This window comes from Hypomesus transpacificus, chromosome 19 (genome assembly GCF_021917145.1).
Source record: "Hypomesus transpacificus isolate Combined female chromosome 19, fHypTra1, whole genome shotgun sequence".
NCBI lineage: Eukaryota > Metazoa > Chordata > Actinopteri > Osmeriformes > Osmeridae > Hypomesus > Hypomesus transpacificus.
Genome location: NC_061078.1, coordinates 13781012 through 13920874, shown reverse-complemented (window position 1 = coordinate 13920874; position 139863 = coordinate 13781012). Strand labels below are relative to the sequence as shown.

At 44.3% G+C, this 139863-nt stretch overlaps 10 protein-coding genes across 22 annotated transcripts in view; 7 read left to right on the top strand and 3 right to left on the bottom strand.

The window, feature by feature from the left end:
- LOC124481885 (polycystic kidney disease protein 1-like 2) overlaps positions 1–11535 on the bottom strand; it is a 13827-nt gene extending 2292 nt beyond the window's left edge. The window contains exons 1-34 of the mRNA XM_047042164.1: positions 11214–11535; positions 10946–11104; positions 10666–10854; positions 9691–9801; positions 9434–9578; positions 9087–9316; positions 8593–9000; positions 8385–8512; positions 8042–8189; positions 7661–7853; positions 7438–7564; positions 7136–7277; positions 6623–7054; positions 6363–6511; positions 6063–6242; positions 5698–5835; positions 5390–5533; positions 5172–5296; positions 4971–5091; positions 4758–4889; positions 4134–4359; positions 3788–3978; positions 3471–3701; positions 3258–3359; positions 2978–3156; positions 2607–2753; positions 2287–2486; positions 1952–2187; positions 1648–1870; positions 978–1453; positions 784–880; positions 540–680; positions 263–448; positions 1–158 (exon numbers count right to left, since the gene is read on the bottom strand). The exon at positions 1–158 is cut by the window's left edge and continues 173 nt beyond it. Of these exons, the coding sequence (XP_046898120.1) occupies positions 1–158; positions 263–448; positions 540–680; positions 784–880; positions 978–1453; positions 1648–1870; positions 1952–2187; positions 2287–2486; positions 2607–2753; positions 2978–3156; positions 3258–3359; positions 3471–3701; positions 3788–3978; positions 4134–4359; positions 4758–4889; positions 4971–5091; positions 5172–5296; positions 5390–5533; positions 5698–5835; positions 6063–6242; positions 6363–6511; positions 6623–7054; positions 7136–7277; positions 7438–7564; positions 7661–7853; positions 8042–8189; positions 8385–8512; positions 8593–9000; positions 9087–9316; positions 9434–9578; positions 9691–9801; positions 10666–10854; positions 10946–11104; positions 11214–11535 (6516 nt within the window). The remainder of the gene's footprint in view (positions 159–262; positions 449–539; positions 681–783; positions 881–977; positions 1454–1647; positions 1871–1951; positions 2188–2286; positions 2487–2606; positions 2754–2977; positions 3157–3257; positions 3360–3470; positions 3702–3787; positions 3979–4133; positions 4360–4757; positions 4890–4970; positions 5092–5171; positions 5297–5389; positions 5534–5697; positions 5836–6062; positions 6243–6362; positions 6512–6622; positions 7055–7135; positions 7278–7437; positions 7565–7660; positions 7854–8041; positions 8190–8384; positions 8513–8592; positions 9001–9086; positions 9317–9433; positions 9579–9690; positions 9802–10665; positions 10855–10945; positions 11105–11213) is intronic.
- A 313-nt stretch (positions 11536–11848) lies between these two features.
- pkd1l2a (polycystic kidney disease 1 like 2a) lies at positions 11849–32809 on the bottom strand. The gene is made up of 41 exons (XM_047042165.1): positions 32488–32809; positions 31718–31876; positions 31438–31626; positions 30672–30782; positions 30159–30306; positions 29714–29943; positions 29044–29451; positions 28807–28931; positions 28487–28637; positions 28128–28335; positions 27628–27730; positions 27265–27406; positions 26921–27154; positions 26689–26831; positions 26397–26579; positions 26084–26221; positions 25832–25975; positions 25602–25726; positions 25395–25515; positions 25186–25317; positions 24856–25081; positions 24534–24724; positions 24224–24454; positions 24000–24101; positions 23722–23900; positions 23354–23500; positions 23048–23247; positions 22713–22948; positions 22409–22631; positions 21744–22219; positions 21552–21648; positions 16733–16873; positions 16456–16641; positions 16021–16351; positions 15792–15925; positions 15575–15702; positions 15313–15473; positions 14863–15073; positions 12583–12684; positions 12362–12493; positions 11849–12261 (listed from the first exon to the last, which is right to left on the bottom strand). The coding sequence occupies exons 1-41, from the start codon at positions 32807–32809 to the stop codon at positions 12142–12144; spliced, it is 7470 nt and encodes a 2489-aa protein (XP_046898121.1). The 3' UTR covers positions 11849–12141.
- A 1048-nt stretch (positions 32810–33857) lies between these two features.
- On the top strand, positions 33858–39946 carry bco1l (beta-carotene oxygenase 1, like). Its single transcript, XM_047042167.1, has 11 exons — positions 33858–34096; positions 36347–36475; positions 36564–36693; positions 36833–36980; positions 37153–37300; positions 37837–38057; positions 38197–38463; positions 38583–38688; positions 38797–38891; positions 39015–39126; positions 39225–39946. The coding sequence occupies exons 1-11, from the start codon at positions 34033–34035 to the stop codon at positions 39377–39379; spliced, it is 1575 nt and encodes a 524-aa protein (XP_046898123.1). The 5' UTR covers positions 33858–34032; the 3' UTR covers positions 39380–39946.
- Positions 39947–41925: 1979 nt separating this feature from the next.
- On the top strand, positions 41926–47306 carry bco1 (beta-carotene oxygenase 1). Its single transcript, XM_047042248.1, has 11 exons — positions 41926–42017; positions 43750–43878; positions 44158–44287; positions 44431–44578; positions 44686–44836; positions 45243–45463; positions 45576–45830; positions 46195–46300; positions 46394–46488; positions 46567–46678; positions 46856–47306. Exons 1-11 carry the CDS (start codon positions 41954–41956, stop codon positions 47008–47010), a joined length of 1566 nt encoding a protein of 521 aa, XP_046898204.1. The 5' UTR covers positions 41926–41953; the 3' UTR covers positions 47011–47306.
- A 6247-nt stretch (positions 47307–53553) lies between these two features.
- bola3 (bolA family member 3) lies at positions 53554–55170 on the top strand. Its single transcript, XM_047042064.1, has 4 exons — positions 53554–53712; positions 53925–54051; positions 54138–54226; positions 54492–55170. Exons 1-4 carry the CDS (start codon positions 53677–53679, stop codon positions 54555–54557), a joined length of 318 nt encoding a protein of 105 aa, XP_046898020.1. The 5' UTR covers positions 53554–53676; the 3' UTR covers positions 54558–55170.
- A 1690-nt stretch (positions 55171–56860) lies between these two features.
- Positions 56861–73562, top strand: vat1l (vesicle amine transport 1-like). Its single transcript, XM_047042085.1, has 9 exons — positions 56861–57156; positions 57709–57838; positions 58024–58239; positions 58904–59046; positions 60478–60581; positions 61450–61505; positions 61628–61822; positions 71152–71235; positions 71691–73562. Exons 1-9 carry the CDS (start codon positions 56927–56929, stop codon positions 71787–71789), a joined length of 1257 nt encoding a protein of 418 aa, XP_046898041.1. The 5' UTR covers positions 56861–56926; the 3' UTR covers positions 71790–73562.
- Positions 73563–74392: 830 nt separating this feature from the next.
- clec3a (C-type lectin domain family 3, member A) lies at positions 74393–75747 on the top strand. Its single transcript, XM_047042086.1, has 3 exons — positions 74393–74567; positions 74701–74793; positions 75272–75747. Exons 1-3 carry the CDS (start codon positions 74450–74452, stop codon positions 75667–75669), a joined length of 609 nt encoding a protein of 202 aa, XP_046898042.1. The 5' UTR covers positions 74393–74449; the 3' UTR covers positions 75670–75747.
- Positions 75748–76158: 411 nt separating this feature from the next.
- On the top strand, positions 76159–93333 carry usp47 (ubiquitin specific peptidase 47). 2 transcript variants are annotated; one of them, XM_047041724.1, is made up of 29 exons: positions 76159–76421; positions 78896–78955; positions 80291–80485; positions 81175–81288; positions 81451–81604; positions 81859–81955; positions 82077–82222; positions 82428–82507; positions 82972–83121; positions 83297–83392; positions 83512–83664; positions 84026–84181; positions 84411–84542; positions 84706–84782; positions 85359–85414; positions 85543–85655; positions 85760–85867; positions 87862–88069; positions 88237–88352; positions 88461–88580; positions 88721–89504; positions 89636–89811; positions 89926–90006; positions 90134–90249; positions 90419–90537; positions 90730–90860; positions 91252–91299; positions 91412–91542; positions 91646–93333. In XM_047041724.1, the coding sequence occupies exons 1-29, from the start codon at positions 76377–76379 to the stop codon at positions 91818–91820; spliced, it is 4137 nt and encodes a 1378-aa protein (XP_046897680.1). In that variant the 5' UTR covers positions 76159–76376; the 3' UTR covers positions 91821–93333. The 2 variants fall into 2 exon arrangements, with proteins under 2 accessions (XP_046897680.1, XP_046897681.1); XM_047041725.1 differs by lacking the exon at positions 78896–78955.
- A 35-nt stretch (positions 93334–93368) lies between these two features.
- dkk3a (dickkopf WNT signaling pathway inhibitor 3a) lies at positions 93369–97643 on the bottom strand. Its single transcript, XM_047041726.1, has 8 exons — positions 97541–97643; positions 97150–97438; positions 96723–96866; positions 96518–96574; positions 95214–95306; positions 94619–94763; positions 94233–94389; positions 93369–94081 (listed from the first exon to the last, which is right to left on the bottom strand). The coding sequence occupies exons 2-8, from the start codon at positions 97378–97380 to the stop codon at positions 94003–94005; spliced, it is 906 nt and encodes a 301-aa protein (XP_046897682.1). The 5' UTR covers positions 97381–97438; positions 97541–97643; the 3' UTR covers positions 93369–94002.
- Positions 97644–98393: 750 nt separating this feature from the next.
- mical2a (microtubule associated monooxygenase, calponin and LIM domain containing 2a) lies at positions 98394–132583 on the top strand. 12 transcript variants are annotated; one of them, XM_047041582.1, is made up of 28 exons: positions 98394–98634; positions 107817–108202; positions 113548–113755; positions 114319–114435; positions 116186–116287; positions 118285–118440; positions 118655–118755; positions 119285–119542; positions 119676–119791; positions 119899–120025; positions 120199–120289; positions 121335–121482; positions 122405–122604; positions 123869–123972; positions 124183–124251; positions 124372–124506; positions 124821–124940; positions 125233–125634; positions 126429–126536; positions 127528–127683; positions 127850–127933; positions 128169–128261; positions 128876–129013; positions 129469–129646; positions 129733–129809; positions 129908–130004; positions 131970–132030; positions 132384–132583. In XM_047041582.1, exons 2-27 carry the CDS (start codon positions 107942–107944, stop codon positions 132026–132028), a joined length of 3705 nt encoding a protein of 1234 aa, XP_046897538.1. In that variant the 5' UTR covers positions 98394–98634; positions 107817–107941; the 3' UTR covers positions 132029–132030; positions 132384–132583. The 12 variants fall into 12 exon arrangements, 11 of the variants coding, with proteins under 11 accessions (XP_046897538.1, XP_046897539.1, XP_046897540.1 ...); XM_047041583.1 differs by having other exon boundaries at positions 98395–98634; positions 131970–132583; XM_047041584.1 differs by lacking the exon at positions 128169–128261 and having other exon boundaries at positions 98397–98634.
- The last annotated feature ends 7280 nt before the right edge of the window (positions 132584–139863 follow it).

The following is a 139863-nucleotide window of genomic DNA, read 5'->3' as shown; positions in this document are numbered from 1 at the left end:
ATAGGAGCCCATGTCCTCCACCTCCCATGAGTAGGGAGCATGGCAGTCAGGCACAGACTGGCGCATGGAGCGGGGAACACGGCACGAGTTCTTCTGTACCCTCACCTGGCGAAGGCGGGCATTACCCACCAGTTTGGAGTTCCCATCTGTGATGAAACCTATTCCAGACAAGGGGATTATGCTCAGGACACTGCTCTGTTCCCATATGGCATTTGCCGTAGCTTTTCAGTTGAATATTTCACTTTATAACACAAAATGTTACCTGGATATTCTCCAAACAGGTTGTTTAGTAGAGAGGTGTTTGCCCAGGTGAACACATCACCAGGACTCATGTTGTCAGAAATTCCTTGGCTGAAGCTCTGCTGGATGTGTCGAGTCAAGAAGTAAGCATTGGGATCCCTCTGGCCATATGCCACCAGGAGTAACATCCACATAAACCCCATGTAGGCTTGAACAAGACACAGAGTTAGTCTTCAAGGGGTTTTCATCCACAAAAAATTGATGAAACAGCAACATCTACAATAAGAGGTCCCACTCACTTAGAATCTCCCTGATGTGGGCAAAGACCTTCTGTTCTTTCATCATGTTGTTCCTCATTTTTTCAATGTCACTTGGAGGAGGGGGTTGGTAGAAGCTGCATGTGCTGTCTCTCCTGGCTGCCCGCATTGCACCAGCTTCATCTGGGGGTAGAAAAGGCTGTGTTTTGGACCTCTTTGTAGTAGTTGTCAGATACTGTACTGTTAATTCAACAGGAGGGTATGGTTAAACCTGAATGTTAAGTACCTGGGTTTCTGAGCATTCCATCGACCTTAGGATCACCATATTTTTCCTGATCAACTTTCTTGAGCACAAGAGCAAAGAAGACAGCAAATCCTAGCACCTGTTTTGAAGAAACGCACATGAAACAACCCTGTCATATGGATTAGTAGGTAGATATAATGGAATGTATCATTGTGACCTAACCTGATGTGACTGACCTTAAGAGGTTGTGTGATAAAGAGGCTCTCAAAGAAGGACACAACCATAGATATGAGCCAGCTGACGGAGCGCTCCTTCCCATAATGCAGTCCATACATCATAGTGAAGAATCCTGACACACCGCTAGTGGCTAGCACCAGTATCCAGCCCACAAACACAAACCACCACGGCAACCCTCCTTGACAGCACTTCCTCTTGCTGGTGTCCTCGTCAAGGCTCTCTGCTGTGCTGATGCTGCGAGCTGGCTGGTCCCCTCCAAGGCTGGAGGAAGAGAGATGGGACTCCAGCAATCCCTTCATCCCCTGGACCTGCTGCACAGCCCGCTGATAGCTGTGTGGGTTAGGGAAGCGAGAGGGTCCCAGTAGACTCAACTCCTTCTCAACATGGCGGAGCTGCCTGTACAGATACTGACTGTTGCTGCTCCGTTTCTGGCTCCTGTCTGCAGTTTTCTCAGGGCTCCCACACAAGCTGCTGTCTAATATCACAAGGAACATCCCTAGGCTTAAACACCGACCAAATACATTTTTCTTTCATTTAATATTCATTAGTGAAGTTCAGATGTCTCCAATCATCATTAGAGCAGAGACATCCCAAACAAATGTTCTGGTCAAGTATATAAAGTTACAGATGCAACAACCTACTGAAATGTTTTGAGGGTAAAACTGTTACCTTGAAGTTCAACTGAACCTAAAGACAGAAGTACAGATCCTTCTCTCTTGCAGACATCAGTGTAGAACTCTCCACCTGCACGGTTCTGCTGTCTGATAATGTCCTCCACCAGAGAGAGCAGAGTGTTGATGTCAGCCTGTCGTCCAGACCCCAGCTCCAAGTCCAGACGAGGCATGGGGCTCTTCATGGCCTTGGAGAGAGACTGGGCTATCCTCTTGATGTCCTACGAAAATGAACAAACGTGCTACCTGAAGAAAACCTTCAGACTGACAGAAGGGTGAAAGAATTATCCAGATAAGTCTACCTTGATGACAGTGTCTGGTGTGATGTCCTCGTGTTCCATCTGTGGAGAAGGAGGCTGTGATGGAGACACGCGGCCAGTCTTCCCCTGCTTGGAGGCCTCTGTCTTGGGTTGACCAGGCTTCTTCTCTCGGGGGCGGGTGTTTCTGAAGATACTCACAATCAGCAGATTGATGGGGAACATGATGATAGAACTTTGAACTCCAATCATCACTTGTTGCCAGGTGAACTCAATTTGACCTTCAGAGTGACAGATAAAGGGACAAATTGATAGAATGCGTTAATCACTTTAAAGTCCAGACACGTTGTGGAGCACCAATTCTGTGGATAATATCTTACCCAGGTCCATTGTTTGTTCAGAGGGGTCAGTTGGGATGCCATAGAACATGATATTGGACAACATGGTGCAGAGCAGCAGAGAAAAACAGCATGATACTCGCTGCACACATGTGAAGGTGCTGTTTGGAGGACGGCTGATCACAGAGAACCAGATGTGACCATCACGGAAGTCCTTGGCTGTCTTCATGAAGAACAGGTTACTGAAAAGATGCAGTGTACAATCGATATGAACTGTACTTGAAGACATCATGAAGACTGAATATCAGAGGAGATATTCTAGGGTTCTTAGATCAATTACAGGATGGTCCTTTTCATCTCACCTAAATCTCTTCAGATCCATTTCAGTGGCAACAGGGAAGGATCTATCCAGAAGGCAGTCTCCCATATCGATCGCAAGCCAGGAGTTACAGAGGAAATGCCACTTCTGCCCAGTTTGTAAATCTTGCACCATTACTTTGTTTATGTACCTACAGGAAAACATGATTTCATCTGTGCATCCGGAAAATATCTGCATTACGGTATATACATTCAGTTAATTCAAATTATTCATGCTATTATTGTTGTTATTATTATTATTATAGTTGTTATTATTATTGTTCTTGTTATATTGAAATACACCACAAGAGTATGTGTGAATGTATTGGTTCCTCTCTTCATTCAACAAAATGTGATTTTCTTGCCCACTCCCTACCAGCTAGGGTGTTGTCCAGAGTTGTCGTGCCACACCCTGATGCTCTGCAGTTCCCCCAGGGAGAAGGGGGTGGTCAGCAGGAAGGTATCTACTGCACCCCTCTCAAACACAGGTTTGTCAGGGTCAGTGAGGTGGTGGGGCTCACTCTCCCCCTCTGTGCCCAGCAGAGTCACGGTTACCTGTAAAGGGGAAACAGTTTACCTAGCTGAAGTTGTTGTGGCACCCTGTGTTGTTGTTGTTGTTGTTGTTGTTGTGGGGCTGGACTCTGAAGTTGTCTGACCTGAGCTGAGGTGGAGGCACCACGTCGATGTCCTGTGCTGATGTTCAGCATGTAGCCATACTCAGCCAAAGGGTCGTTGTCCTCCAGTACTGTTACCTTTACCTGGACACAATTTGAGGTATCTTACACACATACAAACACTGAAAATGTTATATTGCCACACCAACAATAGTGATTCTGCTTTATGGTTTTTTATGGCCTTTTGAGAGAGACCTTGGCAGTATCCTTGATGTCTTTCCTGCGTGCCCACACAACCACCAGGAGATAAGCTACAAAGATGGCGCCCACAAAGCACACAACCACTGGGTTTTCAGTGAAGGTAGAGAAGAGCTCTGCGGTGCGAGACACATCCACAACGTTGGGCATGACGAAGAAAGAGCTTCCAAAGAAGGTCAGGTGGTTACATAGGCACTGAGTGACAAACGGGGTGGTGAGAGGGCCAACCTGGAAAAACCAGAGCCAGATCAGCCATCAGAATTAGACCAATATTGCTTAATTTGCGAGTTGCTCATTAGGTGTGATGTACTTACCCTGCAGCCGGCTTCACTCCAAGCTGATTGAGACTCATTCCAATACTTGCACTGGGCAGCAATGGAGGTGACAGACACGCTGGCATTTACTGATTTAACCCCTGCCTCCACAATGGGTTGCACCACAAGGTAGTGCTCCCCGACATGTCCTCCTCTATCACTGGGAGCCAGCACCCATATGTACATCTCCTCTTAGATACACATGATAAACCAGATAAAAAACGTAAATGTCCCCATTGTTTCCAGAGGTGTATATGAGAGAGACTAAAAACATGATTCTCTCCTGTACCAACAATGTAGAATACCCTGGTAACAAACTATTCAGAAGATTTTACACCTACTGTACCTCGTTTGCTACCCTGATGTGGCATCTGAGTCTTAGCTACATAATCCGCTGTGGTGGGGTAGTTCTTATCACCCAGGAACAGTTTAAAGGTCAAGTCCTCTGATGGCTCCATCCTCAGCACCAGCGTCACATCAGGTGAAGTAACGTTGATCTTCAGAGTGCTGTAGTTACTCAGGTTCAAGATTGTACTGTTCACCTGTTCTCCATCCAGCCTGGGCAATAATATCTGTGATTAAAAGGGAAGTATTTGACAAACAAGTGAGCTTCTTACACATTTGTATGATGCTTTAGGTGAGGTTTCCATAGTTTCATAAATAGTTTTCTATGAAAAAAGAGGTTGTTGAAATGTTCATACTATGGCAGTTCTACAATACCATCAGCTTTATGTGCGTCTATCAATTGATAAAGACATTCTTCTGTATCGGACTCTTTATTAGAAGAACATTCCAAACTGTTGATGACTTGTAGGATTTATAATTTTCCATTTAATCCAATATCATCGCAAACATGACACCGCGTCTACTGGTCGATGATATCCATTAGGTATACAATAAAGTAAATGTTGTACATTCCAAACAATGTGTTCATCGATTCAGTCATGATGACATGTCGTATTGCTCTGACCTCTATCTCCTCAGCCAAGTTCTCTATGGGAATGACTGAGCCATTTTCTTTGCTGATAGACATTGAGCCGACAACACCGCTGATGTTTCCTTCTTGACTCCAAGAGAAAGGATTATTTGCCAAACTCAGCATCTGAAAAACAGAAATGGAAAAGGGGAGAATAATATTAGCAACAGAACAAACTTCTCTCTCGTTATTCTCTCACAGTCTTACCCGCACATCCACCGGTTCCTCCAGAGGAAGGATGCCAGAAGGCAGTGGAGGGAAAGAGAAGCTGGAGGAGGTGTTCTTGGGAACGACGATCGACTGCATTTGAAGTGTTTCTGGAGATGCTCTGGAAAAAAACACAACGAAAGGCATTACTACTAGTGGGTGTTATATATTTTAAATTTCCTATCCACACACTTCTCATACCTTTTAACATACACACTGATCTTAGCAGTGCGTATAGTGGTCGGCACCTCGTTGACCTTTTTTCCAATCAACAATACGCTCTGTACATAGGCCAAGCTACTGACAATATAGTCCGAGATGGTTCTCTGTGAAAGACAGGTTGGGTATTTAGGGAGGGCAGTGGCCATTTCTACCATCTAAGTAATAAAGGTAAAAAAAGGTAAAAAAGGTTTGCTTACATTTGAAGAGAACTCTAAAAGGTTGCTATCCACCTGTACTATTGCAATTGCGGCATTCAACACATCACCCCTTCCATCTTCCTGAATGATGTTCATGGCGAGAAGGGAGGAACTGAGGTCTGCCACCAGAGAACCTGCCTGTTTCTGAAGCACACGCACAACACAACTCACAAACTAGCGAGAACATAGTTTCACTGAACGATGGTTCATGAGGTCAAATTGACGAAGTGATCGTTTTGTGTACATTTTACGTATGGCTGATGTTTTTTTGTTGTTGATGCAATCAGGCATATTCTTTTCAGGCGTACCTGGGCTTTGGTAGTGAGCTCACTGCTCTGTTTGGTGAGTCCTGAGACTGCTCTGGCTGTCACCTGCACACTCTGTGGGGTCCTGCAGGGGGCGACCTTCTCCTCTTCAGTAATTATGGTCAGCATCTGCTCTCTTAGCTTAGCAGAGAGATGTCTTTGTTAAAGAGACTTTGTAAAAGACCCGTTACTTAACATGGAAATGTGTGTAATGTGGACAGCAGTAGAAATTGTGATTTGATCAAATCCACATCTGGGTGACCTCAACTTCAAACTAACGAGTGTGCAATTGTATAATCATTTCTGTCCATCATACATTGCGTCTTGTTTGACCATAACACAATATCTCATCTCTCCTACAGTCCCACCTTTTCCCTGTCTTCCTTCTGCTCGTCGTCGTTGTTCTCGTTCAGCATGTCAGACACAGACTGGAACATCTGTCCCAGGTTCTCTCCAGAGAGCAGCCCCTGCTGCTGCAGCTGGGCTACAGAGTCCACCACCGCAGACTGGAGCTCCTGCACTGTAGAGCTGGAGTTTTCCGGACGCACCTGTTCACATGACAACCAGAACAGTACGGATGACTCCACACGGGAACGTGGTAAAGCTGCAAAGAGCATCGAGAGCAGGCCCGAGGAAGAAGGACTACATACGAGTTGATCATGACAAACCTCAGTTGTGATGATGGTGTTGCTTTTGGTCTTTGTGATCTTGTCTGTGACTGTAGCAACTATCGATAGTTTGTAGTTGTTGATGCTCTCGCCAACGGGGAGGTAGATGGAGTTCACTTTGCTTACATCACTACAGCGAAGGTGCATATCTGGGAAACGCAGGAAAGTGTTTTGCTCTTCAGATCAAAGGCACAAATTTATTTTCTTTCTTAGTCAGAAAGTCCACTGGATGAGAAATACTGCCACACTAAGATACTCACCACTGTCAGTCTGGAAACAGTACTGACAGTCCGTGCAAGAGGCTTGTGTGCAGGTGATATTGAAAGCACTGAGAACGGTGCCCTTTGAAGGGGAAATGCTACACCCAAAAGAGATTGAGTTGGTAGCAGTTAAAGGGGAGGTGGTGATGGTTACAGGGGAAGTGGTGATTGTTACAGGGGAGGTAGTGGTTACAGGAGAGGTGGTGATGGTTACAGGGGAGGTAGTGGTTACAGGAGAGGTGGTGATGGTTACAGTGGAGGTAGTGGTCACAGGAGAGGTGGTGATGGTTACAGGGGAGGTAGTGGTTACGGGAGAGGTGGTGATGGTTACGGGAGAGGTGGTGATGGTTACAGGGGAAGTGGTGGTCACAGGAGAGGTGGTTGAACTTGGTATCTGGACGATGTACTTGGCGTAGCCAGGAGTTGTCTTATCTGAGATGGAACAAGATATGACTGTCAAGGATAGTCACCCAATAATTACTTTTAGCTGACTTTATTAAAAACAATACCCACCATAAGCTACAATTATAATATTTTCAGATATGGCCTGGGCACTTTTTAGATAACTACTCATCAATTTGTATTGAGTGACACCATTACTGTTCAGTATCAGGGGTTTTGTTACTGCCTGTTCATGGCAGTCTTTGATGGGTCCCTGAGAGAAGAGTCACACATGTTACTTTACTGGTTTTATGGTGCTTAAAACACCACTCAAGATATTTAGGGGATTGCAACATACTGTCAAAAACACAGTGATTTAAATGTCTGGAAAACAACATTCTTTTTAGAAATGAAATAAGGTATCTCGGACTCACCGTTAGATTTAAGGCATTATAAGGTCTGAAATCCTCGATACTCCAGACCACTGTGGGACAACTTGTGCATTCCAGTCCCACCAAGACGTCTGTGTTTACATCCACTAGGTTGCAATTATCAAGACAACTGGAAAATGACAATACAAACAAAATATGTGACTATCATATCCTCAGGGATGCCTCAGAAAGTTTGAGGTTAGAACTCTGCAATTACCCAACTTACATGATTCTGACTCCTGAGTATGCCTGTGGTGTGACGGTGATGCATTCAGAATTGCCATTGCCAATGCTGATACCATTACTGTTCCATATAGTAAATGTATAAACATAATAAGAGAAAGGGTCTGGAAGACAGCTGGCCTGAATGTTCAAAGTCTGCACCATATTAACTTGTTGATCACATTTACATGAAGTCTCTGTAGGAAACAAATGTGAAAAAAGACCATACTTAAACATACCATTTCTGTTCAAGGAATACATATCTCTATTAATATACTGTAAATAAATGACTGTCCTATACATTTGACATTGTCCTATACATTTGACAGACTAAGCTAAACCTGAACCTTTGTGAAAGGTTGTTTACTATAGAGTGTTTTCTTACGGCATTGCCACGAATACAGTTTATTTCCTCCATTGATTCCATTGTTGCCAGTTAAACCAAGTGTGACACTATTACTGTAGTCAACAACAGGGGATGGAGTGACAGTAATAGACATGGCGGCCCTGGGAATTATTATATGGTCCTCCTTCTTCAGAAGGCATGAATTGAAATGTAAGATATGCATTAGTCACAACGGTTTGTTTTAATTCAGTACTTCATTTATTGCTATGTAGCCTGAGTGTGTTAAAATTCTGCAAGAAATTATTGTACTTATTTAGAAAGTTTGAAAGTCTAGGTTATCCATTCATGAAAAAAGAAGTAAATATAATTCAATTTTGCATACTGTGATTCCATCCTCTTTATTGGATGGTTCAAAATTGTTGTCACAGGTAGCGGTCAAGTTCCATAATTCCACATCCACCTCCATGTCGGAGAAGACATTCCAGGCTTTGAGTTTCACCTGAAAATCTCCTGTAACAGAAACATCCAGTCTTACTGCATGAGAAAAATAAACTACCTGTAATGTGTTGTCTGTGTATGAGTATGATTACCTTGTACTGTTGATGTGATGTTGTAAACTTGCAGACTGCTGTTGTGCATGGGTCTGGTCTCAGAGAATGTCTTGTTGTCTCCAGTCACAGAGAACAGGAGCTGTGCTGGAGCTCCACGCTCCAGAGAGACACTGATGGGGAGGTGGGAGTCTGGACACTGGCCCTCCTCTAGCAGCAAGGAGGCCTGCAAGCCTTCCACTGGCTCCAGCAGGCACACCTGCAGCTCTGTGGACACTCCGGGGGTCGTGACCCCATTGGACGCCTTCAGGCTTAGGTGGTGGCAGCCGGACCCAAGCTGCTCCTGAACCTCTGGAGCCACTGTAATGTTGTGGGGAACGATTCCTCTGACCACAGAGGAGTGAGACACCAACGTGTCCCCACTCTGGATTCTATAGGTCACATTTGTACCTGTTGACAGAAGTGTTGTCTTAGGCGTTCAAGATTTGGTCCTAAATTGGTCAATGTTGGATTGCGTTGGTTAAGGTAATACCCACCAGCTTCCACTTCTACCTGGATTCGCAATAGGGTTCCATAGAGACCTTTGCAGTTGGCTCCATCTGTTGAGTGGTTTTGGCTGTAGCATTTGATGACACCAAACTCTCCGACAGGCTCCTGAATGGTGATGGTTTTCTGAACCGTAACATGCCATTCACTGGTACTACACTCCACCAAAACCAAATAGACTCCTGGATGGCTGTATTTATAAACCACACTGCTCTCTAACCTAATGGGAAAAATATACAGTAGTACCATTTATTTTTCACATCTATTTGTGGGTGGTAAAAATAATAATAATGCTTTCAATGTAGCTAGACTGAGATGTTGAAGTGTTCCAACAAACTCATTAGTGTTGGGACTGAAAAGGTGTCCATCTCCAGCCCTCAGGGTGCAGGTGAGGTCGCCCTGGAATGGTTGGAGGAGCCATTTCACGGTGGCCGTGATGTTTTCATGGACCACTGCCTTCTTTCTCAGTGATAAACGCAGAGCTGTCAACCAGAGACTAAGTTAATGTCTATCTTGACCCTTGAAACCCTTGTGTGGGAATGTTAGTGCATGTGTGTGTGTGTGGGTGCTTCGGGTGTGGGTGTGGGGTCTGACCCTCTTTGCAGTGGTACTCCACAGACAGGTAGCTTCCAAGTCCAGGACAGGGTTCACCAAAAGAGGTCACATCTACAGTAGCCCGGCACACCTGCAGCCCCTGACAATCTCCTGCAATGACACAGTTTTATAATCGATGAGTAAATGAGTTACACAGTCATATTCATTGTAGATGACTTACACAACTATATATGCTTTTGGAATAACAATAATAATGAAAAATAGTTTGAACAGCGCAGACTGATGTCCATTAGTATCATAAATGCTCTATATGTTTGCCATTCATAGATTTAACACAAGCTTAAGCAAAAATCCTAAATGCTTCGGTCAATATTTGCGAGTGTGTTTGAATTCGATCAACTACACCAAAGCCAGTTATTTGAAAAGAAAGGATATCTAGTTGCTTTAATTTCAGTCTCTCTACCTGCTATTATCATCTCTATGGTTATCAGGATTTTCTGTCTGACACAAATACATCTTTTGTTATGCTTTGTCAACATTGCTTGCATAAGTGGAATTAAATTTCATGTTGGGCACATTTTTTCTGAGCTCTTTTTCGGAGCTGTGTTTGTTTTACAATATTTACAGTTCTGCTCCAGGGTTTCTGAATACAACAGGTTCTACAAAACTAAATGTACACCAGTCAGCTTTGTGATAGATGGTCTGATGTTTGCATCAGGAGACTGACATCTGAAAGATCTGAAAGCTATATGATTAACTACATCACACACTATTGTGTTGACTCTGGACCATAATGATCTCATCCACAGTTTCCTTATGCTGTAATGAACATGTAAACTAATAGTGGTCAAGGAAAGCATGTGAATGTGGTAGAGATAGGCATGGATAAGAAAAGTGTGGATGAAATGTATCCTATTTTCACAGTCCTTTTAACGAAGTGATAGAGATGTAACCTAGCGCACAATCAAACAAATATATTCTTTCAGACATAATACAAAATGCACCATTAAGTACCTGTTACTGAATCTACAACATCCATCCAGCTGCACTCTTCCTGTGTGGATGTGGGTGAAGGGTTGGGGCTCAAACGGCAGTAATGAGCTGTTTTACGACCATGGAAACTGTCATCAACCTCTATCACTTGACCAGAACCACACTGCAGTGTGGCGTTGTGGTGTGCACATGCAATAGTGTGACCGGAGTCTGTAAAAAGAAAATAAATGGGATTCAGCTAAATTATATTACTCTCTGTCTCATACTGTCCACACACAAACAAACAACAAAAAATACCAACCAAACTCGCAGACAAAGGTGAACTCCTGGTTGCAGTTGGCTGTGGCCTCCCACTGGAAGCCTGAGCTTCTGAGGATGTGGGCACAGCCAGACCCTGGAGCTGGACTGCTCACCCAGTTAGAGTAGCTGACATCTAAGCCATCCAGCCACGACAGGGGCCCTGAGGAAGGTGGATAACCCCACAAAGAATAGTGTTCCCCTCATCCTAGTCATTTGGTAGCATGAAAAATATGTTTCATCTACAAATACACCATTGTGTGTCCTCTTACCTTCAGCAGCAGAAGAATCCAGAGTAAGTTTAGCAGAGGCCGGGGCGAGGCCCAGCCACCAGTCCGTCTCAGACTCCAGGTGTTTCTGAAGGAACTGCTGGGTTTCCTCATTCTGGATGAATGCCAAGTGTCCTCCACCTCGCTCACACCAACCCTGAGCACTGAAGAAAGAACGCCGGAGACCCACAAACTCATAACAGGAGCGATCAAAGCCCTGCTGGTGTTCTGGGCAGGAGAGAGCCTCAGTCTCCTCCTCAGCACCCGATGGACAGAGAAGGAAGAGCGTGCTCAGTAGCAGCTGGGTGAGAGACATGCTCTCCATCTTGCCCTTCACCTGGATTGTGGGCGACCTGGAGGTGTACTCTATTTAAAGGAGAGTGACATCATCCAAGCCTTTCAGAACGACCTGTTCAGTCTCCAACAATGGGTCAGCATGTTGAGTGCTTTGGCGTTGTGTCCACCAATCATGCATTATCTTTTAAACACGCTCTGAGCTAAAAGTACGCTTGAACATATCTGTTTGGGTGGAAGACTTGCAGTATGTGATTTGTGGAAATACTACTTAAAGCTCCAAAATAATTAATGAATCAAACTCAAATATCATGGTTCCTCACTAAAGTTTATTTCCACAGATTACCACTGATAAGTATAGTTTAACATGTATCTTACCACATTTATATATATTTCAACCAAAAATACAGTAATACAGCAATCCACTTGAATTGTCTAAACACTGGATAATGTCTCCTGTTATTACAAGTATACATGCAACCTCAAGAGACAAGACATGAACAAGATCTCAAATTTAAATGCTGTATTTGATCACGGAACAACACAAATAGCTTCTGGGGCAACAAGTCACATACAGGTGTTTGTTTAAGGTGCTACTCCTACAGCAGGGAACACAAGCTTGTGTAGAATACGTTTTCTATGTGGAAATAGTGGAGGGACCTTTGTTGTCATTTCTCTCCTCTTTCTTGTACTTGATCCCAAACAAACTGCAGAGCTTCATCAGCATCAGGTCCACTATCTCCTCTTCTTCAGAGGGCTGGGGAACAGTCAACGATTAATGTCAGTTAGAATACGGATAAATTGGGCCTTTGTCCAGTCTCTCAGTCCATGTATTTTGGTGTATTTGCTCAATGTACCTTGTGATGTTTCTGCTCTTCACTGAAAGCCACCAGGATGACGGAAATGAAAAGGTTCAGCACCACAAAGGTCATGAACACGATGCAGGAGCCAATGAGGAACGCACCCAACACTGGATTATAATCCAGCACCTGAATTGGAGGAGGAGATCAACAATCAACCAATCACAAAACACCATACGACTTTAATACATAAGTGAACTATTGTATCTTTCACTAACCTCCTCATAGTTGAAGATTCCCAGTTGCAGGCTGACCATTGTCTGAGCAGAATCCATGAGGGTCTTGTAAGAGTACAGCTTCCAGCCATACATTAGATTGCACTGTAAAAAAAGGAAGATTTGATTTAGCAAATCTAATGACAGCGACACATTCAGGTCTTGAAATGTTAAAGAAATATACGAGTAAGGTAGCCTGACGTTGTCGTACTCATAATTCTAGTCAGAATATTAGTCTGATACCTCTCAATTGGGCTGTGAGTACGGGGCGTATTTCAACCAAACTCGTAAAAAAAATGCCTCTTCGCTCAATTGGATATACAGTGCCCTCCAAAAGTATTGGAACAGTGAGGCCAATTCCTTTATTTTTGCTGTAGACTGAAAACATTTGGGCTTGACATCAAACGATGAATGTGAAACCAGAGATCAACGTTTCAGCTTTTATTTCCAGGTATTTACATCAGGATCTGATGCACAAATTAGAAAATATCACCTTTTTGTTCGAACCCACCCATTTGTCACGTGAGCAAAAGTATTGGAACATGTGACTGACAGGTGTGTTTTGTTGCCCAGGTGTGTCCTATTACATACATTATTCAATCAATAAATACCACTGAATGTCTACACTCAGGTTCAGATTGGGTAAGATAGGTTTTGTCTATGCAGACTGTATTCAGAGGTGAAAACAACATGAAAACCGGAGCGCTGTCTTTGGGTGAAAAACAAGCAATTGTGAGTCTTAGAGAAGATGGAAAATCAATCAGAGCCATTGCAGAAACATTGGCCATAGCCAGTACAACCATTTGGAATGTCCTGAAGAAGAAGAAAACTACTGGTGTACTAAGTAACAGACGTCGAACAGGTAGACCAAGGAAAACATCAGCAGTTGATGACAGAAACATTGTGAGAGCTGTAAAGAAAGACCCTAAAACAACTGTTAGTGAGATCAGCAACAACCTCCAGATGGCAGGAGTGAAGGTATCACTATCTACTGTTCGCAGAAGACTTCATGAACAAAAGTACAAGGGCTACACCAGAAGATGCAAACCACTCATTAGCAAGAAGAATAGGAAGGCCAGGCTGGAATTTGCCAAAAAGTACAGAGATGAACCTCAAAAATTCTGGGACAAAGTTTTATGGACTGATGAGACAAAGATTAACTTTTACCAAAGTGATGGAAAGGCTAAAGTTTGGAGAAAGAAAGGAACTGCTCATGATCCCAAACACACAAGCTCATCTGTGAAACACGGTGGAGGTAATGTCATGGCTTGGGCTTGCATGGCTTCTTCTGGGACGGGCTCATTAATCTTCATTGAGGATGTAACACATGATGGCAGCAGCAAAATGAACTCGGAAGTCTACAGAAACATTTTGTCTGCCAATTTAAGGAAAGATGCAACCAAACTGATTGGCAGAGCCTTCATCATGCAGCAAGATAACGACCCAAAACACACTGCCAAAACAACAAAGGAGTTCATCAGGGGCAAGAAATGAAAGGTATTAGACTGGCCAAGTCAATCTCCAGACTTAAACCCTATAGAGCATGCATTTTACCTGCTTAAGAGGAGACTGAAGGGAAGAACCCCACAAAACAAACAACAACTGAAAGCGGCTGCAGTGAAAGCCTGGGAAAGCATCAAAAAGGAAGAATGCAAAAGTTTGGTGACGTCAATGGGTCACAGACTTGCTGCAGTTATTGAAAGCAAAGGATTTGCAACTAAATATTAAGTCTTATTCACTTAAATATGTTTTAAGTATATCTGTTCCAATACTTTTGCTCACATGACAAATGGGTGGATTCAAACAAAATGTGATATTTTCTTAGTTGTGCATCAGATCCTGATGTAAATACCTGGAAATAAAAGCTGAAACGTTGATCTCTGGTCTCACGTTCATTATTTGATGTCAAGCCCAAATGTTTTCAGTCTACAGCAAAAATAAAGGAATTCGCCTCACTGTTCCAATACTTTTGGAGGGCACTGTACCTACAACCAATCAGAGCAACGTAGTATGTTGTTTGTTGAAAACAAATACAACCCAAGCACTCTTTGGTGACGTGGTTGATTACGTTACTGTTGATCATGTGTCCATCATCGTATAAAGCCCGCCCTGACAATTTGATTGGTCCGAACAGCTCCTGTTCGGACATACTTTTCCCCAAAACTAGCGACCCCAGACCCAACTTCCCGACCAAATTGTTTTGTGGGCGGGGCTAAGTCCCATGGTGTCCTCGGGGAGACGTACTTTAACACCACTAGCAGAGTAATGTGGAGGTGTTCTTACAGCAATAGAGTACGCAAGAGTCATGATGGTGATGACCACCAGGAAGCCTGAGATGTCAGTCCAGGCCCTCTGCAGTGTGGCTGTGATCATGTGCAGCTTGGAGTTGAGCCTCATCAGATGCCAGAGCTTCACTGTTGCCAGCAGAACCAGGAAGGCTATCAGATAGCCCAGCACAGCATCAGCAGTCGCTGTAGCATGGAAACTGGCAAACCTGCAAATATGTGAGAATTTTACCTTTAAATTCAAAAGGTCTCACTGGTGTCACATTACATTCAGATAATAGAAAGTCTACTATTTATGAGTAACATCCAGAGCTTCTTCCAGTGATAACTGAGACTTTTTCAAATGACCTCATTAGCAATTTAACTCCTCTTGCCAGTATCATGCCTAACCAAAAGATATGTCTAACCATTGGATCATAGTTATGAGTTATAATAGTTATGAACTAACTCGTCTTTGTGGTCGTGGTAGTAGGCCATGTCGCTGTTCCCCTGAAGAGTCCTCTTGATAAAGACAGACAGAGCGCTCCAGCTCAGGATGATGATAGCCAGCTCCACCAGGTTAAACTTGCTCCTGAAGTAACCCCACTTGTGCTGCTTCATCAGCTTGCCCTGTGAGGAGGCCAGATAAGTGTTCCACTACTGTACCTCAGCAGTACAAAAAGATTACCAAAAGTATATCTTTGACATTAGCGTGTGCTTCAGTCGCTCACCTGAACAAACATGTAATACAGGATGAAGAGAAAGTAGACGACCTCAGAGGCCATGACAAAGATGTGAAGACCACCAGTCGATTGGTAAAGACGAACACTCTGCAGATCACTGCGGAACTGGAACGCCCCTGAAAGATGACATGTACAGTAAACCACCTTTGTTAATGTGAAAACCACATGACAAGGTCATGTGCTGCTCTCAGACACAGTCACTCACCTACGGCAGAGGTCTCCAGCATGAGAGTGGCAATGCAGAAGAGGTTGACATTGGCATTATACACAGTGAATTCTATGAAGACTGCCCGGGTGTACATGTCAATCCATGTGCTGTCAAACAGGTACTGAATGGTTCTGTAGAAACAAGGATAAAGCAAGGATGAATTCACACTTCATGGTTGTCTTTACACTTAACAGGGAGTAGTACTTTAGTACAAAAAACTCTGTACCTGCTGGCATTGTATGAGTCTGGGCCCAGTTCCTCCACAAAGCCGCCTCCTCTGTAGAGAACCAAACTACCCCAGACAGGATATGACCTCAGTCGGGCCTGGCTCTGGTACTTCCATGGGCTGCGAAGGCTCACTGAGGAGTTGTCCCCCACAGAGCGGTTCCAGCCGGGCCCATAGGAGCCCATGTCCTCCACCTCCCATGAGTAGGGAGCATGGCAGTCAGGCACAGACTGGCGCATGGAGCGGGGAACACGGCACGAGTTCTTCTGTACCCTCACCTGGCGAAGGCGGGCATTACCCACCAGCTTGGAGTTCCCATCTGTGATGAAACCTATTCCAGACAAGGGGATTATGCTCAGGACACTGCTCTGTTCCCATATGGCATTTGCCGTAGCTTTTCAGTTGAATATTTCACTTTATAACACAAAATGTTACCTGGATATTCTCCAAACAGGTTGTTTAGTAGAGAGGTGTTTGCCCAGGTGAACACATCACCAGGACTCATGTTGTCAGAAATTCCTTGGCTGAAGCTCTGCTGGATGTGTCGAGTCAAGAAGTAAGCATTGGGATCCCTCTGGCCATATGCCACCAGGAGTAACATCCACATAAACCCCATGTAGGCTTGAACAAGACACAGAGTTAGTCTACAAGGGGTTTTCATCCACAAAAAATTGATGAAACAGCAACATCTACAATAAGAGGTCCCACTCACTTAGAATCTCCCTGATGAGGGCAAAGACCTTCTGTTCTTTCATCATGTTGTTCCTCATTTTCTCAATGTCACTTGGAGGAGGGGGTTGGTAGAAGCTGCATGTGCTGTCTCTCCTGGCTGCCCGCATTGCACCAGCTTCATCTGGGGGTAGAAAAGGCTGTGTTTTGGACCTCTTAGTAGTTTTCAGATACTGTACTATAATGTTGTAGCCCTTTTAAAAATGTAGGCTATTTAGTCAGCTGGGTTACAATTTTTTTTATCGGGTGTGCTTGCCTTCAACGATAGAGCCCTAAGGATTCGTCAATATTTGGAATACATAGACAACGTCGGTGTCAAAATGTTCGTCTTGGTCCTGATTGCGTTGCTTGTATTTTTATTTACGTTCCGTTGCACGGTTTAGGAGCTTACAACGTTTCAGTGGCAAAAAGTGCCTTGTGTGCACCAAAGGACCTCAGTGCTAGCCTGACATCACAACGTCAGCAACAACGCATAGATACGCCATTCTAGTATTACCCGGTGTTGTATCACCCCATGCATGACTCTCGGAATTGGCACCTCCTCGCGGGAGCGCGCGCGATTCAAAGAGTGAAGGATTTCGTCTTGATATCGCATCCTAAAGAAGGGGAGACAGAAGTCTCACATTATACCGTGTTTGTTGTTGAATTCAAGAGAAGGATGTCTGTTATCTGTGTAAATATCAGATGCTATTTTCAACACGAAATCCTTAAAATTCGTCATTCAAACGGTATAGTAATGAACGCCAACCAACATTCTTGCTCCACGACATCGCATTCTGAGGAAATATACCCCAGTATGATCATGATGGTTCAAAGTATTTCACATGGCATGGCTCTTCATACTAATGTATAGGTTCAAAGGCATGCGATTTGAATGCAGTTAGCCTGTGCGTAGGGTGGGTTACTCAGACAGGTCGAAAACAACAGCCTTCTGATCCAGAATAGGCTATCAGCTGTCCTGAAAAGGGACCAAAGGTTCACATGCCTAGCCTACAAAAGACAAATACTAAAAACAATGTATCAACCATGTATCAACATCAAAAGGACCATCAAATCATTTTTAAGATAGGAAATATTATTCGTATTGTTTAAGTCAATGAAATAAATGAAAAAATAAAACATAATAATCCCTCACCTACCATGGACTATTCTGTTTTTAGACCTGTCCACCCTACACATGTATTGGTATTCAATTTATGCTATAAAATGTACATAATGCTGGCGTAGAAGGATAGAAACGTATGCGGGGGGAGAGCATTTCATGGCAGGTTTTCCATTAGATGTAAGTGCAATGCACCCCCTGTTAACCCTGACTAGGATACTGTGACATGCCTGAAACTTACTGTGGTTACTCATACTAGTGCCCTCAGTGTACAGTACGAATCATTTGATGCTGGGATATACAGAACAGACAATAGAGGGGGGGTGCATCTCACGACAGGCTTAATGCACCCCCTGCTAACCCTGACTAGAAAGTGTCACATGCCTGAAACTTACTGTGCTTACTCTTACTAGCTCCATCTTGTGCAATGCACACACTCTGTGAATAACATACACTATAACATTTAAGATATTGAATACAATTAAATAATTTAAACCTTTTATTATCTGCAATGCAGTTGCAGTCCCATATTACCTGCTGGTAGGTATTTTGATTTTGGGAAACAGTACAAATGAGCTGACAGGACAACCACTGTCCTGTTGTAGTTATATGCATAACCAATACAATCGAGTGTATGATAAATACGTAACTCCTTTTTGTGTTATTTTCTTTGTTACTAATGTTTATTGAGGTACATCTTCACAAAGTACTTCTTTATGTCAAGGCAGTTCTGTATATCCCAGCATCGAATGATTCTTACTGTACACTGAGGGCACTAGTATGAGTAACCACAGTAAGTTTCAGGCATGTCACAGTATCCTAGTAAGGGTTAACAGGGGGTGCATTGCACTTACATCTAATGGAAAACCTGCCATGAAATGCTCTCCCCCCGCATACGTTTCTATCCTTCTACGCCAGCATTATGTACATTTAATAGCATAAATTGAATACCAATACATGTGTAGGGTGGACAGGTCTAAAAACAGAATAGTCCATGGTAGGTGAGGGATTATTATGTTTTATTTTTTCATTTATTTCGATGACTTAAACAATAAGAATAATATTTCCTATCTTAAAAAAGGATTTGATGGTTCTTTTGATGTTGATACATGGTTGATACATTGTTTTTAGTACTTGTCTTTTGTAGGCTAGGCATGTGAACCTTTGGTCCCTTTTCAGGACAGCTGATAGCCTATTCTGGATCAGAAGGCTGTGTTTTCGACCTGTCTGAGTAACCCACCCTACGCACAGGCTAACTGCATTCAAATCGCATGCCTTTGAACCTATACATTAGTATGAAGAGCCATGCACTTTGAACCATCATGATCATACTGGGGTATATTTCCTCAGAATGCGATGTCGTGGAGCAAGAATGTTGGTTGGCGTTTGTTATTATACCGTTTGAATGACGAATTTTAAGGATTTCGTGTTGAAAATAGCATCTGATATTTACACAGATAACAGACATCCTTCTCTTGAATTCAACAACAAAGACGGTATAATGTGAGACTTCTGTCTCCCCTTCTTTTGAATTCGATATCATGACGAAATCCTTCACTCTTTGAATCGCGTGCGCTACCGCGAGGGGGTGCCAATCCAGAGAGTCATACATAGGGTGATACAACACCGGCGTCAGGGAGCCGACCAGCTAAATAGTTATTTAGCACTAGCGTTGCTACCTGCTACTATGGCAGCTGTGCTCCCTTTTGCTCCTAGATTCAGACCTAGCCCTGGTAAATTGTAGCGCTATAGAGGGTTTTCACGGACGTCACATTCTGGGCAGTAACCCGGATGCGCGGCCATCTTGGAGGCACTCGATGTAAACAACTCAATGGAGTACAACGAAAATAACGCAAATTCTATACTCTTTGGTACAACTCTAGCCATGTCTAAACGACCGAAAAGGCCACCAAAACGTGTCCAAGATCCTAAGGCATACAGGGAAGGCCTTGGATCGCAAGAAAACCGTTGGTATGATGAGAAAATTGGATTTATTGGCGCTGCAGATCCTTACCAGTTAGCTCCCTCTTCTTGGATCTGTGACGACCCTGTGATTCTGCCGTCAGTCGGATATCCAGATATTGTGAACTACCTAGTTTCTCGCCGAGCCCATATACAGCGGAAGACCTTAAAGCTTACAAAGGTTTGGAGGCCTATAATCAGATGGTGTGTGGATGGGTGAGGGAGATGCAGTACCAAGTCCTCAACGACCGTTGTGTTGTGAAGGCCAAAGTAAGTAATGCAATAACGTCTTAAATCAACCTAACCATAACTGACACTCAATCGTGTTTTTCTTTTCATTTCAAAGACCCCCAGTTTGCTATGTAGGCCTACACTGTACACTATCTGAGTTAGTTTCATAAGATAAGATAATTACATGTTATCATTTATTGATAAAAAGTGGTGAGAAACTATTTTGTTATTAGTCTTGGTTGAGCTTTGCCAACCACAAGCGCCTCCTTTCCTCTGACAATCTCTGGCATTCCTTTCCCTGGTTTTTAATAACTTTTGGAAGTCGATAATAAACCAAATGATTTTCTCGATCTGTCCTATTTGAACAACCTGAAACACGGCAATAATTCACCATTTTCCTCGCCGACGTTCGGGATTTACTTCAGTGCCAGTGCAGTGTTGTGATGGGGAGTACCTCCAAGATGGCGACTTCCGGTCTGATGACGCGTCCGTGAAAACCCTCTATATTAAACTTCGGCTGTGTGGGAATCGCAGGAGCTAACCAGTTTAAGGGCGTACAAAAATACAGGGTGTTGACATTCACACTGGAAACATACTCATCTGCAACCGACGCAAGCGCACCCCACAATTGTACCCTGTAGTTATCTTTGGTTTGACTGTCACACTATGTGAAGCTTGTAGTGGCTATCATAAATGTATATGGATGTTTAAGTTATGAGTCACACCCACTACTACACATCATCTGATATTTTGTTAAGATATTCAATATTTTTACGCAGTTTTTTTTGTGATGCCGGAGATTAGTAACTGAAAGGATTTAGGATGGATGTATAACGTGTAGCCACAAACGGTGGTTAGCATCGTAGCTTTATTAACTTAGTGATTGAGTAAATTGCTAACATTCATGGAATGCCGGGAGATTTACGATTAACACCAGATAGCTCAGGAAGCACTCCTCTGGCATGGTTGGAGAGGTAGGCTACACGAAAACTGGAGAGTGCACCTACTCTTCGGGAATTTGGGTAATCCGTCAGCAACAAGGGAAGGTCTGTACTTCATACAGACCAAGTTCAGGTACATCAAGCCGAGTGAAGTGGCCAGTTTAAAATGTTTTGAGGCCCGTACACGCTCAAGCAACGGCACGGGCCTGCATTGAGGGGTGGGAGGGTAGAATTGCACATGTGTGTGTGTGTGGGCCGACTTTGAGTCACTGTTTATTTCTTAGGTTTGAAGGGTGTTGATGTACATGTTCATAAAGAACAGTGTGAGCTATGTATTTATATGTCACTGCCTGGTAAGGGTTATCTATACAGTGTCAACACCTGTTTACGTACTGTGAGGTATTTGATGAAGTTATATTCTACACAGAAAGAAGTGTATCTTGTTGGGTAATTTGCACATTAAATTATAGGTATGTCTTTATAAATCAACCTTTTTCTTCATGATTAAAGTAAATCCTTAGTTTTTATAATGGGTTTCTAACTCTGTATTTCTGGAGATGACGTACCTGGGTTTCTGAGAATTCCGTCAACCTTAGGATCACCATATTCTTCCTGATCAACTTTCTTAAGCACAAGAGCAAAGAAGACAGCAAATCCTAGCACCTGTTTTGAAGAAACGCACATGAAACAACTCTGTCATATAAAAGTAGGTAGATATAATGGAATTTATCATTGTGACCTAACCTGATGTGACTGACCTTAAGAGGTTGTGTGATAAAGAGGCTCTCAAAGAAGGACACAACCATAGATATGAGCCAGCTGACGGAGCGCTCCTTCCCATAATGCAGTCCATACATCATAGTGAAGAATCCTGACACACCGCTAGTTGCTAGCACCAGTATCCAGCCCACAAACACAAACCACCACGGCAGCCCTCCTTGACAGCACTTCCTCTTGCTGGTGTCCTCGTCAAGGCTCTCTGCTGTGCTGATGCTGCAAGCTGGTTGGTCGACTCCAAGGCTGGAGGAAGAGAGCTGTGACTCCAGCAATCCCTTCATGCCCTGGACCTGCTGCACAGCCCGCTGATAGCTGTGTGGGTTAGGGAAGCGAGAGGGTCCCAGTAGACTCAACTCCTTCTCAACATGGCGGAGCTGCCTGTACAGATACTGACTGTTGCTGCTCCGTTTCTGGCTCCTGTCTGCAGTTTTCTCAGGGCTCCCACACAAGCTGCTGTCTGATATCACAAAGAACATCCCACAGACCCATTACACTAAACGCAGATTCAATCATTTGTCATTCCTGAGTGAAGTTCAGGTGTCTCCAATCACCCGCAGGGAAAAGGCATTCCAATTAAATACTCTGGTCAAGTATAAAACGTTACAGATGCAACAATCTACCGAAATGTTGACCAAAAAACTGTTACCTTGAAGTTCAACTGAACCTAAAGACAGAAGAAGAGATCCTTCTCTCTTGCAGACATCAGTGTAGAACTCTCCACCTGCACGGTTCTGCTGTCTGATAATGTCCTCCACCAGAGAGAGCAGAGTGTTGATGTCAGCCTGTCGTCCAGACCCCAGCTCCAAGTCCAGACGAGGCATGGGGCTCTTCATGGCCTTGGAGAGAGACTGGGCTATCCTCTTGATGTCCTAAGAAAATGAACAAATGTGCAACCTGAAGTAAATCTTCAGACTGACAGAAGTGTGAAATAATGATCCAGATAAGTCTACCTTGATGACAGTGTCTGGTGTGATGTCCTTGTGTTCCATCTGTGGAGAAGGAGGCTGTGATGGAGACACACGGCCAGTCTTCCCCTGCTTGGAGGCCTCTGTCTTGGGTTGACCAGGCTTCTTCTGTCGGGGACGGGTGTTTCTGAAGATACTCACAATCAGCAGATTGATGGGGAACATGATGATAGAACTTTGAACTCCAATCATCACTTGTTGCCAGGTGAACTCAATGTGACCTTGAGAGTGACAGATATAGGGATAAAGTGACAGAGCGCTTTAATCACTTTAAAGTCCAGACACGTTGTGGAGCACCAATTCTGTGGATAATATCTTACCCAGGTCCATTGTTTGTTCAGAGGGGTCAGTCGGGATGCCATAGAACATGATATTGGTCAACATGGTGCAGAGCAGCAGAGAAAAACAGCATGATACTCGCTGCACACATGTGAAGGTGCTGTTTGGAGGACGGCTGACCACAGAAAACCAGATGTGACCATCACGGAAGTCCTTGGCGGTCTTCATGAAGAACAGGTTACTGAAAAGATGCAGGATACAATCGATATGAACTGTACTTAAAGACATCATGGAGGAGGTATTCTCGAGTTCTTAGATCAATTACAGGATGGTCCTTTTCATCTCACCTAAATCTCTTAAGATCCATTTCAGTGGCAACAGGGAATGTTCTATCCAGAAGGCAGTCTCCCATATCGATCGCAAGCCAGGAGTTACAGAGGAAATGCCACTTCTGCCCAGTTTGTAAATCTTGCACCATTACTTTGTTTATGTACCTACAGGAAAACATGATTTCATCTGTGCATCCGGAAAATATCTGCATTACGGTATATACATTCAGTTAATTCAAATTATTCATGCTATTATTGTTGTTATTATTAGTATAGTTGTTATTATTATTGTTCTTGTTATATTGAAATACACCATAAGAGTATGTGTGAATGTATTGGTTCCTCTCTTCATTCAACAAAATGTGATTTTCTTGCCCACTCCCTACCAGCTAGGGTGTTCTCCAGAGTTGTCGTGCCACACCCTGATGCTCTGCAGTTCCCCCAGGGTGAAGGGGGTGGTCAGCAGGAAGGTATCTACTGCACCCCTCTCAAACACAGGTTTGTCAGGGTCAGTGAGGTGGTGGGGCTCACTCTCCCCCTCTGTGCCCAGCAGAGTCACGGTTACCTGTAAAGGGGAAACAGGTTACCTACAGGTAGCTGAAGTTGTTGTGGCACCCTGTGTTGTTGTTGTTGTTGTGGGGGCTGGACTCTGAAGCTGTCTGACCTGAGCTGAGCTGGAGGCACCACGTCGATGTCCTGTGCTGATGTTCAGCATGTAGCCATACTCAGCCAAAGGGTCGTTGTCCTCCAGTACTGTTACCTTTACCTGGACACAATTTGAGGTATCTTACACACATACAAACACTGAAAATGTTACATTGCCACACCAACAATAGTGTTTCTGCTTTATGGTTTTTTATTTTTACAAAATGGCCTTTTGAGAGAGACCTTGGCAGTATCGTTGATGTCTTTTCTGCGTGCCCACACGACCACCAGGAGATAAGCTACAAAGATGGCGCCCACAAAGCACACAACCACTGGGTTTTCAGTGAAGGTAGAGAAGAGCTCTGCGGTGCGAGACACATCCACAACGTTGGGCATGACGAAGAAAGAGCTTCCAAAGAAGGTCAGGTGGTTACATAGGCACTGAGTGACAAACGGGGTGGTGAGAGGGCCAACCTGGAAAGACCAGATCAACCATCAGAATTAGACCAATATTGCTTATTTGCGAGTTGCTCATTAGGTGTGATGTACTTACCCTGCAGCCGGCTTCACTCCAAGCTGATTGAGACTCATTCCAATACTTGCACTGGGCAGCAATGGAGGTGACAGACACGCTGGCATTTACTGATTTAACCCCTGCCTCCACAATGGGTTGCACCACAAGGTAGTGCTCCCCGACATGTCCTCCTCTATCACTGGGAGCCAGCACCCATATGTACCGCTCCTCTGCACCCAAAACACCCAAAGAAACAAGCAAATTGTACACTATAAACAAAGTATGTCTTATCGTATATAGTATAACTCAACATGATGATCACAGATGTTTTCTGACATGTATTTAGGAGCATTTGCATCACCTTGTATCGTGCCATTGTTAGGCATCTGAGTCTTAGCTACATAATCCGCTGTGGTGGGGTAGTTCTTATCACCCAGGAACAGTTTAAAGGTCAAGTCCTCTGATGGCTCCATCCTCAGCACCAGCGTCACATCCGGTGAAGGAACGTTGATCTTCAGAGTGCTGTAGTTACTCAGGTTCAAGATTGTACTGTTCACCTGTTCTCCATCCAGCCTGGGCAATAATATCTGTGAAGCAACATAGGTCATTATACACTACAATGACTTAAGTGAATGGGATTTTAAACACGTCAACAACAGAACAGCAGAGTGGAGGTTATGTCTAATCTGACCTCTATCTCATTAGTCAGATTCTCTATGGGGATGACTGAGCCATTTTCTCTGCTGAGAGAGACAGAGCCCACAGCACCGCTGATGTCAGCATCTTTACTCCAAGAAAAGGGATTCCTTTCGAAACTCATCATCTGTAACGTCAGAAGGGAGATTGCGAGTTAAGGGATGAACCACACATAAATTCACACCCTCAATCTGGATGTCTTACCCGCACATCCACTGGTTCCTCCAGAGAAAGGACGTCAGCAGGCAGGGGAGGGAAGGAGAAGCTGGAGGAGGTGTTCTTGGGAACGACGATCGACTGCATTTGAAGGGTTTCTGGAGACACTCTGAAAAGAGACAGAGTACGGGACATGACCACAGACTGTGAAAACATACAGAGTTTGTTTTCAACTCTCTTCCACCACTCCCTTACCTGTTGACAAACAAACTGATCTTTTCCATGCTGACAATGGCAGGCCCCTGGTCAATCCCTTTCCCATTCAACAATGCACTTTGCACATTGTCCATTCCATCGAGAAGAACATTTGAAATCTTTTTCTGCAAACGACAAAACATTTTATTGAGCTGACTGAGGACCGTCAGTAGTAAAAGAGCTGTCGTATTGTTGACATTTGGCTTACATAAACATTCTGTCACTCTTACATTAGAAGAGACTTTTAAAATGTTGCTGGCCGCCTCCACTATGGGATTGGCAGCATTCACCACCTGGTCACCTCCATTTTCCTGACTGACGTTCATGAATAGCAGGGAGGAGCTGAGATCTGCCACCAGGGAACTGGCTTTTTCCTGGAAGACACACATGTTGGGAGCGCACAGAAACACATACGAGTTATGACATGACTAGATGTTATCATAACAAGTCTATTGGTGTGGTAGGTGGTGTTCTGGGTGTACCTGAGCAGCCGGGGTCAGCTCCTCAGGTTTCGTGGTGAGCCCCACCACGGCTCCTGCAGTTACCTGCACCTCCTGGGTGGAGTTAATTGGGGAGTTCTGCAGCACTTCATTCATACTGGTTAGCATCTGCTCTCGCAGCTGGAATGAAGACACTTTATGAAACCCTACCTTAGATCTCCTTCCAATAATCCAATAAACCACGTACAAGGACACCACGTGGAAGGAAGAGGCAATCACACAAATGCGCCCCCAGTGGGCCTGCCTAATGTCCTCTAGCCAGGCAAAGTAGATGTCAGAGTCCTCCTTCACCTACCTTCTTCCTAGCATCCGTTTGCTCTGCACTGCCCCCACCGTTGTTCAGCATGTCAGACACAGACTGGAACATCTGTCCCAGGTTCTCTCCAGAGAGCAGCCCCTGCTGCTGCAGCTGGGCTACAGAGTCCACCACCGCAGACTGGAGCTCCTGCACTGTAGAGCTGGAGTTGGCCGGACGTACCTGCTCACACCACAACCAGAACAGCTCCAAATGTAATTCTCAAGGTAAGACGTGTGTCTAAGGAATTTAAGTACGTAACACTTCCCATGCTGGATGACTATGGACAAACCTGCGTGGTGAAGAAAGTGCTTGTCTTTGTGAACCCGTTTTTGACTGTTGCCACCACGGACAGACTGTAATTGTTGCTTTCCTCCCCCAGAGGAAGGTAAATAGACTTTACTTCATTGGCAGAACTGCAGCGAAGATGATTTCCTGTAATATGAGGAATAGTGACGTTCCGAGCCTGATACAACATGAACAGCTGCACCAATGCTTTTCACAACACAATGCGCCGTCCAGACCTTTGTTTGTCCTGAAGCAGTACAGGCAGTTGCCTGACGAACAGAAGGAGGAGGCGGTGCAGTTGATGTTGAATGGATCCAGGACAGTGCCGTTTTGTGGGGAGATGGTACATGACGGGGGTGTGGGAGTGGTGGTGGACTGGGTGGTGGCAGGCTGGGTGTTACTGACAGGAACAGGAGTCATTACGCCTGGTATTTGTATGGTGTATTTGGCAAAGCCAGGTGTTGTCTCACCTATGAAATTGAGACAGCAGTCAATAAAAACAGAGTATTCATCACTTCACATTACTGGGAATGGAAACGTTACAAACAAATATTACAATGGCTTTCAGCCTTTTACTCACCATAAGCAATGACATTGAGATTTTGAAGCGTGCTCTTTGCTGTCTGCAGATATTTTTCAGCCACCCTATACCTGTTGCCACCAACTTTTTTCTCAATCAGTGGCTTTCTGCCTGCACTGGTGTAGCATTCTTTCAGGTCACCCTGGAGGACAAAGTTTCTAGAATCAAAATGACGTCATGAGTATCTTCATTCTGCCCAGCCATTATTCTGTGATATCAAAACAAGCAGCAGACATGCATTCCTTCTTACATCCAGTATAGTAGAGCATGGTTCATGTTAATGTATTAGCTCATTCACTCAGGTTCTGTGCTCTACTTTGGAGTCTACCTGTGCTTCATGTGTTCTCGTAAACTCAGACTTACAGTCCAAGGTCCTGGGTCCTCAATATGCCAAACCACCTTCGGGCAGCTTCCAACACAGTCCAATTCTAGATTTACATCCTGTGATGTGTCACAATCACTGCAACTGTCAACATAAATGTGAGGCCAAATAATGGTTATAATAGGTGTTCTCAAGTCCTTATGAAGGGAAACAAACTAGTCGACGCAAAACATTCTGAACATTTGGACATCAACTATTGACCTTTAGAGATGTTGTTACTTAGAACACAGAACTGCTGATCAGGGCCGGCCCAAGCCTTTATGGGGCCTTAAGCAGAATTGATTTGGGGACCCCTTCCGAATTTGTATAATTACCATTAACATAATATATATATATTTTTTAATTAAGCTGTAATTTCATGTGCCACAGGGGCCCTAAGCAGGCGCTTGGTTCGCTTATGACTTGGGCTGGCTCTGCTGCTGATCTTTGTTAAGGTTTGTAAGATTAATTATAAGGAGAAATTGGTTAGAGGCTGTCGTACCTGATGCTGACATTGACAAATTCCTTAGGAGTTACAGATATGCATCTGGATGCTGAAGTTAGGGTGTACCATTTGTTAAAGAATGACTTCAGCTTCACTTGAAAAGTGAATTCACTGAACGCAAACGAATCAGGAAGGCATGTTTTGTCAATGACAAGAGTGCCCTCCTTGTTCTTGTTTATTATGTCATTGCATTTGCAATTGATCTCTGTAGAGCAAAAGGGAGACTTTTAGAAAACAAAACCCTTATCCCTGAAAGGACGGAGTGCTGTATAATCCTCTATGCTAAATCTGTCCTAAAAAAGCATATATGTTTTTACATAGGAACTTTTTAACACTGTAGAAGCATTAGCACTTACTGCATGACCATTCAAACTTGCTCCACCTTCCACTGGCCAGCCCAAACAGACCAGTTACTGCCATCATGACGCTGTCACTGTAGTCAACAAGGGTATCTGGAGTTGAAGTTATCCTTAAGGAATAAGCTCTAGGCTTTCTGACATGCCCTGTCTGAAGTAAAAATATATATTCACAAGTATGTATTATATTGAACAAATAATAATCTCACCAAAATGTGTGCGTTTTATGGACATTACAAATAGCTATTAATATGAACATTTACATTATTAAAGTTTGCTGCATGCTTAAATATCACATTTAGCTTGTTAACTAAACATACCGTGTTTCCATGGTCATGTAAAAGGTCTAAAAAGTTGCTGCAGGCAACTGTGACGTTCCACAAATTCACCTCCACCTCCATGTCTGAGAAGACTTTCCAGGCTTTAACTGTTATCTCCAAACTACCTAGAAAAAAGGTGTAAAAGATTACATTACCCCTTAGTTTTCAATGCTTTGCTGTTGATTCATTTCATGACTAGATACTGTTATTTGGGAAGCAGATGTCAAGGTCCACTACCTTCTACTGTTGGTGTGATGTTGTAAACTTGCAGACTGCTGTTGTGCATGTGTCTGGTCTCAGAGAAAGTCTTGTTGTCTCCAGTCACAGAGAACAGGAGCTGTGCTGGAGCTCCACGCTCCAGAGAGACACTGATGGGGAGGTGGGAGTCTGGACACTGGCCCTCCTCTAGCAGCAAGGAGGCCTGCAAGCCTTCCACTGGCTCCAGCAGGCACACCTGCAGCTCTGTGGACACTCCGGGGGTCGTGACCCCATTGGACGCCTTCAGGCTTAGCTGGTGGCAGCCAGACCCAAGCTGCTCCTGAACCTCTGGAGCCACTGTTATGTTGTGGGGAACGATTCCTCTGACCACAGAGGAGTGAGACACCAACGTGTCCCCACTCTGGATTCTATAGGTCACATTTGTACCTGTTGACAGAAAGTTTGGAAAATGTTCAATATTTGGTCACAACTGACCAACTGTTAAATTCGGCATAGTGTTGGTTTATAGCAATAGTATTGTCTAGTATGGAGAAGTGGGCATCCTGTGATTTTACAGAGCCCCCATCCTGCCCATGGTGTCCCCCACTCATGTACATTGCTCATTTCAAAATGACCGTATGGTGTTTGCTTGTGTGTCACATAGACAACACTTTGAGGTGTGATGTCTTAGGTTTATATTAATACCTACCAGCTTCCACTTCTACCTGGATTCGCAATAGGCTCCCATAGAGACCTTTGCAGTTGGCGCCATCTGTTGAGTGGTCTTGGCTGTAGCATTTGATGACACCAAACTCTCCGACAGGCTCCTGAATGGTGATGGTTTTCTGAACCGTAACATGCCATTCACTGGTACTACACTCCACCAAAACCAAATACACTCCTGGATGGCTGTATTTATGAACCACACTGCTCTCTAACCTTATGGGAAAAATATAGTAGTATCATTTATTTTCTATTTGTGGGTAGTACAAATCACAATATTGCTTTCAATATAGCTAGACTGAGATATTGAAGTTTTGCAACAAACTGCTATCTAACCTGTGAGGGAACACAATAAACAGACAGATGATTGTGAAAAGCTACAGCTAGCTAATATGTAGCAGACAATGAACCGACAGTCAGTTATGACTTACTCCTTCGGACTGTAGGGGTCAACGTTGTGTCCATCTCCGGCCCTCAGGGAGCAGCTGAGGTTGCCCTGGAATGGATGTAGGAGCCACTTCACCGTAAATGTCACGTCATCATAGACTGCGGCCAAATTGCTCATTAATAGGTTCAGACCTGAGAGACAAACGTTACAAGAGAAATGGCTTTATGATGATCCAGTAGCAGTTGAAAGCTCATTTAAAACAATAAAGCAATATGTCAGAAAGGGCTCTTTTACTGGAGTTGACATTAGTAATGATCAAACCCAGTCCTGTTTAACATCACATGGGTGTGGGACATCAGTCAGTCATATCAGCCATCTGATAAGAGGCTGAAGGATTACGTGCAAAGATACACGTAGGCACTGTGTGAAGGCCACATAGTTTACACTCATATCAGTAAAAAGGGGAAAGGGGGGAGAGAGAGAGAGAGAGAGAGAGAGAGAGAGAGAGAGAGAGAGAGAGAGAGAGAGAGAGAGAGAAAGAGAGAGATAGTCTGACCCTCTTTGCAGTGGTACTCCACAGACAGGTAGCTTCCAAGTCCAGGACAGGGTTCACCAAAAGAGGTCACATCTACAGTAGCCTGGCACACCTGCAGCCCATGACAATCTCCTGACACAGACAAGATGTTTACAATACACAAAAATATATCTCCTCTCAAGCATTTACAAGTATCAACTTGTAGATTATGTAACTACCTTGTGCTCCATCAATATCCTATATCATCCCCGTCAATATTATCACATAATCATCATCTATGTATCATAATATATGTATGTTGTATATTGTTATTGCAATGACTCACTGTCCAGACATTTATTCTGTACATGACTCATTAGACAACGAGAACAAGCTAACAATAGATTTAATGCATGAGTCAATATTGACAGCAAAGTATGTGATTCATGTTACCCTAATAATGAATGCCTTTTCAATGCATAGGTTTATTCATTCTCCCTGTTTATCAACATTTTTGGTATATTGCAAAAATGTTTTTCTTTGTAGGACAAACAACTTTTGTTGTTTTTGGAAACACTATTCATGTCACATATTTGGTTAGGAGACTCTTTTATCAAAAGCAACACGCAAAGGTTCATTTGAACCTGGGCCCTATTGATTTGCAGTCAAATGTTCTGTAGTATATGATTGAGCTTAAAGGAACAATGTCAAACCTGGTTTCTATTGGGATTCATACTGAAACCAATAAAGCATATTGGTTACCAAATATTGGACTATGTAGAGTTTATATAATCTTTAAAAAAAATACCTGTTACTGAATCTACAACATCCATCCAGCTGCACTCTTCCTGTGTTGATGTGGGTGAAGGGTTGGGGCTCAAACGGCAGTAATGAGCTGTTTTACGACCATAGAAGCTGTCATCAACCTCTATCACTTGACCAGAACCACACTGCAGTGTGGCGTTGTGGTGTGCACATGCAATAGTGCGACCGGACTCTGTATAAGGAAAATAAATGGGATTCAGCGATATGATGTTACTCTCAGTCTCATACTGTCCACACACAAACAAACAACAAAAAATACCAACCAAACTCGCAGACAAAGGTGAACTCCTGGCTGCAGTTGGCTGTGGCCTCCCACTGGAAGCCTGAGCTTCTGAGGATGTGGGCACAGCCAGCCCCTGGAGCTGGACTGCTCACCCAGTTAGAGTAGCTGACATCTGAGCCATCCAGCCACGACAGGGGCCCTGAGGAGGGACAACACAACAAACTTGAATAATAAGACATCTATAGATTCTGATCTGTTACCAAAACATCAGCCATTTCCTACTATCCATCATCCGATATTCTGTACATCACTTCGGAATATGTGAATTGTGGGGTTGTTAATACAGACACAATGGTTGTGTTCTAATGAGTGCAAGTGAATGGCTGATAAGGACTGGTCTTTTGTGTGCGCTATTAAAAGAGCCTGTGTAAATCAGCTGTCTGGACAGCTGGCCTTTGGAAGGCTCCAGTGATTGAGAAGTTTCACACATGAGGTGGTTGCTGCTATAGAGAGATATCCAGATGAGAGTGTCTCCTAGCAATAGAACATGACCACATGCTGTTTCTCTCAGCAGGGTGGCCATCTGACCTGGAAGATAGTGACCAAGACAACCACTTAATCACATTATAACCTCTGAATATTAACAGGTTCTAGTGTTCTGTCCTAACAAATTACATCAAATTTGCATGAACATGTCACACAACATATTCATTTTACACATTATAATTTCTAAAATATGTAAACATGCCCTCCAAAATGCTTCCCATTAAAGACTCATCCAATGCAACATTTACATGATTTTCCACTTACCTTCAGCAGCAGAAGAATCCAGAGTAAGGTTAGCAGAGGCCGGGGCGAGGCCCAGCCACCAGTCTGTCTCAGACTCCAGGTGCTTCTGAAGGAACTGCTGGGTTTCCTCATTCTGGATGAATGCCAAGTGTCCTCCACCTCGCTCACACCAACCCTGAGCACTGAAGAAAGAACGCCGGAGACCCACAAACTCATAACAGGAGCGATCAAAGCCCTGCTGGTGTTCTGGGCAGGAGAGAGCCTCAGTCTCCTCCTCAGCACCCGATGGACAGAGAAGGAAGAGCGTGCTCAGTAGCAGCTGGGTGAGAGACATGCTCTCCATCTTGCCCTTCACCTGGACTGTGGGCGACCTGGAGCTGTACTCTATTTAAAGGGGAGTGACATCAGCATCTCTGACATCCTTCAGTCTTTTGGCCCTCAGTGGGACGTGTGACTGTCTGCCATTGTTTGTTAGGGTCCCTACAGATGCATTATCCTGGTAGATAAACAGTCAGTGCACAAGCTTGTGGTGAATGGGCCTCAGCCCCCTTGGTCAACAAACCATTGCTCTCTAGGTACCCATCTGCATGAACCAGCACTTCACGTAGCACCTCACATCCTGCAGAGGGAGAGATAACCTTTGTTATTTGGCAGCAACAGATTAATGGACATACAGTGGCCAAACACATCAGTAAGGGCTTGTTTTTTGTCATCTCATGGATGTTGTGATTCATTTATTTTTTTCAGCATGAATTCATCGCAGATATTTGTAGCACCCTAGTTCTGAATAACAGTGAAGTTGTGGAAAGCCATCTTGAGATTGGATATCCATTCATTGTGAGGCCAATTGTTTAAGTTCAAATAGTCTTAATATCCTCTCAATGTCAAACATTCCTCTGCTTTCTGTACTATTGACCCTGACCACTAAGACACAACTATGGTTAATCATTGACAGTTTAGTTACACCCTATACCATAACTTACCTAACCAACTATACCTTACATAGATACAGGCAAAATGTAGGCTACACATTATTTAAAAATCCACAGTTTCCTACATAAAGTAACTAAGTATCTGGAACTTGCTCAGGCTCTCTAACACAAAGTGAAATTAAAATCCTTGGTAATTGGGATTTAGTTCAAATGATTCCTTTAAAAAACAAAATTGTAGCATAAAGACACACTTGCTTCTGAATCTGCATACACCACCATTGTGGTTCTTGAAGTGTTATCTTAAGTTGAAATGAAATTGATGTTCTTTAAAGGCAATACAATTTAGATAAGGACAATCAGACAATTTAACAGTTCTCACGTTGTCATATGCTGTAGGATAACATGTACCTAAAATTGTGCAGAGAGTAGATAACACCCATAGTGGACTGTTGCCCACCACGGATTTACACCATGTGGTTCAGTTATGTAATCATAAGAATAAACAGTCAAGAGACTGATCCTTAGGATCAGTGGGGAAGCAACAAAATAATTACTTCAACTAGACAACTATACCACAACTTTTTTAACACAGAGTTTGGTTACTGCAGCAGCAGCGAAAGTTGACGGATAAAGCATGCAGGCTATATTTGCAAAGAACGGATCTGAAACTCCTGTACCTGTCAAGGCAGAAATAAAAGGTAAGCGGAACCACCTTTGTTTGCTGTATTCGTATTTCATTCGTAATGTCAATTGTAACCTTATAAAATGAATAATTTGCGTATGCTAATGTTATTCTTGGACCTATCTATGCTAAACCAACCGACACATTTAATTTTCAGATGTATTTTTATATTTTTTTATTGTGTCATGGATGGTTTAGCTTTAAAACGGTAACGTAGCGTCTGATAATTGATAGGTTACTTTGCAAAGACAGCTCTCCTTCATTTAGGCAACAGTTATAATACAGGCTCTGTCCATCACAACAAAGAAAAAACAACTATGTATCTTTTTTGTTAGGCTACCCTGTTTTCTTAGTTGTTACAAGTTCTCACTTATATCTTTCTCTACGTCCTATCACAGTTATCTTAACTTTATCACATTTTCCCAGCAGGCTGCCAGTTTCAGGATACCAAATAAATGACAATGTTGACTTAAGACATTATTAACTGTAGCCTATAATTGACTTATATGTCACACTTGTGAACGTAATTTGATTCATGAGACAGCAATAATCCAAATATGATCAGAGCATCTTGTAATAATTTATTGTGGCTCTACTTTGGTGTTTTTTAGGCCCAAACGTAATACGCGGGCGCATTCCGACAAAAACCTGCAGATTTTCAAATAGAACGCATTGTTATGAGGCAAAATTAGTTTTGTTTAGTTTTGTTTATTTCAGACAAACAACTTAGTTTCATACAGTTGAGCTAACAAACAAAAGCATATTTACATCAGTCTGAAACAGGTGTAGGCTTAAGCGCATGCTTATAATGCCTACCCTTTATGAAAACATCTCATATCTTAAAAATAAATAGAAAATATTATTGTCCTACATCATTATTTTGACAATCAGATCTGAACAGAATATAAAAAACATTAATATCTCTTATGCAATAGAGTTGCACAGTCCAAATAGTACAAAAACTGCTTGTTCATCTATCACTCTTTAAATTCTTTCATATAATTTCATTGCATTATTTTTTAATAGTTTCTTTAACTAACTAAAGGTCCCACATATTTTTGTTCCGCATGACAGCTGTTCCATAAATGTACACCTTAAACGGAAATACAATGGTATTTAGCATTGGTCCTCACTTGGTTCTCTTTGAATATACAAGATCCCTTAAGTAATGTTGGCATTCTCTTTCTGTGAACAATTTATTATCTATAATTACTCAGAGAAATTTAATAGCTGACACCCTTTCTACTTTTCATTAATTCATTAATCATGAATTTATTTATTGTATTCGATGCACTATATCCAAAAACAATACATTTAGTTGTACTTATATTTAATGTTAGTTTATTCGAATCAAACCAATTGTTTAGTATTACCATCTCTTTTTCCATTGTATCCAAAAGTTGTTTCAGATTGTCACCAAAACAAAATACGTTTGTATCATCTGCAAATAATATGTTTTGGAAACCTCACATTTATCATTAATGTACAACAGAAAAAGCAATGGGCCCAGCACAGAGCCTTGGGGAACCCAACATGTTACCTGCACCAATTGTGACTTGCTATTATCTATTTGGACATATTGTTGTCTTTTCTCTAAGTAAATACTTACCCAAGAGTAAGCTACCCCTCTTATACCATAATGTTTCAGTTTTTCTAGTAAGATGTCATGGTCAACAGTGTCAAATGCTTTTTTAAGATCTAAAAATACCCAACTGTATAGTGTTTATTTTCTATTGCGTTGGATATGTTTTCTACAAATTCATTAAAGCATGTGAGGTTGTCCTATTACTTCTAAACTCATATTGTTTTTCACTTCATATGTTGTATTTTATAACAAAATCATTTAATCTTGTATAAAATAATTTTTCCAATATTTTTTTAAACTGTGAAAGCAAATGTAAATAAACTTCTCAACTCACATTACGTCTCTATTAAAATGTTGGCCAAAAATGCTAAGAATTGAAATGGAAACCCTTATCGACCAAAATTACAGCAAGAGACAGGTCCAGGGAGTTTTTCAGGCGATCTTCATGAGGAATGGATCAATACTTTTATGCAAAGTCTGTGAACATTCAATCGACCATATTTGGCGTCAAACTGTTGTGGGACACCGACAAGAACAGGAAGGCTAGCGGAATTCTGCAGTTTGGGCCTTATCACAAATGCATTTATCATATCACTCCCACTTAATATTTTTTTACACACACCACAAGCGCGCACAATTTACATATTTGATATCCTATATCCTATGTGATCTGTTTTACAGGTGCTGTTCCTGAGTGGCTACAAGGGACTTTGCTGCGTAATGGACCCGGCAAGTTCACAGTGGGGGATATGGCCTACAACCATTGGTTTGATGGCATGGCCTTAATTCACAGCTTCACCTTCAAAGATGGTAAGAGAGGAATAACAGTGACACAATGCATAAAGACATTTTATGCCTGAGTCTCTAGCTGACCAAATTTTTTTAATGTGTTTTGAAGGTGAGGTCTATTACAGGAGTAAGTTCCTAAACAGTGAAACTTACAAGAAAAACACAGGAGCCAACCGGATAATTGTGTCTGAATTTGGGACGATGATCTACCCAGACCCTTGCAAAAATATATTTTCTAGGTATTCAAAGCTCAATGCCACATATTTATTTTCATGTCTTTGATCTTGTCCAGAAATCCTGTATTTCAATTCTTGCAACAACACACCACCACATTGAATGAGCATTTTTCCAAACCTTTATCTTGTCTTTCTGTGTCAGAACATTCAGCCACCTATGCAAAATCATCCCTGACTTCACAGATAACAACCTAATAAACATCATTAGGTATGGTAAAGATTACTATGCCTCATCAGAAGTTAACTACATCAATCAAATTGACCCCATGACCTTAGAAACAGTTGGAAGGGTAAGTTCAAATCTAGACAGCTAACCTAAGGAAAATCTATATTTATATTTTATTTATGCATGACATTTACTGCATGTTTATAAATATACACCATTCCTGTTAAATAAGTGCAATCTGGCATGACTTGATTAAACTGTTAATCTTTTTAAATGATTCTACATCTGGACCTCAGACCAACTACAGGAACCACATAGCTCTGAACCTGGCCACAGCACACCCTCACTATGACGAGGAGGGGAACACGTACAACATGGGCACTGCTCTCATGAGTTTTGGCAGGCCCAAGTACGTCATCTTTAAGGTGCCAGCTGATGCTTCAGGTATTAAGACAGGACAACAATTGCATGATTCTTCAATGTAACAATTGTAATGCTGGTGTCCATTTTGTATCCTGGGATTTAATGTTGATAGCTCTTTAAATGTACATAATGTACAATAAGAGTAACACTCTTATATTGGTGTATTTAAGGATCCTCTGTGAAAAATATTCCAGATGTTATTCTGCTATTATACCGGAATTACTGGTCCAGCCATAACAAAGTATACAGATTGTATACAGAAATGTACGAGCTAAATAGTAATAGTCATTGTACATTCCACAAAAGAATATTACATTCACAGACACATGGCTTTCTAGTGATATAACTCCATCTGTTCCCAGTCCTCTCCAACAGATGTGAACAGAATAGTTTTGATAACTACCCCACTGTGAGGTGTCGATCCCACCTCCCCTCCCCCCACCAGCACTTCAGCTCTGTCATTTGTGTGCAATTAAAACAATGGTTGTTCACTCATTGAAGAAATTCAGAAATTGAATAATCATTCATTTTATTATACATTGCCCCTGCCCCTCCAGATAAAAACAATAAGAAGCCCGCTTTGAGAAAGTTGGAACAGGTGTGCTCCATTCCCTTCCGCTCCACCCTGTTCCCCAGCTACTTCCACAGCTTTGGCATGACGGAAAACTACATCATTTTCGTCGAGCAGCCTTTCAAACTGGACATTCTCCGTCTGGCAACAGCTTACTTCAGAGGGGTCAACTGGGGCAGCTGCCTCAAATACGACAAAGAAGACACTGTATGTACCCCCTTTTCTTCCATTTTCTACATTCTCATCAAATAATGATACGACCTTTTGTGCATCTCGTTTTCGTCATGACCTCCCCAGTATGGCAACCCACACCTGACACACATTCATCTCTCCGCTGGTGCTCTAGACGCTGATCCACCTGGTCGACAGGAAGACGGGCAAGATCGTGTCAACCAAGTTCTACACCGACGCTCTGATGGTGTTCCACCACGTCAATGCCTACGAGGACGAGGGGCATGTGGTTTTCGACATGATCATCTACGAAGAAAGCAACATCTACGAAATGTTCTACATTCAGAACATGACACAGGAGACCAGCCAGTTCGTTGAGAACAACAAGAGCTTCTCGCCACCCATTGTTCAGAGATTTGTCCTGCCTTTGAACGTGCAGAAGGTACAGAACAACCACTCTGCTTTGTCCTGGAACCGTCTCATTGGATACATGTCAAAGGTTCACTAAATCCTATAAAAGGGACCTGAGTCTGATGATAGCTGGTCGAATTTCTGTTCCAGGACACTCCTACAGGAACTAACCTGGTGACACTTTCAGATACAACTGCCACAGCAGTAACCCAGAAAGATGGCTCTATCTACTGTGGTTCTGACACTGTGTTTGAGGGTAGGACTTCGCTGACATAAATACACAGTATGTTTCCAACAGCATGTTTCAAATGATGATATGTCACTTCACAGTCAAAATCTAATCTGTGCGCATACTGTCAATCAGGTTTGGAGTTACCGGGGATCAATTACAAATTCAATGGCAAGAAGTACCGTTACTTCTATGGCTCAAGGGTGGAGTGGTCTCCACAGCCAAATATGGTAAGGCTCTGGTATAGCACTTGTTTCAAAAACAACAAAAATGCTCCTATATGAAAGGAAAATGTTACTTTCACCTGTTTTTGTTTTAGTAGTCTGCTATGTGTTGTGATGTTGGGTACACAGATTGCAAAGGTGGACACTGTGACCAGGAAGCATCTGTTTTGGACACAAGACAACTGCTACCCTTCAGAGCCTGTCTTTGTGGCTTCACCTGGAGCTGTGGAGGAGGATGATGGTAAAGTCAGGTTGTTTGTAATCGTTCTGGTATAGGTAATACAGTGTGTTCACAATGAGACAGGGAATCTGAAATATCTCATGGTTTCTGTTTTTCAGGTGTAATTTTGTCCTCGGTTATATCCTCCGATCCAAAGGAATCCTCCTTCATGCTTGTACTCAACGCGAAAACCTTTGAAGAAATAGCTCGAGCCTCCATTGATGCCAGTATTCACATAGATTTGCATGGGCTCTTCATCCCTGCTCAGGACTGACCAACATGCACAGCAGGGGGCAGGATTGCACTATAAACAACAGTAAAACCTCAAAGTGAAAGTCTTCTTTATTTCAGGGCTTGAGCGTCGTTGATGCTAGTTACCAAGAAATACACGAGAAAACAATATCTTTGAATCATATTATTGGACATACTGTACCCAAAAGAAGAAGTAATCCATTCATTTATCAGATACCCTCAATGCCTACACAATAATAATGTGTGTTTCTTTATTGTTCTATTTATTCTACATAAAAATAGTGATTGGGTGATAGATCATGATAAATAGTGATACATTATGGAGAAACAGGGTTAAGAATTCGATACTTGTGTTATTCTAAATATGTGATAAGTAGTTTTTCCTTTGACATGTACTTATGTGAACATGATCATCATATTCCTATTCCCCCTGGTATTTACATCATACTTTATGCCAGATTGCCTTGTTAAGAAAACAGCCCTCCAGTTGAAATAAGACTGTTTGGCTCAAACTTACCACAAGGGAAGGAACAGACTCAACATATTTTGACAAACAATAGCAGACCGTGCAAAATAAATCTACTAGGCTCATGTCAACACCCTTCTTGGTCCAAAGTCATTGTACATAATATAAAAGGTGTATACAAAATGATTTAGGGCTACTGGTAAAATACTGTAGCTTAGAAGACTTATTCCATGACTTTCCTATTAATATTTCTTATTTGAATTGTGATGTTTAAGCTCTTACAGTTATTGTAATGTACATCCATTCCACACAAAGCAATCGATTTACTTGATGACAATAAAAGGAAAGCTGTGAGGACATTAATATTAAACATACCACTAGAATTGAGATACCATAGGCTACCTGCTCACAGAGAAGAAAGACAAAAATGTGTCAAGAAGCAGCAGGTATGCTCTGTTAAAGCACAATAATGAACACATTTTCAGGAAAGATTAGTTAACTTGATGCTTCTGCAAATAGAGACACTTAAGGCGGTTCACTTTTTTAACGTCGTCAGTAATAAATGTTTGTCGTTTTGTCTGAAACAAGATCAAATTGTGGCTGAGAGACTGTACTTTTTTATCGACTTCATTCATATCATTCCCACCAGATAATAATCTATAGTCATTCATATAATTCCCAACAGAAAAAAAAACAAATATTTACTACATCGGAACAATAATAAAATTAGTTTACTTAACTTTGTAAGTTATCTTCAGAATACGCATTATAGTCATCATGTCGCGCTTGATTGTGATAGCCGTGACTTAATTCGTTCTGGTAATGATAGACTGTGGAGGAATTACAAAGCACATGCAAATGTAAACTCAGCGACTATAATTATATGCATATTGATAGAGCCTAGGTCTTCATGAAATGTAGACTATGTGTTGTATAGGCATACCTCCTGATCGACATTTGACATTATTGATGGCTAGTCGATCCTAAATGCACGAGAACGAAATAATTTGGTGCATACGGGTACATGGGGCGGAGATCCAGGTCTCATCAGAGGCATGCAAACAGTTTACAGTAAATGCTCTTAAATGTTCAGTTTCTATGACAGATTTTCGAAATAGGAATTAAATATTTTCAAATTAGAGGTTAAAACATTTTTGAAGAGTGAAAAACAGCACTTGGTGCGAGACATATCGGAAACGGTTGAATCCAGTCATTAAGATATCTTTAGAGATAAATGATTTAAAAAGAAATAAAAAAAGAAATGTTATACAAACGTAAGGTTACGAAGCATACTGTCTACTTAATAGGGTAAGATAGAAAGAAAGAAAAAACATTTGAACCATCTAATGCTGAGAAAGGCTATTGCTGCACTGCTTTCGATGGGCAACGTTGTTATATATCTGTTAGGCCTACACGGTTAGTGGATATTTCGCTTGAGGAGTTGGAGATGCCTAACAAAGTCATGATAACCGAAAGCACATTAGAATATCTAGACACTGCAATTAATAAAATGTCTTATCTTCATGTATTTTGTGTCAACATTATGCTCAATCTAAGAATCCATAATCTCCAACAACATGGCATAGAATTGGGTGTTGCAGAGTAAAGTGTTATCCAAAGCATATCACCTATTCTAGGAAACATCACTTAATCTAAATAACCATGTTTTCATATGCTATCGTGACGACCCGAACTGACCCTGATACAGAACCTAACCGGTACAAAGGTAATTCAAATCAATTGTTATGTTTTATTTTCGTTGAGAAACATCCGGTACAAAGATAGCAAAGAATGTACTTATAAATGTACAAGATCGGCCCTTTCTGGGCCTATTAAGGGCATGGGGGCTTTTTTTGGTCACTGAGGTAGACCTAGCCCATTTAGGCCAATGAGGCGTTTAAAGAGGTGGGCTTGAGCACCATTTGATGTTGACGTCTGCCACCTCACCCAATAAATAAGCGATAGAGCAAAGCAGATGACACAGATAAGATAAGCAGTTAACTTTTCCCAATGATTTCTTAATCAAACGTTGTTATAGGTTACTTTAACTTAGGGGGAGTGGTTTTATGTGTACTTTATATAGCACTTTTCTCAAACCACCTCGGGACCTTACTTTAGTAAAGCATCATTATGTATTACGACTACTCAAAAAACAAAGAAGAAAATCCAGATCCGACGAAGGCGGATCTCAAAGGTATGGTAATTTTACGTTCAAAACCTTTATCCTCAACCAACCATTGTCAATTGTTCCTACAGTCGGCATAGGGCGCATGACTTAAATTTGGAGTTTATGTTGGTTTAAAAAGAAATATTGGCCCATAATATTACATGGTAGGCTAATACTGCGGTTGCTGTGGACTCAGAATGTCGCTACTAATCTCTATTTACAGCATATAAACACCTCGGGATTTCTCAGCTGATTGGGTGTTTTATGTTCTGGTAATCTGGAACAATGTGGACGAGTGAACAGTTTTTGGACTTGAACATTAAGTAGACACAGGGCCGTAACTACCATTGAGGACACCGAGGTCGTGTCCTCGGTATTTTTTTTCGTATTTCTGTTTATTTTTTTGCTTAAATCGTGGTATATGAACTCAAAACAAAGTACACGTGAAACTGACTGCAGGACGATGATCTTGGTCTCCCACAAACCGTAACGTGATTTTATACTTGAAGAGCCGAGTAGCTCAAGAGTTTGGACATACGTGCTGCGCGTCATCAACAAAACGTACTGTCGTTATGGTAACCACCAAACACAAGTCGGACGCTGATGTTACCGCCATAGACATACCGCTACTGTTAGTGAATAGCCTATGTTAGTTACAGTCACTGGAAGAGGAGCGCAGCAAACTAAACATGTAGGTAGGTTAAGAGAAGTTTAAGTGGCAGATGACTGTGAGAAGAAAGATTCATTTTCATGTGGAAATATTTGTATTGCAGCAGCGTACTACTCAGATAAGGAAACATCAAATCAAAGTTTGGTTAACTCCGTCAGTACCGGTTGTCAATCAATTTCCACCGGTTGAATCAACATTCATTTTGCGATTGATATGTCATTGATGTGACTGATTGAAAATGAAATTCAGTGGCAATTGGGAAATATCAAACTGACTCGCTATCGCTCGGTCGATACGTTCCAGCCTCAGTTTGATACAGTATTTCCCGGCATGACCGAACGGTCGAGGTTAGTAAGTAGTTTATTATATGGCAATTTTAGATTCTTTTCATTTTGTAAACGAAAATAAATGGTACCTTTAGGCTAATTGTAGCTAGCTCTCAAGTCTTCTCACGGTGTGTTTCATGTGTTGCCAAGCAACTCATTACTTTTGATAGAAAGCGGACAACATGGTTCTGCTAAAATTGCTTTAATTTCATCACAAAATAACGACACAAGTGATTCAAAGAGTCTGGTCTTCATCATCACTTTCGATGACAAAGCTTTTCAGCATCATCTGGATAGTAAAACTCAGCAGCTGACTCTCGATATCGCTCATTTTTAAGCTGACGTCAGAGGGCAATACGGATCCGTATTGACCGGCGAGGAGGGCAATACGCGGCTGGGGTGACTACCCATTATCCAATCAGAACGCTTGTACCGTCGTTGCCATATAATAATAATTTAAAAAAAATTGTGGTAACTTGCCCTTACTTCATGAGTCCCATAAAGGTCCTTCAAAAAGCCTCAGAATGCCCCATGTTTACCTCAAAATTTCAAAAGCTCCACACCGCCCCATACTCAAAAGTCATAATGATGATGTTTTTGCTCCTTAAGACTCAATAAGAGAAAATGGCCATATTTAAATAATGTAATTAAAAAAAATTCCGGGGGAGCATGCCCCACGAGCCCGCCTAGAAGTTCTGACTCATGACCTCAGTATTTTTTGGGCCCTGCGTACGGCCCTGAGTAGACAATACATTGTATGTAGGTAACATCCCCAACTGGCTACAAGGAACGCTACTGCGCAATGGACCAGGGATGTTTTCGCTTGGAGAAACCTCTTATAACCACTGGTTTGACGGGATGGCCCTGATGCACAGCTTCACCTTCAAAGATGGTATGAGGTTAAAATTGAGTCTTCTCTTCTCTATAAAGTGAGCTTTTAACACAAACCTAAAATACACAAAATGTGATACTGACATTGAACAAACACTGGCAAACTTCCATTACTATTTGACTGAAAGGGACCAAATACACCTGTTACAAGCCTGTTAGCACTCTTTTAGTTCAATTGATAAGACATTCTATCTGAATAACATAGAGATTAAATCAACAAGAGGGAGGTTATCCAAAAAACAAGGACTTTCCTAATTGCTGCTATAATATCTTTTTGAAGGAGAAATGATTTACCAAAGCAAATATTTACGAGGGGACACATACAAGGACAACATTGCAGCCAAAAGAATAGTTGTCTCTGAAATGGGAACTATGGCCTATCCAGATCCAAGCAAAAACTTTATTTCAAGGTTGGTTCACTTGGGTTAATAGTGTTAATCACATATGGTATATTTATTCCCGAAAGACACACTCACAAACAATGCTGCCCTTTTCAATTGTAAATGGCTACCAGGCACACTGAATCTGTGTCTGCATTCTCCTCATTTTCCAGAGCTATCACTTTTCTCAATCACACTGTCCCGGATTTCACTGACAACTGTGGAAACAATTTTCTAAGATATGGGAAGGATTATTATGCTACTTCTGAAACAAACTACATCCGCAAGATCGACCCTGTGACATTAGAGACTCAAGACAAGGTAACGCAAAGTCATGCTAGAAGTTCTTGTAAAGAACAGGTTTTCTAAAGAATATATAAAGACAATGCTTTGTTTTATGTTTTGGTTTACTGTGTTTCATTATTTAGGTGGATTACTTGAAGTTCCTAGCTGTGAATCTGGTGACATCTCACCCACATTATGATAAAGAGGGAAACACCTACAACATGGGGACAACTATAGCTGACAAGGGCAAAACAAGATACACAATATTCAAGGTTCCAGCCAGCTGTGAGAAAGGTATGTTAGAAAAACAGTGCACATTCTGACTCTCCGTACTCTCCTTAAAAGTTGGACGTTGGCTTCCTCCTTCAAATTGATTGGTCACCTGTTTTTTGAGATTCTGGACATCTGATTTCATTTCAATTGTTGAGACAACAGACAAGGACAGTAGCATACATTGACCTTATGAAGAGATAATTCAGCATGTTACTTGCCTAGAGAGCAAACCCAATAAAAGGTGAGCAATCTTTTCAAGTTCTTTGCAGCTACAGGGCTGGGTCGAGGGACTTTGGTTCAGTATTCCTCCTACTATACTGTAGGCCTGTCCACAACTACAGTGCTATGCTAAAATGCTTTGCCTTAGAGATGAACAAAATTACATAATTTAATACAGTGAAGCACATCTTTCAATCTTCCCTGCTAGATGCCGCCAAGGAAACACCTGCTCTGAAGAACGTGGAGGTGCTGAGCACCATTCCTTGCCGTTCTCTCCTCAGCCCAAGCTACTACCACAGCTTCGGCATGACCGACAATTACTTCATCTTTATTGAACAGCCATTGAAACTGGATATACTCAAGATGGCCACTGCATACATGAGAGGGATCAACTGGGCCAGCTGCCTGAAATACTCTCCAGATGAAAATGTAAGGGTTGCTGGACTTTACTCAAGCAATAGATAAGTTATTGTTTCAGAAATGAATGTTACAGCATGTGGTTTATTCACTGGACATATATTTGTGTCCCAACTTTGAACAGACTCTGATTCACCTGATAGACAGGAAAACCGGCAAAGAGGTTGGGACAAAGTACTACACAGGTGCCATGGTGGTCTACCACCACGTGAATGCCTTTGAAGAGGATGGTCACGTTGTCTGTGACGTCATTGCTTATGAAGATAACAGTTTATACGATATGTTCTATTTAAGCAAAATTAAAGAGGAATCTGGGTCTGGGTCCTTAAAGAAGCTGCCATCCTACAGTAGATTTGCTCTTCCAGTACAGTCTGACAAGGTACAGTGTAATGGGAAAATAATTAATGATAATCTTTGTCCATGTCTTGTCTTATCAATGATTTACCTAACCTTTATCATAAGGTTGAAGTTCAAATATATTCAGAGTTGTAAAATACAAAGCACGCTGAAGATAAACAGGGACTTGCCCTTGGAACGTACAACAAAAATCAAAAGGTTACATTAAAATGACTGAAGCACCATCTGTTTGACAACACATACAAGAGCAGGCAAAAGAAATGAAGGAAATCTATAGATGAGCAGTCAAAGTAGAGTAAAAACAAAGCAAACATTGCGGAAGTCTATGTCAACCCTTTCAACAGTTTTGTCCTACTTCCTCTGATCCTCTGGTTTCAATTATGTAGGGTGCTGAGGTTGGTGAAGATTTAGTGACACTCAAGTATACGACAGCCAGCGCTGTAAAACAGAAAGAAGGCAAGCTTCTCTGCCAACCAGAAGTGGTCTGTCAAGGTAAGGCCAACTCAGGTGTCTGGTCAACAACAGTACAGTGCATAGGTCTATCTTTTTTAGGGGTTCTAAATGTCCTGAAATCTGTTGCAACAGGCGTGGAAGTTCCCAGATTGAACTATGACTTCAACGGGAAGAAGCACAGGTTTGCTTACATGACTTGTGTGGAGACGACTGGAACGGCAACAAAGGTATAAAGATGTCTATGTGATTACATTCAATGTCTTGCTTATCGTCCAATGTGCTAATCAACTCAGCTGTTATTGTAGATCACGAAGTTTGACGTTGAGACGAAGAACATGATAGAGTGGCATGAGGACAAGTGTTGGCCTTCAGAACCTGTGTTCATTCCCAGGCCCAATGGAGAGGCAGAAGATGACGGTAGGATTTAATGGCTGGCTGAGAACTGAATACTTCCATCAGATCTAATGTAGGATATTACTTTTTGGACTTGCCTACCAATTGCAAGTTGACCACATTTTAGTTTCAATATAAGATATTCTGTTAGTTTTGGAGAATATTCCTTTCCTCTTCCAATCTACTTATCTTCGTCTTCAGGTGTTGTCCTAATATCAGTCATCAACTCCAACCCAGGACAGTCTGACTTTCTCCTGGTGCTTGATGCTAAATCATTCAAGGAGATTGCTCGAGCATATGTGAATGTAGAGCTCCACATGGATATGCACGGATTTTTCATCCCCCAAGGAAACTAGTCTTGCTTTTTCAACTCTGTCCGGTTTTCCGCTGGAGATACTTGATACAGTAAATGACTAAGAGATCAATAATTGAAATTGCACCTTGAACTAGTCTAAACAGTCACTATATTTGAGATAAACATTATGGAAGTCTTGACCAGACATCAACTTTACTTCAAAGCCCCTCTGATATGTTTTTCATAAAATCTTGTACACAATACCTTGATATTAAAATAATCACGTCTAGGCATATGGGATTAATTTGATTGTTGAGACCATAACGAATGATCAATGCAATTAAAAGATTGTAATACAAATTGTTCTCTTATTACTCTTATTATCTGTCAGTATTATAACGTGATGTGTTTCTTGTTATAACAAGATTTTTTTTCTAGTTATGACAGGTTATTATGATATACAAATGTATCACATTAAAACAAGAAATTCAAGTGATTTGTGCGCGCGTTCCCGCGAGGGGGTGCTTTTTAAGGCGGGGCGTATCTGGGGGCACAACACCTGTTATATAGCGCTGTTTGGGGGTCCAAAGCACACAGAGTCTTAGAGACTCAACTGTTTAGAAACAGTTTGGATAACTTCAAGCCTGCAGTCAGTTGATAAAGGAGTGTCTACAGGAGTGATACAGAGAGTATTTATTGTTGGAATGCTGCTTCAGCACATTCACAGAAAATTGTTAGTCCGGCCCTGATCAGAGCCCCACGAAAGCGCCACAAAGTCCAACACTCGCCCAGTAGACACCAATGCAAATCTGGTGACAAATTCGTCAGAGAAAGCAGAAGGAACAAGATTTAGAAACTGCCGTAAGAGTCATATTTATATTTAGTCATTTAGCAGATGCTCTTATCCAGAGCGACTTACAGTAAGTATAGAGACATTTGCCCAAGGACACCACTTAATTTGGCACGGCCGGGAATCGAACTGGCAACCTTCTGATTAATAGCCCGATTCCCTGAGCGGTTAGGGACAGACATTTAAAGGACATCTTTCGGCAGAGTTTAGGGTCTCGGAAAATATCCATATTTTGGAATTGGACGTATAGTTTTGTGTTTAGGTGGACTTGTTTGAGGTGTGGATTCTAGGTATATTTCTGTTATTCTCTCTGCCCTCAGCGCGTTAGCAATCATAGCTGCACCATCACCGTGGCAACCAAACAGACACGCACCACTCAGTCTCTTACACAGGTAATTGGTATTAGCTGATTAGTGGAGTCACAAGACAGAGCTATTCAGTCAACTCGTCTGATTAAAAGAGTAAGAGCACTACTACACAATTACTACCACTACTGTGCTGCTATTACTACTGCACCTGCTGCTATATCTTATGCCACTACTACAACTACTACTGCAGATGCTGCTAATATCTTACAACTAACCAAAATAACTAGGCCTACTTGTTACTACTATTGCTAATGGAACTGTTTTATTATAGTACGCCACTGATACTGTATCTGCTACAGTACTGCAATTACTATCCCAACTATAATTTCAGCTACTAAAACTAATATTCTACTACTTCTACAGTTTAACAGTTCAGCTTTCTGCTTCTCCGGCATTGTATTTTAGCTCTTAGCATTGTTAGATGATGCAGTTCAGCTTCCACACTGCCTCTTTTGTGTGACGCAAACATTTTTTAAATTCATTTCAGCTTGAGGTTATTTTCTCATTTCATTATTTTCAGCAATTCTTTATTTATTTTTTCAGCTTTGAGCATTCCAATGCATTTTCTGCAGGAAATGCACTTTCTAGTTCGCTATAACATGTTATCTGTCGGATTGACTAGACAATCGGTAAACGGCATAGCATATCGTTTGAAAAAGATGCTACTATTGTGTAACCACGTCTCTACCACAACTAACTCACAATAGTCAGTGAACATGTAATAACTGAAGCAGATGTAAAGGGCTAAAACCCGAGCAGGTGTTTCAGATTTATATTAATTGGGGTTTTCTCACCCGCAGGTGAGCTGCATGCCTATCAACTGCTGGGATTGTGGTTGTGGCGAGCTGGACATTTGTTGAAATTTGCATGCAGGCCGATTTATACTTCTGCGTCTCCGTTAACGGACAGACGCACGCACACACGGAGTCGGACGGAGTCGGACGGAGTGGTTGAATTTATACTACTCCGACGGCTCTGCGTGCTGAAAGCAATTCACCACCAGAACAGTAGATGGCGCTGCACTGCGATGCTAGCTAGGTTATCGAAAAGTCGGAGCAAATTTACAAATGAACCGTTTCATCAATAAAATAAGCACATTTTCAGCAACTACACTGCCCCTCTCTGTAATCGAACATAGACGTATCATACAATACTGGGTATGAAGACACACATATGATGAGTTGCTCTTCCAATTTGAAATTGTCAAACCTAGAAATGTTTACCATGAGCAACAGTTGCTACGTTACAAGAAACAAGAAACCAACCCGATTGGCCATCGCTGGCGTTTTCACGCTCCTCATTTACACAAAGTTGAGAAAATCCAACTTTCGCCGCCCCACTCGCCTTCCCACAATGCCCTACGCGGGCGTCAACGCCTGGTATCATTGAAAATGAATGGGAAGCCGACGCCCCGCTCTGCCCGCCCCGCTGCAGTGTGAACGCACCGTTAGCCTGGTCCTAACCAGACCCTCATCAATTTCATTTGTACAGAGGGTATGGGATCTCTCCATTGACAAACGTTAACTTCCTTGAAGGCGGGTCCTCTGTTGAAGTTTAAAACTATTGGATCCGCCCAGAGCCACTCTGATTTGCCATAACCAATCGCAAGCGTTCGCCTGAGCCAACTCCTTCACCACTACTGTAACGGAGCTAGCTGCCGTAGCTGGAAAATCTAACTTTTCCCGAACCCCGTGGGGAGGAGGGCCACAACATCATGGCCACCAACAAACCTCAGCGAGGAATGTTCTTGCTCCGGCTTTAACCTATGGATATTCGGCAGCGTTACCACAACCGCAGAATAGTTTAGCTCGCATCTGTCTCCGCTGCCATTACTGAACTACTCAAACTAGTGCACGACATTAACGTCATCGTTCTCAGCCACTCCCTCTGTTCGCTGATTGGACCTACAAAAAAATTGTTTCTGGAAACCGACTTCAGAGCCGAGCTCCCAGACCTAGTACAGAAGCAAAATCCAAATGGAGCGGAAGTACGTAGGAGGGCAGAGCCAGGCGAGCTAAACATGGCCGCCCTTCTCAACCATTCAAGTGCTTGCGCCGTCCATGCTAATCAGGGACGGCACTCAGAACAGCATCGCCGTCCATGCTCAATGCACCCTGAACAGCATTGCTGTCCATAGCCGTCCATAATCTATGCTCCCCCTAGCGACTGACGTCCCCGCTAATCAGGGAGCCAAACTCCCCCTAGCGAGGACGTCCATATGGACGTCCATGATGACGCTCTGCGTGGTTTAGCTGGTTCTCTTGAGATGTCTGCATGTGAAATCACCTGAGATAAGCATAGTTTAACATAAATGTGTAAACTAAAAGATGTGCATTATAAAGAAAATCAGTGGATAATATGAAAGTAGTTTGAGGGTAGGTCACATAAGCAAGGAGCTATTCGAATCAATAAAGAAAAAACATGGTCAGTTCATGTCAAATCAATGGGTTCGCAAAAGGGTCATCAAAAGTTTGTCGTGATATAGGCTACCTGTCAACGTTTGGGTAGCCTACAAAAATACGTGGGGGTAGGCTACTGCTGATGTGTCTGACTAGTTGGTATGTGGCATTTAACTCTGCATCACTCGAGACGGATAACTCAGCAGAAAACTTACCTCCGTATACCTGCGCCTCGTCCATTAATTGTAGCGGACAAGTTATCCTTACTTCTCAGTGTGAGAAATACAAGGTGTTGCGTGACAGCGTTTGAACTGATTGAAATGTGAGTCTCACGGTGAATGCGCAAGACCAGAAATCCATGTATTGAATAGGCCAAGGTTACATTTGTACGCATATGAATATCAGCTTTATCACCTCTTCGAAGGATATTTCAATGGGTTATTTATGGAAGCAAATCGTGACCAAAATTCAAATGAAAATGCATTTCCAGAAATGCATTTTCATTTTAAGAATGTGGCTGCATTATTTGACTCATAAATCAAATTAGTATTCAATCATCCTATTTGCATTTTCATTTTCTTCTTTAAGACTGCTCATTCTTTCCCTTAATTAAAATGAAAACGAAAAAGACATTTGAAATTTAACTTTCAAAATATGCCCCAGCAAATAGATACCAAAATTCAATTTGAAATGTAAAATTTGAAAATGAAAATGCATTTCCAGAAATGCATTTTCATTTTAAGAACGTGGCTGCAAAATCGTGACCACAATTCAAATTCAAATGCATTTCCAGAATTGCATTTTCATTTTCAAGAACGTGGCTGCAAAATCGTGACCACAATTCAAATTCAAATGCATTTCCAGAAATGCATTTTCATTTTAAGAACGTGGCTGCAAAATCGTGACCACAATTCAAATTCAAATGTATTTCCAGAAATGCATTTTCATTTTAAGAATGTGGCTGCATTATTTGACTCATAAATCAAATTAGTACTGATTAGTACTGAGCGGACATTGCATTTTCATTTTCATGTTCTGCCCGCAAAGAACTGCCCATAATTCGAAAACGAAAATGCATTCTGAGCGGCGCAGTAGAGTGACGTCAGTAGCCGCTCTTCTTCAGCTCCCTGCTGACCGAGCTACCCATCTTGTTCGGTAGGGGGCGGTGTGCACATACGCATTGCATTACATGACAAATGTGCCGGGAAATTGATTGAATTGCCGGGTCTTTAGAGGACGCATCACAGATCATGGCGCTCCCTCAAATTGTGCAGACACTGATAGAATTAGCTGAGCTGGTAGAAACTAATAATATATCTGAGTCTGATGCCCGTGACCGAGTAGAACAAGTCACAGAGAGCTTGGCTGCATACTCTGCCGTCACAGACGTACACATTAATGAGGTTGCCATAGTAAACCTCTCTTCAGTCCTGGAACGGCTGGATGCTGTGGAGCCTCAAATGGGACGGGGACGACCAACCATCCACATCCCGTTCGAGTCCATCGAAAACTATTTATTAAATGGTCTACTTTTTCCTGTGAAAGCAAGCTGTTTCACCTTTGGCATGGTTCAGACAAAATCTGAATTTCCGCAATCTGAATTTGAATTTCCGCAATCTGAATTTCAAGAATCTGAATTCCTGCAATCTGAATTTTAGAATGTTTTATTTTTGGATCAAAATAATTCAGTTGTATTAAATTTGGCATACAAATAATTCAGATATTATATATTCAACAGCAATATATTTCAGTTTTATGAAATTCGAGACACAAATATTTCAGATCTTTCATATTCAAATTCAGATACTTTTGTCAGCTTTCTAGCTCCGTAAATCCGTTGCTTTGCATCCTCCGACGGATGGTCTGGTGGCCGACAACAGCTCCGCTATGTCCTTTATTTTTAAACCATTTAATAAATAGTTTTCGATGGACTCGAACGGGATGTGGATGGTTGGTCGTCCCCGTCCCATTTGAGGCTCCACAGCATCCAGCCGTTCCAGGACTGAAGAGAGGTTTACTATGGCAACCTCATTAATGTGTACGTCTGTGACGGCAGAGTATGCAGCCAAGCTCTCTGTGACTTGTTCTACTCGGTCACGGGCATCAGACTCAGATATATTATTAGTTTCTACCAGCTCAGCTAATTCTATCAGTGTCTGCACAATTTGAGGGAGCGCCATGATCTGTGATGCGTCCTCTAAAGACCCGGCAATTCAATCAATTTCCCGGCACATTTGTCATGTAATGCAATGCGTATGTGCACACCGCCCCCTACCGAACAAGATGGGTAGGTCGGTCAGCAGGGAGCTGAAGAAGAGCGGCTACTGACGTCACTCTACTGCGCCGCTCAGAATGCATTTTCGTTTTCGAATTATGGGCAGTTCTTTGCGGGCAGAACATGAAAATGAAAATGCAATGTCCGCTCAGTACTAATCAGTACTAATTTGATTTATGAGTCAAATAATGCAGCCACATTCTTAAAATGAAAATGCATTTCTGGAAATACATTTGAATTTGAATTGTGGTCACGATTTTGCAGCCACGTTCTTGAAAATGAAAATGCAATTCTGGAAATGCATTTGAATTTGAATTGTGGTCACGATTTTGCAGCCACGTTCTTAAAATGAAAATGCATTTCTGGAAATGCATTTTCATTTTCAAATTTTACATTTCAAATTGAATTTTGGTATGTATTTGCTGGGGCATATTTTGAAAATTAAATTTCAAATGTCTTTTTCGTTTTCATTTTAATTAAGGGAAAGAATGAGCAGTCTTAAAGAAGAAAATGAAAATGCAAATAGGATGATTGAATACTAATTTGATTTATGAGTCAAATAATGCAGCCACATTCTTAAAATGAAAATGCATTTCTGGAAATGCATTTTCATTTGAATTTTGGTCACGATTTGCTTCCATAGTTATTGGCCTGTGGGCAACAGCAAAATTAACAGTCCCCCCACACCCCACAAGAGGTTGCTAGCTGCAACACATGATCCACGTCACTATGTGCGACACTAGCGTCATATTGATTAGACTCAGGGCATGACTTCTCGGGAAAACAAAACAATTGTCAGACCTTCTTATCCCAGTTGCAGGACCTAGTCGGAAATATGAAGTCCATCTCAAGATTTATTCGACAAAATCAAGTAATCACATCATACATTCTATTAGCTAGTACAAATCCGATTGTATTTTTACTCATGACATTAGCTCTAGAGCTATCTAATTGCCGTTAGGTCATCTAGCTAGTCTAGATATTTCAGAATGGAAGTAGATATCTCGGGACTCTTCTCCCATTGCACACATACAAATCTGATTATGGGTTGTAACAATGTCATTGGAATTATGTGTGCCCCAGAATATATTCATAACCAAACAGCTGCGGAGGAACCTCTCCTCACAGACCGAGGGTGAGGTACGGATCGTACAAAGACTGAAAGAAAAGTTTCCATCAGCCTCATCTCTTAAAGTTGTGGATATATCAGGTATTGTATACAGCATCTAAACTAAAACATGTATCCATTTGCAAATTACGTGTCATTACATTGTTCTGTCTTCTGTCTTGTTCCAGGTGGATGTGGTGCCATGTATGAAATCCATATAGAATCCAACGAGTTTAAAGGGAAGAGAACAGTACAACAACACCAACTAGTCAACCAGGTAACTTAGAAGACACTTGATAAACATGATCAAAGATACGTTCCAGAGTAGTCTTTGCATCAAGCTGGGAGCTGATCTAAAGTCATTCAATTTAGCTTGAGCCCTTTAATTGTTTTTGGCTCATGCCATTTTGCTAGTTAAATATTTTCTGGATTGGGCTGTACTTTAGCACAGCTGTGTTTTACTTCAAAATAAAAATGTCCCTTATGTTATTATTTTCTGAATAACAGGGGTTTGCTAAATGTGTTTATTGGCTCATTCACAGGCACTGAAGGATGAAATCCAAGGAATGCATGGGCTACGAATATTTACAGAGGTTCCCCAAGACTAAGTCCAAACCCTGTCATGGATCATTTTTAATGTTATTTTGGTGGTATGTTCATTGAATGAACTTAAATACTCTGATCAAATAATAACGATACCATCCTTACATGTAGCCTACTGTATCTGCAGACAACAGTACTCTGTCTCGAGTAGAATGATTATGATGAGCTGTGACACGAGTGAATGTAAAACTCATAAATAATCCATAATTTCAGAACTCGGTCAGGAAACTTGTGGAATCCTTGTGAGAGTGTGATTGTCTTCTCAATGCATGGACTACAATGGAAAAAGCCAGACTCACAATGATATGGGTTCATTAGTAAAATATTTCACAATTTGAGGGAGTCCATCTGCAGTTATACCTTAACAGGATGTAATTGTGGAGTGATTCTACTAAACAGTAGATATACAGTAAAACTGCTATGCAACTTCTATGCAAAGTGAATCATGCTGTTATTTTATTTATTTATTTTAGTTTTTTTTGGCGTAATGTCGTAGTTGTTCATCTAAAGTGTACAAACTACCACATTCCATTCTTCTATTTATCTTTCTGTCACGCTTCCTTGTAAACCAAAATTACAATATTTTGGGTGGATTCTAGTAAATATTCTCTGAACATTTGAGATGTCTGATTGTATTTTATCTAGACTATTTGTAAATTGAGACACCAAAACATAGGGTACATCCCAATACCCATACTATAGTCTAGGCATATGTATGCCAGGAAAGATTAAGGGTACATCTCAATACCTTATTGCTACAATACTATTTAGTAAGCTAAGCCAGAAAATATTTCAGATGTCCCGAAATCCAAGACCCTCTGTTATGACGAAGTATATGCCTATGTCCCATGTTGTAACCATACTGCATGCAACAATACTACAATATATAGGCTACTAAAGGAAGCTGCAAACAAAAAGAAAATAGAATTGGATTTAATGAAAATTGACACAAATGGCCAGGATTCGGTTTTAGTGGCATTATGTGCATCTGGTCTACTGTCTAATTGTGTGACGAGCATTGTTTGCTTTAAGCCCTCTTTGTAAATCACGCTTTCTTGCACACCACTTAATTTGTATTTATTTTATTGATCGAAAAAAGAAAAGCTTGAAGTCTTTAAACCTTAAAGTCTCCCTCAACTTTTCATGAGGAAAAAACAAGAAAGATCAAACAAACAAAGGGTGACCCTTTTTTGAGCCTCTGTTGTCCAACCCCCACCTTTTTATGTGATATTGCAAATGGGACACTTAAGGATACTTAATTTCTATAGGCCTACAATAAATACAACTCAGAGGCTGGTAGGCCTACTTCAATGCACAAATTTAAATTATTTCATTTGCTTGTAATATGCATGAACAATTTTGCTTCGTCACTCCTCTAATTCAACCTTCTCTTGCTCTGTCCTTTTGTCACATGTTCATCTTATCATCTTCCTCCCTGTCAATCCGTTCTATCCTGATATACATTTTAAGCTTATCACATTAGAGTTACTGATAAGAAGTAAATTATAGACTATCCCAAAGTAGTAGTACTAGTAATTGCAATCATTATTGTTTGTTGACATGGAAATCTGTATAGAACACAACAAAAGGGAACATGAACCCCCTTTAAATAACTAACTTTCCCAGTTTACCAATAACACCCTGTGCCACTTTACCAAGACAGAGACAAAATGGTTGGTAACAAAAGAAATATTAATTGTTTGAAACACATTTCTAGATTTTCTGCAGCACTTTTATTTCTTACTAAAATATATATTACTATAAGGTTGGAAGATCAACCTCAAGTGTCCCACTTTACCCTTTGTTTACTGTAAGCGCCTGCACACCATTGTGGGAATTCCATGTTGTGGACAGCCTACTTGGTGACTTGATTCTGATTCCCACTTTACCAATATTCACCCTACTTTTAATTTTAAATTCACCAGCAGATGGCGAACTTCCCTCTTCATTGTGTAGACACAGTAGTGTAGGCTACCGTATTGGAAGAGAAACATTTTTTTTAAGGAAATACCATGTCAATAATAATAATAATATTGTAGCCTATCGAAATTGACATTGAGTGGCAATTCTTGTTATCTGAATTGGGCTTGTTGGTATGTCATGCCGCAGAATCATATAGCACATTTCAGATCTTAACAAACCATTTTTGTTATTTCATTCATCAATAACTATTAACATAGATATGAAAGTGTGTAATTTGATTTCGGTACACCCTAAATGGCTCTGCCGTTGTTGAGAAGGCCATCTCTGATCATTCGCATCAGAGTTTGCTGCTTGACAGTCGCCACGGAACAGGAACAGTATAGGCAATAGCTACTGCGTATTCTAAACTTGCTGTGGAAGGAGGTGGTCAGCACTGCATCTCCTCCACCTCATGAAGCCTACCGACATGGCTAAAGAAGGAGCGGAGATGATGGAGGAAACTGAACACATGATAGAGAAGAATGAAGCAAAAGAAGCAGAAAATGCGGTATCTTCTGGAGGTGTTAAAGAAATGCGAGCCGTGATTTTGGCCGGTTTCGGTGGTCTGAACAAACTCCGGGTGACAAAGAAGGCGATGCCCGAACCTCAAGAGGGAGAGGTGAAAATTCGTGTCAAAGCATGGTAAATGTTCATTGAATTATTCAAATTATGGTACCGCTCTCATAAGCAACATGCTGCATTTATGCAGGTAGGCTACTCCGTTTAGGTTACAGACATGTAGGTTATTTCATTTAGAACATATCTGGAAAAGATAGTGGTCATGATTTACAGCCTCGTTCAATTTAACTTTAGTGAAATGAAAGCAATTATATGAAAAGCAAAAGCATAAATAATAAAAGTAACAGAAGTCTCTTAGCGGCGTTTGTTTGTTTTTTTCTTTCAGTGTGGCCAACTATATTAGTAGTACTATATATTAGTCTGGCAATAATAGCCTATACGCTACAATGATTGCAAATAGTAGCCATTGTCTACCAAGTGTCAAGCTTTTTGAAATGGTATTGTTTGTGAAGCATAGTGGCCTTGAGAATGCAGCCTTACTAGACTTTTCAGGAATCAGACTCAACATTATCTGGATGCATATTTGATTCACCACTTATGAGATCATTGTGTGAAAACCCCCCCACATCCAGCTTGTTCTATTTAGTTAAATCCATAATAAATGCAATGTTGCAGTGGCTTAAACTTCCTGGACCTGATGGTACGGCAGGGAAATATTGACAATCCTCCAAAAACTCCACTGGTGCCAGGTTTTGAATGTTCTGGAATAGTGGAGGCAATGGGGGAAAACACCAAGGGATTTGAGGTACGTCAAGAAGCAGTTTGGTAGATCATACTATGTGGAGCCTACTTATATATCGAGATAATAAATCATCTGAAATTATGTGTTTTCACCTGCAAATATAAATAATTGAGCACCTTCCTCTAACTTTGTCATCTAACCATACCTTTGCTAAATATCATGTTTAACACTCATTTTCCTGTCTCTAGATAGGGGACAGGGTGATGGCTTTTGTGAACTACAATGCTTGGGCAGAGGTGGTCTGCACGCCTCTGAATTGCGTCTACAAGATCCCTGATGAGATGACTTTCCCTGAGGCAGCAGCCTTCTCCGTAAACTTCGTGGCTGCATACATGATGTTGTTCGAGGTCGCCAATCTCCGGGATGGCATGTCTGTATTGGTCCATTCGGCAGGTGGGGGTGTGGTAAGTCTGCGTCTCAGTGAAGGTGGGCGGGCGGGGCGAGAGAGAGAGAGAGAGAGAGAGAGAGAGAGGGGGGGGGAGGCAGACAGAGACATAAAAAGTGCTTGTCTTGGAAATGATATCACTGATGTGTTACTAAGATACCAACAGTGGAATATTTAGCTTTTGAAAGTAATGGCCCGTGACTGTTATCACAAAGATCACATTCTGTGTTACGTAGATTTAGCTATTATTAAAGCTGGTAAAATATTATAATGGATGTATTCACAGCTCATAGAATTGCACACAAAATATGTTTTAACGATAAAGCGACATCCTTTTCCCTCACTTTGTATGCCAGATGTATATCTCTACTTCACACAGATTTAGGAAAGACTGCTAATTCTAAAGTTAGTCTGTAGCCTCTGAATTGTGGCTGACATGCTAAATATGGTGGACCATTATTCAAATAATACATGCAAAGCCTAGGTAAAGGACAACATCTCTGGTTATGTGTGAAAGGAAATTTAATTGTAAACCAAACAACAACAATGTGGTGAAGCTCAAAGAAAGCCATGTAATTATGGGGTGGTGTATGGACAGGTGTCTGGATTAGCCTCTTCCAGTATAAACAGCACTGCCTCTGTGGCCTCCCGGTGACTTGCAGTGATTGTCTGTTGTTTTTCAGGGTCAAGCTGTGGCTCAGCTATGTTCCACTGTACCCAACGTCACTGTGTTTGGAACAGCCTCATCTTTCAAACATGACGCCATCAAAGACTCGGTGACTCACCTCTTTGACAGAAACCTGGATTATGTGCAAGAAGTTAAAAAGTAGGAATTTGTATCATTTTTGATGAACTGTATTTTTGCCCTGTGGACAAAGATACCACAATATGGATTTACTCAGTTTAAGAAATGAACAGTTAGTTGGTATACTGTACATATTAGCGGTAATTGGGTTTCTATGGAAATCCAATTGTCTAAGAAAGGATTGAATATTACAGGGGAATATTATTGTGATGTAAACATGATATTTGTTGCTATACTATGACAGTGATAACGTGGCACACAGAGTATGTAGTGCTCAGTGGTGATGCAGATGTTACCCAATGCCTTATTTGGACTTGTGTGGCTGCAGTACCCATGGCAACAAACAGCTCGTCTCCACAGGCAACAGCATTGTGTGGGGTGGAGCACCCCGAGCTTCTCTAAAGCTTGATCAACCTGCAACAGGCTGGGCTCTGGGGAAGTAGAAAAATGAACCAATCAAGAAAGAGATAAGATTCTTTACAAATACAAAAGGATACAGGACTATTGTGTTAGACTGGCTGTCCTGAACATTCAATATTTTCAGATAGCTTTAAAGATCAGTTCCAGGTAATTATTTAGGTATTTTCTCAAAAGAAGATTTCAAAATTACATTTTGTTTTAACGTGTTTCTAATACATCGCAATCCAGAGGATTGCTGCCTACCCTTATGTAATACATTTCAGAAGTAAACCTCTTAGTGAGGTCCAATCTGCTTTAAATGTGCCACGATTCGGAACAGTGATAGTGTGCTGTGAGGTGAGTCATCCAGCCAGGGACGAACGAGTCGGATTAGTCGTGTTCTGAATGAGGGTCTATACATGATTCTTTCATAAATAACAATTGAAAATACAACACTGGAGTCTAGCTATTCTATCTATTGAGCTGTGTTTCCTCTTAAGGGGGCTAATCCTTAATTCCCCTTTTGGAAAGTACTGTTTTAGAACATATCACAATGGTGATGAATTTAGGGCTATCAGAAAGGCAGATTAATAATCCTTTCATCTCTCTGGCTCCAACATTCTTCTCAGGATCAAGAGCAAAGCAAAATTAAATTGGTCTCAAGGCCTACTTTTTACAATAGGCAAGACCAAGGGCATCACAAGACTGCTGAGTAGTTTAGCCGAGCAGGCAGCTGTGGGGCCACCAGGCAGAAAGGAAGGCATTAGGACCCTCTTGATCAGGCAGTAGAATGTCTTGATTAGCACATGCCTTTCATTCCTACATGTTTGTACCTCTAAATGAGGGCTACCGTGTACACACTGCCTTAGATCTTTGAGGGTCTTTTCCTTCATTTACTGTTCATTTTCTATGTGTTCATGGTATTTGAGTGAGCATTTTAATGAACACTGCCGATGTACTCATTTCTTTTCTGGCTGCTCATGAGGCCTGGGACGGAGCTCGTCTCTAATCGGGAAACAAGGAGCAGCTCATTGAATTTCCTGTGTCTTTTAGGATCTCTCCAGATGGGGTGGACATCGTCCTAGACTGCCTGTGTGGTGAAAACACTGGGAAAGGCCTGGGCCTACTTAAGCCCCTGGGAACATACATACTGTATGGTGGGTGATATGTGCTCTTTTTACATGGTTTCCTAATTAGTGGTCTATGTGCCATTCATATTCTGAGTGTCCGATACACACATATCTATGGTATGCAATACAAATGTTCAGTGTTTGTGTGTGTGACACACTTAATATGAAGTTATGTACAGTATATTTTATACTGTACATCTTAAATGAACCATTTTGTTCTTGAGGCAGCAAATACCTATACATAATTACATTTATTAATGCTTAGGTGATTACCTGTAATTCGTCTGTCCTGCTTTGAACATGAAATTGACCCAAGCTTGTCAGACCTTTTGCTTCTGCATGTGCTGAGAATACATAATATTCTATTATCTGCATGAAACAACTCACCAGCAGGTTATAGTGAATGTATGTGACCCTGGTGATCTCATTTGACACAGGAGGAAATAAAAAAATAATTTAAATTCATAATTAATTGATCAAAATTCAGCCGCGTTAAGACCAGACACTGCGACTCTCTAGCTCTGCCTTCTTATCTGAACAGGCTTAATCACAGAAGTCTGCTCAGCCCCGAGATAATGTAGCATTAACGTTACAGTGCGTGTATGTGAAGCCCTCTGTGACATTGCTCGTAAAAAGGGCCATACAAATACATTTTGATTTGACAGTGTCAGTGACATATTCAAAATTGTAATACAAATCATATTGTGTGAATCAATTATTGGCATTATCATTGGTAGAGTTAACTAGTGTGAGTCATACTGGGAATGTGCCAGGGCACGCCAGGGAAAAGGACGGTGCCAACCACTACTCCCCCACAATCCCCCTTACTGCCCAGCAGTCTGCATAGCAGCGCTCCCTCACTGTACACTTTTGTCTTTTGTTGTTGTGCTCTCAGGCTCATCAAACATGGTGACCGGGGAAACAAAGAGTTTCTTCAGCTTTGCAAAATCTGTGAGTCACAGATGCTTTATCTGTCAATCCGTTATTATTATTATGCAATCAACAGTAGCGCAAATTCGGATAGGGACAGTGTTTTCAAATCATATGCCCGTGTGTCTGTTTGGACTCCACAGTGGTGGCAGGTGGAGAAGGTGAACCCCATTAAACTGTACGAGGAGAACAAAGTCATTGCTGGGTTCTCGCTCCTCAACCTCCTGTTCAAGCAGGGCAGGTATGGCCTGGTGAGGACGGTTGTGGAGAAGCTCATGGCCCTCTACAGCCAGAAGAAGATCAAGCCTCTGGTGGACTCCCTGTGGGCGTTAGAGGAGGTAGGACCCATGCCTGAACTGCTCCTTGTTTGATTGACAGGTCTATCTCAGCCCGTCTGTGAACGCTCCCAGCACCATGCCCAAATCCACATGGAAACGAAGGTAACACAGATGACAGGGGGGTGGATGGCTGGCTTTTTAGAGGAGGTGGTGTGTGTAAACATCTCGGATGGAGTGTCATCTGTTGTTTGTCACACATCCGAGCTGTGAGGGGTTGTCATCTGCCGTTGGATGCCCACCGCCCACCCCCCACCGCCCACCCCCCACCCCCACACACGAGGCAGGTGGGCTCGTAGTCCTGAGCCATGCTTTGATCACAACAGTTATGCTTCACTCCCCCATCCCGCCCACCCAGCTCAATATATATCAATCACCTCTCTCCAGTCTCTGCCTGTGCATTAGATGTCTCTGCCCCTCTCTGTCTGGGCTTGACTGAAAACCTTTGGAGGAATACCATCACACCCTTCTCTGCTCATGAGAAAATGCAAATGAGACATTTATATTTGGGCAGGTCATGGTGTCTGTCTTCAGATGCTTGTGTGGCTTGCTTGGTGGATTACAGAGGGCCTTAATTAGCTTTGACTTTTCTTTACAGAAATAAACTACTCACATCTTAACGATACAGGTTGGTTTTGTATCTTGGTACAAACAGTTAAGACAAAGCAATGAGGCATGACATTAGATGTAGTTATTTTCAGTTTTGTTCTTCCATGTTTGATCTTAAATTGCTGCCTGCAGACCAATTCTTGCATCATTCGGTTTTTGAAGTAAAAATATAATTGGCGTATCCTGTAGAGAGGAGTAAGAAAGGCTTTTCTTTGAGCTGTCTGATTTTCACCATATACATTTTTATAAAGATTTTTTTTACAAAACCTTCCTTCCAAACTTCCATTGAGCCTCTTTCTTTGTTCAGCTGAGGCATGAAGGTCTTGAATTATCTCTAAAGCAGGTGGCCTGACTGAGATTCATCTATTCCTCAGCACTAATGCTACTTAACAAGATTCCTTGCTTATGGTAGAATTAAGAGAGAGAAAACACAAAGTATCTCAATCTCCTTCTGAAATGGGTATGCATAGGCAGACGGTAATTATGTGGATTGGTGCTGTTCTTTATACATTTACAGTATACTTTTAAACAGATCATTTAGCATAAATGAGTGACTTCAGTAGCGGTTTTGTTTGTTTTTCTCAGTCATCCTAATGCAGTTATGTTGAACATAATGGGAAGGTTACCCACTCATTTGCTTAGTTGTCATGGTGTCACAAGTTTGTGCCTTCCAACCACTAGCTTGCAAACTCACACCAGTATGGATGGGTGCTGTAGATGATCAGACAGCTATAGAAATTAAAACATGTTTTTTTATCAGATGAGTAAAGGTCACCTAAAATATAGTGACCAAGGTGTTTTCTTTACCAAATGTATTAAAATATCTTTACCTCAGAGTCAAAGGCAGGCACTGTAAATAATGTTCCTTTTTTATTACAAAATACACTTCCATTATTCTTTGTACTCATTGTGGCAAAGTAAAAAAATACTCTACTTGTCATTGGTGTCTATCAGAAAACAAATTGGTTGATTATGGACCTCCTGGCTCTTAGAGCGTTAACATTTTTAATAGGACTCCCTTCAGCAAATAACAGCATGCAAACATAAAAAATAAAAGAAATACTTTGCGTGTATATCGTTTCTTAAATAGAAGACACTTATCTGCACTTAGTGGACTTTCTAGATACTGTTGACAGTGAAATGACTCCTGAGTATATATAAGAGTCTGCCAGACAGATGTGACCTGTCTTTGTGTCCCTGCGTCAGAAGACCCAGTCTGGCGAGTGATTCATTCAGTTCTGTCACCTGAATGCAGCACAAGTGCTGTTTCTTTGCACCCAGCCTAACCTTTCCATTTTAGGTGGTCGAAGATTTCTTCCGTTTTTTTATGTTCTCCTAAACTGTCACATTATGTATGAATATGACCTTGAGAGTCATAAGGATTAGTGTAGACTACTCTGTGCTCAGAAAATGCCACCTGGCAGCATGGCGTGTGTATCACTGTCATCCAACAGAAGCCTCTACTCTATTGTGGTAGATTGTTCCCTACTGTAGAGAGCTCAACCACTCTGCTCATCATGTACAGATGACACAGTGTGCATGGAGGAGAGAGAGAGAACAGGGAAAGAGTTGATGAGAAAGTAATTGTTCTAGCTACTGTAGGGAGGAGAGGTTTGAATGAGAGTCTCAAGTGTCGGAACAACGAGACCGAGCCTGGCCGAAGTCGTTCTGTCTTTCCCTGAGATCACATGATACAAGACCCCGAGGGGGGAGAGAGATGAGTAGGCAATGTCGTCTCCCAGCAATGGAAATCTTATTACCTGTGTGGTGGTCATGCTTTCTGGACTCTGCATGCCCCTCCGGCCTCGGCTGAAGATAAATATCTGGATGCTTTGGAAAGCTGCATTTATCAAAGGACAGCTTTTGTGGAGCCTGTGGCTTACACACGATTGTTTGCTTTCTTCCTTTATCGTCTGCAATGAAAAGGCAGCTCATGGAACATCTCTTCATGACATATCTTGTTGACCCGGGGACATTCTGTTGCTCCACCTAGCTTCAAACTCCAGACACAGATGTTGTTCAAAGCCATATATCAATCAACTTTGCACAGTGAATATAAACCACTATGCCCTGGAAGCCCCGCTGGTATCTGATTCAGCCCAGAAGACCCCAGTAGGATTTCTTATGCTTTTTACAGCTTCTGCTTTGAAAATTGGCTTTGACGCCAAATGTTTCACTCTTCCATGCCATGCCCATACTTCTCCCTGATTACCACAGACATGGTCTCCTGTCCTGATGGGGTAGAGAAGCAGACATTAAGGGGATCAAAGCGAGAGGACTCAGATGGGAGAGGTGGGAGGGCGGGGCTTGCGGGGCAAACAAGACAGGAAGGCAACCGGGGAGTGAAACTGTATGATAGGTGATAACTCCTACAGACTCGGTCACAATTACGAATCAGACTAAGTCCTACGACGTGGCCGAGAAGGAAACTGATGTGTGACACAACGTGGTTGAAGTGGAGGGCATGACACAGTGCCCCAGAACTGAACACAAATGAAAAGAAGGAGAGATATTGGAAGAATGCGCCAACGTACCATAGTCTTCCACAGCTGCATCCACCTCCCGCAGCTCTGTCTGCCCTTGACGGCGTATCAGGAAATGAGAATTTATCTTCATAATAAGAGCTTTGAAGTAGTATTACAGTATGTCTGGCATACACTCACCTTGAGCAAACTAACTGGTGGTATTAAAGCCTTCTTATATGACTAACTAATGCAATTTTGATGAAAGAAAAACTATGCACCTGTATGTTGGCTAGGGATAGGGATTGTAATAGTATTGACAAAGTATCGGCCGTTTACACACAAGTGTACACTTAGAGAGTCCACCATATTTACCTCAGAGGCTCATGTGCATACTGAGTGCTCAGCTGTCCTCTTTCTCGAGCCAGGCCTAGCACGATTCAGCAGACTGCAGAAACTCCTGATATACTATCCTTTTAGCGGCACTTGTTCACCAACACTATAGTGTATTTTTCAGAATGTGTTTTGACCATCAGGCCATTACTAGACTGGATGGCTAGATGGTCGGCTGGCTGTCTGACTGGCTGTCTGGCTGCAGTGAGATTATTTCTCCTTTATTGAGGGAACAAAGTCAGGATTCTTAGTCATTAGGTGGTCACAGTTAAACTTTTTAATTGGAGGCCAATTATTTTTTGAAGTTGAAGTCCCAGTACTGAATCTTGGAACTGTTTCCATATATATCTGGTTGTTAAAGAATTCTTTCCAGTTCAAGCTGAAGCCTGTTTTAACAGTAGAAAGACCCTTGACATGGCACACCTGCAGTAAGGGATCTTCTGGCCCTACACGGTGCCCTACTGTGTCCTGCAGTGTCATCTCCTGTCATGTAACTGTGCTGCAGAATTAGCCCTACATGTATCACTCTAGCTCTGACATCTCGTCACCCTGCCAAGCTTGGTCATGTTGCCATGGTAACGCAGGCCCGTGTTCTGGAACGTGGTAAACGTGGCAGCAGAACGCATGGCAGACCTCAGTGAAGGCCGCAGTGTCAGGACAGTGACCAGGCTGTCTCACTGACCACTCGGCTGAGATGGCCGGTCCGCATATGTGGGAAGCACGTGGGCTGTTAAGAGACAAGAAGGACCTCTACTGAGACTGCCATGTTTGATTGCCTGGATTCACTGGCAGAGAGGGGATTGACACACACTTCCCAGTGTGTATGCTATGCAGCAAGATCCCCATAATGTGCTGCACGAATGAATTGTTACTGCCTCTACCCTCACGGCTTTACAATGTCTGTTTACGGCAGAGAGGAAAATGGTTGTTTTCACCCACTCAACCCCCGCTTGCTGGGGCTCCTGCAGCTTGTCAGATGGACACTGTAATTGGTCCAAATGTTGCGTGATCTTGGCCTTGGTTGTGCTGGCTGAGGTAATCACTCTCCACCTGACAGAGGCCTGACTGAAGCTCTGTAAAGAACACAGAACTCTGGCTGGCTCTCGTCATTGGCATGCCACCTCGGCATGTCCAGGGATGGAGCTGTAACTCGTCTTCTCCTCTTGTAAATGTTGTTGCCCGGAGATAAAGTTGTGGATGACTCCATTTTTTTGTGAGAGAGATTCATGAAAATGAATGTATACTTCCAGTTATTTGAAGAGATTTGAAGAGATGCACCACTCTGATAGGCTACTACATCTTAATACTCAAATGAATAAATACAAATAATGCACTATTTTCCCCTCTTGTCATGCTTAAGACATGCTTAAGACTAAATACTTTGTTCTTTTCTAAATGTGTTCAGAGTCTAAAATGCGAGCGCATTGTGCCTCATTTTTGGGAGCTTGGGAGAGAGTTACAGACTCATTCAACAACAGCGTCATTCATTTTGACAGAACAGATATCAACTGTTGTCACAACCGTATTTTTGTGGTAAATAATAGTAGAGTAGTCTTGGACCACTGTTTATCAAGAGCCCTGTCATTTTGAAATCAACTTGATAAGCCTTGTTTTCATGGGTCCATCTACTAGACCACAGCCCTGCCGGAACATTCAGTGAAAACCCTCTTTTGTTATTGTGGAACAATAGTGTGAAAAGAGCACAGACAGACGCTCTGGCCATCGTAAACTGATTAAAGGAGGTATTTGCAGGTCTGAGAATCCCGATTGAATTTGATTGTTCCTGGGAAGCTTTAGCTACTGACTTGATTAAGATTTCTTTACGGTTCTCATGGTGTTCAGATGAAGCTTTACCACTTGCCAATAAAAATAAGCAGGATTCCGATGTTACCAACAATTGTACCCGAGGAGTGTAAGTATTTTACATGTATCTAATTTGAAATCATTTGTACCTCTCTTGTGATAGCATATGACAGAAACTGGTATCCCTTTTTCCCAGCCCCAATTACTTGCTCTCCTTGTTCTGTGACAGGGCTCTTACCGATATCTGATAATTGCAGCAGACACCCAGACATTTATATATACATCCCGTGAGTGTGTTTGTGTGTGTGTTTGTGTGTGTGTGTGTGTGTTAAATGTGTGTGGAGGGTGGGACAGTGTGAGCTGTTCTTTTCGGCGCAGAAGATGATATCTGGTCATTAAGGAGCTGCCTCTATCGATCTCAGAGGAGCGCCTCCCTGCTGAGCATTCACATTACAGCTGCTTGCTGAAAAAGGCCAAGTCTTCCATTAACTAACCACGCATCTTAGGAAGGACCATGTGGTGTGCATAGGCTAATACATGTCTTAGCACAAATGGTAATCCACCTCAGTCTCCAACCACATTGATACCTAAATCTAACACACATGCAATGTCCAAATGATTTCAGAGATATCTGACTAAAGCTGTTTAATAAATTGATAGACCACAGCGACACTGGGATAGCATTTTTCTGTTAGCCATGTCTGTGAGGGATTATGTGAAATATTCCAAATGTATTTATTAACAAACATTACACCATGTAGAGTTGGAAATCTTCTACAGGAACTTGTAGAGGTGGCCCTCCAGAAGTGTGGCACAGTGTTATGTATATTAACACGTTTTAAAGAGTAGTGTGCTCAGAAAATATACTGTATATGTGCTCCCTCCCAACTGACTTGGAACCAGCAACATTCTCTTTCTGTTGTTGTCAGTGAACTTTGGCAGGACATGTACGCTGTCCTCTAAAATCAAAAGCCCATTAAAAGATTCATCATCATTCATTATAGAGGAGTGGTGTGCGGGCACACATCCTGACAGACAGGCAGACAGGCTGGCTGGCAGACAGGCTGGCTGGCTGGCAGGGAGACAGGCTGGCTGGCAGGGAGACAGGCTGGCAAGCTTGTAAACAGACAGCCCACTGCTTGTGTGTGGGGGAGTAGAATTGAGGGGGCGGGGGTTAGTGCGAATGCTGACCCTGGCCAACCATTCAGGCTCGGAAGGAGGGTGCGTCTGTCAAGGAGTAGCTAGGAGTGGAGAATGAGGAGTTGGTGAAAATATGTTTTGGAGAGTTACACGGGTAGAGGAGGTGTAGTGGAGTCGGAAGGTGTGTGCCTGGGAGGGCGTAAGGAGTTGGTTGTCCAGTTTGAAGTGACTTGGTAGAGAACAGACCAATGGAGGTGTCCTACACAGGCTCCACTCCAGGAGCACCCAGCTAAGACTGGGCAGATCCTCATTACTGGTTCCTGGAGAGTTGCCTGCAGTATAATAACCCCCCTACCAGGTCGCAAACTAAAACCTCCCCATCATTGTTAGTTTAGGTCCCTGACCCACTTCTGCCCTCAATGTGGATTGTTTCATTCCTAAACATGTGCAATGTTTTAGAAACAATGGCATAGTCACAGGCATTCCGTGTCCTGTCTTTGTCTGTCGTAATGACAAAATAATTTCCTGACATTTACTGTTGTCATCTGTCTTGGACTGAACTTTTCCCATGTAGTGATGAATTAGATCCAGGAGAGTAATAATGAATCGCATCGGTAGAGTAAACATGTTAACCTTTCCCATGAATATAATACCGTTCATCATGCCAACGCTGGCATATGATGACCATAACAATAGGCATGTATGTTCATGATTTCACAATGCGCCACACAAACACAAAAATTCAAAACCAATGAACACATACTCATTTCAACAAATTGTGCTGGTGTCTGACAGATGATACATTTCTCTGAAAGTTTATTGCTAAGAAAAGAGAAAATGTAATGTTGGCATACTCAAACCAAACTATACAGGATGAATTTTCTGTTGGAATTGTAGAAGAAATAACACAGGGATTAAATCTAATTCTATTAAACATCACATATCACAGTTACAGTACATGGCTCAAATCCAGCTCACCAAAGTAGACCAGTCTACAATGGGAGTCCCTGGTTCTTGTGAATTCCCTGTAGTTAAACATTCTGCCTCAAAGCCATTTCATTCAGCTTTCCCAAGTATGAAAGACATGCATATTAATTGGTTGATTGATTATGAATAGCCTACAATTGAGCTATTATAGTAATAGAGCCCATTAGGGTTCTTTGGTAGAATACAATAAATGCCCAGTTGCATTCTGTGAATAGCTGAAAGAAAAAGGTGTATTTTGACATAATATTTGACCTGTGACTAATTTGAATAGTTTTGAACCCTTGCAGGAAAGGAGTGCCACTGAGTAAAATTGAAATATTGCAACCTTTTAAATTTACAAAACAGATTGTGTGTGTGTTTTTTATTTTATTTCTATCATTTTCATGAGTGCTTACTGGTTCTTTACAGTCACATTTCAAAGTCAATTTTGCCAGTACTCTGACAGGGGAGAATGTGCAATATATGCCTCCATATATGTGGTAGATAACTGCTCTCAACAATGCAATTGACTGTGCTTGCATCGCTCTAGGCTGCAGTAATAGATGCATACTGCAGCAATCACCCTCATCGCACAGGCACAGGCACATCACAGGCACAGGCACAGGCACATCACAGGCACAGGCACAGGCACAGGCACATCACAGGCACATCACAGGCACAGGCACATCACAGGCACAGGCACAGGGGAGCAGACTGCGATCGGCGATGCCCCCTTTCTGCACAGCAGCTGGCCGGTTGTCTAAAGGCTGTTTACAGAAAGGACATGGTATGTCAACCAAAATTGTAAACTATTGGTAGAAAGCATTGAAATGCTGCTAAATACAAGACTTTATGGCAGCATCTCTCTGCATATCCACGTATACTTACTGTTGCTTCCCAACGCTGGGTCCCATTCAAAATGGGATTGAGATTGAGGATTTGGATAATTGGTCATGTCATTCTGGTCTATGGCTTTCAGTGAAATATCGCTCTGAAATGTATTGAGTGTCTGGTGAACCCGTCAACTCTCACTTGGAATCAGATGATAAGCTGCAAGCTTACAACTTATTTGACACAGGTCAATATCTGTAGGTCACGGCCAAGGGGTGTGGAATGGTGGAACTGTAGGCATTGACTAATCAGTGTCTGGCTTGGTTCTGTTCCATCACTGCAGCCGTTGCCTTGTGGAATGTCGACTCCCACAATACAAAATACGGCACTGTGAAAATGGTGTTGTATAGCCATGGTAAAATGCCACCTTTTAACTGGAATGATTTTATAGGTATTTTTATTCGTTTGTGCACATTCCATGTTTGGCAGGGTTAAACACTAATGTTTTGTGATTCATTCAGAGGGAAGACTAAATCATGGATGTGTTCATCTCTACATCTGCTTATTGAGTATTGAGTGTGTCCTCTCACATCTCCAAACTGCAGAACGAACAGTCTGTAACAGTTGAGAACATGACCTTCAGCCTTGTAGCCACTTGTAGCCAACACTGAATCACACACTTGTTTACTTACATTCAGCCTTTTAAAATATTTCTCAACACTTTTATGCCAATTGACTGTATTTAATTACATCACAACTACCTTAGTTGTGAGGTTGGCTGGTATGCGTGCTAAACACATATCAGAATGCTCTATAAAGTAAAGAATCTGGGTGTTTTAAACTTGCCCTCTGCGAGATAGGATTCTCAAATTAGAACTAAATTACTCTAGATGGTTCTCAATGGAATTCAAATGTTCTGAAGAGACCCCACAACCCCACGCCAGAATGATTGCTTTGTGTCCTCTCGTTTGTTCACATAACGCAATCACTGTTTTGCTATCTTCATCGTCACTACTGCCACCTCATGTACAGAGTGTTGAACTGCATACTCGCCACCAGAAAAAACCTGTTGAACTGTTAAAATATGTATTTATTTGTGTGTTGATTGTTAATACATTTAAATCCCAGGTAAAGGAAGCAATGCAGAGGATTCATGACCGGGGCAACATAGGAAAACTCATTCTGGATGTAGAGAAGTCCCCTACACCTTTGGTAAGTGTACATTGAAAGCTTTGATAAACATGATCAAAAGTACATTTAACAAGTCAGGTAAAGAATGCATGAAAGGCATTTTTAGGTCAGAGTGACATGAGCAGATGTTGGTCGTTACCTAGATAAGATAAAAACCTTTTAACAATGGACAGAATGTCAACATTGGTTTCCATGGTGACTCTGCAATGTCAAACCTCCTTGTGCTCGGCGAGGCAAACATGATAACAAAATCAAAACAGAGGTGTATTAATACAATGTTACTACAACTATTTACATAATTGTCTTAACCCATGAGCACCAATAAAGCAGTTTGATTAATATTGTCATGGTAACAGCAGTTGGCTTTGATGTTATCCTTGGTCAATCAACAACAATGTTAGACCATAGTCTCCTATGACAGTGGTTCTGGAGCCTAGTTAGGCTGCATGGAAATCTGATGAGCTATTTGTGTGTAGATGGCCAGTGACAGCACAGAGACCAGCGAGGCCGGTGAAGAGGAGGAGGAGCACGAAGGGGACATTGACAACAAGGAGCGCATGCCCTTTATCCAGTAAGACCAGGCTCTGCACTGTAGCCTGCTGGGCCCCCTCACCGATGGAGCAGCGGAGAGCAGTCATACCACCACAGACCCCCCTGCATCAGAACCAACCATCATCTACTCAAACTGTACAGTGTGTGTATGTGTGTGTGTGTGTCCGAGCGTCTCCGTCCGTCCATTGTCTGTCTCTGACATGTGGTTTGTAACGTGTGGAGAAACAGTATGAGAACAAACTGTTAAAACACAACACCGTGGTTGTAAAATCGGCTTAAGTGATATTCTCCTGCAGTGTTATGATGAATACTTTATTGCGGACCAAAACAGTGCTTGAGAGATGCTTCAGATTCGGAGGCAAGCTCTTGGGTATTCTTTGCTTCCTGTTGCAATCCCAGCAGGTAACCAGCAATTAGGAATGGAAAGTGTTTACAAGTGGTTGCTTTATTAAGTGGCTATTAGAGAGAAACATTCGTTTAACTGCTAGTGTGGAAGAGTACAGTGAGAGACATTGAATGCATCAAAGACATGTTTCAAAGAAGATTGTTTTGCTCTCACATTTTGGTTGATGGAAAGGAGAGGGGGAACAAACAAGCCTAGCTTTATATCTCAGTTTTCTTTCCCCTGAATTATGATGACTTACTAACAAAATTATTTTTCATTCACTATACCACTGAATACACAGCGGTATCTGCCTCAGGGCAGATTGCAGTTTCTCTCTACTTGCTGCCATTGTTCTAAAAAGTCACTTTAGAATGCCATCTGTTACCTTCTTCCCCCTTCACTCACTTTAAAGGTGTATGAGTTAGGAGAGGACCTAAGCTATGCCACTGTTTAAATGCTGTTTAATACGTTGACCTAATCATCAGGGACCAGTCCTTGTACAGTATCAACATGGAATCACCAGTGCCTTTGAGCTACAAGTTTGCAGTTGTCATGCCGAGGATGTTGTTGATACGTATCCATTACATAGACATTATTCTTCGGAAACCATAATTCAGTTTGAATCCTGAGGTTCTACAGCAGGGTAATATCAAAACATTGCATTTAATATCGTTTTACAGTCATATAAATGTAGGATTGGGCCCCCATATTCATAGAAAGTACAGAAAAGAAACTGTGGGTAGTGTTGTGGTCAGGTAAGGATGAGAAGACTTTTGGGTCAACGTTATTTTGAATGTGTGTAAGGAGCCGTGTAAGAAGCCATGTCATGTTTACCTGCTAGTGCCTGTGCATAGTGTTCAATGTCTCACAAAGTGAATTCCACTGAAGGAGAACTCAAGACATGTTCACTCAACAGAAAAGCTGAGGTAGTGTTCAGAAAAGCAGTATTTTAACCCAGTTGAGGTACTACATAAGTAGGGATATGGTTCATACAAATCTCTTTAGAGATGAATTATAAACTAGTAAAATGACTAGGAAAGCTATTAATGTTTCACTGATCTTCAACACACATCAAATCTATGAAAAAGCATCTGAGGAAAGGTCCCTCTAATGTTGACAGTGTATTTTGTATCTCTGTGTTTTCCTGGTGTGGAATGTAGAATAACTTGAAGTGTGTAAGTGTGTGCGTATTGCCAAGTCATTATGATGAATAGTTAACATGCCTTAAAAGTAAAACATTAATTTTAAAAATACTATAGAAATACAAATGAAACAATGTAGTGTAAATGCAGCCTGCTTATAGGTAGATGTAGATATTGTTTACCTGTTGGTATTAGTGTTATGTTTTGTTGTACTGTACTGTATGTAGAAGTCCAGTTTTGTTTACATGAATACATTTCTATGTAGAGCACTCTGGACGGGTTTGTGTTTTTCTTGCCATAATTGGTCAGTTTTGGGCAGAGGACGTTTAAACTGAATTCACACCACCAAAATATTTGGATTTAATGCTCAGCTAAAATGTGTCACCTTAGTAATGAACAACTATTTAGACTGTGCAAAACAGTCTGTGTGCTCCTGGGACCAGAGTGAGGCTGCAAGTCTCTGATATGCCCCTTGGTCATGGGCTTGCTCAGAAACACTGCTCACCGCACCTCTCCTCCTTCGTCTACTCAGCATCACACTCTAAAAATAGCCTCCCCTACACTGGAGCTGGGGAGCTGGACTTCATGGCTACTCTGTTTACAAGCATTATGCAACTAACCACTGTATTTGATGGAAATATGATATTGGTAAGGGTTAGCAGCATTGCTCTTCTTCTTTTTGATATCTCACCTGTATAGTCATCCCCTCTTTTACTTGTAGCCTGAGCCTCCACTTGCATCCAGCCAATCAAGGCATTTTCCAATCTTCTAAAATGTATTCAGCATGTACAAAATAGACACAGCACATCTGCTTTTACGGAACATTCTGTAATATATATTTGCAGTCAAAGAAAATACGGCTTGTTGGTCAAATGAAAAGGAAAACTCCTGAATGAATTCCACCTTGTCCCAGGTAAATATTTATGAATTGACTAGAGACAGGGACATCATTGTTGTCACTCTCCACATGGTTTTTCAAGCCCCACTGATGCTTGAAAAAAAAGCTTGGTTACATAGCGTGAACCAATAGGTGGCGAGGTCCTGCAGGAGCAAACAGAGAGGCTGTATATATATGGTGCTGCACACAGGGTTTGGCCTCCTCTGTCACTGTTTTAAAGTGTGTGTCTGCCTCCGGTGGGATCTGCTGGCCTCAAGCATGGCACGTCCCGTCTACCTGGTCCTCCCTATCGTTCTGGTTCTTTGCCTGTCCTTGCTTCAACATGGCTACAGCAGCCCGTCTCGCACCAGGAAGGCCGTGCTGGCCCGACAGAGAGGTAACCATACTGTACCCACAACTTGCACATACCAGCGCACACACACACAAACACACACATTCTCCACTCACTAGACCCTTTGCTGTCAGTGCTTGTTTAGCATAGCTATCTCATTGTATACTTTTCTATTGAGATCGGGCGACAGATGAGGATGATGTGAAGTCCCAGCTGGAGAAACTGTGGCAGGAGGTGAACTCTTTGAAGGAGATTCAGGCTCTGCAAACAGGTATAGTACTGCTGAGCTGGCTTCTCTTCTCTTGGGATGCCTTTTAAAGATGAATCTGACCGTTGAATTTGATTTGATATTTATTTCGACAAAGTCTACTGAGAAGTGAAAAATGTATGCGTGACTTGTTTCAAAAATAGCAGAGCTGGATTTTGCTCTTTTAGGATGTCCTGATCTTGACTACACCAGTGGATCATATGATGGACTGTGGGTCACTATACTATACATTGCACTGCCATGAAAGTTGCTGGGGCTTTTCTCCATGTCATCAGTTGGTGCAGTCACCAGTTACCACTAGAGGGCAGGAGTTTCTGAGTTGTCCTAGTAATAGCAAAGGATGTAAGGATGTTTAGTACAAAATCTCCATGCTGAGAAGGCCATTGAGATTTCCAATGATTTGTGTCTCATGTTTATTCTTTGATGTTCTCGTTTTTATGTCGTTGAAATGCCCTATACTGTTGTTGCCCTCTGTTGTCAGTGTGTCTTCGTGGCATCAAAGCTCACAGGAAGTGTTATCTGACCATCGAGGAGCCCAAGCACTACCATGAGGCCAATGAAGACTGCATCGCCCAGGGTGGAACCCTTGCCACCCCGCGTGACCTCAATGAAAACAACGATCTGAGAGACTATGCAAAGAGGAGCGCCCCGGGATCCAAGGACTTCTGGATCGGTGTTGCAGACATTGTGAAGGAAGGCCAGTATGTGGATGTCAACAGCATGCCCATCAGCTACTTCAACTGGGACCGTTCCAAGAAGCAGCCCACAGGGACTCAGAGGGAGAGCTGTGTGGTTCTCTCCGTGGTAGCACAGGGGAAATGGTATGATGAGGTTTGCCGCAGTCAGAAAAAATATATCTGTGAATACATCATTCCGTAATTTCCAGCTCTAACATAAAAAGCCAGAGGATTGTTGATCATTTATGCTGGCTATTAAAATACATTGGAAATATTCGAACACTGGCTTGAAAATCTTTTGAATGCACCTTTCTAGTCCAGCTCCTTAATGCCTCATAATTCTGTATGTATCTAACAAGAACTATTAACAAGAACTATGGTTTCCTTTGAAATGAAAGATTCCTAATAGAAAATTGCTATACATATTATACATTAAGCATAGGGGTCTGATATGGTATTTTTTTATATCTACATATCGAGTATGATACCATTTGAGGTCACTCATACTTTTCATTAACCATAACATTTATAAATATTCCTTCTGCTCTTTAACAGTTCAAATTTCAGAATATAAACATCAGGTATTATGAAGATAATTCACTATCACAGATGACGGGGTTGTCAGGACGTTACCAGTTTCTCCAGGGATGTGACGCTGAAGGCTTCTCTCAGAAGTCTCGCGTAACTGAAGACCGGCCATTTTTCCCTTCCCATTGACGGTTGTGTTGTTTAGGGGGTAGAACGAAAGTAGCCGACTGCAACCACTTTGATTACAAGTTTGTTATTAGTTTAACTTCTGCCCCACATCCACAGGATTGATACTAAGACAAATAATGTATTTGTTCAACGTCGTAAAGTATTCCCGCTGACATCCGAGCTTGGGTAAATGTCTGTTTGACTGTCGCACAAATGGAAATGGTGCCCAGCGAAGAGAACCAGCTCGTACCCAAAGAGGTGAGGGATTACACCCAAACTGGGTACTGGCAACAACACAGGCCACATTCCAACTAGTACAGCGGTAGCTAAATGGATGTTTGCCTTAGCTCTAACTATTTGAAACTTGGGTGAAGAACAAGGATGTTTGCTTGTCAAAAGCAAATTAACCAACTGTACGGCCTGTCTTGTTTGATGACATATCAAGCTGAACTAGCTAGCGCGTAGTTACAGGCTCCTAGAAGTGCTAGCATGCTAAAGCTATTCAATAACATCGCTAGCTAACGTTTCTAGCTAGGCTAGCTAGGCTAACTGCTAGCCAAGTCGTTAACCAATGCAATGTTTCGTGAGCCAGTCTAGCTAGCTAACTGTAAGGTCCCTCGGTAAACAAAAGGCTTTACACTTAGCTATACTAGCTACATCATGCTGGCTGCATGTACAGTAACTAGTATGTAGAGTATGTGTGGCAAATCTATCATAGGGCTAGACTAGATAGCCTAACTACATTGAACAGCTAGGTTACTTCTAGTTTTTGAATGACTGGCATGTTGTGGTCTATCGTGCTAGCTAACTTAGTCACTGCAACTAATAAGTTAGCTCGTAGGTAGCTTTATTATATTATTCACTTAACCGTAACCCAACGGGGCTACAGACATCAGTACTGTACTTGGCTAACCAGACAGATAACGTTAAAATGTTTTATGTCGCATGATGACAAATGCCTCTATCTAAAAAGCTATCTTAGGTAAAATAACTAGCCAAAACCTTCCAAGCAAACAAACCACTTGTTAATGTTAATCAGCTGTGCCTTACGTACATATATTTAAGTATCAAACATTCCACACTACCATGGCTAACTAGATCACAATGGTTACTAATATTTCAACATTTTTTTAAAACTACAGCGTTAAATGGGACAAACTTTTGATGTCGAGCTGCCTTGACAAATACTAACGTTGTTTCAGAGGGTAGTTAGTTTATATTACAATGAACATTGTATGCTAGCACACGCCGCACACTCTTTGAAGAACTTACGAGATTTGTAGGCCTACCTGTGCTTATCGTGCAACAGTAAAAAAAAGTAATGTTTTTTTTTTATATCTGGGAAGGGTTGGGATTCAGTGGTTGAGCTCTCAGACACTAGCTTATTTAAAACATTTGTCCAAAATTGAATTGTCTCTTTGTTTTAATCTGCTTTAGACAGACTCTTTCTGTCTTGTTTGCCTAGTAGTGATGAAGGTCCTGGCCGCAGGGCTCTCGGAGGCCTTGATCATCTCCCTCCATCCCTCTAATCATGCAGCAGCTGAACCCATTATTTCAGTTTTCTGCAGGGCTTACTTCTCCACTGCCAAACTCAAATGACAATCTCCAATCCTCCACTTGGTGCTGCATGGCCTACTGTCACTCTGCATTTTGAGGAAGGGTTTAGTCCACTCATTAGTTAAATGTCCTTTTTTAAACATCAGGGATGTTTTTTTTGTTCCTGTTGATTATCAAATAAATCTAGGTTATACATAGTTCAATTGTTTACCATAAGCTAGCTATACAAACATGGTTGTAAAGGAAGTTAATCTAAAGACATACTCGATTTGGTGTCTGCAGCCCCTTCCACTGTTGCGTTTCCTCTAGTGTGGGCCAGTTCGTTTTTTGGGACAATAAATCTCATCCCAACGTACATGACTGACTGGAATTTTGTCCATTGGGATGAGTCAGCAGGCTGCTATGTGTTTTTTGGGGTCTTTAAGATGATGCCTAGTTTCAGCCACCTGCTATTGAGTATGCAGTGGAGGTAGTGAATAGTAGGCTTCTTTCAATAGTGGGCTTTCTTTGAGAGCAGATCATATCAAAATACATTGACAGCTACATACTACCTTTGTTGTCGTTTTAGCATAAATATGTACAGTAAGAGGAGGAAACCAGGTTTTTCAAAAAAGCTCTGTTACAAAATCATTGGTCCAGTTATTCCTTCCCTGGATAGGATAACTTATATTGCCAGTTTTGCCCTTTGCCTAACCGAGCAATAATGATGAAACGTGAGAATCAAACTAATTATTAATTAATTGGAGTTATAATGTGCTCCTAGCCATTTAGCCTTCTCTCATTGAGCTGGACGTTTAGTTATGGGTGCCACTCCTACAGCACCATGTCAGCACCTTGCGATATTATCTGTGATAAAAATACTCTCTAATCTGATAATGCACTCATGTTGGCATCTGCTGCCCTTCTATGTAGTAATTAGCCGGCCCTGTGTTGTCAACATCAAAAAAAGACTTTCAAATCTTAGTGGTTCCTATGTGAGATCACCATGAACAATATGAGGAAACTAGGTTTTGGTATGAGTATATTAGGTCCAGACACGTTAACTCCAATGACAGATCTGTTGTGCTTGGTCGCATGGGACATCAAGTTGCATCACTGTTTTCCTTCCCTGTAACAGCTGTTTGCACCGTTATAATCTTTCATGCGTTTCTTCCACCCCTCTCATTTGTCATCAGGTTATGTTTTGGAGTTGCAGGCAAAGTATTTTCGACGAGATGAAGAAAAGGTTATCTCAGGTAGCCCCTCCTGCTGGACAGGGTTTTTGCGTGTGTTGGGGTGGGTGGGGGGTGCTTGGTGCTGTGTGATGATGACCGCATGGAGCACTGTTGTTTCGACTGTTACTCTGTGTTACAACCAGGCAGCTCATTGCTGGGCGGTTGACATATGTTTTACTTAGGCCCAGGTCAGTAGTCAGCTGCTTGTCTTGCATGCCGTGCCTCCAACCTAACCATAGAAAATACTGCTCGTCTTAACGTGGAGATGAACATATCGTTGGATTAGGAACAGGAAACACAAACATTATGCAGCAAACGGCATCTAAGCAGTCCAAAGGAAAATGCAGCGTAACCACAGTGAGACGGGTGAAGGGGATTACACCTCGTTTGGGGGTTGCTGGCCAATCCGCTTTGTAACAGTTGTTTTGGACACAATCCACCATAGGAACACTTCTATTCAACCCTTCTGCCTTGAATATGTTTGTCTTGCATCATTTCTTGAATGCCTTGCCTCACGGACAGAGCTCATAAACCTGGCCTATTTTTTCTATCGTCATCATAAAAAGACAAAGGTTCTTTACTGTCATTTTCTCATATGAATAACACATGGAATTGCTTGTGTTTTGGCAATAGTTATATTAGATGAAGGTCTGATGTATGCATGAGGAGTGTGTAAATGACATGTTGTTGTTGAATGTTGTTGTTTTTGCATCTTGTGATTTGTTGGCTCCACCATGATAGAGTTGTGATATGCTTACCAATTTGGCCGTCTGGAATGGACGGTGCCACGGCTTACATTGCAAAGCTGTGTTTTTCCAGGAACCCAATGCAACAAGATTCTCAGTAGGCCATATCAAAACTGCATTGCACAACAGAGGTGCTCCAGTTTCCCCTTTCTGGTGTGTGCGTGTGTGCTTGTTGTGTCGTGTGGGTTTGAGGATGAGGACATCTCTGTGTGTGTGTGTGTGTCCCAGTGTTCTCTCTCAGCTTCCGAAGTTTCCCACGAGGGCACCCCAGTAGACTGCTGACAACATGGTGTGACGTTGCAGGTCTTATTGAAGATGTGTACATATCAAAAATATATATTGGCAAAGCTGATTGAACTAAAGTAGGGCTGGTTGATTTCAATCAGTACTTTTTTCTCCTCAAAAACAACGTACAAAAGACAGTGGAATTATTAAAGTTTGTTTTTAGCAACAACAAAAGCAAACAAAGTGCAAACCTAACTTTTCGCAAACTTGGCCTGACAAACTTGGCCTGATATATAAAAAGGTGCCTTTGATAACATTTGTTGCCCGGTTCAACACGAAAGTGTATTCCTCGTGCCGAACGTGTTTTGCTCGGTGTGCTCTGCAGATCGAAAATGCAGCCGAGGAGCCTAGAGTGCTATGTATCGTCCAAGACACCACCAACTCCAAGACCGTCAACGAGAGGCTGACCCTCAACCTGCCGGCCTCCACCACCGTCTCCAAGCTGTTTGAGGATGTGGCTCGCAAGGCGGGATACCTGAGTGGCACGTTCGACCTGGCATGGGCCAACACAGCAGCCATGGTAAGTGATGGGCCCCTGTCACAGGAGCACCTTCACTAAAACAACGTCAGGGATATCGATCATTCTCGGGAAGATGACCCGAACGTGCATGGTATCCTTCTGTTCTATTCCGAGTTTAACGGACGGCTTATGTAGCAGTGCTGTCGGTCAGACTTCACCAAAATAAGACGGCATCCTCAGTTCCTTGAGGTGTACTCCTAAGAGTGGAGGAGAGAGAGTATACATGTCCTTTTCTTACCTGGCTTTGGGATAATCCTGCCACTGACCCAGGCCAGAGCTCAGGGGCCAAGGCAGTCGTTATCTCTCAGAGTAGGTCAGTGGATAAAGCCCCGTTTCCACCGCCACCTCGCGCCGCGTCGCACACACACAAAACACACATGCCAGTACGGACAGTAGGCGGAGGAAATGATGAGAAGACCTGGTGCACGTCCTGTTCCACGTTCTCCTGCTCCAGGGGGGAAATCCCAAATCAAGGTTCAACGCTTGCTTGTACGGAAGGTCAATAAAAGGCTCGTATCAAAGCGATGGGGCCCTTTTCCGTCTCGCACTTATGCATGTTGGCGCACTCGTCCCAGACGGTGGTCTTTGCTCCGTCAAGCTCAGACCTGCCCACCCGCATTGTGCTCTGAACAAAGCCTGTCTGCTGTCTGGTGTCCACGTGTAACTCGACCCCGTCCCCTCCTCCGCAGGCACCGCTGGACCACACCAGCGAGATGTCCCTCACTGCCTCCGGGTTCGAGGCTGGGAAGAGGAACTTCCTCCAGCTCACGGACAAGGACGGAGAGCAGCCTCAGATAGCCTCGGTGAGAGGGCGGGGGGGTCTAGAGAGGACCTGGGCCTTCTATACCGGCGAGAGTAAATGGGGGGGACTTCTGTCGGGCCTGGAATGCACTTCAAGTGAATACATGATCGCTTTGGAAGACCCCAGTTCTCATATGTTCATGTGCGTTTGTGTGTGTGTGTAGGATGAATCAGCGACAGCAGACAGCAGTGGGCTGGATGACAGTTCCCAGGAGCGCTTCATCGGCCCCCTGCCCAGGGATGGCACGGTGGGCTGCAGCAGCGACTACAGCAGCCCCTCTTACTCCTACTCCTCAATCCTCAACAAGTCTGAAACAGGTAGACCCCCCCCCCCCCCCCCCCCCCCCAAGTATGCACACATGCACACGCTAATATACCAAATTGCAAATAATAAGGATTCAGCATTTGCTCGTAAATGAGGGGTAGAACAACATTAAAATCGTACATAAAACATGTTTAATTGAACTCTGTACAACATGTATATAACTCCAATAGGATTTTCAGGACACAACCTCACTTCCTGGGCTGCAGCTGCTCCCCCTCTTCTCATTTCTGGTCTTTCTCTGCTTCAGGATACGTGGGGTTAGTGAACCAGGCCATGACCTGCTACCTGAATAGCCTCCTGCAAACGCTGTTTATGACGCCCGAGTTCAGAAATGCGCTGTACAAGTGAGTGATTGTCCCCTTATCAAGATCGTATCGGCCGTGCCTGTGTTTTACAGACGTGGCATGATAGCAGCTCGGCCCCCGCCATGGTGTCAAACGTCACTCTGTCACTTGCGTGTTCCAGTTGGGAGTTTGAGGAGTCTGAGGAGGAGCCCGTCAACAGCATCCCCTACCAGCTCCAGAGGCTGTTTGTGCTTCTGCAGACCAGCAAGAAGAGGGCCATCGAGACCACGGACGTGACCCGGAGCTTTGGCTGGGACAGCAGCGAGGGTGGGGCTCTCCGCTACGGCACGACAGAACTTTGGGGTTCTGTAGAACCCAACTGTTTGAGTTGTGTGAGGGGGGGGGGGGGGGGGGGGGGGGGGGGGGGGGGTCCTGTACGTCGAGTTTCCTGCAGTTGAACCTGATTTGTGTGTGTGTGTGTGCGCGCATGTCGTTCTCTCATTGTGTATCTTGGTGTCTTGTGTTTGTTCAGCCTGGCAGCAGCATGACGTTCAGGAGCTGTGCAGGGTCATGTTCGACGCCCTGGAGCAGAAGTGGAAACAGACAGAGCAGGTGAGAGAGAAAAGAAAGCGAGAGAGGACCCTGCCCCCTCGCCCGGCAACACTAAGCCTCAGCCAATGGGAGCCCTCCCTCCAGAGCCAGAACAAAGGGCCTTCTGTGAGGAAGGGGGAGAGGGCCAGTGAGCCCTGAGGGTTAGCTAGTTAACTATTTTGGATATCAGGAGCTTGCTGTAAACAGTAGACACTAGATTTAGTGTAGAGGGCAAGGAACAGGCCTGAACACGTGAACTTCACTGCATTAGCTGGACGCCTGAAATAATCAATGGCCTATATTGACTTCCTCTCGTGATTCACACAAACAAGTTCTATTCGTTTCGTACTGTGACTACTCAAGCAAGGTTTGAAATGAAAGTGAAACGCGTTTCGTCATTGACGGGTCGCAGGCGGTATTCTTCCTGGCTGACTGGATGTACTGGTAGTGACTATAGGTCCGCCTCCTCCCTCCTCCTCTGCCAGGCCGACCTGATCAACCAGCTGTACCAGGGCAAGCTGAAGGACTACGTGCGCTGTCTGGAGTGTGGCTACGAGAGCTGGAGGATCGACACCTACCTGGACATCCCTCTGGTCATCAGGCCGTTCGGAGCCAGCCAGGCTTTCTGCAGCGTGGTGCGTCGCTCTGGGCCTCTCTGCCTGCGTTCTCATCTACGTAGCAACCATTCCTCTTGTGATTGTACCAAACTGACTTGTATTATAGCCACAGTATGTTTAGTCTGCTTCCAAGGGCCATTGGCGTAGTCTGACCCGGGGCCTCCCTGTGTGTGTGTGTGTGTGTGTGCAACAGGAGGAGGCACTGCAGGCTTTCATCCAGCCAGAGACCCTGGATGGGGCCAACCAGTACTTCTGTGAGCGCTGCAAGAAAAAATGCGACGCCCGCAAGGTAGGGGAAAACCCACGCATAGAATGAAAACGGCTTTGATGGATTTGCTGACCCACCGACCACAGGGTCCTCCGTGATCGCCCCAGTCCTGACCGGTGCCCCTCCCCCCCTCCACACAGGGCCTGAGGTTCCTTCACCTCCCCTACCTGCTGACCTTGCAGCTGAAGCGGTTTGACTTTGACTACACCACTATGCACCGGATCAAACTGAACGACCGCATGACCTTCCCCGAGGAGTTGGACATGAGTCCCTTCATCGACGTGGAGGACGAGGTGAGACGGACCCCCCGGGGCGGCTGCTTCGGGTTTCACGCCGACGCAAACGGGATTGCGTTTCATCTACGAGTCACTTCGATGAGGCCATCATTTATTCATGACGGGAACGGATACCTGGCCTGTCTCTACATTCTCGCTCTCGCTCTCTCTCGCCTCTTGCTCTCTCTCGCTCTCTTCTCTCTCTCTCGCTCTCTTCTCTCTATCTTGCTCTCTCTATCTCCTCTCTCTCTCGCTCTCTCTCGCTCTCGCTCGCTATCTCTCTTTAGCTCTCCCTCTCTCACATTATTTCTCTCTATTCTCCTTCACTCATTTGGCCTCTCTTGTTTTCTTTCCTCGCCCTGGCTCTGCCTGCTTCTAGAAGTCTCCCCAGACGGAGAGTTGCACAGACAGCGGGGCTGAGAACGAGGGCAGTTGCCACAGTGACCAGATGAGCAATGACTTCTCCACTGACGACGGCGTGGACGAGGGCATCTGTCTGGACAGCACCAGCACGGAGAGAGTCCTCAAGCCAAAGGTAACCAGCTGGCACACCACACACACTACACACACACTAAACACACCACACGCACTATACACACAGAGTCCTCCTCAATTGTGTTGCCTGAAATACGACATTGATGGTATAACAACGACATACCAGGAGCAAGTCCAGCAGAGGTCCGGTTCGAGTTAACAAATAGCATTTAGCTATCAGCACTGCCATGGAGGGTGTTAGTAAGGGTGTGTCCGGTCCTGTCTTGCAGAGTTCCTTGACCTTTGAGCTGTTCTCTGTCATGGTCCACTCTGGGAGCGCCGCGGGCGGCCACTACTACGCCTGCATCAAGTCCTTTAGCGACAGCCAGTGGTACAGCTTCAATGACCAGCACGTCAGCAAGGTGCGTCTTCCGCCCTCACACGGCGTCTGCGCCTCACATATGACTTTCCGTGGAATATACACCACATCCACGGACCTATGCTTTTATAACCATTTGAGTCGGTTTGGTCAGAAACCCCACGGTGTGTTGACGAGTTGAAGTGTGTGTGTGTGTGTTGTTCCAGATCACCCAGGATGATATCAGGAAGACATACGGAGGCTCCTCAGGGAGCAGGGGGTATTACTCCAGTGCCTTTGCCAGGTCAGTGGTAGTTCGCTCTCTCTCTCTCTCTCTCTCTCTCTCTCTCTCTCTCTCTCGCTCTCTCGCTCTCTCTCCCTGTCTCTCTTGCTCTCTGTCTCGCTCTATCGCCCCAGCCACTTACTGCATTGATCTGGTCCTGTGAATAAGCCCCGGAGAGCCCGTCACCCGGGGCCCTGTTTACACGAGGCCTCCCCCCTCCACTAATGCACACACCAGCCAGCCTCCTCCATCCCCGGGCCCCATGCTCATTGGTCTCTCAGAGGCGTGGCGTTACCTCCCACCTCACCATCGTGTTAAGCACCAGGGGACAGCTGCGGGCGGGGGGCAGGGGGGGTACAGTGTCTCCCTCTGGCTTGTTTACCGAGAGGACGGCCTAGTGACGTGGGTCCCAGTAGGCAAACAACGGGCCTGTTGTCGAGGGGCCGGACAAAGGGCCGTTGATGGCTCGCCTTGAGCGTCAGCTGCTCCTTTCATGTGTCGGAGGGCGAGAGAGGACCTCCCGACGAGGCTTGCGCCCCTCTCTCCTCCGCTCACTAACGGTGCTGCTCGTCCGTCTGTCTCCCCCCTCTCCTCCAGCTCTACGAATGCCTACATGCTGATCTACAGGTTGAAAGACCCCACGAGGAACGCAAGTAAGGGCAAAACGATAAGCTACCCCCCCAAAAAAACGAAAAACATTTGTCACTGTGTATGTAACACGGTTCACGGGTCTGCTGGCCCACCCCTCCACCTGTTTGGTGATTGGTTGCTGCGTTTGCAGAGTACCTGGGCGCCGACGACTTCCCGGCGCACATCAAGCGTCTGGTCCAGAAGGAGAAGGAGTCTGAGGAGCAGGAGAAGAGGCAGCGGGAGATCGAGAGGAACACCTGCAAGGTAGCTAACCCTAACCCTCTGCCACGTCGCCACACACTGGCTCCCCCACCCCCCCAGCCTGCCGCTCGGTCGTCCGGGTTTACTGACACCTGTCGTCCCCTCAGATCAAGCTGTTCTGCATGCATCCTGTGAAGATGATGATGATGATGGAGAACAAGCTGGAGGTGCACAAGGATAAAACCCTGCTGGAGGCCACGGAGATGGCCTATAAGGTACATCCGATTGAAGAGGGATGACTGAGAGGCTACTCTGGCCTAGCTATTAGTGTATAGACATATTGTGTATAGATGTACATACAGTGCCCTCCAAAAGTATTGGAACAGTGAGGCGAATTCCTTTATTTTTGCTGTAGACTGAAAACATTTGGGCTTGACATCAAATAATGAACGTGAGACCAGAGATCAACGTTTCAGCTTTTATTTCCAGGTATTTACATCAGGATCTGATGCACAACTAAGAAAATATCACATTTTGTTTGAATCCACCCATTTGTCATGTGAGCAAAAGTATTGGAACAGATATACTTAAAACATATTTAAGTGAATAAGACTTAATATTTAGTTGCAAATCCTTTGCTTTCAATAACTGCAGCAAGTCTGTGACCCATTGACGTCACCAAACTTTTGCATTCTTCCTTTTTGATGCTTTCCCAGGCTTTCACTGCAGCCTCTTTCAGTTGTTGTTTGTTTTGTGGGGTTCCTCCCTTCAGTCTCCTCTTAAGCAGGTAAAATGCATGCTCTATAGGGTTTAAGTCTGGAGATTGACTTGGCCAGTCTAATACCTTCCATTTCTTGCCCCTGATGAACTCCTTTGTTGTTTTGGCAGTGTGTTTTGGGTCGTTATCTTGCTGCATGATGAAGGCTCTGCCAATCAGTTTGGTTGCATCTTTCCTTAAATTGGCAGACAAAATGTTTCTGTAGACTTCCGAGTTCATTTTGCTGCTGCCATCATGTGTTACATCCTCAATGAAGATTAATGAGCCCGTCCCAGAAGAAGCCATGCAAGCCCAAGCCATGACATTACCTCCACCGTGTTTCACAGATGAGCTTGTGTGTTTGGGATCATGAGCAGTTCCTTTCTTTCTCCAAACTTTAGCCTTTCCATCACTTTGGTAAAAGTTAATCTTTGTCTCATCAGTCCATAAAACTTTGTCCCAGAATTTTTGAGGTTCATCTCTGTACTTTTTGGCAAATTCCAGCCTGGCCTTCCTATTCTTCTTGCTAATGAGTGGTTTGCATCTTCTGGTGTAGCCCTTGTACTTTTGTTCATGAAGTCTTCTGCGAACAGTAGATAGTGATACCTTCACTCCTGCCATCTGGAGGTTGTTGCTGATCTCACTAACAGTTGTTTTAGGGTCTTTCTTTACAGCTCTCACAATGTTTCTGTCATCAACTGCTGATGTTTTCCTTGGTCTACCTGTTCGACGTCTGTTACTTAGTACACCAGTAGTTTTCTTCTTCTTCAGGACATTCCAAATGGTTGTACTGGCTATGGCCAATGTTTCTGCAATGGCTCTGATTGATTTTCCATCTTCTCTAAGACTCACAATTGCTTGTTTTTCACCCAAAGACAGCGCTCCGGTTTTCATGTTGTTTTCACCTCTGAATACAGTCTGCATAGACAAAACCTATCTTACCCAATCTGAACCTGAGTGTAGACATTCAGTGGTATTTATTGATTGAATAATGTATGTAATAGGACACACCTGGGCAACAAAACACACCTGTCAGTCATATGTTCCAATACTTTTGCTCACGTGACAAATGGGTGGGTTCGAACAAAAAGGTGATATTTTCTAATTTGTGCATCAGATCCTGATGTAAATACCTGGAAATAAAAGCTGAAACGTTGATCTCTGGTTTCACATTCATCGTTTGATGTCAAGCCCAAATGTTTTCAGTCTACAGCAAAAATAAAGGAATTGGCCTCACTGTTCCAATACTTTTGGAGGGCACTGTATATGTATAGTCGTATTTTGAACACAGTGTTAACCTATGGACTGTCCCAGTCCAACAGGACAGAGCGGGCTTTCCCAGGGTCTAGCCTACAGGAAAGTGCTCAGACACGGGGCGTTTTTCTATAGCTAAGCTTTGTAAACATTCATTCCAATGAATTCACTGTTACAGTTCATGTACACATTTTGGCTGATTTGTGTCTGGGGGATTGTCTATCTCTGTCCCTTACGGTCGTGTGTGTGTGTCCCTAGCTGATGGAGCTGGAGGGCGTGGTCCCTCTGGACTGCTGCCGTCTGGTCAAGTACGACGAGTTCCACGAGTACCTGGAGCGCTCGTACGAGGGCGAGGAGGACACGCCCATGGGCCTGCTGCTGGGCGGGGTCAAGTCCTCCTACATGTTCGACCTGCTCCTGGAGACACGCAGGCCGGACCAGCTGTTCCAGCCCTACAAGCCTGGAGGTCAGTGTCCGCCCGCAGCATCCCTAGGAAGCCACATCGGGGGACTTCCAAAGGGGGAGGGGCCTGTTGTTGAGAGGGGTTCGACCCTTCGCGGAGTTTGGTGCCGCACGTACGAATGGGGAGGTCCGCTGAAGGGGGGTCTCTCGTGTGCGCTTGTGTCTCTGCAGAGGTCATGGTGAAGGTCCATGTGGTGAATCTGAAGGGCGAGGCCATCGCCTCTCCCGTCTGCGTCAGAGCGTACCTGAACCAGAGCATCGCCGAGTTCAAGCAGCTCATTGCACAGGTGGGACACTCACAAGACGCTCCTTCCAAGTGACACGTCGCTCATGTTTTTCCAAACATTGGAGAGTACCAAGCCTGACTGTATCTAAATGTGTGTGTGTGTTTGAAGGTGACAGAGCTGTCGGCAGACACTATGCGTGTGGTTCTGGAGCGCTGCTATAACGACCTCCGGCTCCTCTACGTGCCCAACAAGACCCTGAAAGCGGAGGGTTTCTTCAGGAGTAACAAGGTCGCTCTCCTGTCAGAGTCACTGCACTTGTCCCATGCAGACCGGGGTGACTGGTGTCTGTCCCCCGTTATTCTGGGTGCCATGTTGCGTTGCAGTTGAATGAGTCACAAAATGTTGATGAGTTGAATGTTCCTCCTCAGGTTTTTGTCGAAAGCTCCCAATCAGCCGACCACCAGGTCACGTTCACTGACTCCCACCTGTGGAAACTTCTGGACCGCCACGGAAACACAATCCGACTGTTGGTCTCGCTGCCAGAGCAGTCGCCCGGGAGCCTGGCCAACAGAACTATTTGCCAAAAAGCGGCCGGCGACCCCGAGGAGTCCTCCGAGGGGTCGAAGGGCAACAGGAAGTCTGTAGAGGCCATCCTGGAGGAGAGCACGGAGAAGCTGAAGAACCTCTCCCTCCAGCAGCAGCAGGACTCCAGCAGCGACAGCCCGAAGAGCTCCGACGCCAGCGACTTCGAGCCCATCGAGTCTCCCTCCCAGGAGCCGGCCTCGGCCTCTTCCGCCGACAACCGCGAGCTGGAGAACCGGATCGGCGCGGCGGGCGGCGAGGGCGCGGCGAGCGGCGTCGGGGCGCTGCCGTTCCCCCCGGAGGAGCGCTCGGACTCGGAGGTGAACAACGACCGCAGCACCAGCTCCGTGGACAGCGACATCCTGAGCTCCAGCCACAGCAGCGACACGCTGTGCAACGCCGACAGCGGGCCCATCCAGCTGGCCAACGGCCTGGACTCCCACAGCATCACCAGCAGCCGGCGCTCCAAGGCCCACGAGGGCAAGAAGGAGACGTGGGACACGGCCGAGGAGGACTCCGGCACGGACAGCGAGTACGACGAGCACGGGAAGAGCAAGGCCGAGGCCCAGTACCTGTACTTCAAAGCCGAACCCTACACCCAGGAGGAAGGCTCAGGGGAAGCCCAGAAATGTACGTACCTCCCCTCCCCCCCACCCCCCTCTTCTCTTCCCCCCTATATCGCCGACGCGATCCAGTCAGATATTCTACAGAGGTGTTCCATGTCGTGGTGTCGGTCCTCATGCGTTTTGTCTGGCCTTCAGGTTTGCTGGTCCATGTGGACAAGAGGATCACTCTGTCAGCGTTCAAGCAGAACCTGGAGCCCTTCGTGGGCATCGCCTCCACCCAGTTCAAGGTGTTCCGGGTCTACGCCAACAACCAGGAGTTTGAGAGCGTTCGCCTCAACGAGACCCTCTCCTCCTTCTCCGACGACAACAAGGTCGGTTGACTGCCACACCGCCTGTACAAGTGTCGACACAAGGGAAATGGAACTTAAACCGGGGACAAAGGTATTCATCGTGTTGTTTATGCCTGACTGCTCTCCTCTGCCCAGATAACCATCCGTCTAGGCAGGGCGCTGAAGAAGGGCGAGTACAGGGTGAAGGTGTACCAGCTGCTAGTGAATGACCAAGAGGTGAGGATTAGCTTAGCACAATACGGATCCTCACGCTCATTTGGACTAAACCAAACTGTCACAGACTGCATGAGACTGTCATGATATGGTGTGATTGATTTGAGTCCCGTTCCCTGCCCTCCTGCAGCCATGTAAGTTCCTCGTGGACACAGTGTTTGCGAAGGGCATGACTGTACGACAGTCCAAAGAGGAGCTGCTACCACAGCTGAAAGACCAGTGCAAGCTAGACCTCAGCATCGACAGGTTAGTCAACACCCCCACACACACACACACACACACACACACAGACACACACACACAGACACACTCGCACACTGATCTGTCCCATGAGTCAAAAGATGTGCAGATGTGCCTAAACAATAGGCCGTCTTTAATCCTTGCATCGTGTGTGTGTGCGCGCGCGCGCATGCAGGTTCCGTCTCAGGAAGAAGACGTGGAAGAACCCAGGGACCGTGTTTCTGGACTACCACGTCTACGAGGAGGACATCAACATCTCCTCCAACTGGGAGGTCTTCCTGGAGGTTCTCAACGGTAACGCTGCCCGCCCACCTGCTAGCTAGGAAAGCCATCCCTGTTCGCCGTGGCATCGGCTCTGCCAAGCTGCGTCGACACCCTTTTTTCCGCGTGGCAGGGCTCTTTTACCTCTCCGGCAGCAGGGATGGCTCTGTGCTTGCGTGGCGTGTTTGAGAGGGATGTTCTCCTTAGCTCCTCGTGTCTCCGCAGAGCCGGAGAAGATGAAGTCCATGTCCCAGCTGGCTGTTCTAACCCGGCGCTGGAGACCGGCCCAGATGAAGCTCGAGCCGTTTCAGGAAGTGGTCCTGGAGAGCAGCAGTGTGGAGGAACTGAAGGAGAAGGTGTGTGTGTGTGTGTGTTAGGCTGGGCGTGGGGTTTTGTGCCTCTGTACGACTTTGTAAGTCGATCGAAGTGTGCGGCCTTGTCTCTTAAATTACATTTGCACACACACACACACACACAAACACAAAGTGCGCCTCACTCCAGTTAACCTGGCTTTGAGATCATCTTCCCCCCCTAAGTGCTGCTCCCAGCAACTCGACTGGCTTTGATGCACCACTGGGAACTCTGAGAGCTACGGTGTCTTTTTTCACCACGCACACTATTTACCGTCAACCTCTCCTATTCACCACGAGGCTCAAATCCTTCACATTTAGTGAGGCAAATACCTGAACACACACAAATGACTGTTAATGGACCGCCGTTGTCATGCGCTGTCTTTTTTGTCCGCAGCTCAGTGAAATAAGCGGTATTCTATTAGAACACCTGGAGTTTGCCAAGGTAAGCTGAGCTTTCAGGCAGCTGTCTTTACCCCGCATCGACCAACTCCTGCCTACGTCCTCATTCTCTTCCCCCGTTGACCGAGCGCCTCTCCCCCTCCGTGTGCCGGCAGGGCCGAGGGACTTTTCCCTGTGACATCTCCGTGATGGAGATCCACCAGGACCTGGACTGGAACCCCAAGGTGTCCACCCTGAACGTGTGGCCCCTCTACATCTGTGACGACGGGGCGGTGGTGTTCTACAGGTAAGACCCCCCCCCCCCCCCCCCGTTCGCTCGACGCCGAGCGCCAGCGCGTAGCGCCGGGGGCCTCCAGCAGAGGGTAACCGCCGGCCGTTATGCTTCACAGGGACAGCACTGAGGAGCCCATGGATCTGTCCGAGGACGAGAGGAGCGAGCTGCTGAAGAGAGAGAGCAGCCGTCTGCTGAAGACGGGCCACCGGGTCAGCTACTCTCCCCGCAAAGAGAAGGCCCTCAAGATCTACCTGGACGGGGGTCCCGCCAAGGACACGGGCCTGGACTGAGGCCTGGTCGGAGCCGGCTCGCCCGCCTGCCTGCCTGCCTGCTGCAGAGTAGCGTAGCCTGGCCTGTCTGGGCCAAAGGACCCCCCGTGGGATGTGGGGGCCCCGCCCCCCCACGCTGACTTGACGTCACCAGCCAGCGCCGTGCGGCTTCCACACCCCTCGCCCTCCACCCTGAGCTCCGGGGGGGGGGGGTAGAGACTGGCTCAGAAATCATATTGTGCACTATAGTTTATGTACTGTCAAGTTTAAAGGGAAGTGCAAAGGCTAATCAATAATAAAAATGTTAAAAAAGAAAGGAAAAAAAAAAGAAGAATCAAATATAATACAGATAAATCGATTTGAAGGTAATGTTCTGCAGACAAGTGCACGAGCAAAGCATAGCAGGGAATGCAGGGAGAAAGGGGTATTTCACTGTAGGTTCTCCTGTCTTTACACTGTGTGTCTTTCATTCTGTCACTTTTCTCATTCGGTCTCGAATCCACTCTTTCGGACTATTGGGACCTACCTTTTACCATACTTTGGGCATGTACCTCTGTCACATTATCACCATACATGCGCCATCTCATCCTTTCAAACTCAGCCCTTTAGCGCATAGACGAACGTGTCTGTAACCGTCCTCCCTCGTGTCGCCCTTCTGGTGATTCAGGCGGCAGTGGCACTGTCGTCCTCGGTAAATCACAAATCCACTCACGGACCGTCATGTCTTGATTGAAGAAGAAAAGTGTTGCATTGATTTGATGAGTCAGTCAGTGGGTGTCACTGCTCTTTTCCCCAGAATGCCGCGGTGCGTGTGCTCGTGGTAGCTCCTACTGCTGCTCTGTCCCTTTGCTTTATAGGAGCTCCGCTTCGCCGCTCCAGATTCACTGGTACATTAGCTGTTAGTCCTCCTGCCACTAGGAACTAGGAAGCAACCACCTCGTAACCTGCGTTAAGAAAGAGCTTGGTTTTGTTCATTGTAAATTATTATTTTGGTTTGGCCCACGGACTTATTTCTTTCTTGAGTCTCTTGAGCAAACTCTGGCACACGTTTTAATTTTGTCGTTGTCTGTATTTAACCTTATTTTAGAACTTGTTTCTTTCTGGGTGGCTGATTTTGTTTTCCTGCGCCATCCATGTGGATGAGCGTGAGTTGTGTCCGGAGGCTGTACACATGCTATATGGGTTGAGGGGCAGGAGGAGGGGGAGGAGGAAGGGATGCCCTCTGCGGTGTTTGGGAGAGAGTGCTGGTTGTAGCGCTACCTGCTGCTACTCCTCCAGGGAGACTAGAGGCTGGTAGGGTGGTCCAGACCTTCCCGGAGCGGGCTGAGCTTCCTGGCTGCACGGTCGAGGCCAGGCCCCAACACTGCTCCTGGGAGCCTCGGAGACCGCCACAAGCTCTTCACAGTAGAAATGCCAATTCATGAATAAAAAAAATCATTTCTTTTTGTTTCATCGTTTGAGGTTTAAATCATGTGTGTGTGTGTGAACATAAAGGATTTTAGAAAATAATTAAAACGCTTTTTCTTTTTCACAACAGCGTTATTCTGTCATTCTCATGAAGATGTGGAAGATGAATGAGTGTTTAGCGTTAGTGAGTGTCCTTTATTCATCTTCTATTGCAAAGGCTGTGAAAGCTGCATGGATACGGTAACAAGTGTCCCTGATGAGCTCTTCACATTGACCAAGTCTTGAGTCTTGGAGTTTTTCACATTCAACTTTTCATGTAGTTTTGGGTTACACCATCACATCAGCAATATAACCAGGAGGAGTAGCCACCTCTTGCTTGCAGTGGATTGCATGGATTCTCTGGTCAAATGCAGAAGGATTATATTATTGACCTGATATCAATGAGAAGCAGTTTAGGGACAGACAAGTCACCTGCAAGGGTTCAGGGGCAAAGACTCCAACCATTGTACTGTGGAATCCAAGAAGTGTCTAATGCATTTGATACAGCAACTAAATTCACTCATCACTCGGGTACAACCAAAGGGTTACATGCTACTCAACAATTTGGTTAACGTCTAGCAGAAGTGAAACACTACCCTTTGCAAGGCACTAGATAAGCAATTCTCCAGGTTTTCTATAAGTAGCTGTTAGTGCCGAGGCCTTTGGAGTAGGGAGGCCCCAGCATCCCAGACAGCTGCTGGAGACCCGGCCGTCTGATTGTCTACAAGCCATCGGGAACGGAGCCGCTTGGTAAACCCTAGACTATGTAGTCAATCTCTGAATAAAGGGTGTCCTCTTCACTCGAGTTCTGGCCTTTAAGACACATGGAACCTCGCCTGTCAAGGAGAAAAAAAAAGACCCGTTTATTTGAGGATAATAGTGTAAAATAACACATTTTGCGGAAATATAATATATAATCACAGTCAAACTGAATTGAAATCCTCGTTTTAAATCGAACTTGTGTCGGTGTGACGACAGTGGACTCACCCAAGGGGCTGGCACTGGAGGTCCCCAGAGCAGGGGCAGTGCTCCCTGGGCCCCTCTCCCTCCATGTCCCAGGACAGTAGCTCCATCAAGTGGTTGGAAGAGGCATAGCAGCGCTCTCGCTCAATGGGTTTGGCCAGGCACACAGGGAAGAGCAGGGCTAAGGCCCAACCAGGAGAGGGACAGGGGGTGAGGGACTGAGAGCTCAGAGGAATACGCACATCAAGTCTTTGCAGTTTCACGCTGCTCTCCTTAGTCACAACCATGCAAAAAACACTGAATTATGGGTGATGTGAGTTCAAATGTGAATGACTCACTGGGACCTAATAATTCATCAGATGGGTAATTACTTTCTGTACTCTGTGTATGTGTGTGTGTGTGGCTCATACCTTTATGAAAAGCACAGCATAGATCGGGGCTGCAGTCACTCTGGTGTTGGCAGATACTGCCTGCCTCTCCCTTGGTGTTGTTCTGGCTGCACTGACCCCACACGCACAGCTGCCCTGCACAGCACTCCTCGTCCTTGGTGCAGGGCTGGAAGACAGCACAAGCACCATGGAACACTTGGATGTCAGAAGAGCCACGTATATACCCTGCCCCGCATACTGTACAGGAATACAATCACAGAGTCCATTCCCTTAAGTCTTGACAGCTTTGTAGCTTGAAAATGGCCCATGTCTAAACGCCTGTACAGGTGAGAGAGGCTTTTAAACACGATACTGCACATCGCAGCTACAGTTGTGGCCTCACTGCAATGCAGCATCAACGCAGAAACAGTTGCATCATCATCGCATTTAACAGCCTGCTGGATGAGTGTGTGTGTGTGTATGAGTGTGTGTGTTTAGAACTAAAAGGGTCTGAAGTGATATCCAGAAAGATGTTCCCTGAGCGGAATGGCATTTGTATACAATTCATCATGAATGAGCTCAATGACAGACAGAGGTGGACTACTGCATCCTGTTATTAACCAAGTAATAGACCTACCACATCCAGGGCCTTGCAGGGTAGACACTTAGACAGGTGAGTCTCATAGAGGCAGTATCTGCCCTTCTGACAGTCATCATCAATGATACACTCCTGTGAGAGAGACGAGTAGAATCACTCTCCCTCATTCAGGCCAGTGCACATAAAATGATGAGAATTACATTTCAGAATGATTCATAAACTGCAGATAAAGTTGAAATTCCACCATCAAAAACAATCTTTGGAGGCTGTGGTAGTGTCTGGAGTTATTGAAGTGCTATACAATCTCTCACTACATTTCAAATGCATTCCAGTGAAATCCAAAATGTTCAGGACGTGATACATGGTTACTTGAACCCTATGGTATTAATATGTACCTGATGTGACCTAAATAGAAAGGGTCTGCTTCTGAAGCTGGGACAAAGAGACTCTTGTCCCCCAGACCGTAAGTAAACATCTAATTTCCCATCTCTTGTCCCTACAATATAACATAAATTGAGGGAAAGGTGAAGGAACACTCTACTAACCCTGTGTTATTTCAGCATAACCTTAGAAGCTGATATTACCATAAAAATGTATTTACATTTATCAGACGCTCTAATCCAGAGCGATACAATAAGTACAGGGACATTCCCCGAGGCAAGTAAGGGGAAGTGCATTGCCCAAAGACACAAAATCATTTTTCATGGCCGGGAATCGAACCAGCATCCTTCTGATTGATAGCCCGATTCCCTAACTGCTCAGCCATCTCCCTGTTTGGGACCAATAAGGCAGTTGCCGTGTTCGCCCTGGAAGACTAACACACTAGTCAAGACGTGCTATTGTTAATCGAACAAAGGAATTAAGATGCTGTTTGGATCCAAGTCACACTCATGGAGTCATTGACTTCAGGCCACTTTCATAGTGCTGTTCCATTCCTCAGCTCCATTCAAGCTTTCAGCTTGTCTTGCCTCTCAGCCATGCATTATTAATAGCCAGGACACAGCCTCCAAGGCAGCTTATACACCAGCTCCCATCCTGCACATATTATATCACTACGTCCAGAAGTAACCTAAGTCCATCTCTCACACAGTGTGTAAGAAAGCTCCGTGGACAGACTTCGATTGAGATACCGTCATCTCAAACGTGACACTTGAACAACCACACTGAGTAGCCCAAGAAAGTACAGGCCAGTTCATTAAGCTTGACTCTGCACTGGAAATGGATTACTTGTATTATTTCACACAGTGAAGTATGACAGCAGACACATTATGACCCCTGCAATTCTACTTTATAAGTGAATTCAAATAGTGATCAAACCAGATTAAGTTAGAAACCTCACTCACATGGTTGATGTTGTTTTGCTCTTCACTTGACCGGAGGGTGGTTCTGTTTTCCTGGTCCTATATTTGGAAGGACAGGTTTTGTCTTGGTCACTTTCACAAGTAGGCTAAGATATTTGCTCTGTGTCCTTTATATTTGCTTCACGAATAATCCCGTAATCCCAAATCAAATCATAAACACAGCATTAATGTGTTTGAGTATTCTGACCTTGTCCACTGCCTCTGTAGCTTGGATGGACTGATTTCTAGCAGCACTCTCTGCAGAACTACTTCCAGCAGAACTGCTTTCATTGTTGGAGTGAGAGGGAAGGATATTTGGGTGCGAGCTTGATCTGGCACTCTCATTGTCCATCTGCAGAGATAGGTTTGGGAAGTACACTTTAATGGGAGTCAGGGCCAGAAGATCAGTACGTTGATAAATCACCTCTGTTGTGCAAGTCATTCCATGTATCCGATTGTGTTTTGTTCTGATACAAATTAAAGCATAATTTCTTTTTTTCGTAGGCTATAGTGCTAATATCTGGAAATATATCACCACGATGTTGCCGTTGTAGAGCTAACTATACAGTAATGTGTGTATATCAGAAGCTGGCATAGGCCAGCAAATAATGTACCGAATGCTCTGTTGACTGTACCTGGTGCAAGGCGTCCTTCACTTTCTGCTGCGTGTCTTCCATCAACTGCTCGACCTCCACGAACATGTCGTTTAATGTAGCGTGTCCTTGAGCCACATTGTCCTCGATTATCTGATTGATTTCTGAATTCACAATTTCAGGGAGGATGCCATGAACAGGCGCCGTCAGACTCAGGGTCAGCAGAGCGAAACCCAACATCGTCCTTTCAATTTGACAAGGCATCCGCCGCATGAATGAATGGATCCCTGGGACGTCGGCTCTGCTGCGCACCCGGTGTGATGCTGGGCCCCTGTTTGGTGACAGAGGGGAAATAGGTTAACAAATCATTCAGCGACAGATACTTAAAGCCACAAAGGATTTCACAGTTATCCACAGTTATGGTATATCTTACAAACGGCACTTTCGTATGTGCCTATGCCTTCTGATTTCAAATGGACGTGATGAGCAAACCTATATTGAAGACAAACCGAGACGGCGGGCAGCTAAATGTGAATGGGTGGATGCTGCATGAAGGATGGCACACTGCGCCGAAGTGGGCTGTCTGTCCAGCTGATAAAGCAATAACTTGCCCTAAGATTATCTACAGTGTAGTAGGCTACCGTACACCTACATCATTGTATACACATTAGTATATTTTAAACGTATTAATAAAATAAAGTGAGTTTGAACGGGAAAATAATACGGACAACCAATCATGCAAGAAGTTGCATGCTCAGTATTGTTTTCTCAGTCCTACCACTAGATGGCCTCATTACCGTTAAATTCTCACTTAAGCGTTCCTTTGACAAATAGCCTATAAATCGAGGAACACCAAAACAATGCCCATAAATCATAGGTATTCAAATTGAATAATGTATTTTTACTCGATAGGTGCATTGACGAAAACTTTGGACTATTTGTATAAGTATTTAATATCAGTATACATGTTCTTTCTCATTTGTGAAAACCATTAAATAGGACATACATTTTTTTATAACCCCCCCCCTTCCCCTTTCATTCTTGGGTCTGTCATAGAAAGACCTGTAGGGATTAGAGAGTTGTGTCTCGGTGATGATTAACAGGGCATGTCATCACCTTCAGTACTGGACTCCACACATGGCGTGCTTTGTAAATCTCTCAATCACGATCCTCATTTTTGTACGTTTGGCTACCCAAAGTAGTTGTGGGATGTGCCAATTTAGTTACTTTTAATGAGGACCTAAACGATCAGTTGAAAAACTTCTCACTATCCAAACTCACTATTCATTTACTGTAAGATCTTCAGCACCGCCCCCAAGTCAGAAAGGGGTAGTAATGCACATGTAGGAGTCAGTATACATGAAAGCTATTCCAGAAGCCTTAGTGAGTAGGCTGAATGACCGAGTCGCACTGACACTTACAATACAATTAAAAACTTCTGTCAGTCTGTTTGCGATCAGAAAAGGCCATGTACATTCCTCTCTGAACTAACGCTTTATTGGACAACTAAAATTAACGTTTACCAAGGTAAGTACGTCTACTTTTAAAACTCATTTTGATTAGTGTAACTTAAAACAGGAAATTATGCGTAGGCTACAATATTACAATTCAGTTGTCGGGTTTCAATCTATGCAGGGTTTCAGTCTGTAGCATAGATACTCTTGATTAAATCAATAGCTTCCGTGGTTGTTCGTCGCCTGTCAGTTGAAACGTTTTATAAACTTTGACCCTTTGAAATATATTTTAATTTCAATACAATGCAATGAAGGCATTTAGTGAATTTTGTCCCTGAGCAGTGAGCATCTGGTTTGTGTCTCCATGCTGTGATAAGATAGCCTGTGTGTTTGCGCAACCAGCACTCTTGCTAAAGTAGTGATGAATGTGTCTGTTTCACCATAATTCAGCTTTGAATGCCTTTGATAAGATGTCTCAGAACTATGAGGTACAGACTTGTTTGTGTTCTAAAGTGCACTGTAAATTAAATAGGGCTGAAAGGATGGATGAAATCCATTGCAGGGATTTTATGTGGTCACTGTTTGTGTGTTTATTGAGCACTATGCAACAAAAATGAAACAGTTTAATATAAAGTTTTATTTTTTCTAGAAAAGGAGTCTACTTTTGGTGACAGTAATTGAATTGGAGCTAATTTCACTCCATTTCAAATCGACATCTATTGAATCATTTCTATCTTACTTTTTTTTTCAGAAGAAAATTTGTAATAAACCAGACAACATGTCACAGTAATTGTTGCTTTCTGTCATTCCCCGGGGTGGTCCTGATCTTTCTGAAGCAGGGCATGTTTGTTCTGTCATTGAGGGTACACCACCCTTCCTCATGGAGAGTACAGCTAACGGCTCTCATCTGGTCATTTCGGAGACAGAAAGCTGCGCTGAGTTGAGTTGTTCTGCACTTAGGCCTATGTGTCTGTGCCAAACCTACAAATCAACCACAGTAGTTAAGCTTCTGCTGGAGTAAAAACTATATAAAAAGAAAGTATTTTGGGGGGCCAGAGAAGTAGAGCAGGTTGGCATGGCATGTGGGTGTGAAAAAAATGGAGGTCCTGCAGAGAGATGCGGTGGTCACAAATGACATATCTGTAACGCCTCTGATGGATGTTTTGAGGAGGGAGAGAAGTGGGACTGATGAAGGGGTCTACAGATGAAGGAGATAACACTCCATCTGAGTGTTCCTTCTCCTTCAGAGTTGGGACTATTGTGTAGGCTGAGTCACTATCCTGGGTTTGAACTTGCAGTACACAAGGACTTTCAGCAAGACCCCAGACCCTGGTGGTTGGTCAAACGGGGGGAAACATTGCTACTCAAAGGGTAAAGGGTGACAGATCAGTTTTAGATCAATAACCCATTAGTATTAGCAAAGAGGATCAAAGCATGTTTTTATCTTGGTTTTAGACATCTGATGTTCTTCCAAGTAGTCTTTGTTTCTCTCCAGTTTGTGTCGCCTATAATGGAAGGAGATGTGTGATTGGCTAAGGAACAGTCAGAGCAGGCTGCAGCACTCGCACACACCGTGTGATATTCCGCCCCCACTTGAATGAGCAATCATATCCTGTGCATCCTGTGGCTGTTAGAAACACAACACACTCTTCCCCATTCAGCGAGTCCTGCTTTATTACTCATGAATTCACTGAAATGCTAAGTATGGAGAGACTTCTGAAAAGGCTCTTCTTACGTCCAGAGCTACTTCAACCCACAGACACGATTGTTCAGCCAGATTTAAGTCAGTTAAAAATCCAACAAACAGTGCATTCCTAAACATTTGACTGAAATCCCATTATTTCTCTTGTCTTGTTGGAATTTCCATTAACTTTGTCCTTGTATGTACTGCAAAGAGAATTCAGGGCAAAGTAAACTGCCTTGGCGTACTGTAGTGCATATGTATAACATTGATTTGTTAGTTCTAGTGCCAGCCTCTTGCTTCAAAGTCCACCACAGATACAGGTACAAACAGATCGCAGCTCTAGTTTAGCACTCTCATGTCATTCTGGCACACCGGTCTTTTCTGATTGCACAATTTCACTGAAAGTTACAGTTTGTTCTTTCCGAGTCCAGATTTATGGAGAGATCATGGTGTGGCTACATACTGTATGCAGACCTAGGTCACAATGTAGAAATGTAGACTGAAAGTTTTCGACATGCCTCTCTGAACTTCACAGAGAACCCGGCCATTAAAGCAGGTGTGAAGATCTAACCCTTACTGATGTATTCAGCTTTGACATACAGTACGTCTACATGGAAAATTTAAATTGAAGTCTGTTCCCTGCCAAAGAATCTTGAGGATGCTGTAGGTGAGGAATTCCAAAGCTTAGCATTGGTCAGTAGCAAGCCAATGCTGAGCTGATGCCCTAGCAGTTTCCTCAGAATCGACTGCCACCAGCTCTATGCTTTTGGTTTGTAATTAGCGGTTGGAACGAGGCTAGATTTAAACACTGAGGTTACAGATGTAAACAGACCCCAAGCACATGCTCTGGACGCTCGCTCCTTTTATAACCAATTCTACATGAACCATTAAAGCTGTGTTCCACTTCCTCCTCAATGTGCTGTCGTAAACACAAACAGCAGTCAGGTAAACCTTTCAGACTATCAGGTAGAAATACAGAGGGAGTTGTGTGTTCCGACCAGCCTGACTGGTTGAAGGCCTGTTGACCAGGCTCCTCACAGTATTCCCAGAGGAGGCCTGTAAACTTTCTCCTTCCTCCCGGCAGTTTGTTTCCGTCCTAGATACACACTGTGGAAGTGACCGCATGTTTCCAGGCTTCAGCCTCAGCACCAGGACAGGAAAAGGAAGTCAGAGGTCAGGGATGCAGGATTTGGATTGGTTGATCCTCTCACAGGGAGTTCTCCCAACCGCTGATCTTCAGCAGTGTTTCCTCCTCGCCTCCACATGAACCAGATCCCTGGTGTACACAAGCTGCTACGGAACCAGAGTGGTCATTAAGGGGACTTAAAAAGGAGTTGAGTCTGGCCTCTAACGTTTTAAGATGGAGTTCCACAGTGCCAGCTCTCTGTGGCTTTGATCTGGACAGGAAAACAGACAAACACAGCAGGTGGAGTTCACTTCTTGGGAGCTCATCAGAGATCTGTCACGTGTGGTGTAGGTGGAGAATGTACTCATAGCATATCAACGCAGGGCCTATGTCTGTTATGCATGTCTTGGTAGACTTTGGGCCCTATTTTAACAATCTGAAACGCAAGTATCAAACGCGAAACGCGAGTAACTTTGTGGGCGGAACTCGGGCGCTGTTGCTATTATACCGGCGGGATAAATGACTCTTACGCCCGACGCAAATCTAAAATGGGTTGGTCTGAAGTATCTACATTACTCATAGGTGTGGTTTGGGCACGTAACGTGCAATAAACCAATCAAAGCGTCATCTCACATTCCCTGGCGGCTTGTTCCATTGTGTATTGCTGTTACAATGGCGGATTTGCCAGGCGCACGCATGGTGAACGGTGATTTCGCAGTCTTCAGAATTTTGTTTCCTGGTTCTGATGGACAACCCACTTTGTCAGGTGTCATTACATATAGTGTCTTGCCACTATGGGTCAAACAGGTTTGATCCGTAATTACTGCAATTATCCTGAATAATTTGGGTAAATGTGTAAGCTACATTTATGCCTTTTTGCCTCAGATGAGAGAATCAAAGCGTGCGTTATGTACATATGGCCAAGCATGCGCCCTTAAAATAGCATCTGAATAACGCGCCACTGATTTTAAACTACGTTTTTTCTGGTCTGTGGCGGAATTGTTTTGTGAGACTGCAAAATAGCACCAGGGAACGTTTGCGCCGGAACACGCGTCCTCTTTGCTGAACCACCCTCGGGAGCGCAAGTTAATTCCCTAATTTACCGACGTGCGTCTGTGGAGGGAAAAGTCCGCTCTGCAAAAATAGGAAAAATAGGTGCAAAATAGGAATGATACATGCGTCGGTGTACAAAGTCAAATGCACTGGGTGCAAGATAGGGCCCTATGTGTTGCCCTGCAGATCAACCTGTAAACACGACCGTTCTCAGCGGTTTGATCATGACTACACTCCAGTGATCGTGCCTCGTTGAAATGCAGCTATGGATTGCGTTGACACAGGTCAAGGGGGTGATGGAGATGTTCTTTTTGGAGCACCTATTCCTGACCTTGTAGTCCATCACACACAGTGGATGTTGGTGTTGCAGAAGAAGTCTTATCATAACCATGCCAGGCCATGGTCATGGTCATGTGCTGTTTTCCTCTGGAACATGACACCTGTCTATTCTGAGCATGGCTTCTTGTGAGCGCTGCCTCGCTGGCTCCACACTATTCCTGCCCTGTCGCTGTGGTGATACACCCCAGGATGTAGACTAGACCCCCAGGGGCAGTGGATGGGGAACATACAGGGTCTCTGAGAACTGTCAGTCTGACTGACTGTCTGAATGTCTGTGAGTGAAAGCCAGTATCAAATGAGCAGTTTCCTCTAAGTTACAGCCTAACTTTGGAAGGATCTATTGCTAATGGCCTGTTTGTCTGTTGATTCTATTTTCTCTTTTCATAGGATATTGTTCCACTCTGACTGCTACTGCTGTCAGCCTTAAAAATCTTGTTTGGTTTTAGAAATTCTGGGTGTTCTCAGAACATTATCTACAGTATTGACAGGCCGTAGTTCACTCCATCTGTCAGCTATTCACTCTTTTATTTTCGCGCACGAACAAAAGAATGTGCTGCTGGATAAGGTCAAAATATTTGACCAATGGGGATTGCATATGTGAAGCTTCAAAACGCTGGGCAGCCGTTTAGCATGCTGTGTGTCTGAAGTGTGTCCAGATAACCACGTCCTCTTTGGAGGGAGGGAGTTTAACACACTGGCTGGGTAAGACCAGCTTTCAGACGGCTCACAGCTGCTCCTACTCTCCATCACTGGCTTCTGTGTGTGTGAATTAACGATTTTCTCCTCTCTATATGACTGACATTCACTGGGGCCGGCCAGATAACATAGTGTTTTATTCCAAGTGAGCACTCCTTTTGTTTTGGCAACGGAGTCTGAAGAAGCTTCCAGATTTGACAGACCTTTGGTGGAAGCACTGCAGAAGCCCTTTCTGAGGGCAGGGCTAGGCCAGAGTCCCTGGCTGGGGTGGACGCTGAGCTACATCATAATGTTTTTAGTCAGACTGTTGTGCAGCTCTGAGGCGTGAGGCTGGCTTATCAGGCTTCCGGAGAGTTCCTTCCTGGTTTTCTTTGGTTCAGTCTGTAATTACTGTGGCTGCAGAACTTGGAACTCCCAGCTCTCCCTCTGCTCTCCTCGTGTCATTAGCTGCCCTGTGTTTACTGATTGCTGCAGACTGTGTGCGCTGCAATAACAACCACTGGACATCACGTCATCAGTTTGCGTTCCACTACTTCAGCGGTGTTGCTGGAGGTCAGTGATGCAGTCATAAGCACACTGAGAGCAGGCTATACGCCCATGAGGTTGTGGTATGTATAGCAGACGTGTAGGGTATTATTTACTACCTTTATTTATAGCCCACAAACCAGGTTTGCTGTCATTAGATCAAGTGGAGGTGTGTGAGACATACCATACACACATGGAACACAGAGCTACATTTGGAGCTCAGGAGTAATGCTGAAGGAACATGTGGAATGAAAATTCAACCACTTGATTGTAATGATTGTTATAGTACTTTACTGAAACTCATCTGGGAAAACAATTGCTTTAAGGAGATTAATAGATATATTCGACCTGTTTGGTTGAATATCTGCCTGGCGGAAAATAAGCAGAGTTATGGGTACGCTTCATTTTCTGCGTGTTTTTTTGTGTGGGTAGGCCTTCTTGCCTGTGAGTGTTTGTGTTGTGTCTCTGCCTCCCTTTTGATGTTGTGCCCCAGCAGGCCAGCTATAGCAGGTACATACTTCACATCCCTGGCATTCCTCATCTGTGTCCTGTAGGAGACTGATAGCGTGTGCACTTCTAAACACCCTGCTCACTCATGCTGGAGCAGACAACCTTCCTCATCGGTTCGTCAACATGGCATCCAGCTCACTGTTTTTGTGACGTGTGAATTTTCCAAAGAAAACACTGTTCATTGAGGGAGGTTCTTTCCTTAGATAAGACACTTGAGGAGAGAGTATTAACTTTATAGAGTGGAACAGGGATGTTTCATATTTATATTTCCAACTGCACTCCACAGGACATGAATAGACACTGTTTGAGAATAGTTAAATAAGTCTTAGTAAGTCAATAATAGGACATTTTGATCAGGCAGTCAGTGATGGACATTAAATAAAAATATTCACATTCTAAATCTGTATTGCAAAGAATATCATACAGTCTTCTTTACATATAAAAACATACATGCCTAAAGGATTGTCTTGGGCTAGTGTGTTTCTCTTCTGTGTGTGCGTGCATTTTTTTACAAATGTGCTGTGGGTTGAAGCTGACGATACTGTATTAAGTTTTCCATTCTGTCAGATAAAGATGAAGTCACAAGATTCCGGCTGCTCTGTAGTCTGATTCCGTTTTGTCCGTAGTCTGTGTGTTCCTTTGTGCTGTGCTGGCTGAAAGACACGTTGTCTCTGATGCCTTTTAATTAACACACACCGACTCCTACAGCAGATGGTTCCAGTAGCTACTTTTTCCAACAACTACTCTTTTGTCGACCTTGGAAAGCAAACCCATGGTTTTGTAATATAGTCTTTAACAGTCTTTTAAAACTTGGAATTTGACATTTCTAAGCAGAAGTGATCGTTGGAAGGGTGGATGGAAGCTTGTCATTTCTTTGTCTGGTTTTGGGATAAACATATTAGAAACACATCCTAAAAACGTTGTCTTGGCAATGAAGCTACTTGTTAGTGGTTAACCAAGTAGTGGTTTTTAATGGTGCAGTGGAGGCACTTTTGAATTGACAAAATTCACACAATATAGCCTGGAATGACTGTGTAACTGTTCAAATCTCTAATAGCTCAACATTACAAAACAAAAGTGCACAATTCCATAGAGCGATCTTTTTTCACACCAGTTGGTCGTTTTTCCACCATTGTTGTGATCAGATATGTATAGTACCACACCTCTAAGGTGAAAAGGAAGCCACCTCCCAGCCTGTGACACAGGCTCTTCCTCCATCTACCCTTGGCTGACGACTCCACCTCTCCCCCACACCCCCTCTCCAGCCCCTCCCAGCCCCTCCAGCCTCTCACCAGCCCCTCACCAGCCCTCTCTCAGCTCTCAGGAACATTCACATCAGGAATGAGTCTCAGATAAAGAACTATGGAGTTGGCCCCGCACCATTAGCATGCCATTGGCTAACTGGTTGGCCGGGCGTTGCCTCTGGTTGTGTCGTGCTGATGGAGCGCTTCAGTGCTATGTCAGGCGTGTGGTGCTGGAATGCAGCAGGCTCATTGAGTGGCTGTCTCCAGCCAGAGGCCCTCCCAGGGCTTATCTAATACTGGGACAGGAGCAGGGCTGGGGCCACCAGGGTGTCTGTCCCAGCCCTGAGGCCAGTACCGACCACAGTCCTTTGTCATCAAAAGGGATATTATAATCCAACATTCCCAGTACAGCCCTGAAAACAATAACAACATCAACAGCCCTGGTAGAGGCAAAACAGGATAGGACAGGAACAGCTAAAAATAGATCCAGTAGTCCATTTCTTTGATTTGACATGGGGTGGGGGTTAAGTGTGTAGAATACCTCTCCAGTAGCCTTTACTAACAAAAGGAGATTTCAACCTAGGCATTTCAAGATCCAAAGATTTTTTTCCCCCCATTTCTAAATGAACTACATTACATCTCCAATGCCACCTGTTACTCTATGGATTCTGGGAAGATGTTTCACATGTTGAAATTCCCGAAGGCAGCATGCAGGGCTGGTACCTTCCCCCGATGAGTGAAGGGTAGACTGTCCTGCAGGGTCAGTGGTCTCTCCCTCTCCCGTGTCGCCTCTCCCCCTTTCCTGCCCATTCCTGCACTGGGGCCCAGGCCTAGGCCTCTCTCCTCCCTCTGCTCTTTATGGGTGATTAGAATATCAAAGCGCGGCCGTTTCCAAACCTCCCAGAAACCAGGGTCTCCACCCAAAAAGCGCACGCGAGTATAAGGGGACTTTTTCCATGTTCTGCTTTGATGCCGTGCTTCGGTGCAGATTCCTTGGCTTGATGTTCAACTGTTTGATTGGTGGTTTGAGCAGTGCAAAGATGAGGGTGTTTTTCTTGTGCGAGTTCCATTTCGTGATAGAGGGGTGCGTGAGGGTGGTTCCAGATTTATTTAACTTTCACATGAACAGTATGCCAGCGTATGTTAACATGTGGGGCAAAGCTCTCACTGAGAAAAGAGGGTGGCCAGTGGAAGGGATAACAAGACAGTCCTGGAATGCAGTTGTCGTCAAGGGGTTGTTCTCATCTCTTAAAGCCCTCCTGGCCTTTGAAAACTGTCAATATTGTCTTATGAAAGAAAAGGCCTTTGATATTCTAAGGGGTGTCGACTAAAAAGACACAATTTTAGGGAGCGTCTACTGGAGGAAGAGGTGTCCTGGTTCTATATTTTTTTTGTAATTCCTCTCTGTCTAGTTTTCAACTGGAGAGCCAAAACCACAAGACCAACACTTCTTTTCTGCCTACTTAGCAGTATGTCCACAGCCAGCACTAGTGCTGTGTCACGGAAATGCAAACAGGCATGGCTAGACCTGTCTGACCTAAGTGTCTCTTGTCTCTCTCTGTCTGGCTTTGCACATAATTAAATGTAGTCCTTTGTTTGAATTTTCTTTTTAGAATTCTGCTTGTCACTTACCAGTTCAATGATCTACTTGAGAAATGTCAGTCAGTCGACAGAATACGAGGGACTACAACACGTCTTGAAATGCACTGTACTATTTTAAGATCTTGAAACATGCCTGGGACTACAGTATGTACTCCTCTAACATCCATACTTGGATTGTTAGATACTCTTAAACAAATAATATAACATATACAATACCAAAGTGACTATATATGTCGAAAACCTTCATTCATTTTTATGGTTGCTTAAAGGGGCAATGTTAAACAATTCAATATATATATTTGTTAAAGATTTTTTTTTGGGTCCGAGCTGTTGCACTGCAAAGAAAGAAACATTATCTCTGGCCTGTTAAACATTTCAAATCGTTTCCCTATTCAGTTACATAAAGCCATCTGTTAGAGATTCCACCCTTCTGAAGAAGTCAGACTGATTCTGCATGTTATTTTCTTCTCCCTCAGATTGGGCATGACTGTACGGGCTAGGCCGAAGGACTAACCAGTCAGTCTGCCAGCCAGTAAGACAGCAGGGGGAAGGAGAGAGAAGCTGACCACCAGCCCAAGACCCTTGACTTTCGCTGGAGAAGATGGCGGAGCCAGAAGAGGATAGAGACCAGGCAGGGAAGCTCTTCGAGAGCTTTATTCAGGCCTCCACATGTAAAGGAACTTTGCAGAGCTTCAACCTTTTGTGCAGGCAGCTAGATGTGGACCCTCTGGACCATGAGACCTTCTACAGCAGCCTGAAGGCCAAGCTCACCTCCTGGAGGGCCAAGGCTCTCTGGAGCAAGCTGGACAAAAGGACCTGCCACAAGGAGTACAGGAAAGGCCAAGCCTGCCTGGGCACCAAGGTAAGACTGAGAAACACCGCCATGGGATATCGTGGAGAAAGGTCTTTTATTTTGTGGGCCATCACTGTTGGCCATCACCAGCATCTGTTGCATGGAAGACAATGGCGACACGGACGTTTGTGTTTATGAGTGCACCACACACCACATTCATATGAAACAAGACCTCTGAATGATAATCGAGGAAAGATATCAAATGTAGGTGACGGCCCATATATTTTCTTTTCTATGGAATGTAACTGTATATCTGTCTCATAAATCACGATGACACCCACTCGTGGTTGATTCTCAGTGTGGTCGCTCAGACGTAATCAGCACTTTGTCTCACATCAGGAAGGATGTGTCCCAGAGAGAAAGCCTGTGGCAGTGTCGTCACTTCAGACAGCACCTGTCCAGAAACATGAAATCAGCTCCTACTCGCCCCTAACTGCAGCTGGCACACATAAACAGCTGAGACAGTCTGTGGTCTCTGTACTGTATGAATGATAACACATTGGGCCACAGATACACACACACACACACACACACACAGAGACAGACAGTGGGACACACAGTCACCCAGACGCCTTCGTACTTTTTCTCCAATCAGAACGTTCCCTGAGGTATGAGTTTGCAGCTGGGCAGACTGGAGGTGCGTCACAAAGCTCCGCAGCGGCACTCTCCATCAGTCACCAGGGTGCTTTCATAGCACGCATCCTCAGACAGCCTCAGTCAACAAGAAGGATAATTGTTCAAGGTTCCACTGCAGCCGTTCTTTATAGGCCCTTACTAAAAGCTTGGAAACTTGCCCAAATTGTTATTAAAGTGTGTTTTAAGTGCTTTAAAATGAGCTACATTTTTACAAGTTCTCTCTGATACCAGTCATAAACCAACCACACACACACACACGCAGACACATACACAAACTTGCAGTAGTTAGGCCCAGGTTGTAATTAAGTATTACAGTGCCTAATTGTCTTTATTCCTCTGCCAGATATTTTGGGGTTTTCTGCTGAAAAAAGTCACCCATCAAAGCAATAGCACACTGGTGGTTAAAATTAAGAGCATTAAGAAAATCTGTATAAAAAAAGTTTCACAGAACAGGGTTCTGTGTCCTGTGAAAGCCTTCCTAAAAGGGAATCGATTGTTTTACTCTGCTTTCATCTTAAGTTTGTATTGAGTAGGGGATTAAGGTGTTTAAGAATCAACCAAGCTAACAACGCCCACAATACAATGCAGCTACTCCCACGGCGAGAGAGTCTGTCTTGCTCGTCTGATTAACGACAGGGCACACCATCCTACTGTACCACAGCCTGACAAATGATCTGTCTCTTCCTGGGGGAAAGAATGATCTAAGTGATGGTTTTCTGTTTGGTGAACGTTCACAGTGAAAGATGTGACATCACTCTTTGCACAGAGCCTTAAAATGCCTGCTGGAACGGTAATCTGTGGAGGATATGAAGTCATCCATGTTTTATGACCTCATACAGCTGGCTGTAATGCCAATGACATACTTTTTATATGGCTTTAATAAGGAACAAAACAGGGTCCAATTTTTCATTACTTGACATGAACAAAACCCAGATTCACCACACAGAATGTGTGAGTGTATATACAGTACTGCGCATACTGTATGTGCCAGAGCCCAATGACTGCCACTCAATACTATTGTTGTGGGACAGTGGCTTGTAACTGAGATTATAACAAGCTAATGATACTATTAGTATCATTTCCCCGGTATCATTTACGTTAGCTCTTGTCTGGTGAGAGTCGAGACTTAGACTGAGGAGAGAGGTTGTCAAGAGGTCGACAGTTTTCCAGGGCGTTGTCGTTGACCAATGCCAGATTTTATGGAAACTATTTGGATCAACAGTCCTGTGAGAGAGATCCTGACCCTTGTTGGAGAGGACGTTCACCTCGGCAAAACACAACACACTCGTTCCACTGTACGTGCGTGTGTGTGCGAGTGTGTTTGTGCGTGCGTGTGTGTGTGTGTGTGTGTGTGGGACCCCACACGGATCATGAAATCACATTAGGATTATGACTTCATCAGATGACCAATAGAGCACTCTCACCAACTGTGACAGTTCTCCTGAAGGTGCGTAACGTTTGGAATAGTTTAGCATTCATGAGACGCGTGTAGTCATAGGTGTTAAATCTCATTTCCCTCCGCTTATGTAAACTGAAGGACTCCTAACGTTGACACATACATCATGCACGAGCCACATGGACAGGTTTCTTTCACTGTGTCATCGTTCAGCATGTTATTCTCTTTCTCATCGATCCCAAGACCTCGAGCGATCGAAAAAGAAAGCGGTCAAGTCCCACCAGGCGTGGGTTTGCATTCAAAAATCCTGACTTCCTGACTGGGATCGTTTCTTCACCTCCCAGATGAGCTCTCCTGTGTACCAGCCTGTCCTCTCCACCGTTGTAAATCTCACCCTAAATGCCCCCTAATTGAAGTGTCACGAAGATTTCCATGCTTTGTATCCTCTGTGGACAACTGTGACATCCTGACAGATGGACCGATTTTGCCTTCGTGATATGCTTTGATGCTGTGGAAAATCACCCCTCCAATGAGCACCCAGTCCTCCCTATACAGGCTGTGCTCCAGAGTGCCTCTCCAGACACTCAGCCCAGCAGATTCTGCTTGGTCTGCTTCCTACCAGACGGGACCACGGCTGCATTTCTCCTGGTCTAATTCCCGTGCAGACCCACATGCCTGACTGCCAGGGTTGCCAGGTTTGTGCTGTGGCTCCCTCGGTGGTCCTCCTCACTTGATTGAGTACCTTAAGTCTGACGGTGTGACCCTCGACAGGGTGAGCTCCGGCCGGTCGCTGGCCAGGCCCAGCTTAGTGAGCCGTCACATCGTGTCTACGGGCCCGGCGGCTCCACACGCTCTGTTTGTTTAAGTCCGGCGAGGCCGGGATCAGCATGTGTTCACCCTGAGCTCCACTCAGCCCTGTGATGGAGGGGGTTCCTGTCACTCAAACCCAACGGCGGTGAGTAAGCTGCTAGCGCTGAGCTCACAAAGGCCACATCAACTGGGCATCAATTCTGACTGAGGTGAAAAAAGAAACAGATAGGTTCACTAAATGTTCTTCCTTTCGGTTAGACTTTTATCATGTTATTTCAAGCAGTCCATGCGTGGCACGGAATGTTGTTGCAGTGTCCCATGGTCGTCAGGTGGATGTGCTGGTACAGACTGAGTGCAAACAGGCCGTGCTCTCTTATCACCTTTCTAAACGTGTTTGACTTGGCTGTCTGTCCTCACTACAGGCACTTGACTGACAGCTGAGCACGGCCCCGTTGCAGCCAATCATAAAACAGAGGTGTAAGGTGGAGAGGGGGGGCGGTCGGGGTGGGGTGGAGCGGCTCCATGGCTTGCCAAGGGTGAGGTCACAGGTGGGAAACGGACAGGAAGTAGGTTTGTCCTGACTCAGCGTAGCTGGAGGGAGCCCTCAGGAAGACCTCCTGTCTATGATAACACCGCAGAGCAGAGAAACATGCACCGGCCCGGACATCACCATAGAAACCGACCCAAACATAAACTCGGTGACAGGCTCTGATTATCCCCGTCAGGTTTGATAACACCTCCCTTTGTGGGACTTGTGTGGTTGGGGATACATCTGAATAAATACAGCTCATGTTATTCTGCCTTTGAAACAAGGCCTTGTTTATTCTTTCTCCCCCCCCCGCACACACACACACACACACACAACTCCACCTTCACTGGCTCGTCCAGACAGACAGCAGAGCGGCTCAGCACACCTGGCACGTCCCGCTCTCCTGTCCGCCTGCCCGCCTGTCTGTCTGCTCACACTGAAGAGCTCGTCCACATTCATCAGCCTGCATGATGAAAAGAAGCGGGCCAGGCCTGTCCGGACAGAGCTGGCTCCACCTGGGCTGAGCCAACACCTGAGAGCTGAATACCTCAGACCTCACCCCCTCCCCCCTCCCCCCAGCCTCAGCCTTTAAACACCATGTTCCCCTCTCCGATGATGACATGCTGCCCGCAGGCTAATCACACATGCAGAGTGGGAAAACAGATTGACCCGAAGCCCAGTTTTTATTTTCATTGTGGGGAGCAAAGGGCCTTTTATGGTGAGATGTAGGAGCTTGGCTGTTGGCACGGGCTGCTCTGTAAACAGCACCAACGGAGATGGCTCTACGAACTGAGCCCTAGAAAGGGAGAGAGAGACGAAGAGAGGCAGGGAGAGAGGGGGGAATAGAGAGAGAGAGCACCCCAGTCAGCATAAAGCTACACAAACATGATAATGCCACGAAGCAGAGGCAGGGGCTGAAACCAGATTGTGCCACAACATAGATGTGAATGACACCTCCTGGGAGTTCCTGTGGCTCTTCACGCTGACACACAGGGGGACAGGAAGTCCGTCCCGCTGTTCAAATACGTTGCCGGGCCGACAAACCAGCGGTGCCCCTTTACCATTGGTCAAGAGGACTGGAAGGGTTGAAGGGGATAGACAGGGAAAGGGACAGGAGCGTTAGGCAGGAGAGGAACTGAAAGGCAGGAGACAGAGGTCAGACTGGGCCAGCAGGGTCTGGAATAGCTGAACGGAGCCAGATGAGTCCCCCAGGATCTGGACGGTGAAGTTATGGAAACAGGAAGCCGCCCACCTCGTTTGACAAAGCAAGAGCCCCAGTCTGACTCAGGCGTAGTGTGGTGAGGAGATGGTCCCCCTGCTGAATGATTCATCTCTACACACACACACACACACTCACACATACATGCACACACGCAGAAATATCTTTTCATCTTCTCCAGAGGGCTGGATGAAGTCATGCTCTCACCACACATTCTCAGACGGATCCTGTAACCCAAAAAACTGACTTCATGCATTTTTGAGTGAGCGAGATGTGTGAGTCATGGCTTTGATATGACAAGGCTGTAATTATGATTTAAGATTGAGGGTCTGGCACACGTTTTTGCAGCAAAATGGGTTGAGTAACAGTGAGGCAACATACCGTGGCCATAAACATCCGTCCTAGGCACCCTGTCTGTTTACCCCGGGACGCAGAGTAAACAAACTAGGACCGATCCACTCATGTCATCTGCTTTAATAACCATGTGAAGTATCCACCCAGGAATGCATCTACCTTGACTGTGATTTATGATTATTGTATAATCATACACATAAATATATATAAAATGTGTCATACTATTGTGCTAACAAATCAGTTCTTGTTTTATAGGTACATGTTGCAATGCTCTTTCCTAATATATGATATTTGAGTGAAGAGTCCTATCCAAATATGTGACAGCTATATAAGTTGTCAGCGTATCATCATGACTACCGTGTTATCCCATGGACTCGACAACTCTCTCCGTGACTCTCTCTCTGTCACAGTGCCTCATCATCGGGGGGGGCCCCTGTGGCCTGAGGACGGCCATCGAGCTGGCCCTGCTGGGGGCCAAGGTGGTGGTCATCGAGAAAAGGGACACGTTCTCCAGGAACAACGTTCTCCACCTGTGGCCCTACACCATCCATGACCTCCGCGGCCTCGGGGCCAAGAAGTTCTACGGCAAGTTCTGTGCAGGGGCCATAGACCACATCAGTGAGTACTGACCATACTGACCGCACCACACTGTAGATCTAGGGGTAACAATCTGCATGGATCCCATGATATGAGCTGTGCTGTGTATGTTGTGCTCGTCTCATATCATGTACTTTGACATTGTTCCCCATTCATCAATACGCCTACGTTGAATATTTATTTTTTATTATTATTTATTTCTCCTGGCAAATAAGACTAGCATGTGTGCTGTTGCTTATAACTCCCTCCCTTAGCTACCCTTTGCCGGCGGAGGTGATTGTGGTGTGTCTATAATGTCAAGGTTGTGAGGTAGCATGACTGACTCTGTCACCTGCTCCCCGCGGCTGGGACACAAAGCTGCAGCGCGGCCAAGTGCTGCCTCTAAAAGCTTACAGCTTTAGCTGCCGCTAAAAATCATGCCACGGCTCTAGAGTGTTTATGTCAGACCAAAGGCCAGGTGTACGTGTCAGAATATTTTTGAATGCGGTAATGTCTCTGTGTGTGTCTGACATATTTGTGCTCTGAAAACCAGTGATTATCTATCTCTTCACCTGTGTGTGTGCGTGTGTTTGTGTGTTTCTCAGGTATTCGTCAGCTCCAGCTCATGCTGCTGAAGATTGCCCTGCTTGTAGCTGTGGAGTTCCATGTCAATGTGGAGTTTGTCAAACTGCTGGAGCCTCCCGAAGACCAGGAGAACGCAGGTACCCACGACCCACTCGCCAAACCCCCCGTCCTGGATGGAGGTACCTCCAACACACCGTGAATTCAGCGGCTTAACTTTAGGCAATACCGGGGGATGCAATGGAATGTGTTTGGAAAACCTCAGCAGTGCACCTGACGGTCTTGGGGGCCCCGCTTCTGAAGCACTCAGCTTGGCAGTTATATGGCTGCCGAGACGATCCGAGCAGCCCCGGACCTCCTCCTCCCACACCACAACCCTGTCATCTGTCTCATGTCAGGCCTCAGGGCCACTTAGAGAGGCTGGGGGGAAAGAGAACCCGTTCAAACAGATCCTACAGTAGCTCCCCCTTGCACCGCAGGGCCGTTTACCGACTAGACTTGACAAGCGGAGTTAAAAACAACTGGGAAGGGTTGGCAATTAAGTAATTCATTTCTTATTTGGATTTCCATGGAAATAATAGGCTTATCTGAACGGCTTCACTGTCTGTATTCAGCTGTAAATGTTTAGTTACCCTTCCCCAATGCTAAGGCTACATGTATGTTATGGCTCCTTAGCACTGTTTAATGAGCAAATAAGCCTGCTGGCTTTGGTTAAGAGTTGGATCCAAATTGTGGGTGTAGAGGGTAATAAGGAGCTGATTTGTTGGCGTGATTAGAAATGTTTCCTGCGAAAGGAAGACATTGCAGCCATGCTTCAAGATGCGAGTGCTCTGTAGTGCTGGTGTGGAGATGTGGTGCCCGGCTCAAACACTTCCTATCTGAAGTGCCTCTCCACTTGACCCTTCTTTCCCTGGGGCTTGGCTGATTGGACTCCCACGCGTAAAGTTCAGGAGTCGACCCATGTGGTCGCGCTCTTCAAATACAACGTCAGTGCACTGATAAAAAAACGAGACAAACCTAAATTTGGAAAGGGAATTTGCTCCTCTCTCTGGGCTTGTGATGGCTCACTGTGTCCTTGACACGTTTTTCACATGGTGACACTGCACGGTAGACTCTCAGTTAGGCTGATAGTATGTGTCTATCTGCACGTCACTTCAGACACACACATTTAATCCACTGCATGTTGAAAATGATGAACACATTGAGCTCTTGAACAGTCCCTCAACAGTTATCCTATGTAGTACAGTGGCTCTGAGTGGAATGACCGCACCAGTAATAAATAATCCCAGTTCGAATCCTGCCTGAGAAACTTCCTGCATGTTCTCCCCTCTGTCTCTCACTAATGTTTCTTATCACTCTGCACCATCGCCTTCCAAATAAGCAGAAATGCCCTAAAGTAAATACATTTTTTTTTTCAGTATAAACTTTAGTCAACAATACCCAGTGTCTCTGTGCTGTTCACAGAAGCATTATCTCCCCAAAATAACAACCCAAAACAGCAACTGAGTCAATATTGTGTCTGTTTACTTGTCCTACCTTTCTCTCTATCTCTTCTGGGGTCAACCTGTTCACATACTGATAACTCTGCTGTAAATGTTTACATGGACATGTCCTGACTGCCTCTCCTCTCCTCTCCTCTCCTCTCCTCTCCTCTCCTCTCCTCTCCTCTCCTCTCCTCTCCTCTCCTCTCCTCTCCTCTCCTCTCCTCTCCTCTCCTCTCCTCTCCTCTCCTCTCCTCTCCTCTCCCCTCCCCTCCCCTCCCCTCTCCTCTCCTCTCCTCTCCTCTCCTCTCCTCTCCTCCCCTCCCCTCCCCTCCCCTCCCCTCCCCTCCCCTCTCCTCTCCTCTCCTCTCCTCTCCTCTCCTCTCCTCTCCTTTCCTCTCTGTTGCAGGGCCAGGATGGAGGGCAGAGATCCGTCCAGTTGATCATCCTGTGGCTGACTTTGACTTTGACGTGGTGGTGGGGGCCGATGGCCGCAGGAATACTCTGGAAGGTGTGAATAGTCCAACACTTGTCATCAGTCTCTTTGCACAGTATCAGCGGTCTACTTCAAAGTCATGACCTCAGACAGATGATGGAGTCAGTCAGAGAATGACTGGAGCAGGGTCTGAGTTTACAAACATGTCCTCTGTCCAAAGTTAGCTTCACGCCAAGTGCATCTGCGCATACAGTGCCGTATGTCGTAAAACTACAAAACCCCTTTGCTATTCAAAGAGTATGTTTTGTTTTATGGCTTATGTCAGATAAACTCAAGGGCAAGATTCTCATATTCATTTTTGTCTGGATAACTGCTTGACTGCAGTAACTGAGACAAACGTTGATTGTTCTTGGCTGCACCTTTTGGCTCTGCGAACCATTAATTTGAAATGCATTGTCTCATTCAAGAATGTTACAAAGCCATAAAAATCAAGCTGGCCTCTGTAAAGCGATACCCCATGATGTCATTGAACTCCCTTGGAGGTTCTACATGAAATCACCATAACACCGCACCTAAATAAAGGAGTGTTGACCGGAGCAGAGCTGGGGCCTGGTGTCGTCATCTGGATGAAGTTCAACAGTTGATGTTGGACTCTCTGAAGTACCTGTCATCTCCTCCCCAATTCAACTCAGATGTTTATTCCTAAAAAGGGCATTTTCAGTCTCTAAACAACAAGACATTTAGCTCATACTAGCATTATCCCAAAAACGGAGGAAACATTTATTTTTATTTTTCCTTGCACGGCTATCACGGCCCGACTGGGAAGAGGGTTAAATATATCCCGATGTGCAACCAGCTTTTCATTTGCGCCAAGTTGGTGTCCTGACAGAGGGGGGGGGGGGGGGGGGGGGGGGGGGGGGGGGGGGGGGGGGGGGGGGGGGGGCAGGGGGAGGGACAGGGGGGAGGGACAGGGGTACGAGGGCGGGTGGAGGAGCTAATATCCAAGTGAATTTGAATGTGACAGTAATGGAACAGAAGCTGGCGTGCATTCAAATGCAGTCTCCACCTAAAAAGCACCTCTCACAGCCTCACAGCCTCATGCATTATTTTATAGGAATAGAGAAAGAGGCCAAAAGTATTCATTCATTCATCCTCCTGTCTTCCCTGCAGTCATGGTGGAATCATTTCTCACTCAGGGTCTTGGTGGAGCCCCCTCCCCTCCACCTCCACAGGACTGTGTCAGCTTGTGAACATGTGGATAGTGTGCGATCTGGCCTGGGATTGGACGGCTTTATCAGGCTCATGGTGCTTTGCTCGAGGCTTTGACGCCACAGAGAGACCTGTAAAAAATCACCGTATTCTTTTCCACAAAGACAAGATTTATGTCATTTTAAATGTCTGACAGAGTTTCCATAAAACCCTAATTGTGAGTGTAACAGCATTGAGAGTCCAGATGTGTCAAGGCTGGCTGTGAAACCTGGAGGCTTTGCTTGAGTCTATTTTAGGGCTTGCTGAGTTATGGTTGCACTTGGATATGACCCAGAAAATGTATATTGAATGAAGCTTTAAATATTTTGCAGCTCTCTCGTCACAAAGGTTTTTTAGGGTCAGTTAGAGGATTGAGATAAACTTGATGAACCTGCAAAAAAACGTATTTATGTTGAGGAATCATGGGCCTCGAGTGTTATTCAACATTTGCCTATGAATAAATGGCAACCCTTGGCAGCAAAAGTCTCCAAACTTCAAACTCAGGAAACAAGCAGACTTGCCACACAAATACACCTGACAGGAGGGGTATTCTCACACATCAAGTTGTGAAAGTGAATCAACCCAGCAGACATATTTATTGCATCATAACATTTTAGCACTGACCCTCACTCTCACTCTACGGGCTTTTGTTTCCTTGGTGATATAAACAGGCTCACCTCAGCTACGAGCTGCCCTGATCCTAAAATAACTGTCCTATGATTACGGCTGAGCGATAGATTTCCTCTGGATTAGTAGGTCTCTCCTCTCTGCTCCTCTCCTGGAAGAGTAACATTTATCTTTTGTTCTTGCGCTCTCTCTCTCAGGCTTCAAAAGGAAAGAGTTCCGGGGTAAGCTGGCTATTGCCATCACTGCCAACTTTATCAACAGAAATACCACAGCCGAAGCCAAGGTAGAGGAGATCAGTGGGGTGGCTTTCATCTTCAACCAGAAGTTCTTCCATGACCTTAAAGAGGAGACAGGTGGGCATTAGACCATACACCCCCCCCCCCCCCCCTCCATACACACACACACACACATATGCACATCTTACACCACACAGCTAAATTAGATTAGAGGAGGAACAGACAACCCTCAAATATGTCTGCCATCGACAACAACAGTGCACACCAAAAATGTCTTTTTGACCTTGTCCTCCACATGGCCGCATTGGACTTAATGACTCCTTTGTTACAGGTGTTGACTTGGAGAACATTGTGTACTATAGGGACAACACTCATTACTTTGTCATGACGGCGAAAAAACAGAGCCTCCTGGACAAGGGAGTCATCATTCATGTAAGTTGAAAGAGGGTGACTGGGAGAGAGACAGGGAGGGGGACAGGGAGAGAGGGAGAGGGAGAGAGATCTAAGCTGGTGGTCTGCCAGCTGCAGATTCTAGGCTCAAGCACAAACACAATGAGGAAAGTTAAGTGTTATAAACATCCCCAAAAGAGACCATATTTTACTGGCTCATAAATCCTCTCCAACTCCAACTCTGCACACTTTCACACACTTTAGAATGGCATGCATTTGCGTGAGCGAAGCCATGAATTCATTCAGAAAAGTTTCACACTGCTATCGAATGTTGCCGCTAAAGATTCCGGGCCGAAAAAGCTCATACTTTAGAACGTGGCTGAACCATTCTTCATGGGCCTTCAGTATCATTGTCCGATCTCTCTCCGGCTCTCCATTCAGTCCGGCACAATCCATCTCCGGTCTGAAGAAAAGGAGTGCGTGTCGCAGAATAACGTGACTGGGGCTTCTGGATAAACACTTGGACGTGTATTTATTCGCACATTTCCCCTGGCTTTGTGCTCCCTTCCAGGACTACATCGACACAGAGATGCTGCTGAGCAGCGAGAACGTCAACCAGGAAGCTCTGTTGGGTTACGCCCGCGAGGCTGCAGACTTTGGCACCAACTACCAGCTGCCTACGCTGGACTACGCTATGAACCACTGCGGTCAGCCCGACGTGGCCATGTTCGACTTCACCAGCATGTACGCCTCAGAGAACGCCGCGCAGGTCAGGGATCGCTTTGGGCATCAGCTCCTGGTGACTCTTGTTGGAGACAGCCTGCTGGAAGTGAGGACACAAACAAACGCACATGCACACACACACGCACACACTGTATGTGGTTGTAAATCAATATCATTTCCCTTTGGTGAGCTTTTTTGGAATTGTGTTGGCTCATTGTGATGTCGTTGTGTGTGTTCAGCCTTTCTGGCCAATGGGGACGGGCTGTGCGAGGGGCTTCCTGGCTGCCTTTGACACGGCCTGGATGGTGAAGAGCTGGGCTCAGGGCAGGACCCCTCTGGAAGTCCTGGCAGAGAGGTCAGCAGGAACATACAGACACACATAAACATGCACCAAATCGACCACGTTTACACGTCATATGTATTGCCATTCCCAATGTGTACAATGATGTTGGGTGTGGACAGGGAGAGTTTATACCGGTTGCTGCCACAGACGACACCAGAAAACATCGCTAAGAACTTTGAGCAGTACACCTTAGACCCCGGGACTCGCTACCCCAACCTCAACTCTTCCTGCGTAAGGCCACACCAGGTAACCGCTGTCTTCTCTGAAGACACACTGCTGTTTTGCAGTGTCTGTTGTCCTCCCTGTCAAGTTGACTGACCTACACTGTGATGATGCATGGCTCTGCGGGTTTCCCACGGACAAAAGACAGAATAGAGTGTGGTATTTCCCCTCTCATGTGCCTTTCTGTTGTCTCGCAGGTGCGTCACCTGTACCTCAACGGTGAGCTCAAGTCCTGTTCTCTGGAGCGTGCAGCCACGATTCGACGGCCCGTCAATCTGGCCAGGAGAGGTAAACCACAAAACCAATGCTGACAGATAGCTTAGATGCTATCGTGAGCCCACGTGACTGCATTACTCACGCATTCAGCCGCCGTTCAACCGTCAGGCCGAGGAGGATTAAGCTATTCACTGAATGGCTTTGCTGGTGTTAGCTGCTGGTGACAGTCTTCCACAGAGCACCAGAGGCCCACAGTACTCTATTCCCAGACTGCTCGCTCTCCTGACTAACAGAAGTGTCCGACACAGGGAAGGGGGCGCAGGGCTAATGTCTGTCCGGGGACTAAGTCACCGTCTGTGGTTTGTTTTCACACGTGGCCTCCTGGTGAGGCTGGAGCTGTCAGATGGGACCCTGTGGGCCGTGGACAGGCTCATATACTGTAACAAAGATATCCTCCCACAGTCTACTGGACTTTGTGTACATACATGTCTTGAGAGTGACCCTAAGTTCGCACTCAATGACCAGCTTCATTATTTTCAGGCTGAGGCTGAATGTTCTGTGAGAATGTGGGTCCTTGTGCCTCAGAAAGGAAAACATTGCTACTTTAAGTACACAGAGAGGCGATATGACTTAGGATGTATTCAGATGCTAGACCAAACACAGTCTGTTTGGTTTTGTTTAAGAGACTGTTCGAGGTATGGGTCAGGTTGAAGATTAGCCGTGGAGAATTTCATACTGTAATTTGAGCTTGTGTGTCTTGTCTTTAAGAACCGGCAGTTCTAGACGTGTTTTGAATGTATATATCTTGGCATATCTTTGGCAGGCAGTGTATACACCATTTTATAGAACAGTGGCTGCTGTGACCCAAACATGGGCTCAACATGCTCTGACGGAGTGTGCATTCCACTACCTCTACTCCCCCTTACGTCCTATCTGTCTTCTCCTCAACTTCTCACTCACGTCACCTGGTGTCCCTGGAACAGCGCATGCACTCATCCCCTCCGTTCATCTGGCTTGAGTTGACAGACCTCCACTTTTTTTTATCCTTTGATTTCCTCCCCTTTGTTTCCATTCGAGAGAGCTCTGACATCGTCCGTTTCCTGGTCTCCCTCTGCAGAGTCAGAAATCAGGCCGGGCCGGCTGCTGACTTGGTGTCAGAAACAGACAGAAGGCTACCGGAACGTGGAGGTGACGGACCTGACCTCCTCCTGGAAGACTGGCCTGAGCCTGTGTGCCCTCATCCACAGGGTCAGGCCACAGCTCATGTACGTGTACAGTAAGACGTTGTTGCCATGCAACTACACTGTTAAATAGGTCTGACATGTCTTCTGCAAGTCATGGCAAATGACCCCAGAACTTTGCCTGTTGGCTCCTCATAAATCACTTGCTGCTCTGTGTCTCACTATGCAATGTAACACTTACATAAATAGAAAGGTCTTCTCATAAATGTCTATGTACTCTAGTGATTGGTATCCTTGTTGTGCATGAGACAAATATTTCCATGGTTCTACCACACACCCACATTGTAAAGTACTATATCACACTGAAAGCAAGAAAATGTAACTAGGTACAGCGAAAATGATTCCTGACACTGACCTACTCATGCCAGTGTATGTTCTTCTGGCCTGTCGGCACAGGCCCCCAGTCCCTTTCTTGCAGCCTGACTTGAGAGTAAATATAGGCAGTTACCTGTGAATGACTCTTGACCCTTTTCCAGAACCTTTTTCTTTCTTTCCTTACCTCTCTCTTTCTCTCTTTCTTTCTCTTTCTCTCTGTCTTTTCTCAGTTTCTATTACTAATGATAGACAAGCCAAAGCAGAGCACACATCATCACAAATAGTTTAAACACATGACCCTTTCATAGAAACACTCGAGAATGTGGATGGGAGAGTTTGGACAACGTAAACCTTTATGACGTTACACACTGACTCCTTATCTAGGGCAGTTTGTTATTTTTGTCATGTGTGATGTCTTGGCTCTCTCCGTGGTGAAAACTGGGCTGGGTTTGAACTGGTGAATGGAATCTTTGCTGATAACTGCATAGCTTCCCACAGGCCCGTGCCTAGTAACCACTTGTGTTTCCCTGTAACATAACCACAACATCCTATCATATCACACTTTTTCATTTGATAGCCTTTTTCCAGAAGCTGTGTCTGACTCCTACTGATGTCTCCTTATATTCACCAGAGACTTTGATTCTCTCAACGTGGAGGACGTGGCAGAGAATCTCCAGCTGGCCTTCGACGTTGCGGAGCGAGAGTTTGGGGTCCGGCCGTTCACTTCTGGAAAACTGCTGGCTGGTGGCCAGGAGATAGACAAGTCAAGCATGGTCTTCTACCTGTCCAAGTTCTACGAGTTGTTCAGGGGTACGCCCCTACCTGCCTCAGGTAGAACCCATTGCACACACCCCCTGCATATAGGTCCAAACACTCAGACTTCCACAGACCACAAACACTTTCTTACTGTCGTCCAGCCCCACCTCTCCACTATGTGGGCTGTGTTTCTGTAGGCGCCTCCGTTTCTCACTGGATCGTGTTTCAATAGCTACGGGCCATTTCATCTCCATACGCAACTATCCTCAGTGCTTTTCTCCTTTCTTTGTTTCTTGGGTGACCCTCAGCTTTCTCTGGAAAGATCTATGTCTTCCTAAAGACACTTTAGCCAGTGAAAAGGAGTCGGGTGTACGATTTCATCTGGCTTCCTGTTAGCGTGGTCTGTGTTGCACAACCCTATCAGTCATGCTGTCTGGCATGAGAGGAATGCACATCTTCCCCAGCTGAGCAGGTTACTGCATCTCACACCTTTGGTACCGCCATGTCTTTTCAGACTTGCCACATGCCATGGAACAGGGGTCCCCAAACTTTTTTCCGCGAGAGCCAGATCATTTCCTTTCTTTAGTGTGGGGCCGGGTCGGTCTGTAACAGAACATTACACAGGCCGGATCAACTACCAGTATTATTGTGGAGATTTCATCATGATTTTAAATGTATTTATTATGCTAGATTAGTTTATTATTTTGTTATGGACCATACATCCATACATATCAATTGTTATACAGCCTATTGAAAGAGCATTATTGGTATCATAATGACCTTTTTTCATATTCATTGCTATTGAAATCACAACATTTACTTATGTATGCAAAAATTATCAGTGGGATTTTGTATTAAAAAAAAAAGAATGGCATTGTTCAGATGGCCAGTCCAAATGCGTGGGCGGGCCGTATTTGGCCAGCGGGCTGTAGTTTCGGGACCCCTGACATAGAAGCTTAGCTTCATCAACATGACTGGGACTGGGAGACAGGTCACCTGACATCCACCAGCCAGTCTGGTAGTCAAATGGCACAACGATGATGTATCACTATGGTTTTGTATTACTGGTTTTGTTGTGTGTAATCCTTTGACATCCAGCAACAGGTGAAGTCTTTAGAAAGAGAGATTACTGACTTGCGTAAGAGTTATTTATTTATCAGTAGCAATTCTCTAGAAAAACAGATGCTCTGGCCATACGTTGGGTTTTTCCTGTACAATAATAATAGATGTCTGTTCAAGGTTAAGTAAAAACACACCGGCCATCGGTTTTATTGGGGATATAATAGCTGAACACTGCGGAAAATATTCTAACCTTACGCGGTCATGTGTTTTATTGCAGATTCTAGAGGGGCTGATGAAAACACAGAAGACTTTCCTTCAAAGGCAGTGCAAGGTTTTAACAAGGCCCTGAACTTCACCCTGCCAAGGAAACGGGTGCCCAAGGTAACCCCTTCCAATCCCCACAGTCTGTCTATGCCGTTAAAAACCTGTTACCTTTAACTTTTGGAAGTACACGATAAGTGTTTCTAGTGAAACATGATTTTTCATAGCTTTCATGAAATGGGCTGTCCTCCATGACGTCAATTTGAATATGATTTTACTCTCAGTATACTCTGAAATATTCACTTTCTTTGGCCTGTGCACTCCTCCCAGGACGATAAGAAACTGGAGGATACTGATCCCACCAAGAGGAGACGGAAAGTGGGCAGCTACCTGGAAGAGGTAGGGTCCCAGCAAATCACCAAGCTTCTGAGAAACACAACGAAGCGCCTCTCTGCGTGACTAAATGGCTGACTGATCATGTTCACGAACCTAACCTCCCCTCTCGCTGCCCCCTGGCAGGTTACCCTCTCCAGCCAGAGTGGGTCTTCAGGCGGGGAGGGCAGGGAGCCCAGGGAGAACAAGGTGCGCTCCATGGCCACGCAGCTCCTGGCCAAGTTCGAAGAGAGCAACCCCAGCTGCACCCTCCGCAGACAGGTCAGCACCTCCAGGAGACTCCCCCTCCACCTCCTCACCTGCCCCTGCCCTCTCTGGAGCTGGATGAGGGAACGGGGAGGAGCCAGTGTCCTACCTTACTTGATCCGTCACCTTGACGTGTGACTGGTTGGGGTCTCTTCCTTTTCCTTGCTGTGTTCTGTACCCAGGGCTCCTCTTGTTGATGCAAAGTCAGCCCATTGCGATGCTTCGTCACGAGTAACCTTTGTCTGTCATTTCCTTTCCTTTTCCACCCTTTGAGCTGTCTTTCTCTGTTCACCCTTTTCGTCTTCTGCTGGGACTAACACACCGATCAGTCTGAGAGTGTGTTGGGGTCTGAGAGGAGCCCTCGGCCGCGTTCTCTGGACATGACTGAAACCCCACGCTTCATCAACCTTGCCCAGCCCGGCCCACTTGCACCTCCCATTAAAAGACAGGTAGAGGACCAGAGCAGGCATAGACACACACACACACATACACAAAATGCACACATAGCAATCATCACTTAGTTGGAGTGTTAATCACCCCCTTTGGGTTTAGAATGTAATGTCACCTCTCTGAGAAGCAGCTTAAAGGGATAAAAGTGGAACACTGTGTGTAAATCACAGAACTATTCTCTCCAGATGTTAAACTAATGGAGCTTCTCATTGCTGGTTGTTTTTCTCATCAAGCTCCACCCTGAGTTAACTGGGAACCACGGCATTGCTCACATGCACTGTGTGTTTCCAGGGTTCGTCTGCAACCTGTGTCCAATATGTGAACTTGGTTAAGCTCCCACCCCATCATCGAACCAAGCCCCCACCACCCAGGCCTCCACCCAAACCCCAGCTCCAGCCCGAGCTCCAAGCCCAGCTTCAGTTGCAGTTCCAGCTTCTGTCCAAGCCGCAACCCCAACCCCAGCTCCAGCCTCAACGCCCGCTCCAACCACCATGCAAATCTCCCCCTAGCCCAAAACATGCTCTCAGGAAGATCCAAAATGATGATAAGTCCCAGTCCAGGTCCCAGTCCCAGTCCCAGTCTGAACTAGAGAGTCCAGACTATCCCGGCTACTCTCCCTCCAGCCACGCCGCAGTGCTAGCCATGTCTAGAATGCTCCAACGCCTTCAGGAGGTGGAGGAGCAGATCACCCAGGTGAACAGCTGCTCTCTTCTCTTCTCCTTCCACCTGTCTCTCCTTTACAGACCTCTGCTCTGCTGTGTTGCTCTGCTCTCTTTCAAAACTCAGAATTGTCACATGATCAGAATTGGATAAAGTGAAAAAAGGCAATGTTGATGTAATTACCATTATAATACATTGTAGAGTTTGATGATGTGTAGTCAACTAGAGAAGTCAGTCAGCCAGTAATTATCCAACCAGACCACAATGGCCTTAGATCCTGGCACAGTCTGAGATGCTGATTGGCCGGTCCAGTTCTTAGAGAAGACAGATGCCAAGGCCAGGCTTATAGAGCCTCTCCTCACCTCCAAACTGCAGACAAAGCCTGCAAGTAGCCAATGGGCTGCCTTGGTGACACAAACCAGCCAATGGGTTGCCACAGATGGTCAGACCAGCAAATGGGCTTCTCTTGTGGCCTTGCTGTGTGCCAGGACTTTGTGTCTGTCTGAGTGTATCGCTCCAGAAACACAATCCTGAATGAGAGTAGTCATCTTTGCTGGGGTGTGAAATGAGTGTAATATCAATAGATCCACCATTGTTCTCCGCCACACATCTCATTCGCTGCCTCAGTGGGACAGCAGGACAAAACACCACTCCTTTGTACTGCACATGACAGCCCTCTTTTGTGGTTGATAATCTCCCTCATCACGAGAGCCGTGTACAGACCCAGTCATAGCCAGAGATTGCGTGGGTGTGCTCGGAGAGCCGAGGATCCAGCGCATCATTCTGATGTCTGTTCCTTGTGTCTTGGCGCCCCCGATGCCATGCAGAAGAAAGCGCAGACCCAGCATGCTAGAGAGTTTCTTAAAAAGAGTGTGAAGGAGAAAGCTGTCCATCTGAAGGCCATGGTCTCTGGAGACCCCACCTCCACGCCTGAGGTATCTGGACTCCCCCTCCTGCCTGCATCCCACCTCCTTCACACAATGTGTGTGTGTGTGTGTTGCACGTTGTTTGGCATAACTAAAGCTGTCCATGGTTTATTTCTCGCTCTATGCTTGGTGTTATTCGCCATCCGTCATCCCGCTAAGCATGAGGCAAGCATTTTGTAGGCTACCTGTCATGGTTGGAGCTAAGTGCAAGCCAGGACTTTTAAGGAAATGTTTTTAGCCCTTTGATCTTTGAGCCAGAGGCTGTGACTAACACAATGCAGTCCAGGTGATTTCAGGTTATGCTGGGACACAATGTTCAGAATTGTATTAAAAAAAATATTTGGCCCAATTTGCTGGAGTCAATAAAGGGGAGAGTACGTCACAGCTTTCAACAGAGCCTATTAAACAGTGTCACGCATTGTTAAAACACATCAGGCAATTGGTTGTCCAAGCAGAAATAATTAAATGAAATGGTTTCTCCTGGATCCAATACATTTGGCTATATTCCCTCTGAATCAGACCTCTCTTTCACCCTCTATTCTACACACACTGTATTTGACGACAGCCCCGGTCATTCACTTACCCCGGGTGCGTGCTCCGATTCAGACACTCTGTTGAAAGGTAGGGTGTTTTTTTCACTCCTCACTGCGAGTGGATGGCTGCTTTACTGCTCACAGGAGGAACAGTCATCATGCAAGGTGTCCAGCACTACTCCAGGATCACACTGTACATTTCCAGAACAAAAACGCCTGGGTGTTTTTTCCCCTCTATTTTCCATTCTCAGAAAGTGCACCGTGCATTAGGGTGCCGTCTGAATAAAGAAGTAGGATACCGTATGGGTAGCAGATTCGAATTGCTTTCATATTCACTGTTGGGGTTTCAGTTAGCTTGATCATGCATGCCCTCATCTTATCCCCCTCTTTCTCTTTAACTATTCATACCTAAAGTGCTTTGTCCGCCTCCTGTCCCTGCATGCTCCTGATGGATGTGTTCTGCACAGGCCGAGCCCTCTGCTCCAATCCCACCATCACCTCCTCCCCCCTCTCCCAAAATCACTCGACGTCTTAGACCCGACTTCACCCGTCTGTCCTTCTCTCCTCCTCTCACCTCGTCCTCACCCGCACCCTCTCCCTCATCTGCTGTGCTTGAACAGCAGGTAACCCTTTCCACAGTATCTCACCTTCTGTACGTTCATGCTGAGTGCTCCCTTCCTTTTTTCATCTGCCTTGAGTGAACTGGACTGTCACTTGACTGGAACTGTAACGTGCATACTTTCGACTCCTTTCTTCTCTTTTCTCCTACCTCTTGTGCTATCTGGACAGTCACAGGCCAGTAAATGTCAGGGACTCGATATGCAATTTAGTAAGAAGGCAACACTGAGAGCACCCTTGAATCAGTCACTTGTGGTGAGTGTTTCTTTTTGTGTGCTTACAAACCAGAGCAATATATATATAACATTCTCTACTAAATGCAGAGAAACCTAATGATGTCCCGTCTCTCATTCTAAAACGTAATCACAGGGTAATTCGCCATCTTTTAGATGTTGTTTTTTTACCATCTAATCTTTTTGTAGTTTGCCTATAATTGCATGTGACTTACAGTGGTGGAGTTAATAATATCGCAGTGATGTTGCTATTTCAGTGCAATAGCAGTGGCCCCACATATGTTTCCCAGAGTCAATACACGGCCATGCTCCTGCCTAAGAAGGAGGCCGTTTTTAATCCCCTCAAACAGGTATTCTACCCACTGCCCTACATGCCTGCCAACGTAACAAATACTACCCTCTTAATTACAAAGTACACATATAGACATAACCTGGCATGCTAGAAGCATGGGAGATTTGTTTTTAGCCCCTCTGATGTCATGTATTCAGTTTAGCTGATGCTTTCTTATCCCCTGTGCTTAGTTGAGGCCAGCGTCCCTCTCCCTGTCAGTCTGGGGGTGTTTGGTCCTCTGGTTGTTGTCCACAGGGGGTTGGCTGCAAAGCAGGGCCTCCCACCGTCCTCACAACCCCATCTGGAGACTCCAGACTGGCCCTCTGACCAGCCATAGCGAGAGGCTTTCCTCTTGTGCCTGGCCACGTGTTCGAATGGGGACTCTTATTTTGATGAGAGAACTTTGCCAAGAGTGCTGCCCCCCCAATCATTGATTACATGTTGTGAAATGAGGGGAGCACATTAGGTTGAATTTAAGTATCTGAAGCACAGTGATACAGTAGGGCTTCTTAATTGCTTTATTCCTCTTCCTGTTGTCACTGAGGCACTGTCTGTATTCTCATTCAACTTTTTGCCTGTCCTCTGTCTCCCTTCTCTTCCGCCCTGTTTCTTCCTCTGTGGTGAATCCTGCAGCGGACAGTTGGGAAGGTGTCTCTGGCCATAGGAGCCAGAGCTGAGGCCCTTGTCAGTCTTTATGATAACGACCACAGGCCCAAAGCCTCCCTGTCCTCCCCCCCCTGCTCTCCTCCCTCCTCGCCCCTGACATCACCGGTAAGCAGGCTGGTGTAAAGGGTGGGGGGGGCCCCTCTGACTGTGAAAGCCTGAAACAAAAGTCTTTACCTGGGCAGGGCGCGTTTATATGATATCCCCAAATTGAACTTTTACAACCCAGGATTGGATAACGCAGCACGTCAGATAGCTAGCATGAGGGATGAACTGGATAGTCTCACAGGAGTTTTATCTGACATGACTCCGGCAGGCTTGAATCACTGAGGATGTTTCCCAACAGTGTTTTGCGATGTTACAGTAAGTCACTGTTTGTGTAGAGATTCTATCTGATCACTGGGTTGATACGAAACTCCAGTCGACTGTGATTGCACCACCCACCCCACAGTGGGTAGTCTCAGCCATGAAACCGCTCTAAAGGTTTAGATGGTAGAAGAGCTCTGTCATTATCTTCTCTGACTGTCCTGACCTTGCACTGACCTCCAGCTGTACTTTCCCAGGGTTCCTTGCGGCGGGAGTTCCCCCAGTCTGGAGACAAGTGTCACGTCTGTGAGCGGCGCGTTTACGTGGTGGAGCGGATCTCTGCTGAGGGGCTCTATTTCCACAGGGAATGCTTTCGCTGCGACACCTGTGGCTCGGCCCTGCGTCAGGGAGGCCATGCCTTTGACTCTGAGCAGGGTATGTCTGTGTCCCTTAGCCCTCTCTGTTCATTGGTCAGTTAACTTGTCACTCAACTGTGTCTCTTGTTGATTTTGCTCCACCAGGAAAGCTGTACTGCAAACTACATTTCACTCAACGCAAAAATGGAATTATTAAACCAAGGACTTTCAATTCACACTCGGTAATCATTAACATTCAATAAACATTGTTATCGTGTATTTCTGAAGGAAATGTTATGCCTGTTATATATATTAACGCCCCCTCTTCCTTTCTGTTCAGAGTCAGAATGGAATGGCGGTAAGGGAGGGCACTACTTCCCAAACCTCCAACGGCGTGACCCCTCAGATGACTGACAGCACGCAGAGACAATCAGCAGGTACCCTGCGCTCTCGCCTGAGGAAGAGCCTAAGCTGGCCTTTGAGTGTGACCCGGGCTGTGTGTGACTCCCCCCGCCGCCTGTCCCGCTGGCTGCATGGTACAGCCCACGCCCTGGGGGTGCACCTGAGAGCCAATGCCCAGGACTATGCCTTCCTGTATGAGCTGCTGACCCTGGGTCTGCCCCTGCTGCTCTCCATGCAGGAGGTGCTGCTGCAGATGTATACCGAGGTCGGGCCCGGGCCTGGGGCTCTCACCCTCCAGCCTGTTCTGCTGTGGCTGGAGGAACAGCTGGGCCAAAGGCTCATCTAGACGCTGGTCCGCAAAGGATGGCCTAACCCCTGACCTTTAACCCCTAACCCGAGTGCAATAAGGTCTGTGGCCTGGCTGAACATTTTAACCGGCTCGTCCTGTTTAAACCTGTCTTGTCATGTGATGGCGGGCTAACGTTTGACTACGTGCACATGCACCTTGGTAGTATTAGCTGACTTATGAGGGTTGTACATGGCGGTTCATGTGTTTCTCCTACCAAAGAAAAGATAAGTGCGTTCCATGGGATGTTATATACTGTATGTGGTCCCTGGGTGGTCAGTATCAGTCAGGTGTCGGTCTCACTGCTGAAAACATCTACATTGCTGTAGAGTTGAGTGTTTTATTAACTGGCTTGGACTGAATAAAGCCGGTTGTTCAATTGCTTAACTGAAGCGTAGGTCTAATTTTATTGATCGAATAACAACGTTTTTGAAAAGACTGACTTGAAGCACTTTACCTTATGGAGCTGTGTTGGCCTGTGCCCTGACACATGTTGTACTGGAGTTACCGTTTGGTTAGCTTTCTCCATACCATGTGTGTCCCAGTCAGTAGTGACAGGTCTAGACCTGTACTGATGCTAAAGGCCTTACTGTATCCTACTGATGCAAAGCCACGTAGCTGTGACCAGTCTCAAGTCTGGGTCAGGATGTGTGGATGTGTTCTGTGTCAGTATACTGCGTTCATCTGGGTCTCAGCTTCACCCAGCTCACTTCCTTCTGACACATCATGTCACATCATGACGATCACAGGTTCAACATCGTTTCTTTTTTTATAATACTATGACTGTAGTGTAAAAGTTTTCTTCCCTAGACTTCATTATTAATCAACAGTGGTTGTGATGGTTTTATTCGACGTGTTATTTGATGTGTTAGCGTGTTTGTGTGTCATCCTCATGGACTGTTTCAATCTGATTCCCTGCTGCCATCTGCTGTTTAGTCTTGAAGCTGTAAAAGAAGCTAAATTCATCCAACTGAAAATATTTGGGATTGGGAACATTGGAGATAGGCTTCCTAAGACTTCATCACATACATTGGGGACAAACCAACATATGTACAGTATTGTAGGTGTTGTTGAATCCTTTTTTAACAACATACGCATGTTGGGACCTTTTTATTGCCTGAATTGATTTGGACTTTTGATGCATAACTCTGTTCATAACTCTGGATGTGCTGTGTTGTTGTGTGCTTGTCTCTAATTGTCCTGTGTTGATAACCTTGTTAAGTAATCATACTGTCACTGCATCTTTGTACAACAAACCTAAGATTGAAAGTCAGCTGCATGTTTACATTGTATTTAAATTAGAAACATTTACCAAGTCCAATTTTAAAGCACTTTAGAGAGTAAATAATCTTCCCTTAACTGGAATATTTTGACTGTTTAAATATGTCCAGTGTTTGATCTGCAACACACATCCCTTCGAGGTCAGACAGTTTGTAGTAATGATCTTTAAGCTAAAAGATCCATGTTGGCCCTTTTATTTTCATTCCTCATTCATGTTTCTGAGGAAATGACTTAATCCTGATTTGCAATGTAATGGTTACTTCACAGTTACAAACCATCTGTGCCTTTTCAATAGATAGATGTTCTTTCTTTTTCCTGGATTTTAACACGTCCTTTCTTTCATCTCTCATTCCTATTCCTGATTCTCTTGAAGCTTGTTTACAAGTTTCCGAAGCTGAGTCTTCTGATTGGTTAGGAGACATGACCTTCTGAAGGTGATCAACTGCATGATCATGACAGTGTGGTGGTGTGTTAATCTAAATGACACCTGCTCAGATTTGTAACCATGACATCTTTGTGTTTACACTTCCAAATGAACTCCCTAACTACTAATGTGTAGAACCTCCACCTTCAATGGCATCATTTATTTTCTTCATTCTCCCTCTAAGTAAAGAGTTGTATAGGATGTTGTACCCAGTTTCAGCATGCTCATGAAAGTGCTTTGATGTTTTGCCTTTGCTCCTCCCACCCTAACGCCTATTGAAAGAGGAAATGTTTTGCGAAGCTTTCTCTGCTCCGTCTGTATCCCTGTGTTGCTCTCCACAGTCTCCCTCTTGTCTCCACCCAGAAGCTGCCACCCGAGAGCGCTCTCTTGACCAACACAAGCAGAGGGGACTATCCTCCCATGCTGTTCATTCAGTGCCATACTGTAACAGGTTAAACACAATTGTCGTGTGAATTCAACAATTTGCCATAGGACTTTACAGGGAACCTGTCACAATAAAATGGCATTTCTGTATCTGCAAGAATTGTGAAATAAAAAATGTATTTAACATTAATTGTCCATTATTTCATTATATTTCAAATGAGCTGATTAATTACTAAAGAATACTGTGACCATAATAGTAGTTGTAGTAGTATTATTATTAGTAGTACATTAACGTTAAACGCTGTATTCATTACCAGCCAGTTCATTACCAGTCTCAGTGTCTATGTTGAATAGGCTCAAGAAAGGATGTGAGTCAGAGAAGATGTTTTGGCAATGAAGGCACGAGGTCAGGGAGTTCAGTTCAGCAAGAGGAAACCAGCTCACAAGTTCAGAAGGATCAGCCATGGCCTCACTTCTAATTCAGCAGCACTAAAAGTATCCATTATACCTGGCGCCTGTTTTTAATCACCCTGGAATGTCTGCTCTTCCTCTGTGGTCTACCTGAAGAGGAAGAAAGACTGTTTTAAGATGTGGCCATCAATGGATGTGCACTTAGAGCCAAGTCATTCATGAAGCTGAACCTTCTGTGCGTTTGGACTGAAGAGCAGTTTTCATGGCTTTCATAACACAATGACATTTAAAAATGAAATTACCATATTGTGAAATAGCTTGTAAATTTAAAATCCAGCCTTGGTTCTTTGATCAACGGGATATGCACTTCTGCCACTATTACATTTTTGTGTTATTGCACGAGGGATTGTCATGGCAACAAGCAAACCATTTGCCAAAAGATTTTTTGGGCTCTGTGGATTTAGTTTGTAAAGACTGCCATGGGATCCCTTTTTCGCTCTTCGACTCAGAGATAAAGAAGCCTTCCTCTTCTTTATCAGTGTTCTGGTTCTGGCTCAGCCTGGGGCAGAATCACAGAGTAAACCGACTCAGTAATCACAAAACATTCTTGAGGATAATCTAAGCCAAATGTCTTTGAACCCACCTACAGAAGCAGTTGGTTTTTGTTCAATCAAATCAATGTTTATTGTTATTTGTTATGTCTCACTAAAAAGATGAGTTAGAAACTTAGGCTATTAGGGTTTAAATGATTGTTCATTTTAAAATCTATTTAAAATAATTGTTGTCAAAAAACAACTTCCAGATCTATGTAGGCCTACACATGTAAAAGTATATGCTCAAGTAGCCTTTGATGTGACCCCAGCGAGCATCATGGGAGACTAGCAGTGTAGAAGGTGTTGCCATTTCCCCCCCTAATAAAGCTCTGTGGATACTGTTTAATGATTGGATGGACAGCATGTGAGTTCATACTGCCAAAACTTTGACTGGTGGGAGGACTTCCTCCTGAAGTAGTATTAAATGCCATGCTTATCTATGAACGGGGGGTTCCACCAGCTCCTAGGTTTTGTATTGTAGTCAATGCAGCCAGAGGAGGAGGGAGGCTTGCTATCCTCCAGAAGTACTATAGTTCTACCACAGACAGTGCTGTTGTTACTGTGTAAACCTTCATTTCAATACTGTGCATTTTAATATTGCATTTTTGGGTGACATATTAATATACTTAGTATAGTTGTGTCTTATTAGATTTTTAGGAGATTTCACTGAGGAGGATGGTCCTCCCCTTCCTCCCCTGAGGAGCCTCCACTGATACAAATATTCACTTTAAGCCGATATTCTGGAGGTGTGCTCACATGGTAACCTCACATGGGCCACATAGTCAGGGATGGGCCTATAGGATTCAGTCTCTGGCTCTCACAGTGTGACAGAGAAAGAGATTAAGGCCTGTAGTGCCTGTGATTCAAGGACCGGACAAGGAAATCAAAGTGTTCCCATTGGCATGCTGTTATTGACAGGTTGTCACACCCTCCCATCTGCTGAAGGAGCAGCTATTCAGTTGAGGCTGAGATATATGACCCCGAACATGGCAACACAGCTTCACTACGAGCCAGTAGTGGAGAGTTTGTTTATAAAGAACAAGAGGAAGTTTAGTAAGAGCAATGTATTTGAATGGATTACATCTTGTATGACATTATATCGATGTTGACATGTTATTTGTGTTATTTTATCATGTGCAAACAAAACATTGAAAAAGGAAAAAATCTCAAGATCTCAAGAGGAGTTCGATATAAGACATTTTAAGGCAGGGTGTGAACCTGCTTGAATTGCTTGACAGGATCTCAACTTGATGGCCCACGCACCCCATTGTGTAACCAACTGTAGCATTGCTAGTCATATCATGATAACTAAGGGTCAAGATTTGGTCTGATTGGTTGTTCTTGTGCTTTATGGGAATGGTGAAGCATTGTGTTGTTAGACCCTTTTTTACTGGGGTACGTGCCCCAGTATAAATCTACTGTGCCCCAATAAAAAAAAAGTTTGAGTTTTGACAATTTACGTTATTAGTCAGTGCATTCTTTTAGATCGCATTAACTATTGATATATCTGCCAAAGCTGATATCAAACTTGCGTCCCTGAACTGTTGTTAGCCGAGTAGTGCATTGTGCGCAGCACGCTTGAAATTAAAAAAGGGATGTGAATAAGGGCCTGTGCCCCAGCAGAGTTTTATGTTTAACAATGCCTCTACCTGAGACCTTCTCCTCAGCTCTGGCTTGTCCTTGTACTCATTATCTTTGCTCACCTCTCACATCCTTGCTGTCTCTCTGATTTACAATAATCATGGTAGCGTAGGTAAGAGTTAACCTTCATTGTGTAACATGTTTGCCTTGTAATTAATTTCATTCATTTGCCATGTTTTTAAATGCGTATTTCATTTTAACCTTCCATTCTTGCTCTGATTTAACCCATATACAGTGCCCTCCAAAAGTATTGGAACAGTGAGGTGAATTCCTTTATTTTTGCTGTAGACTGAAAACATTTGGGCTTGACATCAAATAATGAACGTGAGACCAGAGATCAACGTTTCAGCTTTTATTTCCAGGTATTTACATCAGGATCTGATGCACAACTAAGAAAATATCACATTTTGTTTGAATCCACCCATTTATCATGTGATCAAAAGTATTGGAACAGATATACTTAAAACATATTTAAGTGAATAAGACTTAATATTTAGTTGCAAATCCTTTGCTTTCAATAACTGCAGCAAGTCTGTGACCCATTGACGTCACCAAACTTTTGCATTCTTCCTTTTTGATGCTTTCCCAGGCTTTCACTGCAGCCTCTTTCAGTTGTTGTTTGTTTTGTGGGGTTCCTCCCTTCAGTCTCCTCTTAAGCAGGTAAAATGCATGCTCTATAGGGTTTAAGTCTGGAGATTGACTTGGCCAGTCTAATACCTTCCATTTCTTGCCCCTGATGAACTCCTTTGTTGTTTTGGCAGTGTGTTTTGGGTCGTTATCTTGCTGCATGATGAAGGCTCTGCCAATCAGTTTGGTTGCATCTTTCCTTAAATTGGCAGACAAAATGTTTCTGTAGACTTCCGAGTTCATTTTGCTGCTGCCATCATGTGTTACATCCTCAATGAAGATTAATGAGCCCGTCCCAGAAGAAGCCATGCAAGCCCAAGCCATGACATTACCTCCACCGTGTTTCACAGATGAGCTTGTGTGTTTGGGATCATGAGCAGTTCCTTTCTTTCTCCAAACTTTAGCCTTTCCATCACTTTGGTAAAAGTTAATCTTTGTCTCATCAGTCCATAAAACTTTGTCCCAGAATTTCTGAGGTTCATCTCTGTACTTTTTGGCAAATTCCAGCCTGGCCTTCCTATTCTTCTTGCTGATGAGTGGTTTGCATCTTCTGGTGTAGCCCTTGTACTTTTGTTCATGAAGTCTTCTGCGAACAGTAGATAGTGATACCTTCACTCCTGCCATCTGGAGGTTGTTGCTGATCTCACTAACAGTTGTTTTAGGGTCTTTCTTTACAGCTCTCACAATGTTTCTGTCATCAACTGCTGATGTTTTCCTTGGTCTACCTGTTCGACGTCTGTTACTTAGTACACCAGTAGTTTTCTTCTTCTTCAGGACATTCCAAATGGTTGTACTGGCTATGGCCAATGTTTCTGCAATGGCTCTGATTGATTTTCCATCTTCTCTAAGACTCACAATTGCTTGTTTTTCACCCAAAGACAGCGCTCTGGTTTTCATGTTGTTTTCACCTCTGAATACAGTCTGCATAGACAAAACCTATCTTACCCAATCTGAACCTGAGTGTAGACATTCAGTGGTATTTATTGATTGAATAATGTATGTAATAGGACACACCTGGGCAACAAAACACACCTGTCAGTCACATGTTCCAATACTTTTGCTCACGTGACAAATGGGTGGGTTTGAACAAAAAGGTGATATTTTCTAATTTGTGCATCAGATCCTGATGTAAATACCTGGAAATAAAAGCTGAAACGTTGATCTCTGGTTTCACATTCATCGTTTGATGTCAAGCCCAAATGTTTTCAGTCTACAGCAAAAATAAAGGAATTGGCCTCACTGTTCCAATACTTTTGGAGGGCACTGTATTTGTATTGGCATTATTTGGTTCATGCTAATACACTGTTCAGTTTCCCATCTTCCTCCAATATTGAACCCGCTACAAAATGTTCCCAGTAATTCCATAACAGTAATGAAAACAAATAAAATAATGATTTGAAGGAAGAAGAAATGAAGAGGATCAAAAGATGAAGATTAAGTCAATTAGCTGAACCTCTTGAGATGTAATCTTCTCAATGTGTAGTTTATGAATGAGAGACAGGAAGGCACGGTGAAGGCACGGTGAAGGCACGGTGAAGGCACGGTGAAGGCACGGTGAAGGCACGGTGAAGGCACGGTGAAGGCACGGTGAAGGCACGGTGAAGGCACGGTGAAGGCACGGTGAAGTTCTCTGTCTGGAATACGATAACCAGATAGATACAAGAGATACTTAACTTCATTCATCTCCGGCAGGAAATTACATTGCAATCGCAGCACATACAAGGTAAATAACACGTTTTGATACATAACAGGTACACAAAAACAAATGTTCAAATGTAGCAAATGTAAATAAATGTAAATACTGAAATGTGCAAATAGCAAAGTGTTTAAAAGTAAGTAAATAGAAAGGTAGGTCGCAGTTTAATAAAAGGATCTATGTTCCTTCAATGCCACCCTCCGGCTGGATATGTGCTGTCAGCCGTAGTCAGCCTTCAGCAGAAACTCCCCTCTACTGTGCATAACAGTTTCCAGACCAAATAAATACCAATCTCTCCTCTCTCTTTCTGCTGTCTCTCTCTCTCTCTCTCTCTCTCTCTCTCTCTCTCTCTCTTCTCTCTCTCTCTCTCTCTCTCTCTCTCTCTCTCTCTCTCTCTCTCTCTATCTCTCCCCCTCTCTCTCTAGTATGTTTGTCTCTGTCTGTGAAGGCCCTCCTCCCTAGTTTCCATCTTTTCCTTTTCCTGTGGTACGTCTTTCCTCTCCCCTCCCTCTTTGTCCTGATCATTGTGCTGCAGAGCTCTGATATGCCACAGTAGGATTCCCAGAGCTCTGATTCAACTGTTATTGTAACTGATCCCCCACAGGAAATCGGCCAGTGTATCAATTTCACGAGTCGTGCATGTGATTGAGCTTTTTAATACGATCGACTACAAATCACACAAGTGTTCAGTGTTCCATGTCTCATGACAAACTTAAAGTATGGAAGAGCATGTTGCAAGACAAGTTGATCATCCAAGTTGTCATACAGGGAACACACTGAAAAGTACATCCTCAATAGACACCGTGACTATCTCCATACATCCGTTACTGTAACTGCACTGTTGTTGAAATAAGTGAATCCACATTACGTAAATGAAAAGCACGTCCACTAGAGGACACTGTTGTCTTGAAGGAGTCCCACTAACAAACTGGGAGATTTTTGGGGGATGTTTGTCAACAGAGACTGGACTCTGTACGCTCATCATCCATTGCTCACTTTTAGGCTGACAATGTTGTTTTCAACAGTCCTGCGAGACAATCTCTGTGTTATCTTTCCATTGGAAAGGTTAATGTGATCTTCACCCAGCCCTCTATCTGCCAATGCGATGGGTGTCCTGTCATCCTGTCATAACCCATCTGTGACCTTCACCACAAATACCAACTCAAAGGACAATTATACGTTCAAGCACAACAGAAAACTGTTTCTCAACCCGAGATTACATTCATTTTTTAAATGCCGATCTTCATGGAAAATCTTCAATTATTACATTTATCGTACAATACATTTTCTATAGCCAGAACTCCTAATGCGCATGTTGCAACATTGACTAAATGAATGGATGCAAGTAGAGGTGCAGATGATGTATATAGTACCTAGGGGTTATCTGCAGAATTACTGGCTGGTGATATTCTATTCAATTACAGGCAGAAAACAAACCATGCAAAGCCATTTAGACCCACCATGCGACCCTTGCTTACGCAATTCAAGAGAACAGACCTCCAGTTTAAAAGCATTTAGTCTGACCATACTGCATAAATGATCTATTTTGCATTGGATTACTTGTGTTTTGTGCCTGGAGAAGAGGGTTAGGGTTAAAAGAGACCACGATGAAGAGCTAACCAAGTGAACTATCTTGTGGTCAATCGTATTTTTTGAATGTCTGGGTCTGTGTGCGTCTCTTGCTGAGTATTGACCCCTGCATCTCGACCAGTGACGCTAAACGCTAGCTGTAAACGTGACGGAGGTCTCCATCCCTGGCATTCTACCCAGAACACTCTCTGCAGAGGACACACAGGGATTTATTGTACAGTACATTAGGATCACCCTGTCCTTTGTGTCACCCTTCCAGATGTGATGGCCTTGGTGTGTGTGAGCTGGTACACGGTGGACTGTCACTTGGAACAGAGCTTCTCTTACTGGGCAGAGAGGGTGTGAGTGGAATAGGTGAGGGAAGGTGTAGTTCTTGGTGCCTGACCTGGAGTGGGGAGGCGGACCCCAGCAGGGAGTGGAGGGGAGGCACAGAGGACGCCGGATGTGGTGGGGGAGGGGATGTGGAGGAGGGAGGAAGGACCTGGCTCTCATCCCTGCACCGTCGTGCTCCTTGTGCCTCTCCCCTCAGCGGGGTCCTCCAGCACGGGGGGGGAAATCAAACTGAGCTGCCATAACCATGGGGCGACACTGACAAAACAAGCCCCGCAACAGATCTCTCACTCTCGTTAATTGTGTCGAGTCTCAGAAGGAGATTTCCTCCATGTGGCTGCACAGTATCAAACACAACAGCATCAACAAGGGCTCTATGATTCCGGTTTCACACAAACACACGTGTCAGTTGGTGAATGAAGGCCACAGGGCAGTGAGGTCATTTTATTTCATTGCTGACACAAAACCATTTTTTTGTAATGGTCTTGCTCTACCCCTCACTGTCTTTCATAGAACTGAGCAAGGCGCAGCGAGGGGTATTTGTGGTGAAGTACCATAGCACTGAGATTGA

Bases quoted from the DNA above. Each gene is read 5' to 3' on its own strand.
- pkd1l2a (XM_047042165.1), bottom strand. From the start codon at position 32,809: ATGGAGAGCATGTCTCTCACCCAGCTGCTACTGAGCACGCTCTTCCTT. The intron at 29,452-29,713 runs GTAGGTATTAAT...TTCTGTCAACAG, and splicing joins CCAGGTAGAAGTGGAAGCTG to GTACAAATGTGACCTATAGA. The intron at 12,494-12,582 runs GTTAGTGAAAGA...CCTCCAATTCAG, and splicing joins GAATCTTCAACTATGAGGAG to GTGCTGGATTATAATCCAGT.
- bco1l (XM_047042167.1), top strand. From the start codon at position 34,033: ATGCAGGCTATATTTGCAAAGAACGGATCTGAAACTCCTGTACCTGTC. The intron at 38,464-38,582 runs GTACAGAACAAC...TTTCTGTTCCAG, and splicing joins TGCCTTTGAACGTGCAGAAG to GACACTCCTACAGGAACTAA. The intron at 38,689-38,796 runs GTAGGACTTCGC...ACTGTCAATCAG, and splicing joins TTCTGACACTGTGTTTGAGG to GTTTGGAGTTACCGGGGATC.
- bco1 (XM_047042248.1), top strand. From the start codon at position 41,954: ATGTATTACGACTACTCAAAAAACAAAGAAGAAAATCCAGATCCGACG. The intron at 42,018-43,749 runs GTATGGTAATTT...CATTGTATGTAG, and splicing joins GACGAAGGCGGATCTCAAAG to GTAACATCCCCAACTGGCTA. The intron at 46,489-46,566 runs GTATAAAGATGT...CTGTTATTGTAG, and splicing joins CGACTGGAACGGCAACAAAG to ATCACGAAGTTTGACGTTGA.
- bola3 (XM_047042064.1), top strand. From the start codon at position 53,677: ATGAAGTCCATCTCAAGATTTATTCGACAAAATCAA. The intron at 53,713-53,924 runs GTAATCACATCA...TGTGTGCCCCAG, and splicing joins GATTTATTCGACAAAATCAA to AATATATTCATAACCAAACA. The intron at 54,052-54,137 runs GTATTGTATACA...GTCTTGTTCCAG, and splicing joins TAAAGTTGTGGATATATCAG to GTGGATGTGGTGCCATGTAT.
- vat1l (XM_047042085.1), top strand. From the start codon at position 56,927: ATGAAGCCTACCGACATGGCTAAAGAAGGAGCGGAGATGATGGAGGAA. The intron at 61,506-61,627 runs GTGAGTCACAGA...TGGACTCCACAG, and splicing joins TCTTCAGCTTTGCAAAATCT to TGGTGGCAGGTGGAGAAGGT. The intron at 71,236-71,690 runs GTAAGTGTACAT...ATTTGTGTGTAG, and splicing joins AGAAGTCCCCTACACCTTTG to ATGGCCAGTGACAGCACAGA.
- clec3a (XM_047042086.1), top strand. From the start codon at position 74,450: ATGGCACGTCCCGTCTACCTGGTCCTCCCTATCGTTCTGGTTCTTTGC. The intron at 74,568-74,700 runs GTAACCATACTG...TTTTCTATTGAG, and splicing joins CGTGCTGGCCCGACAGAGAG to ATCGGGCGACAGATGAGGAT. The intron at 74,794-75,271 runs GTATAGTACTGC...CTCTGTTGTCAG, and splicing joins GATTCAGGCTCTGCAAACAG to TGTGTCTTCGTGGCATCAAA.
- usp47 (XM_047041724.1), top strand. From the start codon at position 76,377: ATGGAAATGGTGCCCAGCGAAGAGAACCAGCTCGTACCCAAAGAG. The intron at 76,422-78,895 runs GTGAGGGATTAC...ATTTGTCATCAG, and splicing joins ACCAGCTCGTACCCAAAGAG to GTTATGTTTTGGAGTTGCAG. The intron at 84,182-84,410 runs GTAACCAGCTGG...CCTGTCTTGCAG, and splicing joins AGAGAGTCCTCAAGCCAAAG to AGTTCCTTGACCTTTGAGCT.
- dkk3a (XM_047041726.1), bottom strand. From the start codon at position 97,380: ATGCGGCGGATGCCTTGTCAAATTGAAAGGACGATGTTGGGTTTCGCT. The intron at 95,307-96,517 runs GTGAGTGAGGTT...TCTCTCTCACAG, and splicing joins AGCAAAACAACATCAACCAT to GAGTGTATCATTGATGATGA. The intron at 94,390-94,618 runs GTATGAGCCACA...GTTGGGCCTTAG, and splicing joins ATGCTGTGCTTTTCATAAAG to CCCTGCTCTTCCCTGTGTGC.
- mical2a (XM_047041578.1), top strand. From the start codon at position 107,942: ATGGCGGAGCCAGAAGAGGATAGAGACCAGGCAGGGAAGCTCTTCGAG. The intron at 120,026-120,198 runs GTAACCGCTGTC...GTTGTCTCGCAG, and splicing joins CCTGCGTAAGGCCACACCAG to GTGCGTCACCTGTACCTCAA. The intron at 124,941-125,232 runs GTAGAGGACCAG...GTGTGTTTCCAG, and splicing joins CACCTCCCATTAAAAGACAG to GGTTCGTCTGCAACCTGTGT.